Here is a 138,362-nt window from a genome sequence, read left to right as displayed (position 1 = left end):
CCGGGAAGATCCCACATGCCACGGAGCGGCTGGGCCCGTGAGCCATGGCCGCTGAGCCTGAGCATCCAGAGCCTGTGCTCCGCAACGGGAGAAGCCACAGCAGTGAGAGGCCCGCATACAGCAAAAAAAAAAAAAAAAAAAAAAAACTAGAAGCAGTGCCCTTTCCTTCACTTACAGGCATTCACTGGGAGAATTTGTGCTTCTCCTCCAGAGGGAGACCACTTCCACCAGGGTACCCAGTAAGAGTGCCACTGAACTGTCATGGCTGTCACCAGTCACTTCGGGCTCTTTGTGTCCAGAGACCGGCAGGTAGGAAAAGGAGTCACCACCGGAAGGTGGGATACCAATGTAAGGTCAGACCTCCTCAAGCACAAACAAATGGGAACGTGGTTGAATTTTTAAATAACCTTTTAAATAAGCTGTAAATCCGGCTACATGAATTATGAAACCCAAGCCGCTGTTCTGCACACTATACACAACATAGTTTTTTTGGATAAGATTAAAAAACAAAAACAAACCAAAGGATGCCCAAGGTTGCATCTCCTGTGAGACCTTCGACTCCCACCTCAGCTGGTCCCCAGGGCCCATCCACCCAACCCCTTTCTCAGGCCATGTCCTGGGGATCATGTTCATGGTCAGACCCCAGATGTGCTTCGACCCTCCCCTACCACGTCCCGCAAGGCCTGCACTGTCCCCTCCCCACCAACCCCGCTCCTTTTCCTTTACTTTGTCCATCAAGTTGGTCTCTGATCCCCCAAACAAGCCTGTTTACCACCATCTGAACAAGATTTGACATTCATTTCCCTCTGATGCACTCGCCTTCAAATCAAATCAACTTTGTAAAAACAAAAATAACACAAGCCAGAGAAACAGGAAAATAACATTTATATCAGTTCCCACAATGTTCACTGTATGCAAACAAAAAGCTGAGGCAGAGGTCCAGGAGTGATGTGTTTCTTCAAAAGGCAGTAACTGGCTAACAATTTATATGTTAGTCTTGTCCATTCACTTTGTGCAGTCCAAACAGATGAATTTTATATGTGCCCAACAATTGTTACAAATTTAGGACAGCTAACACTAGGCATACTGCCAGCTTCTAGAAGAAAACAGGGCTGCATCATTGTACGGGGCCATTAAGTGAGGCCCGGCCCACCCCTGAGACTCCTGGGGGTCCACACGCAGGAGGAGCATGGAATAGTTTAAGAGTTAAAACAGGGCTTCCCTGGTGGCGCAGTGGTTGGGAATCGGCCTGCCAATGCAGGGGACAGGGGTTCGAGCCCTGGTCTGGGAAGATCCCACATGCCGCGGAGCAACTAAGCCCGTGATCCACAACTACCGAGCCTGCGCGTCTGGAGCCTGTGCTCTGCAACGGGAGAGGCCGTGACGGTGAGAGGCCCGCGCACCGCAATGAAGAGTGGCCCCCACTTGCCGCAACTGGAGAAAGCCCTCGCACAGAAACGAAGACCCAACAAAGCCAAAAATAGATAAATAAATTTTTTTTAAAAAGAGTTAAAGCAATTGATTTTATTGTAAGTGCAATGAAATTTTACAAACAAACCAAAACCAATTCCACTTGCTGGAACTTAGTAGGCTCTCAGCAAATGCTTAGTGCACTCAGCTTTCCTTTCACTGAAGCCCTCTGCAAACTCAGGGCTCAGCCGTGTGCCAGAGCTGAGCCTGGTGCCTGTGAGGCATCCATCACCACGGGGAATGGGGGCTTTCACAGGCCTGAATCCCAGGTACCAACAGGGGGTGATGCTTTCAGGGTATTTCCATTGTGCCCGTTGACTTTATGCCTAAAGAGAGGCTTCCATTATGACTGAGCAAAAGGAAACCAGAGTCTTGTAAATTTTCCAGAAAGAAAGGAGGTGAGATTTCACAGGAGAGCCACGGCCAGGCTTCCTTCCCACCTGCTAAGCCCCTACCTCTTCTCTTAAAAACAACCCGGCCCAGCTGGAGACACATTTCCGCTCTCCCACACAAACTGAACAAAGGCTTCGTCGGCTGCAAGAAGGTGGCTGCAGAAAGTGGGTCAGTCTTTTGATGCCGGTGAAAGATGCTAGTCCCTGATGATAGGCATTCACACACACACATGTGCACGCACGCACACACACACACACACCTCACTGGGCCATGCAGACGGAGCCCCAGAATCCCCAGGGACAGACATGGCTCTCCCAGATATCACACGCAGCCTTGGCCTGAGCACCCTCCAAAGACCTGGAGGGACAATTCCCAGTCAGGAGCTCCATGTACAAGCATGCCAGGAGCTCCTTTACTGGCCAGCAAAGGGTGTCTCAGAGGAGAGCTCATCTCTGGAGTGACACAGATGTGGCCTGAAATCTTGGGGACCTGAACAACGAGGGGGAGGGAAGAGAATATTGAGGGGAAGGTAGGGGACAAAAGAGTTAAACAAAAACAAGGCAAAGGACTTTCCTGGTGGTGCAGTGGTTAAGAATCCACCTGCCAAGGCAGGGGAAATGGGTTCAAGCCCTGGTCTGGGAAGATCCCACATGCCGCAGAGCAACTAAGCCCATGTGCCTCAACTACTGAGCCCTCGTGCCACAATTACTGAAGCCTGTGCGCCTAGATCCCGTGCTCCGCAACAAGAGAGGCCACCACAATGAGAAGCCCGCAAATCCGCAACGAAGAGTAGCCCCCCTTCACTGCAACCAGAGAAAGCCCCGGCTCGGCAACTAAGACCCAACGCAGCCAAAAATAAAATTAATGAATTAATTATTTTTAAAAGGCAAAAACATCTGGATAGGATGAGGTGAAGCTTGTCCTTGGAAAAAAGAGTGAGTTCCAAACAGATTTGGAGAGAGCACTCCTAAACCTAGAGCCCAGGGTGGCGAGAACTGACTCCATCAGAATAAAAAAGCCTCCATGATCCCGGGCAGGGACGCCATCAGATGTTTCCCGAAAGCGGCAGTTGATTGAGGAGTTCCAAGTGTTTGAAGAACGCTGGAGTCCCGAGTGTGAGGACAGAGAGGAGGGCAGGAGAGGAAGTCGGGTATGGTAGAAGCCATGGGTGCGCAGTGTCCTTCCGTCAGGGCTGGCGGAAGGTGAGAGCCGGGGACAGATTCTGCACGAGACGACTTCCAGGATGCAAATCCGCCCGCACCCAGCGCTGACCGACGCTGTTGTTTCGGGGCCTGATGTCTTCACACAGATGACACCCAGGGCCACGTCCAGTCTTCATGGACTGAGGAGCACGAGCAGGCAACCCGTGTTCCAACCCGGAGCCTGAGGGGATCGGAGGAGGAAGGGGCTGAAAAGTGACCTGGAGGTGTGCTAGAGCCTCGGGGGTCCAGCTGTGAGCAGGCGGCGGGCAGGGGCAGGGTGAGCCCCCCGCCCGCCCCCAGGGCTCCCCCGCCCTGCCCTGACCTGCTCCAGGAAGAGCCTCTTGCCACATCTCTGCCTTAGCTCCCCCAAATCCCACTCATGAGAGATGCCTGGTCTTTTTTTTTTTTTTTCTGAAGTAGAATTGATTTACAATGTCGTGTTAGTTTCAGGTGTACAGCAAAGTGATATATATATATATATATTTATATTTATATTTATATATATGTGCATAACTGAATATATATATATATTCGTTTTCAGTTTTTTTTCCATTAAAGGTTATTATAAGATATTGAATGTAGTTCACTGTGCTCCACAGTAGGTCCTTATTGGTTGTCTATTTTATATATAGTAGTGTGTATCTGTTAATTCCAAACTCCTAATTTATCCCTTCCCCCTTTCCCCTTTGGTAACCATAAGTTTGTTTTCTCTGTCTATCTCTGTTTTATTAATAAGTTCATTTGTGTCATTTTTTTAGATTCCATATGTAAGTGACATCATAGGATATTTGTCTTTCTCTGTCTGACTTACTTCACTTAGTATGATAATCTCTAGGTCCATCCATGTTGCTGCAAATGGCATTATTTCATTCTTTTTGTGGCTGAGTAATATTCCATTGTATATATGTACCACATCTTCTTTATCCATTTGTCTGTTGATGGACACTTAGGTTACGTCCATGTCTTGGGTATTATAAATTGTGCTAGATGCATGGTCTTTAAGCAAACACGCTTAGAAGGTTTGGTTTTGTTTTGTTTAAAATCTAGCTGAGAGCTTCCCTGGTGGCACAGTGGTTGAGAGTCCGCCTGCTGATGCGGAGGACGCAGGTTCGTGCCCTGGTCCGGGAGGATCCCACATGCCGCGGAGCGGCTGGGCCCGTGAGCCATGGCCGCTGAGCCTGTGCGTCCGGAGCCTGTGCTCCGCAACGGGAGAGGCCACAGCAGTGAGGGGCCCGCGTACTGCCAAAAAAAAAAAAAAGCTTTTGGGTGTGTTCAGGGTGCAGCTGGGCCTGGATTTGCTTGGGTTTGTGGATGTCTATTTAGGGAGGGAGACGGGGAGTACGTCAATGTCAGAGAAACAGGAGGGGCTGCTCTCACCAAGGAGTGTGCGGCACGCAGCAGGCCTGCCAGGACTTATGTGGGAAGGATTGTCCTGATGAACTTGGCATTGCTCCGCTTTGCCTCTGTGTGTGATGAAGTTGCACACACACCTTGCCCAGGAGAGGGAAAGAAGTGACTTGCACATAGGAAATCCTGAATGTGCATTTGGCTTTGGGAACAAGCAGCTTGGTTTGTTGCAGGCCACCAGATCATAACTCTTCCCTCCCTCCCATCCCTCATCCCCAGGAAAGCCCAGGAAGAAGAATGGACAAATGGAGGGAGATTCTACAGGCCCCTTCAGCCCTTCAGAGCCCAACCAGCCTCGCCTCCCCCATCAGACCCTGCAGTTTCAGAGGCTGCTGCAGCTGAGCTGCCTTGGAGTCTGCCTGCTGTTTCACGTCCCACGGGGAAAGCCTTGGCCCTCTACCTGGTCTGAGAGGAAGTTCTACTCTCTCCTGACACTTTAGACGGAAGGCTGGGGCTTCATATGCCACAAACAGTGCTCACTGAAGAACAAATGGCCACAGCCAAGGTACTCAGAGTACAGTGCTCTCTCCCAGAACTGCCCACACCTGGCTCATTTGCCTCTGTGGCTTCCACCTTCAGAAAACCCTCCTTCGACTTCCCTGGTGGCGCAGTGGTTAAGAATCCGCCTGCCAATGCAGGGGACACGGGTTCGAGCCCTGGTCCAGGAAGATCCCACGTGCCACAAGCAACTAAGCCCTTGCACCACAACTACCGAGCCTGCGCTCTAGAGCCCACATGCCACAACTACTGAGCCCGTGCGCCTAGAGCCCGTACTCTGCGACGAGAAGCCACCGCAGTGAGAAGCCTGTGCACGGCAACCAAGAGTACCCCCACTTGCCGCAACTAGAGAAAGCCCAGGCGCAGTAACGAAGACCTAATGCAGCCAAAAATAAATAAATAACTTTTTTAAAAAAAGAAACAAAACCCTCCTTTTCCAAAGGCCTTTCCCACTCTTCAAGCGCTGCCTCCTCCATGGAGCTTTGGGAATGACTCTAGCCCCGGTTAATTTATGATCCATACCGCTCAATTTAGTAGTTGATTAAGTTCCCTTTTCATGAGACGTCCTTTCTCCCTAATGACGTGGTTGGGGGCAAAGACAACATCATTTATTTCTATTGTACATCCTTCCAGTAACAAGGACTCCATTTGCTGAAACAAAACTTGCGACACATGGTCTGAAAAATAAGAAAGGCCACCTGGAAGCTAACTGTCCTGCCAGATCTGGGACAAGCGTCAACCTCAGTGGCCTGGGTGGGCGCGCACCGGGAGCTCCTGCAGGGCCGCCCAGTCTCCGGGGCAGCTACAGCGCCTAGCGATGAATGAATGAGAGTGAGTAAATGAATGAATGTGAATAAGTGAATGAAAGATATCTGCGGGGGGCTCGCCTCTGGCCGGTTGCTCAAGGTGACAGCCTCTGGGGGCCTGGGTTTCAGCGGGGGTTCGGCTGCCCGGAGGGCCGGCGCGGGTGCACAGAAGCCCCAGTCCCGCGTCCAACTCCCCCCGCCCCGCGGTGGTACGCGCCACTCCGCACTCCCTGAGCCGGCGGACCCGAGCTGTCTTGAATGGAAGGCGCCGAGGCCGGAAGTGGAAGGGCCCACTCAGGAGGACAAGGAGGGGGGCACGAGTGCGCCGCGTCTTCATTGAGTAACCGAATCTGTGAACATGGAATTCCATGTGCGTCTTATGTAAAGAGAGCGACGGGCGCCGCAGCCAATGGACGCGCGGCGCTTGCAGGCCCGGCCCCCCCGTATGCAGATGAGGCGGCACCCCGGCCAATGGCGGGCGCCGGGGGCGGGCGCGGCGAGCGGTCACGTTTTCCACTATGTGACAGCGGCTAGTCCCCGGCGGCGGCGGAGGTGGGCGGCCCTGTGGGCTCAGCTCAGTTTTTGGCGGCGGCGGCGGCGGGGTCGGCGGGCGACTAGCAGACGGTCTGGCGGACAGGCGAGGACGCGGCTCCGGTGAGTGTGCGGCGCGGCGGGAAGGGCGAGCCAGCCTGGGCGCCGACCGGCGTCCGGCCGCCCGGCTCGCTGGTTACGTAACCGCCTCCAGGCCAGCCACGGCCCTGGCCTCGGGCTGGCGGTCTGGGGTCTCGGCGGGCGGGCTACGGGAGGCGGCAGAGGATCCTCAAGCCCACGGAGGCACGATCCGAGGGTTTCCTGGGCCCTTTTACTCCTCGTCTTGAAACCAGCCTCCTCGTCTTGAAACCGGCCTTGGGTGGGGACTGTTATTCCCATTTTGCAGATCAAGAAACTGAGGTCCAGAGTGGTTAAGCCCATGTCTGAGGTCACAGAGCTACTGAGTGGCTATGTGTCGGACTGTCCTTCTCTAGACGATTTTCTTTTATGAACCCCTCCTCTTCTCCCTCCCTGACCCCCTCCCTCCCCACCCCCGTGGAAGAAGGCTGAGAAAGGCCAAGGCAACTGAGGGTCAGTGCGACAGTCCCTGGGAACATGGAGGGACCCTTGGGGAGCCGGCTTCCTTCTCTGAGGCCACAGAGTCAAGTCTCTGGCTGGAGCAAGGCTACTGCTGGGCACTAGTCTAGGAGCCCTGCCTGGACAGCCCACGGGCCCCCTGGAGTGGGTGAGTAGAGAGACAAGACAGTTCCTGCGCCAAGCCAGGCCTGAGCACCTGATGTTCATACCCTTTGCCCACCCTGGACCTCTCTGTATTTATTCTCTCTCCCCAGGTTGGGTGGAAGAAGCGGGAGGGTTGTACTTTGTGGTGCAGCAATCACATTATCCTTCTGGGGGGTACTTTGGCTGCCAAGTCCTGGACAGGAACCAGGGGGTGGGTGGTGGCCTGCTTATCCCTCCAAGAAGGCCAGGATAAGGGATGACAACTCGGTTACCAGGGTTTCTGATACACAGAAGAAACCAGTTTGGAAAGCTGATTCATATTCACAGAAAAAAGGAGCCAGAAGGTACCCTGGAAATCACCCAGGGTAACCCCTTAGCTTGACAGATGAGGAAACTGAGGCCCAGATGCCTGCTGGGCACACATCACAGCAGGGCCAGGCCCAGGCTCAGAGTGCCTGCAGTGTCTTTCCATCGTCCTGAAGGTCTTGATCTGGGTCAGGATGAGCTTCAGAAGTTCTATGAAGGCCTGAAATTGGGTGCTGCTGAATCTTGAATGAGCTGGAGTTTAGAGAGAGGGGCCTCAGGCCCCCCAAACGTTAAGAACCCTAGCACCATGGAAGAAGCCCCTCCATGAATACCTCTGCCCTCCCACGTCCAGTGCAGCAAGGCCACTGGCCTTCTCTCTACCTGCCCATCCCGTCCCCAGCCGGGGTTTCTGGTCCTGGGCTGGTTTGGCTGAGGAGGGAACAGGACTCTACCTGAAGGCTTTCACTGGAAATTGAGCTTTTAAATACAAGGCTAATCACTTTTTATAAGGTGTCTGAGTAAAATGAGGAAAAGGACTCCTTTTTCTTAAGTGGAAGCTACGTGATATGCCAACAGAGATGGTACCGTGGGTGTTCGCAGTTATCTTGTCACTGTCATCTTGGTGTGATTCACTCGTACAGAACCAACACAGCCCTGGCTTTCTGTGGAGGCTGGGGCACTGGTGAGGAGGGGGTGGCCTGTCACCAGCCAGCGGGCTGCTGCTGGCTGACTCAGCTCCACCCTGGGATTGGTCTGTACAGCGGGGCTCAGGGTAGGCGATCTTTGAGGTCTGTTTCCATCCCTAGCTTTTTGGATTCCTCTTACTCCACAGGTGATTTCCTTAGGCACCTACACAGGAGACACAAGTTTCTGACTCGGGGGCACATAATGTTACCCTGTGAGGCTTAGAAGGAAACAGGAAAAATTCCTCTCATTTGTACTATTTCTCAACCACACTTAACTATCAGAAAAATGCTGGTGGGCACGCCTCTGTTTTTAAATGATGATGTAACCTGACGGGGCCTCAGCAAATCACAGGCTCTGGCAGGTCACTGAGTCCCTGGCGGGACCTCTCAGCACGCAGTCCAAAGAGAGAGTGACGCTGAAAACTACCATATTCGGCAAAACCAACTAGAAACACATAACCTGGCATCTCTGCAGACACTCTGCACCGCTGCCAGTGACAAGCTGGCCCACCTGCCAACTCACAGAGAACCAGAAAGTCTGGCCAGGGCCTCTGACGGGCCCGCCCCGAAGCTTTTCTGTGAAGCCCTCCTTTCAGCTCTGTGCTCTTTGTAGGCACCTCTGTAACAAGTTTGTTACTGTATTTCCAGGTCTAGAGCAAATCAGAAGCAGTAAGTGAGCATCCCAGCAGTGCAGGTCAGGGCGAGGCCAAGGCCACTGTGTTGTCAGAGATGGGCAGTTCTGAAGGTGGTGGGGCTCCGGGCTGAGTGCTGGACCCTCCCCAGGCCCCGACGGCTTTGAGAATCCTAGCACTCTCCCTGGGGTGACAGAAGAATCAGAACAGCTGGGCTGTTCCCAGGCACCCCGACTCTGAAGCCAGGGAGCTGACGCCTTTGCATTATTGTTGTTTTAAATTTTGTGCTTCTCCGTACGTGAGGTTTTAAAGGCCGAGCTGAGAGTGTTTGAAGGGGTCTTAGTGAGGCGGAGACAAGCCTCTCCCCAGCCATCTTCCCTTCCATATTTGGACAGCTGCAGTCACATTTTCCTCGGTTACCAACCGTTTCCATGGAGAGTGCGGGTGTTTATTCAGCAGGACAAACATTTTCTCCGGATTACGGCAGGCTGGCCTCAGGGAATTGGCTCCTACCAGGAAGTAGCAACCGTGTTATAATATTTGGGGTTGTAAAATACCGAGGGTTTGCAGAAACAAAGTACAGGCTGTGAGATCCCTGTTACATAAAGTTCGGAAACAGGCAGAATGAACCAGGCTGTGAGAATTCAGGCTCACGGGGCCCTGGGGTGGGAGGGGCAGGGGTGGGGGGACCACCCGAGGCCCCTGGGGGCTGGCAGCATTCTGCCTCCGGGGCTGGGGGCTCAGTTTGTGGACATAGAGCAAGGCCTTACCATCTCAAGTATCTTATCTTCCATTTCAAATCATTGATCGTCTTAAGTGATTGAACCTACACCGCTTTCCACAGAGAAATTCACGTTCCCCCTTAGACTCAGGGGTACTGAGTGTAGGGAGCCTTTACCAGTCCTGGCAGCGGCAGTGGAAGGTGGCCCTGGGGCCCAGGCTGTGTTTTTGTTCTCCCCCTTTTTTTTTTTTTTTTTTTTTTACTATTTATTGTGGAAACTATGAGTACATGTGCAAGTAGCGAGGACAAGGTAATGAACCAGCTTCGGTCTTGGCCCTCCTCCTCCTATATCCCTGCTCATTTCCTTCCCATCCCGAACACTGTGAAGCCATCCCAGACGAAGATCTCATCGCGGACGGCACTTTCTAAGTGTTCCTCTGTCCAGTCAGGGCAGCCCTCGCTGCTGAAGGTGTGCTCAGGGGCCCAGAGTCAAGGGTGCGAGCTCAGCTCCTATCCTCCGGTCTGACCATTTTCCGGGGGAGAACCCGTGTGGGGACAACTGAGAAGCAGCCGCGATGGGCCTCTAGCATTAGGCGCTCGAGCTCATGCCCAGCGGCACACCTGGCTTCCCCGCAGCCCCTTTGCAGCAGGGCTGTCCTTTCCTTCGCGGGGCCCCTGGGCTCATGAGGACCCCCCCACTGCCCTGGTGGAAACACAGGTTTCCTGGGGCTTCCTCGGGGCCCTGGCAGTGCTGGCGCGAGCGGACGCTCAGTGCACGTTGGTGGAAGGCCCGAGGCAAAGTCTGCTTTGACGGGCATGTTGGTTTTGCCGACTTCGCAAAATGAGGTCGGTCAGTTAGAGCTGTCAGTGCTGAGTGACGCGTTTTTCTGGAATAATGAAGCTCAGATGGTTTGGTTTGTCGTTTCCCATTTTTGCCATGCTTGCCCTACCCTCTTAGCAAAAAAGATTTACCTTCCACCGAAGGTCATCTTGTGACCCCTGCTCGATGAATCCTACTCAGACAGGCTCCCAGGGGTGGGACTGGTGAAAACCAGGAGGCCCTCGGAGGAGCTGAGCGGCAAGCCTGGGCGAGCGTGGAAGCAAAGCGCGTGATGTGCCCACCAAGTGTTGTCCGCATCTCCTGGGGCAGCCAGAAACAGCGCTCGTGACAATGAAATATCAACTTTTTTTTTTTTAATTTGCTTTTTGTTACGCTGTCTCTTTTCCTCTAGTGATTGGCAGTGATAGTAAAAGCCAGCCTTTGCTGGACACTTACTACATTCCAGATACTGCACTGCTGTCCTTTAACCCTCCGAGCAACCAATAGGAGGCAGGTGCTGTTGTAGCCCCATCTCACAGAGGAGGAAGCAAGGCACCGGGACATGTAGGAACTTGCCCGAGGTAACGGCCAGGAGGTGGAGGAACCCGCCAAAGCCCCTGCTGTCCAGAGTCTGCTCACTTAGTCCTCTGCTGCTGCCCTGTCCCCTTCATAACTTACCCAGCAGAGGACCGGCCCTGCTGCTTGTCTGGGGAGGGCTGTGGGATGGGACAGGTGGTATCCAGGGAGTGGAGGGGACAGAGTGAATGTCCTCTGCACCCGGGGCGGCCCAGAGCCCCCTAAGAGGTGTCCTGGCTTCCACCTTGCCTCTACCCTGTGGCCCTACTAACACGTGAGTGATACCTTGTTGCACAGGACTCTACAGCAGTTCCCACCTCACTCAGAAAAATCCAGGGCCCTGGCTCTGCCCTGCGAGGTGCCACATGACCTGGCTCTGACCTCAGGTCAGCTCCTACCTTCTGCCTTGCCCTTTCTGCTCCAGACTCGTCCATTGTCCTCAGACCCATCTGCCTCAGGACCTTTGCATGTGCTGTCCTCCTGCCTAGAATTCTCTTCTTCCAGCACCCTCCTGGCCCATTCTGTCACTCTCTTCAGTGTGTCTTAGTTTGGGTTCTCTTAAAAGCAGAGTGCGGGGCTTCCCTGGTGGCGCAGCGGTTGGGAGTCCGCCTGCCGATGCAGGGGACACGGGTTCGTGCCCTGGTCCGGGAGGATCCCGCATGCCGCGGAGCAGCTGGGCCCGTGAGCCGTGGCCGCTGAGCCTGCGCGTCCGGAGCCTTTGCTCCGCAACGGGAGAGGCCACAACAGTGAGACGACCGCATACCGCAAAAACAAACAAACAAACAAAAAAAGCAGAGTGCGGGCCGAGGCTTAAAGGCTAGTGCTTCCGGCAATCACAGAAGAAAAAGAAATAAAAGGAATACAAATTGGAAAAGAAGAAGTAAAACTGTCACTGTTTGCAGATGACATGATACTATACATAGAGAATCCTAAAGATGTCACCAGAAAACTACTAGAGCTAATCAATGAATTTGGTAACATTGCATGATACAAAATTAATGCACAGAAATCTCTTGCATTCCTATACACTAATGATGAAAAATCTGAAAGAGAAATTATGGAAACACTCCCATTTACCATTGCAACAAAAAGGATAAAATACCTAGGAATAAACCTACCTAGGGAAACAAAAGACCTGTATGCAGAAAACTATAAGACTTTTGAAAGAAATTAAAAATGATACCAACAGATGGAGAGATATACCATGTTCTTGGATTGGAAGAATCAATATTGTGAAAATGACTCTACTACCCAAAGCAATCTACAGATTCAGTGCAATCCCTATCAAGTTACCAGTGGCATTTTTTACAGAACTAGAACAAAAAAATCTTAAAATTTGTATGGAGACACAAAAGACCCCAAATAGCCAAAGCAGTCTTGAGGGAAAAAAACGGAGCTGGAGGAATTAGACTCCCTGACTTCAGACTATACTACAAAGCTACAGTAATCAAGACAATATGGTATTGGCACAAAAACAGAAATACAGATCAATGGAACAGGATAGAAAGCCCAGAGATAAACCCATGCACCTATGGTCAACTAATCTATGACAAAAGAGGCAAGGATATACAATGGAGAAAAGACAGTCTCTTCAATAAGTGGTGCTGGGAAAACTGGACAGCTATATGTAAAAGAATGAAATTAGAACACTCCCTAACACCAGACACAAAAATAAACTCAAAATGGATTAGAGACCTAAATGTAAGACCAGACACTATAAAACTCTTAGAGGAAAACATAGGAAGAACACCCTTTGACATAAATCACAGATCCATCTCCTAGAGTAATGGAAATAAAAACAAAAATAAACGCATGGGACCTATTGAAACTTAAAAGCTTTTGCAAAGCAAAGGAAACTACAAACAAGACGAAAAGACAACCCTCAGAATGGGAAAAAATATTTGCAAACGAATCAACGGACAAAGGATTAATCTCCAAAATATATAAACAGCTCATGCAGCTCAGTATTAAAAAAACAAACAACCCAATCCAAAAATGGGCAGAAGACCTAAATAGACATTTCTCCAAAGAAGACATACAGATGGCCAAGAAGCGCATGAAAAGCTGCTCAACATCACTAATTATTAGAGAAATGCAAATCAAAACTACAATGAGGTATCACCTCACACCAGTTAGAATGGGCATCATCAGAAAATCTACAAACCACAAATGCTGGAGAGGGCGTTGTGAAAAGGGAACCCTCTTGCACTGTTGGTGAGAATGTAAATTGATACAGCCACTATGGAGAACAGTATGGAGGTTCCTTAAAAAACTAAAAATAGAATTACTATATGACCCAGCACTCCCACTACTGGGCATATACCCAGAGAAAACCATAATTCAAAAAGACACATGCACCCCAATGTTCATTGCAGCACTATTTACAATAGCCAGGTCATGGAAGCAACCTAAATGCCCACTGACAGACGAATGGATAAAAAAGATGTGCTACATATATACAATGGAATATTATTACTCAGCCATAAAAAGGAACAACATTGGGTCATTTGTAGAGAAGTGGATGTATCTAGAGCCTGTCATACAGAGTGAAGTAAGAAAGAGAAAAACAAATATCACATATTAACTCATATGTGTGGAACCTAGAAAAATGGTACAGATGAACTGGTTTGCAGGGCAGAAATTGAGACACAGATGTAGAGAACAAACGTATGGATACCAAGTGGGGAAAGCAGCGGCAGGTGGGGGTGGTGGTGTGATGAATTGGGAGATTGGGATTGACATGTATACTGATGGGTATAAAATGGATGACTAATAAGAACTTGCTGTATAAAAAAATAAAATAAAATTCAAAAATTCAAAAAAAAAATGCTAGTGCATCCCTGGGAGGTGCAATCCCAGGACAGCTGGAGTGAGGGAGAGGGGAGTGCGGAAGAGAAGGCTGTGACACACACACACACACATGCACACATGCATTGACACCCTGCTTCACAGACACTCAGCTGGCCACTCAGCCCCTTGGGGCCTCATCCAAAAAACTATCAAAAAATAAGGAAGGAAGGAAGGAAGGAAGGAAGGACACAAAGAAAAGCTCCAGGACAGTCTATTCGAGGGAGGGGTGGAGAGGGACCATCCTCCCTCCGGGTGCTGTGGTCCGAGCTCACCCAGGGAGCACCGGCTGCCTCACCGGGCCCTTCGGCAGCAGCGGGGGAAGCAGGGCGCACCCCGTGGTGTGGCGCTTCATCCAAGGTCACAGGCGTCTGGCAGAGCCAGAGTCTCCTGACGGCCTCAGGTGTAGAGCCAGGAGGGCCGCGTGGGTGTGTGCCTAGCGGTGGCCGGCGGGGGGAGTGAGGGGCTGCGGGCCGCGGGGCGAGGGAGGCCGAGGGGCTCTGAATCACCGGCACACGGGGGTGCAAGGTCAAACATCACTTACCCACGGGCCTTCCCTGGCCCGCCTTCCTAATTCACGCCGGCCGCTCCCACACGCCTCCTGGACTCCTGCTCTGCCTTTCTCTTAGCACTTACCCTCAATCGGCTGTGCCCATCGTTCCCTCTTGGTGGTCTGTTTTCCCCACTAGAATGTAAGCTCCATGAGGGCAGGAAAGATGGCTGTCCCGTTCTCTGCTGGCACGGTGGCCCTCGGTGCTGTGCGCAGTCAGAGCAAGTCAGTCAGCAGAGACAGCCCTGGAGACGCCGAGCCCTGGAGCGGTGCCGGCCATTTCTACTGTCGCTCCCGCTGTTCTGTGACTTGTCTGTTTATGCCCCAGAGTCTTCCCACATCAGTGTGTCTGGTCTCCGTCTTTTTGATGGAGTACATAGTATTCCACAGTGCAGATGTCCCAGGGTTTATGCCTTCACACCACGTGCCAGGCCCTGGGGTACAGCCGTCAGCAAAAGCACCCACGCGTCAGTGTGCAGTCGGGCAGTGTCGGTGCCACGGGAGAGAAAGCCGAGAAGGGGATGCAGGGCCGGCAGGGCCGGGGCAAAGGCAGTGCTGTTTGTGCAGGACGGTCAGGCCATCTGCCGGACCAGTGCTGCGGGCACCAGGGAGCAGCAAATGCAAGGTCCCCGAGGTCGGAGCACAGTGCCTGGGCCAAGGGGGTGGCTGCACGGGAGATCCCAGGAGGCAGCTGGAGGCCTCGCTGAGCTGTTGACCCCTGTGCAGAGCAGGGCTGAGCTCTGCGCCCAGGGGAGAGAGGCGCTCACTGCCCTGTGTGGACTGCAGTGGGGTCAGGTGAGGCAGGGGGCCCAGTTTGGAAGTTGCCCTGGACAGGATGCGGGTAGACTCCTTGCTGGTGGTTCTTTCCAGGTTTTTCTTCCTCCAGACCCCGTGCTCACACGTCTCTGTGCATGGACGAGCATTCCCATGGAGCAGCTTCCTAGGAGTGGGGAGGGGCTGGGGTGTAAGCATTGCTAGACACGCCCAGAGACCCCCAGGAAGACTTCGTTAGTCCAACACAGTGCACAGGAGCCCCCCTCCTGGCCAGCCCAGGATGCTATCGGTCCTGTTAGATTCTGGAAGCCTCCTGCTTTGCGTTTTCCTCATGTCTAACAAGGTTGGGCATCCTTCCAGGCTTATAGCTCTTACCTGGTGTTTCTCTTCGTGGGAACAGTCTGTTCTTAGTCTTTGGTCTCTCTTCCTAGATGTTGGCACCTTTCATTCTTTCATCGAATTAGCTAGAACTTCCCTGAAATGTTGACGACCGAGCAGTAGACTGGCTTGTTTTGTTCCTGACTTTCACTGCAAAGAACTGGCGTTTGAGGTTCTCTGTGATTCGGGACCAATAAACAGCTTCCGTCTAAAGCCATAGCAAGATACTCTGAGACTTCCTCCCTGTGGCCGTGACCGTCTCTTCTCAGAGTGTAAAGACTTTATCTTCTGAAAATTAAACATTACAGCAGAGATGTCCAAGACTAGCATGACTTAGCATCCTTCGCAGGTAACCTGTTTTTCCTGTCGGGATGTGGGTAGAATTTTCTTTTTTCTTGAAAACATCATTTTCATCAGGACATAGATGGGCCTTGAAACTTTTCACATAATTTTGCCTGGTCCTCAGGAAGTCACGCAGATGCAAATCTGCCTTCAGGATGGTTTCCTTCACATGTATCTTTCACTGTAGTTTCTGTTTCATTGCTATGGTGTCTTTTTCAGAAAGAGATGTTATCTGCAGGTAAAAATGTGCCTTTAATATCAGCCCTTTCCCTGGGCGTGTTTAAAAAGTTTCTCACTCTCATCCTCCCCATCACTGAGTCTGAACTTTAGCTTTCTAATTGTCTGTTGTAATGTGACATTTTCACGTCAGTCTGCAGCTTTAGCTCATCCTTCATTACGTGTTTCATCGGATCCATCGTTTCTTGCTTTTTGTTTATGATACAGAGTTGGTGCTGTCCTAAAGTTGCTTGTTTCCTCGTGCCATGGAGGTTGTGTGCATCTTGTCTTCATTGCACTTCTTTTCAGAAACTGCATGTTGGCTCTTTTCTGTTTATCTGGTTCATGAACATGACAGGGTCTGATCAGACCTGCTGTTTTCCAGAGAGTAATGTGGTTGGATTCTGCACGGGTCCCCATCTTTGGTGGGTGGGGGAGCCTGAATCCAGCACTGTCTCCTGCTGTGTGTGGCCTTGGGCAAGTCACCGGCCTGTTTGCCCATCCCTAGAAGGGAATGCTGGTGTGCCATGGATGGTGATCATGAGGGTTACGTGAGCCAGCACGTGTCACATCCTCAGCACAGGAAAGGTGCAGGGGCACATTCTGCTTTCTGGGGACCCCCTCAGTGAAGGCACTGCTGCCTGGGCCCTCCAGATCTTCCCCCACTGCTCGGTGACCGAGGCTAGCCTTTGGGGACTGTGTCAGTGTGTCCCTTTGCCTACTGGCTTCCTGACCTCCGAGCTCAGGAGGTTTTTGCCCCCACAGGCCGCAGGTTGTCTGGGTGCCTCTGCTTTCAGTAGCCCTCCTCTTCCTGCCCTTCCGGGCCCAGAGAAGATTACAGCTCCCTCCCCCTAACTGGTTGCCCCTGAGCTGCACATCATTTGTAGTTACCTTAACCCTGACCACACCCTTTCGTTCTGGGCCTTCCTCGACCTCTCCACTGGTGTGCATGAGTGCCTGCTTCCTCCCAGGACCTCGCAGTGGGGCACCATCCCAGGTCCTGCTTTTACCCTGTGGCCTCTAAGTCTCCCGTCCTTAGGCTTCTGGTCAACCCCTCCTGCCCCGGCTACTCACTGTCTTTACTCATCCCAGCCTGTGACTGGTCAGTCTCTCATTTCAGCCCCACTCCATCCACCTACCCGCAAAGCACCAAAGCTAAACTTGCTGTCCAAACGCAAGCGCAGTTATAGGAGTCTACTGCTTCCAGCGTTCCAGCAGCTCCTCGTCAATCCCAGATGACTCCACGCTGGCCTCGTACTGGTCCCTCCACTCCCCACCCCACTCGCACACACCTTAGCGCTCGGCTGGACCACCCTGTGCCCGGACCCCTGCTGGTGTAAGGGCCCCGGCCGCTCTGCCCTCCTCACCCAGTGACGCCTGCTCCCCGAAGCCACATTTCTCCCTGGCCCGCAGCCTGGTTTCAGGCTCTGCCCCGGCCCGCAGCCTGGTTCAAGGGCCTCCTGTAACTTGTGATGGCCGAGATTTCTGAACCCCGCTGCCCCCGCACGTCGCCTGGGGAGGCCGTCAGCAACTTGGTGTCTGGGGCTGCGGCCACCTGATTCATGCGCCTTCGCATGCGCACGCGCGTGGTAGGTGGGAGCCCTGTGGATACGAGCGCAGAAGACCCTCCATTGACCGCACCTCCTGCCGGCGCCTCCAGCGAAACGTGGAGAAAGATTCCCACAGGACGCTTCACCTGATTGCCGCACGACCCCCTGCCCCCTGAACCTGATGACCGTCTCTCGTTTGCCAGCGTCACCCAGGAGCCAGCATGAACGGATGCGCTGACTACGCCCCCAGCCCCAGTGACCCTTCCAAGGAGCCTGTGGAGCCCTGGCCCAGCCAAGCCCCCCTCCAGGAGGACGTGGACATGAGCGATGGCACAAGCGGGTATAAAACCAATGAGAACGGCTCGAGGGGGCGGGACTCACAGGGCAGCAACTGTGCAGACAGCGGCCGGGAGCCGTGGATGCTGGTGGGGCCGCCCGGCACCTGCCAGGGGTGGGTGTGTCTGAGGCCCCCAAGGCGAGGCCGGGCATTTGTTTTCTCAGTGTCTCATTCCGTGCTATTGCGATTGCTTTTGCAGTCTTTAAATCTTGATGACCAAGTTTTATAAGACTTCTGAAAATCTTCTTGACTCAGAATAACTAAAATTTGCTAGGGTCTGTCCTTCCTTATGATGGTGATTTGGGGTGTCAGACCGCCAGTAGCTAGACACGTAGCATGGTGACCAGATCTTGGGAGGCGGAAGAGTCAGGGAACCCCTCGAGCAGCTACTGAACTGACGCCCCGTGGTTTATAGAAAAAGAACTTCTCCTCTAGTCTTGGGTTTATATCCCCCAGTACTTAGTTTCTCTGGTGTCCAGAGGTTTCTTGTTCTTTTTCTCTTAAGCTCATATTTTTTCCTAATTGACTTACTGTGGTGTAATCCAGCCCATCATCGCTGGGTGGATGGGGGGAGCAGTGGATGGATACACTCTTCTGAGTTTAGCCTTTATTTTTTGTTCTTTTAGTCCAGGTACATTTAGCCTGATGATGGTGAAGTCTGAACACCACCCGTCCACAAGTGGCTGCAGGTAAGACCAGTTAGAACTCCCTCAATTTAGAGCCTTCAGAGAGATGGAAAGATTGGTCATGAGATAAGGTTTTGGGGGTGATGCGACTTTTTTCAGGCTTCTGCTAGAACCTGTCAGTCTGAGCAGCTGTCCCCCTTGTGAACCCAACCACGCCCTTTCAGACAACCATCCCCACGGGCCACTCACAGCCCCTGATGTTGCCCCAGACCTGTAGCTAGCTGCTCCAGCTCTCACTAGGCAGCCCTTGTCCGCGTCTCAGACATGTATCGGGAACACTCACGTTTTTTACGTGTTTGTAACAAACGTGTCCTTAATTTCATACTGACAGACGCTTTCACAACCCCACTGGAGCGAAGTCCAGGTCTCTGTCCTGGGCGTATGGGGCCTTGGCCATCGTCACTGCAGAGGCCTGACCCCTTCGCTCTCTTGGTACCCTCTGTCTACACAGGCCCATCTCCCTCAGCCAGTGCCCCCTGCCCTTCCTCCTGCCCCTTACACATCCCTGAGTTTGAAGATCCTCCTTATAAACCCCCTTTCCTCTCCAAGGCCTTCACACGGCGTTTATGTCCTCGCCCCAGGACGCCACTGTGCTGCCCTCTGGGGTCTCCGTCACTGTCTCCCTCTCTGTCTGAGATGGGGGTGGGCAGAGCTCAGCAGTGGGGCCTGCTGGCCGGGCTGTGGGTGGACCAGCAGGTGGGAGGGCACCCTCCAGCATTCACCTGGGTCAGAGCACTGGTTCTCCCCGGCAGTTCCTCTCCCCGTGAGAGACACGAGGCGATGTCTGCAGACATTCGTGGTTGTCACGGCTGCTGGGGGCTGCTGCATCCTGCATGCCCACCCAGGAACACGTGGACCGCAGTGTCCTCGCGCCCTGGTGGAGAAACTGGACCAGAGGCACGTTTCTTCCAAAAAGGGCACTTAGGGTACTGACGTCTTTCTTTAACTCCGTAGCAGCAAACAGTCCACCAAAGTGGACGCCCACAAAGAGCTGATCAAAACGCTGAAGGAGCTGAAGGTCCACCTGCCTGCGGACAAGAGGGCCAAGGGGAAGGCCAGCACCTTGTTGGCCCTCAAGTACGCCCTGAGGAGCGTGAAGCAGGTGAAAGGTACGTCCGCCTCACCTGTTTGTTCCAACCTGTAGGAGTCGGTTTCACATCTCCCCAAATTAGAGCTTCAGTTCTGTTGATTTTCTAAAATTCAGTCCTGAAGTAGCAGAAGGAAGTTGGGGAAGTCTGACGAAATCTCAACTGGTTGGAAATCTCAGTTCATCGGAAGTTTTCTGTTGTACTTGACTTTTAGAGGGAAAAAAAGCAGGTAGAAAACCAGCCGATAAAAGAAACCTATTTACAACATGAAGCTTTCATGCCCGGGGCTGGGGTCAGGTCACGTTCACAAGTGTCCAGCACCTTCCAGGCTCTGGCTGGAGAGTCGTGACGTGTGTGTACACTGGCGACATGAATAGCCCCCACCATTTAGCTGAGGGCTTGCCCCTCCTTTAAAAAATAATGTGAGGGGGGCTTCCCTGGTGGTGCAGTGGTTGAGAGTCCGCCTGCCGATGCAGGGGACACGGGTTTGTGCCCCGGTCCGGGAGGATCCCACATGCCGTGGAGCGGCTGGGCCCATGAGCCATGGCCGCTGAGCCTGCACATCCAGAGCCTGTGCTCCGCGACGGGAGAGGCCACAACAGTGAGAGGCCCGCGTACCGCAAAAAAAAAAAAATAATGTGAGGGGGGAAAAAAGGAAACAAACAGCAACAAAAAAAAGGAGAAGATACAAGGAGGGTATTGCCTGATCTTATCCTTAAAGGACAGTATTTTCGAGCTGCTCCAGATTCAAGACCTTGGGCAGTTCATTTCTCGTTTTTCTAAAAATATGTGAATTTCCCTCGTGGCGGTCTTTGTACCAGGAAGGCGGGCAGGCGGGACCAGGCGCCCCCTTTCCGTCACAGGCACACAGTGACAGGACCCACGTGATCCAGGGCCTGCTTCCCTCCGGGTTTTACTGTTAGGTGGAAGAAGTCGTAAGAGCTTTCACAGCCGGTCAGTGGAATCAACTGAGGCCTTTACCTGAGATGTGTATGTAGAACTCTTCACAGATGCAGTGCAGGAATCCACCAGCAAACACTGCAGATTCCAAAGGACTTGTGTCATCAAGCTCAGACGCTTTACATTGCGATAAATTCCAGGTCCCTGCCGTAACTTCCACTAGCGTGCAGTCTTCCTTCAGTTGCTCCTGTGGCTGGCCCTTCCACTGAGCTGGGGCCCCTTCCCTGGGTCTCAGGTAAACGCAGGTGCCTCTGTCTCCGGGGCAGGTAAGGAACGCACCGTCGTGGAGGAAGCGCCGGCGTCTCCAGTGCACTGTTCTGCCGACAGCCCATCCCCGGAGGGCAGGCCCAGGACACCCACGCCAGGGGTCACCTCGGCACGGTTTAGCTGTTGGAAGTCGGGCATCCTGGGTTCCTCTCGCCTGAGGGCTCCCCTCTGGGTGGAGATAGCTTTGTCACCCTGTACGGGGTGTCCCAGGATGAGCGGTCCTCGTCTTCGGTTCTGTTCTGAACAGTTCATTCTGAAAACAGGGCTGTTTCTCATGCCCGGTGTCTCTAAGAGTCGATTCTGTCCGGATGGGAGCGTCTGACCCCCGCGGGGGCAGATGCAGGGGCTGCCACGGCTGTCCTGCGCGGAAACATTGATGCTGTGTCGCGGTCACAGGCCTTTGGGGAAAGTGCGGCTTAGGTGGAACCGTGTGGTCATGTTACTGAAAATAATGTGGCTTTATCGTTTTAAAAATGTCTGTAATCAAAGGCCTTCTGATTTATCAGGGAAAAGAATCCCGGATTTCTGTTTGTCTAGCCTTCGCATTGCTGTGTGTTCTGTGCCCGCTTTCTCATGAGAAAGGTAGATCCCCAGCCGTGAGTTAGGGCCGCCCTCAGCCCTCCCCTTGGTCTCACCTACAGCCAATGAGGAGTACTACCAGCTGCTGATGTCCAGTGAGGGCCGCCCCTGCGGCGCCCACGTGCCCTCCTACACGGTGCAAGAGATCGAGAGCGTCACCTCCGAGTTTATCGTGAAGAATGTGGTAAGTGTCCTGAGGAGCGAAGTCTGCACCCGGGAGGCTCAGCTCAGGGGGCCGAGGTCTTCACCCCGGGCTGCTGGCTGAGCCTCGGTTTCATAGCAGCAGGGTTGGGAGGTTCAGGAGACGAGCTCCTTCCTGAAACGAGAAGAAGGCAAGTCAGGGATTCTGACGTGGCGGCCGTGTTGCCGACTTGTGCTGCCCTCTGAGGCTGTCCTCTTGCGCTGACTCCACCCCACACCCCGAGTGTGTGTGCGTGGCCCCCCTGGCCGGGGGCGGGGCCCGCACGGGGTGGGGGGCGGGGCCCACTGGGCGGCTGTCGGCTCGCTCGCGGGGCGGGCGCTGCGTGAGGCTCCACAAGCTCACGCACGTTTAAGCAACCCATAAAGGTGAGGCCTCCCTGGAGGTCTGGAGAAGGGGAGGGAGTTACCCCCGGGTCTCAATGAACGAGAGGAAACCCGAGGGCAGGTGGGCACCCGGAGGTGCGGGGTCGCAGCAGTGATGGCCTGCAGAATGGGACTCCCCGGCCCTTCCCGGCTCTTTCCTCCTGTGCCCTCCCTGCAGCTTAACCCCCAGGGAGCCCTGCCCCGAGCTCAGAGGGCCAGCCAGCGTGGGGAGAGCCCACGGTGGGCCAGGGGGCCTGAGGCCTCCAGCCCCCCAAGCAGCCCTGAGCCCCGGGAGAGAGGGGAAGAGGCCCCCTTCCCCCTCGCGAATCACCCAGGCTGGACGCCAGGGAGCCCCATGCCCAGAAGACCACGCAGGTGACCGCTGCAGGGAATCAGCACAGCTGGGGTTCCTTTTGGCGGCGGAACCCTGATGTGTGTTTTCAGATAGTATCCCACCGGGACCCCAATATGTGTAAGAGGGGAGGCGGAGTTCTCCCCGTCAGGGCCGAGGACAGGGGCCCAGAGGCTTCCCCTGACCCTTCACGCGTCCTGCTGCCTTCCCGTCTGTCGGCCCCGATTCCCTGCCCCTCGGGGGAGGGTGACCTGTCCAGTCTCCTCTGGCCCGGCCTCACCAGAACCGTGTTCTCCATGCCAGGACATGTTTGCTGCGGCCGTGTCCCTGGTGACCGGGAAAATCCTGTACATCTCTGACCACGTGGTCTCCATCTTCCACTGTAAGCGGGGCACCTTCCACGACACCAAGTTCGTGGAGTTCCTGGCGCCCCACGACGTGGGCGTGTTCCACAGCTGCACCACGCCGTGCAAGCTGCCGCCCTGGAGTGTCCGCCGCCGAGCAGGTGAGGGCCCCGCGGCCGGGCTGCCTTGTCCTTCTCCACAGGCAGCATGGGGAGGGGGCCGGGTGGGGCCGCCCCCGACGTGGGGCTGCTGCCCACCTCCCCTCCGCTGGAGGCCTGCGGTAGGCCCCCGTGAAGGGGCCTGAGGCTGCCCTGTCTGTCCCAGGCGCAAGATTAAAGGTGGTTTGCTCAGAATACATTTGGAGAGAGAAAAAAGCCTTTTCATAAATTTCAGAAAGGGGAAACTGCTTCAGAAGAGTTTCAGACACGTCAGGCATTTTAGAAAGGAGGTTGATCAGAGCTGCAGTCTGGACATGAGGCTGCGGGGTCTGGGGAAGGACCGAGGTACATCTGCAAGGCTCCCTGCAGGTGGTGCACCGATGTCAGCATAGCGGGGGGCTCCTCACCTCCGCCAGCGGCCGCGCCATCCTCCCGGGCTCACCCCGGCCTTCCAGGCGCTTCAGGCTCTAGTCTGCGCCCAGGTGGCTGCTTCCTCGGACCACGGGTCCCCCACCCGCCCCCATGTTCCTGGCCACAAGGCTCTCACGGTCAAGTGTCGTGGGTCCTTGTCCTCCTGCAACATGGTTGGGGAGACTTTGCGTCTGGAAGGCATGGAAGCTCTCTCGTGACCAGCACAGGCCTTCACATGAGTGAGTGCAGGAGGGGACCGGTTGACCAGACAAGTCTCAGCAGAAACATGGCACGGGGTCCTGGCAGAAGGTACTGGAGAGGAGAGGGTCCCCACCAGCTCAGGCCTTTCAGTGACCAGGTGGCCGACAGCGTAAGTCCTGCAGCGTCTGTCCACCTGCACCTAGACCGTCATTAGCCCCTCGTTGAGCTCTGATTGCTCAGAGCTGAGATGGACCCAAAGAGGAGAAGCCAACAGAGACGAGCAGGAAATGGACGGGGCCGGGAGTCACCCCAGAAAAGCTGGGCCTCAGTCATGATCTTAACCAAGAGCCAGCCCTCGCCGTGTCACCCAGAGCTGACCCCCATTTCGTCCTTGGCTCCTGGGTCAGCACCTCTGCTCACGTCGAAACACCCCTGAGCCCACTGTCACCACCTCCTGGATCTTGGGTCCCTCCACGCCGTGGTGCTCCCCGTGTCCCCCTGCTCCCAGGCAGCCGGCAGCGGGGCCGTCACTGTCACAGCCACCTTTCAGCAGCTGTTCCTGACAACAGACAACCCGGGGCCAGAAGCGCAGTTTGCTTTAGGGTTGACTCATGAAAGGGGGAGACACTCGCTTCGCGTTTCAGGGGTAGAGCTGTCTGCCTTCTCCCAAGGTCCCAGCCCAAGGGCTGTGCGGCCAGATCACTGAAGTTTTTGCCGCACGTTACTAGGACCTGTCAGTGCTGGGTCACCGCGTGGAGGGAGGGAGGCATCTCTGCGTGTGGACTCACAGAGCGAACAGGCCGGCGCCGTCTCCCCGGGGTGCTTGCCACTGCATTTTTGTCTGAATAGAAAAGGAGGACCAGGTGACTTCTTGAAGGCCTTTCCAGGCCGGAAATTTTATATCATTTTCCCCAACCAGCAATCATCTACTTTTCCTCATTTCTTTTGAGTAGAGGAAGCTTTACATGAAAGACCAGAGTCTAAGATTTCTTTTTCTAAAATGTGTTTATTGTGGAAACACCATTCCGTCATCTCTGATGAGGTCACCCAGTTGAACTCATGTTTTTACTAGACATTTTAAATTTTAAAGTAAGTTAATATTTAGGAAAAGGATTGATGTAAGCTGTGAAATGCCCTGAGTTGCTTCTATTAGAATTAAATATCCCCCAAAATATGTAGGTTGAAATGTCCAGGGCTTTATATGCAAAAATTCTGCACGTCAGTCAGTACGTCTTCCACAGTTAAATTGGTCAGTAGATAGTGTGTTTGTAGCAGCACTTTTAGCACGGCATAATTTGGTGAGTGCACGCTCGTGAAATAGATTTCTTCTTAGTCGGAACTGTGGTACAAGGTCTCTCACCTCAGGGCTTTGCTCAGTGCCAGGTAAATCTGCATCACACCTTGACTCAATTCTCCTGCTTCTGCCTGGCCTGTGGGAAATAAAAGCACTGTCCCTGCTCAGTGGTGTAACTGGGTGAGTGACTGGGGCCTTTTCTTTTAGACTCTTTTACTCAAGAATGCATGGAGGAGAAATCTTTCTTTTGCCGCGTCAGGTAAGCCCAGGTTTTCCTGAATTTCATTGCACAGACGTTTCACCCTGAGGGCCTCTAGTGAAGGCGGAGGAGGTGCAGGGGTGCCCTCCGCATGCCGCCAGCTGAGGCCACAAGCCTGCCCAGGCCCCGTTCTTTGGGGCTGAGGTGCCACAGGACCATCCCTGCCTCACAGCATGAGTGTTCCTGAAAAGTCCGCGAAAAACACGTTTCCATAGGCGGAGTTATTTTGTTTTGTTTTCTTTTGTTTGGGGAGGGGGGCGCCACTCGGCTTGTGGGATCTTAGTTCCCTGACTCTGGGTTGAACCCAGTCCCCGGCAGTGAAAGCACCGAGACCTCACCACTGGACCGCCAGGGAATTCCTGAGCCGTGTTTTAAATGTGCACAAGATATTAAGACAGCCTGGTCAACGACGGAGCGGTTTGCCTGCTCCTTGCAGGGAATGTCGGCCGGGGAGCCTGGACTTGCCGTCTCTGACCCGGGAAACTGGCCGGCAGCCCCCACCTGGGAAGGCATGAACCCCAGGGTCCGTGAGGACCCCGGAAGCATGTGTGGCCTTTGGTTCGAGTGTACGTTTTTTCAGCGAGAGCCCCGTAGCTTTCCCAACAGGTTTTTGGCCCCAAGTCGAGTGACCAGTTGAGCATCCAGCTGCGGTATCAGGAGTGACCCTGGCCAGACACTGGCACCGTCAGAAGCTGGGGCTGGGACCCCAGTGTTGGAGCAGCATCCTCTCCCCAATTAAAATGCAAACTACTCCAGAGAAGGGCCCCTGAAGCTCCCATGGCTCAGGCCGGTGACTCTCCAATTGACCCCTCACTGTCACCAGACGTCTGAGGGTGAGACGGAGGAGCAGGGTTGGGGGTTCCAGACCCTCGGGCGGGACAGAGGCACAGACCACAGGCCGAGGGAGCACGTCCGGCCCAGCCTGGGTCCCCAGGTGAGGGGCCTGGCTCTGCTCTGCAGGCGTCCATGCAATAAATAAAAGGATTGCTGAGACATAACAGCTGCTGCTGGGGGAGAGGTAACCAGCAATAAAGGATGACTCCTTCGGTCGTAATCCCCAACCTCTCATCGTGCCCTCCTCTGCAGTGTCAGCAAAAACCACGAGAGTGAAATCCGCTACCACCCGTTCCGCATGACGCCCTACCTGGCCCAGGTGCGCGACCAGCAGGGCACCGAGAGCCAGCTGTGCTGCGTGCTGCTGGCAGAGAGGGTGCACTCGGGCTACGAAGGTAACAGCTGGCCGAGGCTTCTCCCTCACTTCCTCCCGTGGTTCAGATACATGTGTGTGAGGTGGGCTCCCGGCCCCTGCCTCTCCCCCAGCCTCGGGCAGAGCCTCCATCTCCCTCGAGACTCGGCACCCACCTTTGTCACCTGGCCCTCCCTGTAGTCCCATCCACACCACCTCCCCTTGTCGGCTAAAGGCTCCGGGCCCTGGCATCTCTCACCTGGTCCAACCTGTCGCCGGATCGTGGATGCCTTCCCCTTTCCCTGGCCACGGCCTTCCGTCCACGTAGCCTCGATGGGTCCAGGGCCCACGTCCCTTCCGTCCTCGCACTCCCCGGCCTCTGAAGTGCGGAACCCCAAAGCAGCCACCGCCTAAGAACTGAGTGCTGGGCATTCCTCCCTGCTCACCTTGGTCCGTCCCACCTCCTGCTGGATGTCCCGCCCTCCGGTACGGCCTGGCTTCTGCAGACCAGCTGTGGAGCCTCCAGAGCCCAGCGTTCCCCTGACCCCCAGTCTCTGTCCTGCTGTTTCCTCCCCTAGGGCTCCTCCCCTCCACCTCTGCCTGTAGAAACTCAGTCATCACAGCAGGCTTACCTCACCAGGTGTCCTTTTCGGGACCTGCTGGCTCCTCAGGCCACCCCCTCCCAAAGGACCCAAGGCGCTTTGCCACGCTGCTTGTATCCTTCCAGCAGGCCCTCGTCATAGACTTTCTTGTGGCACGGCCTCGCGCTGACCACAAGACCTGGCCAGGAACCTAGGTCCTCACCATGGCGACTCAGCAAGTCACGTGATTTCAAAGTTCTCTGAAAGCAGGGCCATCTGTAAGTCCTGAACCACAGGGGTCCAGTTCAGTCCAGGTTTAATTGTATTTATAATTGTGTCTCAGTGGTTAATGATGTCTTTTTTTAAAAGGCATTTCTTAAAACTGATAGAAATGTTTTAGGTATATGAGTTCCTTTCAGATGTTTGATGGATTCCCACATATAGAACATTCTCTTCTAAATATTCAGTAAAGGTTTAGAGGGGTTACTCAGATCTCAGCAAGTTATTCCCCCGAATGATCAGAGTCTCCTTCAAGAATGAAAAGTTTTGGAATTATGAATGTTTTGTCCATGAATTTGGTAGTTGAGGAAAATTCTGCATAGGTGACTTCCTTTATGAAAATTACTCTTAGCACCTCTGCCCACCTTAGAAACTGTGAAGTCCCAATACAATGACGTTTGCTGAGAATTTTGAATCCAAATACTTTACACCTTTAAAAAATATAATTTGTTCATTTCACTCTTGTTGGATCTTAAACATCATGAAGACGGCCTTCCAGCATGATTTTGCTGAAAGAAGCCTAAACCTCACCACGTGGTTCTGCTAACATGGCAATTCCTGGCTTTCTAGACTAAAACTGGTCCACAAAGAAGTTGAGAAATCTGGCTGGTGGTCACCAAGCGTAGGGTCTGTTCTTCTCCCTTCAGGACGGGCTCTGTTACTCAGAGTCCACTTTTAATTTTTTCTCTAGCTCCTCATCATTCGGAATCTATCAACACATGGTGGTTTCCAGTAGTTGTAGTATGACTACATAAAGTACATATGTCTTAGAATCAGAAATCTGTGCAAAATTCTTTTCTTTCAGCTCCTAGGATCCCTCCTGAAAAGAGAATTTTTACGACCACACATTCGCCGAATTGTTTGTTCCAGGATGTGGACGAAAGGTAAGTGATGCAGCGTCATCCCCCTGCCAGCGCTCGCCTCTCCCGCGGTCCTGGCCTTGAAGTCAGTATCGTATCCTTTAAGTCAGCCGGTCGCCCTCTCTCCCCAGATATTTTGTGTTTCAGCATTATCTTGGTAGTTACTTCATAACTAAATAAAGCTCAATCAGTTTTCATGTTTTTGACACTGAAGCTGTTTAGCTAAAGCTAAGGCTGCATGTTATGTGTAATAATCAACTAAAACATTTAATTATACATAGACAGTGAGATAATTATGGAATTACACTAAAAGCCTCCTAAGGTATGGATGCTGTGTAGATGGGGCATTCTAGGGAGCTGGTCATCATTCTAATTGAGCCTGTCTTTATTACCTTGTTTAATAAACCCGTTGCAAAAATTGGGCACATGAGTAAAGGCTGGTACAACATGGGACTGTGTGCCTGGGGCAGTGTGAGGACACCCTTGGCAGGATCCCAGCACAGGTGCATCTTCCAGCCTGCGTGCCACAGGCTGCTACAGGGAGGGGGCCACCTCATACCTCTGCCCAGAGCCTGCTCAGACTCCCCTCCTGCATCTCCCACCCAGGGTGCTGTAGCTGGTGCCCATGGCCCCACTGGAGTCGGGAGCACTGACCATCCTGAGAGGGCTCTGGGTTCTCTGGCATCGGGTCAAGGGCCCTGTGCGACTTCCCTGGCTCCCGGGCAGACGCACCAAGACGCAGAGAATGCTGCGGCTGCCGGCAGTGATCGGGGAGAAGCCTCCTGGGAAGACACATGGGAAACACACTGGGTTTCGTGCAGTGACATCCGTGGAGGGTCAGGACCTCCTCACTGCCTGCACCTGGTCTGGGGACACGAGGTACCCCCTCGGATGCAGGCCACGGGGCCTGCTGGACAAGTTCTGCTCTTGGGCAGCCAGGGCCCATAGCCTCCACCAGCCCCTGAGTGCTCAGGTGTGCCCTGCCGGCCACCTGCGGCAGAATCTCCGGAGGGTCGGCATCGAGGTGCAGGTTCCCAGGCCCCACCCAGCCCTGCCCAATGAGATCTGGAGGCGGGGGGCTGGGAGCTGCATTTGTGTAGCAATCCCAGGATAATTTTTATTCCTCCAAAATACTAAGAACTCCTGTCTGCAGCTGCCCCAGGTGTCCACTCATCTGTGTGCAGGAGGGCTGGTGAGCAGGTCGTTACGGGCCAGCAGGCTGCAGAGCCTTCCTCAGCAAAGCCCAGTGGGAAGCCCAGCCCACGAGCCCAGGCTGGCCGGGGTTCCTCCCTCTCCTCCTCCGGCCAGGCCTTGACCAGGGACATTCTGTACATCCTGTCCAAAGGAAGACACGAGGCCCAGAGAGCATGCCTCAGACGACGAGGAGGGAATCTAAGAATGGCACCGGGCCCGTGAGGAAGTTCTACCCCACACAGAACAGGCAGCCTTCACTCTAATGACGCAGGAGGACGTCCTCCACCAGAGCAGAAGGGTTTGGGAAGACAGCTTTTGGGATGAAAGAAGACGGGCCTGAGAAGGGGAAGGCCGAGCTGCAGCTCAGAAGCGGGGACGGCACCTGAGCTGGCAGAGGGTGCTGGACACAGAGCGGACGGGACACGACAGAGGGAAGGGGGACTACAGGAGTTGAGTGCAAGACATCGCCCAGAGAGCAAAACAACAGCTCCCAGGGAAGACCTGACGGGCACAGAGCGAAGGTCCCCAGCCAGTGGTGGCAACTCCTGGGGAGCCGCGGTCAATTGGACCTGACACAGTGGCCACACTTAGAGCAGGAGAAGAACACCTTGAGCTGGAAAAGACGCACACGGGCGGGGTTTTCCTGGTCCCAGCAAACTTGTTAAAAATAAAAGTCTGTGTCAGGCCACATCTAGCCAAACTTACGAACGACACAAAACAAGAAAAAGGTCTTAGGAGAAGAAACAACATTGTCACGATGGATTCTTTCAGGAAATCAGACACAGAGCTGAAGCCCTGAGCCTGTAACGGGCAGGGACCTGTGGGGCCTTATTTGCTCTCGCAGACCCTCTGCGATGCTGCCGTCGTTCGTTTGCTAATTAGTTAAAAGACTGTTTCTTTGTTAGCACGATACCCAAATTTTGGTCTTTGGGGAATTTGGAGTCGGACTCGTTCCTGGAGATGGTCGGCTGCCCCGTTTGGAGGCTATGTTCTGGCTCGTGTCCTGAAGCGCAGCCATGACCCTGTGTGCGCTTGCTTTGCAGGGCAGTCCCCCTCCTGGGCCACCTGCCCCAGGACCTGATCGAGACCCCTGTGCTCGTGCAGCTGCACCCCAGCGACAGGCCCCTGATGCTCGCCATCCACAAAAAGAGTAGGTCCCCTCCTCACGGTCCATCCTGGGGGTATGGACAAAGCTAGTGCGCTCTGGGAGTGTCTTCCCGAGGTCAGCACCCACCGGGAGGGGTCCCATGGGCTGCGGGCAAGGGGTGCCCCGCCCCCTGCCTGAGTCCTGGTGCTGTCGGTTGAGAGTCACCCTCAGCCTGAGTCCTCGGCCTCTCATCTTTTACCATTGGCTTCGCCAGCAGGTGGGAGGAGGAGAGAGGGTCAGCTGCGGTGGGGGATTGGGGAGTGGTCTGCCCAGGCCTCACCAACACAGGTGACACTGAGCGTCCCGCTGGCAGCAGACCTGTGAGGCTCGCAGGGAAGTGTGTCCTAAAACATGTAAGGACACTGCCGCAAACAGTCCCCGGTCGCAATTTAAAGCAAGACGGGGGATTGAAAGTGGTGGCTTTGAAGAGGTATTGGCATCTCCTAAGTTTTCAGATGATTCCAGAACCATCTGATTTTCAGATGCACTTTTGCATCTCCACATGTCTTTTCTTGTACCACGAACACTGGTTGAATCTCTTCATGTCCTGAACTCTGTTTTCGCTCTCCTAGTCGTGCAGTCCGGCGGGCAGCCTTTCGACTACTCACCCATCCGGTTCCGTGCCCGGAACGGGGAGTACGTCACGCTGGACACCAGCTGGTCCAGCTTCATCAACCCGTGGAGCAGGCAGATCTCCTTTGTCATCGGGAGACACAGAGTCAGGGTGTGAGTGCTCCCAGTGCCCGGGGGGCGGGGAGACCAGGACCCCGGTCACCTCCCACCACGTACCTGCGCTGACCTGCCCCCTGCCCCCTGGGGGGCCCGGGCCTTGTTCAGGCAGAGCAGTGAGCGGGGGGAGGCAGGTGGCGGGCCGGGGGTCTGCAGAGAGAAGGGCGGGGCCCCGACTCACAGAGACAAACGAAAACCATGCAGGGGGCCTTTGAATGAGGACGTGTTCTCGGCGCAGCCGCGCGTGGAGGAGAAGGCCCTGCAGCCCGGCACCCAGGAGCTCACGGAGCAGATCCACCGGCTGCTGCTGCAGGTGGGTGTGCTGCCTGCACGTCCTACCTCCTGCCCCCGCAGGCAGCCTGGAGCTGCCCTGAGGCCTGGGCCCCCCCACCCCCCTTCTCAGGCCCTTGTCCTCCTTCCAGCTCTGCCCTGCGCCCTGCTGCCCGTGGTGGTGGTCTCTTCTGTCCCACCTGCATGGGCCTTGCCCGCGTGGGGGCTGCCCCCGCCTCGCACATTCAGGGCGTCTGTGTCTGAACCACAGCTCTGGGCAAGTGGCTGAAGGGCGCATCCCAGCCCAGTCCCCACGTCCCAGGCGCCAGCCCACACGTGGCCCCCATGGGTGGAAGGGGGCGGGGGCATCCCTCCAACGCGGGGGACGTCGTGCTGGCCCCAGAGGGAACTGAGGACACCCCTCCCTGTCCCTGGGGACACAGCACTCAAGACAGATCCTGCAAGCACGTGGGCCCCACGAGGAGTGGCCTCCTGCCTCTCGGTTCCGGGCGCTGTGGGAACTGTTAGGCACCTTGTTTTGTTTCCAAGCCCCGTGGCCGTGGACTCCCTGTTGGTGGAGTCTCCTGGGGATTGGGATCCAGGACGGGCCCCGTGGGTGGAGCCTGGGAGCCCACTGCAGCCTGACCCTGGGTCCAAGCCCGGCCCCACCTGGTCCCCGCCGAGGGCCCCCGGGCAGGTCGCGGCGCCTCTGAGAGAAGGCGGGCGCGCCCCGGCCCGTCCAGAGTCCTTCTGTTGCTGTCTCCCCAGCCTGTCCCACACAGCAGCTCCAGCGGCTACGGGAGCCTGGGCAGCAGTGGGTCCCACGAACACCTCCTGAGCCAGACCTCCTCCAGCGAATGCACCGGCCAGGAGGACCCCTGCCGGAGGAGAACCGTACGTGCCCCTGTGTCCCCCTCTGTCTGTCATCTGTGACTCAAATGTCTGAGCACTTTAGAAACAGCCCTCACCGGGGCTGAGCCTTTCCGACCTCACCTGCTTCTGGCTGCTCTGAACTTGGCTCACCTGGGACTTGCTGTGTAACCTCGAAAGGGTGGAGGCAGCCACAGACTGGCTAGAGGTTCCGGTGAAAATTATTTAATTTTATAAAATTAAAAATTAAATTAAATTAAATTAAATAAAAATTAATAAAATTCAAAATTGAATTTAAAAAATTAAAAATTTTTTATAAAATTAAAAATTTTATAAAATTAAAAATTTAATTTTATAAAATTAAAAATTATTTAATTTTAATTAAGGCCCATCAAGCAAAAGTGAGGATTTAACTGTAGGGTTAGGGTTAGAAAGAAGAAAGTGTAACCTGCCGTTCCCTTCACTTCTTCTTACCCTTCAGAATCGTAGAATCTGCTGTAGCTAGTTCTGCCTCTCAGGTCGCATTCAGAACTTGCTTCTGTTGCTGGGATTAATCCTGCTTTTCTCTTTCCAGGGTGGGGCAAAGGCTGCGGGGTCTCCCAGGGTGAATGATGTGTTTTTCTTCCAGGAGATTTGTAAAACTGGTGACAAGATCAAAACCAAAAGTCCTTATCCGGATGAATCTGGAGAACAAAAGAACAAGTCTGCTGCAGGTAACAAATGATCCAGCATTTCCTTAGTGAGACTTGAGCGTGGTGAGGTGAGGAGACGGAAAGCTGTACCGCCGGCAGTTATTGTTATAACTGTTATTCCTGCCAAGTCATGTTTGAAAAGACCAACCCTCCCCAAGGCAGGGAGTGTCAACTGACCATAAGGCGCCTATGATCTTATTGGCCCTGAAAGTTTCAGGAGTTCAAGTGAAGAACTGACCTTTCCCACTGCTGAGTCCCTGACCCTGGGGACAGGCCGGACCGAGTGCCGCAGAGAGAGCACCCCCCAGGCCCCCCTGCGGACGGCACAGCAGTGCTGCATGAATAGCAGGCTGTCACCGGGTCTCTGCGTCCATGAAGCATATTCTGAGGCCCCAGCCTTATCTTTAGATAGAATTAAAGTGCTTTGTAAGTATAGAGTGTACTCTGGGGAAAACAAGGATTAACTGAAAAAACAATGTTGTAAGGGCTTCCCTGGTGGCGCAGTGGTTGAGAGTCCGCCTGCCGATGCAGGGGACACGGGTTCGTGCCCCGGTCCGGGAAGATCCCACAGGCCGCAGAGCGGCTGGGCCCGTGAGCCATGGCCGCTGAGCCTGTGCGTCCGGAGCCTGTGCTCCGCAACGGGAGAGGCCACAACAGTGAGAGGCCCGCGTACCGCAAAAAAAAAAAAGAAAATTTTTAAAATGAAAAAAAACAATGTTGTCGTTCCTCCAGAAATGCAGAGCAGTTCCCCGGCTCAGATGAAAGCTGTTGCAGCCACGGAAAAGGACAGCTCCAGGGCCAGCCTGCCCGAGGCCGGCCTTCCTGAGGAGCCGGCCTTCAAGAACCCGCTCGCGGGCTCCTACCAGCAGATCAGCTGCCTGGACAGTGTCATCAGGTGCGGCCCTTCTGGCCTCCCTCCCTGCCCAGCTGATCACACTGTGGGGTTCTCTGTTACATGAAGCCCTTTATCACCCGCCCACAGGTACCTGGAGAGCTGCAGTGAGGCCACCACCCTGAAGAGGAAGTGTGAGTTCCCGGCACACCTCCCCACATCGAAGGCCAGCGACAAGCGCAAGGCCCCCGCCGGCCCCGGGCCACATGCCGCAGGTACCTGGTTCGTTTGAGCTGTTAACCACGGGATAACTTAGCCCCTCTCTGGTGGGACCAGGCATCATTTGAGGTCCTGGAGCCCCTTCTTCCAGGTGGATTCTGAGCGGCTTCAGGGACACGGTATTGGGGTATAGGCTATGTTTTAAATGACCAGAGTAGCTCAGAACTTCTTATGAGCTGGAGATAAAGGTGGTCCTGGACTTTGAGGGCAGGATCCTGCGGGGCTGCTGGAGGCCGGGGCCTCTCGGGCTGTCATTCTTGGGCGTCTCAGAGGAGGACTGGCCTCTGAGGGTCAGTGACCCCACGAGTCAGATGAGACCTCAGGCCATTCAAACGTGAGGGCGTTGCCGGTGGCCACCACCAGGATCAGAGGTAGGGTCTCCCATTGTAGATGGAAGCCCAGGCAACCGGACAGCCGTGCCCTGGTGGTCTGGCCCAGCCCGCAGGGAGAGAGCGCCACCTGCCTGCCTGCACTCAGCAGACGGGCTCCTGACTGCCGGGCGGCCCTCCCCGCAGGCCCACGGCAGAGGCCCTGACCCAGGGCGCCGCGGTCACCTGCTGCCTACCGCCTGCCTCCTCCCAGAGGACTCCGGAGGTCAGGGCGGTGGCGTTCCCATTTCAGAATCTCCTCTTCTCCGCCATCCCCCGTGAATAAACACCTGAGGACACAGTGTCACCTGCCAGGACGTGTGCAGACTTGCAGCTGCCCCCCGCCCCTGCCCCCGGTACTAGGGCACCACCTAGGCCTCCACGCGGCTTATCCCAACAGTTCATTTTTATCACATTTTTGTGTCTTGCTTCCATTTTCCCTTATAAAGAGACCGCATCACCCTCCAAGGTGAACAGCCACGCGGACGTCAGCACGCACTTGACCTCGCTGACACTGCCCAGCAAGGCACAGAGCGTGGTGTCCCTCACCAGCCAGTGCAGCTACAGCAGCACCATCGTTCACGTGGGCGACAAGAAGCCACAGCCTGAGCTCGGTACGCTTGCTGCTCCTTGGGTGATGTCAGGAGAAATCGGACTTGAACGATACAGATGAGAAGTTTGACTGCCGTCCTCAGATCCTTTAAGTTTATCCAAGTGTGGAGGAAGCTACACAGCCCAGTAACAGGCGCGCAGGAAATCCATGCAATGCCGGGCGGGGGCGGCAACACCTGTCCTGCCCCCGCTGCACTCTGGCTCCACCTGTGACAGGTGTCTGCTCAGGTGTCGATACAGAGGGGCCTCCCAGGACCGAGCAGGGGTCCCAGGACTCCCCCTTTGTTGGTGCCGAGAGAAGCCTGGGGACGAGCCCTCCCCGCATCCCGCTTCCTTGGATGGGGTTACAAGCCTTACCCTCCCTGTCTGAGGACAGGAGCCAGTACGGGTCGTAATAGCAGGACGACCGAGGGCATCACGCTGAGCTGTTCTTCAGATACCACGAGTAAAACGAATCCTGAATTCGTTCTTTGCTTGGAAGAGGGGCGTGATGAGGGCAAAAGTACACGTCAGAGAGTCAGTGTCCAACCCCTTTCAGGATGGTCCGCGGTCCCACCTGCCCCATCCTGTCTGCACCCGCAGTTCCACTGGCCACACTGTCAAGCCCGTGGTCCTGAGCCAGGATGAGGCCGTGCACCAGCCTTAGCCTCTTTTGCTCTGAAAGAACAAGACAGCTTGGAGTGTCTTCAGCGTCAGAGGCTGAAAAACCCCCGAGGTGCCCCAATTTAGAGGACTGATCCCGGAGCCCCCTGGGTACTGGGGCTTCCTACCCCCTGCTTTTTGCCTTTTGTCATTAACTTTCTCAGAAAGCTAAACAAATACATCATGAATTTCATCCCCATGCTGTGGGCATCGTGAAGGAATCTTATCCCCATGCCGTGGGCATCGTGAAGGAATCTTATGTGCGAATGATTTCTATTCTTCGTAGGTGCAGTATGCGTTTTTTCAGCCGTTTTAAAATAGAAGGGCCCTTGCAGATGAGAGCTGTGCGTCTTCTGTTACAGAGACGGTGGGAGATGCTGCCAGTGGGCCCGAGTCTCTGGACTGCCTGGCGGGCTCCATGCTGCCCTGCGGCCTGGGCCAGGAGCAGGGGCCCTTCCGGAAGCTGGGCCTCACCAAGGAAGTGCTGGCCGCCCACACCCAGAGGGAGGAGCAGGGCTTCCTGCTAAAGTTCAGAGGAATAAGAAAGCTCAGTGTCTTCCAGTCTCGCTGCCACTGTTACTCACAAGACAGATCCAAGGGGCAGTCGAGTGAAAGAGGTAAGTGGTAATACCTGAACTAAAAGTGGATTTATTTTTGAACTTCATTCTTAATGCTACTGAGTCTAGTGCTGCTTTCAGAAGGCGAGATGTCCCCAGTTTGGGATGTGTGGGTTTGTAAGAAGCTGTTGGAACTTGACCAGCGATGCTCTCAAGGATGTCACTTTGTGTTCCCAAGGGAGCAGTGCTGTAAATAGTGGTGACAGTCCCAGCCCAGGCCCCTGTGGAATGCAGGGTGGGCAGTTGCAACGCTGCCGTGTCAGACATTTCTTGCCTGGGTGACTTTGAGGGGCAAGAGACCCTACCCCACCTTCCCACCCAGACAGGACCCTCAGAGGACCAGCTGGGCTAATACACCACCCAGAGAAGGAGCATGGCACTGACGGGGCGTTTGGTGTCAGGCCCCTGAGGGAGGAGGGAGCCCTGGACGATACCGTAGGAGGGAATGGCGCCCTTCTCCCCAGAGCACGTACGCTCCTGGCGGATTGGCCTCAGGGCCAGGCTGCAGACTCCAAGCCCGACAGAGCCCGGGGGTGCGTGAAGCTGCCCTTTAGGCTGAGAGCCATCAGGTGGTCAAGGGGCAAGGGATGAAGTGGAACACATGATCTTCCCTGCCCCTCTTCTGGCCCAGGAGCCTGGCTCCCAACCCCCAGCCACCTTCCCAGGCCCCACGGACAAGGCTGAGCTGATCAGAGATGCCGCCTCTTCCCTGGGCTCCCAGGCCGTGACCCAGGGATCAGAGCTGAGAGCTAGTGAGCCCAGGGGACACACACCACGAGGACCCAATTCCCCCTGGTCTCTGGGCAGACACACCAAAACAGACGTCCCAGAAGAGAGAGGCTGACACACTCCTCAAGGAGTTTATCTTTCCTCCTCCTCCTTTCCCCCTTCCCCCCCAGACCCAGGGTTACTGCCAGCACTTCAGGAACTTCGGTGGGAGTCAGGAAACGGTGCCCACACCACCGTAGCCCTGGCTTGGTGCAGAATTCCAGCCCCCTCTTGCTCCCTTGGCCGCGCATTGTGTGCAGTGCACAGACTGCACAGCTGTCCACAGCAGCCCCGCCCAGACCCTGGTGTGGCATCCCAGGAGCCCAGTGCTGTAGCTCCGGGTCCCAGTAGGGGACAGATTTCCTGTAGGAAGAACACCAGCCAGAGAGGCTGAATGGCAAAACCTCCACCCACTTAGCAGTCTGCTTTGGGCTGGCCCATTTGCCTTTAGCTTGTGGCACGGCCGGCAGGGGATGTCCTCGCACACCCGCTGCAGGAGCCCGGAGTTACCCTCTGTGACAGGAGAGGAAAAGCTGAGGTTCCTGGGACCCATGCCATTGCCTACCCCACCCTCCACCCCCGCTCGGCATGACCCCTGAGCCCACAGTACTCCCAGCGCCGGCCGGTGCCCAGGGGAGGCAGGGGGGACATGCCCAGGGTCCCTTATGTCACTGGGTGGAGCTCCTCCAGCCTCCTGAGAAAGGCCCTCTCAGCAACACTCATCGTCAGAGAGGAAGACCTTGGTTCCAAGGGCGAGCGTTCCTTCGGCCCTTTGACTTCACTGGGCTGGAATCACAAGCTTTCTAAGCAGGAAACATCTCTTTTTAAGGAACAGCAGTGATAAAGCTCGTAAAATTGACAAATAAGGTTAGATGAGATCAGTGGTTCTGCCTTTAAGGTTTCACAAACGGCTCTTGGGGAATAGCGTCACCTTGCAGCTTTCTTACTGTTTTGGACAAATAAAACCTTGATGCCACTTACCACTATTACTTCATGAAAGAAACGGCATTTTGATATGAGAAGAAAGCAAGGAATGTGATCTTGCAACAAAGGGGTGGCCCTTTAAATGGATTGAATCTAGTTTTATGAAAACCTAACGTTTTGCCCTGATTTTTCTCACTTTGCTGAGGATCCGGGAAGACCGGGTGGTGGCCCGTGGTCCCCAGGCTGGTGATGGGGAGGGTGACACTGACTGTTGAACTGGGAGGTGCCTTCAGGTTTCTGAGGTTCTACAAATCTCTGAGAATTGACGTAACAGGAAACATAATTTTTACATTTTAAATCTTGTTGTTTTCCCATTATTTTAGCTGCTCCCGGACTAAGAAATACCTCTGGAATAGATTCATCTTGGAAAAAAACGGGGAAGAACAGAAAACTTAAGTCCAAACGGGTCAAGCCTCGAGACTCCTCGGGGAGCACTGGGTCCGGGGGGCCCCAGCCCCAGCGGCTGCCGCTGGTGGGCCTGAATGCCACAGCCTGGTCACCGTCGGACACATCCCAGTCCAGCTGCCCCGCGATGCCCTTCCCCGCCCCGGTGCCCGCTTACTCCCTGCCCATGTTTCCAGCCCCAGGGATAGTGCCAGCTCCAGGGACCGTGGCAGCGGCACCCGGAGCTCCCCACGCCGGCCTCGCGCTGCCCGTGGACACCCAGCGCGAGTTCGCGGTCCAGCCCCCACCGTCTGCCGGCCCCTTGGCTCCGGTCGTGGCCTTGGTCTTACCCAGCTGCCCCTTCTCCCCGGTGACCCCGAGCCTGCCCCCCACTTTCTTCCCCGGCCAGCCGAACTTGCCATCCGAGGTGATGCCTGCCTCGCAGCCCGAGTTCCCTGGTCGGACCTCATCCCCCAAACAGCCGCACACGTGTCCCCCGGCAGAGCGCGGGCTGCCCGTGTCGCGCGTGGCCGCCCTGCCCTCAGGCACGGGGTCCGCAGGCAGGACCTCGCCGCCGCTCTTCCAGTCCCGTGGGAGCTCGCCCCTGCAGCTCAACCTGCTGCAGCTGGAGGAGGCCCCTGAGGGCGGCTCTGCGGCCGCAGGGCCCATGGGGCCCACCGAGACCGTGCGATCGGGGCCCGACTGCCAGCCTGGCTCATCCTGGGACCGGCAGCCCGAGGCACCGCCGACCGTAAGGATCTCCTGATGCCCTTTGTCTAACAAAGGCAGGTGGCAAATGCGGGCTCCACGGGCGGGTCATGAACATCCTCACCTCAGGTGGTCCCTGCACTGAGGTTACTACCAGACCATTTCAGTTCCGACATAAACACGTGTGCTAGGAAATAACATTTTCCGGGTAAAAGACCCTATCAGAGTAGACCAGTTTTTATTTTTATTTTATTTTTTTGCGGTACACGGGCCTCTCACTGTTGTGGCCTCTCCCGTTGCGGAGCACAGGCTCCGGACGCGCAGGCTCAGCGGCCATGGCTCACGGGCCCAGCCGCTCCACGGCATGTGGGATCTTCCCGGACCGGGGCACGAACCCGCGTCCCCTGCATCGGCAGGCAGACTCCCAACCACTGCGCCACCAGGGAAGCCCCTAGACCAGTTTTTATTGTCTTGGGATCTGAAGGGAAAAAGGGAGATTGATTTTCTGATGGCGGATGCAGGCTCCAAGTAGCCATGGTGATTTCGTGACTCGTCGTCATGGGCCTCCAAGTTTTCAATGAATACTTCGAGGATAAAGCACAGTCAGGTGAAAGGTCAGAACGGAGGCTCCTTGGAGGGCAGCTGGCAGCAGAGGGGCTCACGGTGGAGGAGCAGGGCCAGCGGGGAGCTGGAAACCAGTGCAATGGGTACTCCTCCTCCCAAGTCTTGAGGGACGCTGGCCTGTACTCTTACTCGGTTAATGAAACTGTAGTTTGATTTCCAGTTAATGCTTCTGTGTCCTGAGAGCTTCGGTGTGTGGTCACATCCGCTGAGGCAGTGTGATCCGTGGGCCCTCCAGGGAAGGAGCTGCGTGGGGCTCCCCTGCCCGCACTCCTGGGAGAGGAAGTGGGAACAGGGTGGCTGTCCCAGCACGGCTGCTGCCCTCCTGACTCCCGGGCCTACAGTCTGGGTTCCAAGGATCGGAGGGTTGGGGCGCTCCCAGGCCAAGCCCCCCTCATGCCCAAGCCTGTCCCCACTCTGGGTCACGGGAGCCGGGAAGCCAGAGCCCTGCCTCTGCGAGGATCGGCTTTGGGGTGCTGCAGGAGACACTTGCCCACCTTGGCGGAGGAACGAGCATGAGGCTTCCCCCGCGGGGATCCAAGAGCTGCCGTCTTTAGTGGGACTGTCCCTAAATTAAATTCAATTACATGGCATCCATCCCACCACCAAGAGTCCCGCTGTGGTCCCAGTAACCACGGGGTCTGTGCACGTGGCACGTGGAGGAAGGGCCAGCGGTCCAAGGAGGGCGCACCCGCTGTGTCCCCGAGAGTCTGGTGCAGACAAGACACTTGACTTGGTGTCTCCCCCCTGTTCCCACAGTGCGACAAGCCCAGGGACACCCAGAGCAGCGACGCCCTGTCCACGCCCAGTGGCCTGCTGCGCCTCCTGCTGCGCGAGGACCTCTGCTCAGCCACGGGCTCAGCCCCGTCCGGGAGCGGGGCCTCCGCCACCTCCTGCTCCCTGGGCTCCGGCTCGCTGGCCTGCGACGCATCCGGAAGTGGGGCCGGTATGTAGGTGGTGCTGGGAGTCGGGGCGGGGTGGGAGGTGGCAGGTATGTTTGGAAGATTCTCACGTGATGCACCTGGGTGTCCTTGACTCTCCGCCCCCCAGGGAGCCAGTCACCCCAAAGCCGCAGGCTGACTTGGGCAGGGCCCCGACATCCAGGCATCCAGTGGCACCCCGAGCAGCTCCTTGGACAGGCAGCTGGGTTCCTCCTACCCCGCTCCACCTGTGCGGACGGCAGCCCCGGCCCACCCCAGTTCCCTCTGTTGCCCGTCACTCCCGACCTCAGCGGCACTGCAGGCCCCCCACCCCAGCTGGCCCTGCTTGGACTGTCCCTGGGGCTCCCCGGGTGTGCCAGGAGGGCTGGCAGTGGCTCGCCTTCCTGGGTTAGATCCCCTGGTGAGAAACTAGCGTGTGGACCGACCAGGATCGTTCATGTGTGATCTGGAACTGCCCCGCTGGAAGAGCACACACTCTCCCCAGACTGTAAGACCCCCGCTTCCCTGAAGTGAGCGGGCCCCTCTCCCTGCAGGAGGCCTGCCGGGAAGCGCTCGGGACAGCCGCCTGCCGCTCACAGGGGCGGCTTCTCTGTGGTCTGGCTCAGTCCGGAGGTAGTAAGCCTGGGAGAGAAGAGCACGGCTTCTAAGATACAGCCCCACCTGGACTCCTCGGGGCCTCCCCAGGAGAGAATCACCTCCATGGGACCAGCTGATATCCCGTTTTTAAATTACCCAGACAACTCGAGAATTGGAAAGAGAAGGGAAGGTCCACCAACCCAGGCACCAGTTACCAAAGAAAACCCTTCAGCTCCCTGATGGTGCCGTTCCTTTACACGAGCACAGCGTGCAAGGTCAGCGCAGTAGTCAAGGTTTTGACCTGCCATCCTTTGTGTTTTTAAAGGCAGCAGCAACACAAGTCACACCAGCAAGTATTTTGGAAGCATCGACTCCTCAGAGAATAACCACAGAGCAAAAGTGAAGGTGGACATGGCGGAGAGTGAGCGCCTCAAGGACGTCCTCCAGGACCCTGTCTGGCTGCTCGGGGCCGACACGGACGACAGCGTCATGATGGCATACCAGATGCCTTCGCGGTAACCTTTTGCCGCCGGCTCGGGACGGTGAAGGGCTGGGTTCAGGATTCCCCAGAACCACAAGGCCAGAGGCCTTCCCTCGGGAGCCTTATCTCAGATTGAGCTAAGTGCACAGATAGAAGCAGGGCCCCTCTAGATGGTGCCGCTGGCCACACAGAACCCGCAGAGTGACCTGCTACAGGCCTCCAGGATGACGGGCTCTGGGGACCCGCCACGGTGTCACAAGATGTTTACAAAGCATTCGTGCCAACGTCGTCTCTTTTGCTGTGTTGCCAGCAACCCCATGTGGTCAGTGGCGTGTGTGTGTGTGTGTGTGTGTGTGTCTGTGTCTGTGTCTGTCTGTCTGTCTGTCTGTCTTAGAGATGCAGAAACAAAGAGTCAAGGTGGGTGAGCAGCCCAAGGCCGCTGGCTGCTCTGTAGGGACCTGGGTCTGTGCCTCAGCTCTGACCACTCCAAGGAACCTGGAACCCATCAGGGGCCCTGGCCCTGCGCAGTGCCCCCTCGGTGGAGGGAGATGGCGGGGAGGAAGGACAGATTAACCCTGAGGCTCAGAACAGCCAGGCCTCTGGGCCAGGGGAGCCCAGGGCTCTGTCTCCAGGACTGCTGCGGGGCAGGCCAGTGTCGGCAGGTGGCAGGGGAGGGCTTGTCTACCTATCACCACGCTGGTGAGAACCTCCCGGGCACAGAACCAAGTGTCTGCAGATACCCAGCTCCCATGGCTGTGCTAAAGTGAGATGAAAATCAGAACTCAGTGTATCATCTTCTTAGAAAAACTACAGATTATCTACTAGGGAGATGAAGTTACCTTAAATAGGGTAATTTATTTTAAATGGAAAGGAAATTTAAACAAAATCATCTAAAATTACGTGATCAATACTGGAAGTGTTGGTAGAAAACGAGCATATTCTTTAAAAAACAAAGCCCTTGAGACGTTCTAAAGCTTCCCTATTTCTAACTGTTTCATGAAGAAATTTAGAGACGGTCCTGCAGGAGGACAGGGAGAAGCTGAAGGTGCTGCAGAGGCTCCAGCCCAGGTTCACAGACAGGCAGAGGCAGGAGCTGCAGGACGTCCACCCGTGGATGCGGACGGGCGGCCTGCCCGCGGCCTTCGACGTGGCGGTGAGCTCTGGAGCGGGTTTTCTGACTTTGCATTAAAAGGCACGTGATGAGAATGCTCTGTGCTGTCTTTGCAACTGTTCTGTACATTTAAAACTTCTAAGATTAAAAGTTCATTAAAGGGCTTCCCTGGTGGCGCAGTGGTTGAGAGTTCGCCTGCCAATGCGGGGGACACGGGTTCATGCCCCGGTCCGGGAAGATCCCACATGCCGCGGACCGCTGGGCCCGTGAGCCATGGCCGCTGAGCCTGCGCGTCCGGAGCCTGTGCTCCGCAACGGGAGAGGCCACAACAGTGAGAGGCCTGCGTGCTGCAAAAAAAAAAAAAAAAAAAAGTTCATTAAAAAAAAAAAATACCACCACACTGTTAGGTTTCCTTCAAAGAACTTTCTTCCAATGGCTTTTCAACACTATTTCCAAAAGGGTCTCCTAAATACCTAGTCTCAATCACATGCTGAAATTTGAATTTTTTTTCTTGCAATTCTGTTTCCAATGAAAACACCCACACACACACTTCCTCTGTCATAAACCCTCAACATCCACGTAGACCATTAAGTAACAGGGACACAGCAGGTCCCCACCCTCCCTCCCACTCTCGCCAGGCTGCCCCTCCTGTCTCTGTTCCTTCCCGAGGGTCCCAAAGGTGTCTCTGTACCCCAGCTTCTCTCCCCCGCTCCCGCCAGGGCACCCCCATACCGGCACTGCCCGGGAGGCTGCTCTCGTCAAGGCCTCCAGGTCCAGCAGCTGAATCCACTGACGTCTCCGCCCTCACCCTAACCGACCCACTCGTGGCATTCAGCGACGGCCGGCCCCTCCTCTGAGAGCGCCCCTCCCTTGGCCCCGGCCCCTTGGCCCCTTGCTCTTGTCCCGTCAGTGTGGACACGCCCAGGCTCAGGGTCTGCACCTTCCTCTTCTGTCTACACGGCCTCCGGCACTGTCAGCTGTCTCCTCCTGACCAAAAGTAGGGTCTCCGTGCCGAGACTCCCCAGCGTCCACCTCTGTCGAGCTTCATCTGCTGTCCCGGTTACGCTCAGAGAGAGCCAGCCCACCCACTGTCTTCCCACCCGCTCAAGGGTGACTCCATCACCCCTCTTGCTCGGTCCACAGCCCTCTGGACTCTCTTCCTCTCGTGCCCCGTCCAGTCCACTAGCAGGTCCTACTGGCTTGACCTTCAAGGTGGCTGGAAACCAGCCCCTTCCCATCACCTCCAGCATCACCACCCTGGTCCACGCCACAGTGCTGCTTCACCTGATTGTCACAGCATCCCCCCCGCTGCCCTCTGTTCCCCCTTGTCCCATACAGCGAAATCACGTCACCCCTCAGCTCTGAGCCCTTCCAGCGGCGCCCCTCCTCAATCAGAATAAATTGCAGCAAAGCCGTTAAAATGACACCCCCTCCCCACGGCTCCCATCTCCCCTCACTCCCTTCTCTCCAGTTGTTCCCTGAAATCCTCGAGCCGGCTTCTGCCTCAGGGCCTTTGCACCTGCCCTTCCCTCTGCTTGGAATCCTCTTTCCTCAGACAGACACATGGCTCACTCCGGCTTCCTTCAAGCTTTTTTTTTCACATGCTGCTGTGTTATTTATCTAATACTACCTAGCAAATAACCCCAAAGCTTAGGAGCTTAAAATAATAATCATTTATTATCTCCCACTGTTTCTTTGGGTTGGGAATTTAAGAGCAACTTAGCTAGGTGGTTCTGGCTCAGGGTCTCTCCTGAGGTCGAAGGTGAGATATTGCCCGGGGCTCGTGCCATCTGAAGCCAGGATGGTGGCTGGAAGATCCCCTTCCAAGGAGGCTCCCTCACGTGCCTGCACGTTGGTGCTGCTGTTGGCAGGAGGCCTCAGTTCCTTGCCATGTGGATCTGTCCATCAGGCTGCTTGTGTGTCCTCATGACATGATCCCGGCCTCCCCAGAGAGAACCAAGGGGCTGCAGTGCCTGTTACAACCCACATGTCACCTGCATCACCTCCTCTTTGTTAGTGGCAGGTCACTGAGTCCAGGCCTCCACCTTCTGAGCAAGGGGTGTCAAAGAATCTGTGGGCGTATTTTAAAACCACCACAGTCACTCTCTCAGTGGAACGTCAGTAAAATTACAGACGTCCTCACATGCCTCATTCCACGTCAGCCCCGCACTTCCCATCTTTTAATACGCTGTGGAGCATTTCTCGTTCGGCTACTAGGAGATCACCTCCGCTGGGACACAGATTTTCCTCTTTGTTCACTGCTGACTCCCCGTGCTTAGAACGTGCCTGGAACACGACAGGTGCTTAACAGATAGTTGGGAAATGAACACATGAGACAGTATGTTGTTGGTATCCCATTCTACAGATTAGAAAACTGAGGTTATAGAAGGTCGGTAGCAACTCCAGGTCCCACAGGCAGAAAGAGGAGGAGCTGGCACTAGAGCCTCTGGTTGATGCCGTCCCCCCCTTAGGCACAGCCACCTCTCAGACAAGGGAGGGGCCTGGGGAGCTGGGAGCGGGGACCCCTTGGGAAGAGCTCTGGCTCCTTGGAGAGCAGGCAGGGGTCCCACGCCCAGTGGCACCTGGTCGCCCTCCAGCAGCCTCACGGCTGACACCTGATCACCTGCACCTCTCTCAGCTTGAACTACTTTTTTGTACCAAAGATCTCATTTTTGTTACTGATTTACATTTTTTCTTTTAAGGAATGCGTTTGCTGTGAAAACAAGGGAAAAGACAACATTTGCGTGCGGTATGAGGAAGCTACCCCTACTCTGGGACTCAGTGGAACAACCGACACCACAGAAGAGGAAAACGGACCCTCCCTGAGTTACAGAAACGAAGGGCGGACGTAACCCCCGCAGCGGGACGGCCGGTGGCGTATGTTAGATGGTGCTCTGAGGAGAGGGAGCGTCTTCACCTGTGTTTCTAATGAAATGGACGATATACTTACATGGCTTTTTTTGTTCTAGAAAAAAACCCATCGTTTTCCGAAGGGGTGATTTAAAACCGTGGAGGGTAGGAGAAGTTTGGGAAGAAATAGTTTTTTGTATTTAAAATATAAATATGGAGTTTTCGGGGAGAGGGGAGGAGATTTTCATCATTGTTTAACTTGAGAAAGACTGCTTCCCTCCTTGTGCCGGGGAAGCGGCTGCGTGCGTGCGCTCAGCCAGAGCACCAGTGTCTGCTGGCTCCCCGTGGGCGGTCCCGAGGCATCGCACCCACGGGGCTGTGACCAACGGCTAGGATGCCACAGGTGACTCCGCGCTGAGGGGCCGGCCTTTCAGAGCTTCCCCAGGGTGTGTTTGGATCAGATCAAATTATGTCCTCTCTGGGGGGCTGCTTTTTATCTAAATTATTGAGTCAGACTAGATGTCTTTAAAACATACCAAGTGGAGATCACAGCCTCTGCTAATTTTCTTTCAAAATGTTTTGCGTTAAATGGCGTGAAGCGTAGTCTGGCAGACGAGCAGCTTCAGCTTCAAGTGTGGTGGCAGCAAACATTTCACCTGACGTAGCTTAAGTCTGGGGTGAACGAAGTTGAAATGCTCGCTCTGGACTAAAGAAGCCTAATGGTCTGTGTGACCAACTCCATCATAGGAATATACATCCTCAGAAATACACAGACCCTTCTGTATATTTTGACATCATTCTCCTATCCTTTTCAGACCGAGATAGCCAATATGTAGATAAAAACACGTTGTCGGTCATCCCCTTATTGTGACTTCCCTCTGCAAACCGGGCTTTGATCGCCACACTTGGGACCCACTCGTATTTATTCTTCGATGGGCAGTTCCCAGACATCAGCTCTGGCCCAGCCAAGCCAGCGCTTTCTCCTGACTTAGCTGGTGGCTGCATCTGTGTTTTCCAGGGTGCCGTGAGCTAACTGCTCCCACCACACCTGGGCTGGGACACTGACCCCTAATTCTTTTCATGAACCTGACCTCATTGGTGCAACTTCCGGTCTCTGTGGTGATGTCCACTGGTGTCGCTGACACTTTCAGGTGAATGGGACAACTTGGGGAAAAGTGAGACCAGACAGCCCAACTTTTTGCAAAACCTCGTATTGTATCGTCTATCCCAAAGATTGTCTGGAAAAATGTTACATTGGTCCCTAGGGTGAATGAGAAGCTGCCAGTGATGAAACAACTGACTTACAATTGCATTGCGTCTGTAGAAAGTTAAAAGGGCAGCTTCGCCTGTTCTTTGATGGAGAAGCAGCTACTGGAACAGGTGAAGTCTCCTTGTAATCCAGTTGGTTTTCATAGTAAAACCACTTTATGCCTGAATATCAATCCTATTTTTCATAAACTCGAACACAGAAAGTTTAATTTTTTATTTTTTTTTTAATTTACAAAGCAACATCACCTGCAGATACCCAAGACAAGGAGTAGTGTATGCATTTGTGTGGAGACGAGATGCTACAAACTGCTTCCTGCCCCTGAAGTCAGATCATTAAGGGATGAGATGGGAGTCAAAGTTGCGTTGACTTTCCCTAAACAGAAGACTGCCAACACGTTCTCTCCTGTTAGGAATGTTTACCGTCAGCATTATCTTCGCATTTATGTATATTCATTGATTGTTAACTGCTGCGTAGCTTTGACGTGTGCTGAGAAGTTGACAGCAGGAGCATTTTGTGAAATTGTTTACACGGTGCCACGCATTGGGTCTTATATTTTCGTTAGTATGTGTGCTTACACGGGTGTTATAAAAAACTTCTTCTCGATTTTAAACTGAGCCTTCTTTTTAATATATTCCTAAAGATATATGTAAATAAGCTCTCAGAGTCTGTGTAACAACGTGTTAAGCCTTGCCGGACAAGTGGTTTGTTTATGTGCAAACCAGACTTTCTTCACCCAGTGCAATATGTTTGTTGGACTGCTTGTGTCTTTTTATGATTTTTTGCCTTTTAGAAAATTGGTAAATAAAGCAAGTATATTTTTATTTTTATTTGTGTGTATTTTTAATGTAGCACAGAGGAACAGGAACCTGAATAGAGATCAAAGATTATCAAAATCTTCTTTTTAAAAAAAGAACCCGGGCTTTCCTGGTGGCGCAGTGGTTGAGAGTCCGCCTGCCGATGCAAGGGACACGGGTTCGTGCCCCAGCCCGGGAAGATCCCACAAGTCGCGGAGCGGCTGGGCCCGTGAGCCATGGCCACTGGGCCTGCGCGTCCGGAGCCTGTGCTCCGCAATGGGAGAGGCCACAACAGTGAGAGGCCCACGTACCGCAAAAAAAAAAAAAGAACCCTAGAAATTCTGGGTTAGGAACTCTTCTGTCACAAAGGCCCCCCTCACCTCTTCCCCTGCACAGGGTGCCTCTCGCTGGTCCCTTCCTGTCTCCGTGTGTCTCTCTGACATGCAGCCCCACCCCAGTGAACTGCCAACGATTTAGATCTAATCCTGGAGGCCCGTTCCCCCATGGTGTTTCACTCACAGATGGGGAGTAGGGCCACTCAGCTCAGCCCCTGTTGCCCCTGTCCACTCTGCGCTGACCCCAGCACCTGCTCCATTCTCTTCCTGGCCCCTCCAGGGTAGTCTGTCTCACCTGGGCTGGCTGCCTGTGCGCTGGCCACGGGGCTGAAGGCAGAGTGGTCTAAAGGACCTCGCGTCTCCATCAGAGGTGATACAGGCAGCGCGGCAGTCTCCTCCCCGCCCCGCCCCCAGTCCTTCCTTCCACAGCGATGAAGTCGTGCAGGGCCTGGTCAAAACAGTGGAGGCCTGCTCCCCCCCACCCCACTTTTCACACCAGGACCATATTGTGGTGTTGGAGCAGGGAGATGAATGGATCCTGGCCCTGGTGCCCAGCCTTCCAGAAGCTCCCTGAGCAGGAGGGAGGGCTCAACGCCGCTTCCTGTCCTGGCTGCCTAAATCCAAGTGGTGATTGGGGGCTGGGGAGGCAAAGTCCTTCCAGTGAGCATGGAGGCCTCTGCAGACCCGCTAAGTGGCCAGATATGGCTGTTTCACTGAACGTCTGAGTGCCTTCGGGGGCTCTTAACTGCATTTTTATCTACCATATATCCCCAAGGGTATGCACTCCCCTTATTTCTAAACCAAAAGGAGCTTCGCCAAGCCCCTGGGCTGATTGCCCACAAGGGGCCTGGACATCCATAGGCTGGCCACTGTCTTTGTTCCCTGGGGATTTATGGCTCGCCACCCCTGCCGCTAACTGGTCCCCCTGTGGCTACTGCAGCCCTGCCCAGCCTCTGTTGGCCTCTGTTTCTGGATATGAGGGGATCAAAGAGCCCAAATGCTCAGGAAGTCTGTGCTCAGGCAAACTTTGAAGGGGGGATCAGTCCAAGGGACAAATGGCAGGAAGTGTGTCTGCTAGGCGAGGCCATGCAAAGGAGAAAGAAAGGGTGTGGTGGTCCTGAGATGGAGTAGCCAGGCTTCTGGGAGGAAAAGGCCAAGCCAGCCAGCCAATGGGCACACTAAAGGAAATGGAGGCTGACTTCGAAGATGAGGCCTTGGGCAACTTCCAGTCTAACCAAGAAGGATTTTGCTGACTCCCACTCCCTGCTCTATCCCTATACTTTCTTCCCCAAGGGTACTTGGTCAGACTGAGCCATATCCCAGTACTTAATTTCTCCTTCCTTAACTCTAGACAGCATTCCTCCATGCCCCCACCCCATGTAAGACAAGGGTTATGAGGTCCCTAGCCCATGCTTCCGCCTCCTCCCTTCTCCTGACAACTGTCATCTGTCCTTTTGTTTTTACAAAGCAATTTTATAACCTGTAACCATAATTAAGCCTTCCTTGCCTTTTCTATAGATTGACTCTAAAATGTTGAAACCCTATGAACAGTGTTACATTGTTCTGACTGTGAAAGAATTGGCTACTGGGCCAAGGAAGCGCTAAGATCACACTTCTCTTCTTCAGCAGCTTTTTGTTTTTCCCGGAGTTCCTAGTTGCCTTTCACTTTTTGTTTGCACCATTTGCCTTTATCATTCTTCCCCCACCTCCCATATTCAGTTCCCCATCCAATCAGGAAAAGATTAATAGTCTTTTCCCAGAGGCCTTCCCCAGAGCCCTGATCATCCTGTTCCAAAACAAACTGCCTTTCAGGGAGAGCATTCTAAAATACTTGTTTGATCTTATTCAAACTATATAATCAATAACGGGAGGGGTATGAATCAGAGTACAAGAAATATCACTGAGTTTATTTTAAATAATTTTATTTTATTATTATCTGAGCTCCTCAGGGTAGTAGAAACTTAATTGTAGTTTCTTGGGGTGGGGGTGGGATCTCCTTCCCCGGGGTGATGTCTAAATGGTGAAGAGAAGTAAAGTTATAGGCCAGCTATTGGCTCTCTTGGGGTTCACTACTCAAGCCCCTCCCCCACTCTGTCAGTCCCTCCACTAGGAGTAGAGGGGGGAGGGTAGTCAGGTCTCTGACCAGGCAGGGGAGGATGGGAGGAAGAGAGCTAAGCTTTCTGGCTTGTAGGGGAGACTGAGGACAACACAGGGTGATTGAAAGAAAGGAGTAGGTTCATACCTGGGTGAACAGTGCAGGGCTGGGGAAGTCTCCGGGCCCTGCTCACAGAAAAGCAAAGGGACAGCCAGGTGAGAATCAGCAGAAGGGGTTCCCAGGTACTTATAGAAGTCAGTGAGGTGACTTTGGGAACCATCAAGCCACTCACCACACTTGTCCTACCTACGGAGGTCCCTCTGGTGGGGAGCTGAAGTGAAACAGTCACCTGAAGGGCTGCCGGATCCATCGTCAGATGGCTGGGGGCACAGGTGGGTGTCTGTGGCCTAGTCCTACCACCCCCCCACACCGCACTCCCTGGATTTTTCTTTCCCCTGCTGCCTTCCAGCTAGGCTTGGGACACTCTCTCAATTTCCCTACCTACCCAGTGCTTCTGCTAGGCCAGGCTCTGTGCTGGGGGTAGATAAGGGGTCCCAGGTCAGACTGTACCCCCAGAGATGCTTGTACCCTGGAGGGGCACAGACCAGACCCTGACAATCCCAGTCTCGGGAGGGAAGCAGAGGATTGGGTAAAGGGAAGCTGAGACCTGAACAGTGAGGAAACAGCCATTGAAGGGAGATTCCAGCGTGCTCCAGGTGTAAGGCTGTGTGTGTGCAAAGCCTTCACGGTCTGAGGCAAACTGGTATTCTGGCTGTGCCAGGAGACGCCGTGGACCTAGGCCGGTGGGGCTGCGGCCAGGCTGGGGTCCCCAGAGAGCTGCCCCACCGCCCACGCACACCACCCTCATGGAGGCTGGGCCAACAGATGGGCGGCCAGCCGTGGGGGTGGCGGTCGTCTGGCGGACACAGGCGCACCCACCGCCCGCTCCCGCCCGAGTGACAAAGCGGCAGAGACAAAGGCGCGGCCAACACCTGTCGCTCTTGGCTAGGCTGCCGCTTTTCTCCGCCCGAAGCGGCTGCAGCTGCCAACTGTCACGGGCATCAAGTTACGGGGACCAGACGGCGGCCTCCACCAGCCGGGAGGGGAGGGGGGAGGGCTAGGGGGGAAAGGGAGTCGAGGGGGGACGGGGAGGGGGACGAGGGGGACAGGAGGCGGGGAGGGGGGCCGGGGCGAACGAACAAGGGTGCGGGGAAGGGTGGTTGGGCAGGGAGGGCGGGGACAAGGCAAGGGCGAGCTCGGGTTGGGAATCAGAGAACTTGGGTTGGGGGCGGGCGGGCAGGGAAGGGAGGGCGGCGGTGGGTGCTGAGGGGGGAAAGGGAAGTGAAAGACGGGTCGGGGAGCAAAGGGGACTAGAAGGAGCTGAGGGGAACTCCGGTGGTGAGGGCGATGATGACCAGAAGAGAACAGACGGCCTGTGGGGACAGAGGATGACCCGAGAAGGAGAGCCTAGAGATGGAGCGGTGCGGGCGGGCTTGGGGACCCCGCCCCACTAGGATCCCTGAGCGGGCTGAAGGCGGTGTCGACGTTCGGATGTCAGGACCCACAGGTCCGCAAGAAACGCACTGGGGCTCCCACCCCCGCTGCCCTAGGGTCCCTCACCTCCCTGGGGGCTCTGCAGCCACCCCAGCCAGGACCTGTAGCTCCCTCCAGGCCTGGAGACCGTGGCCTTTGCTGTGGCTCTGGCCGCCAGGACCCCGGCACTCGCGCAGGAGCGTTCCTCTCCTGTTGCACCTTGGGTGAACGAAGTCAAGCGTGAATGAATGAATGGGCAGATGGATGCGCCCCTGCTAGCACGCACCGCAGACCTGGGTGCCTTGCTCGGGGTAGGAAGGGAAACATGCGCACCCAGAGCCACAGCTCTCCGGGTCATCGCCCTCTCCGGTGCCCCACAATGCCGGGGTGGCGCGGAGGCCCGGCTGGATCCCCCAGTCCCCGGGGCCACGCCCCGCCAGCTGCCGGCCGACCCCGGCGGCGGGGCCAGACAAAGCACGCCTCTGCCATTGGCTCTCACGAGCAATCGGCGCCTTGAGATGCAAATAAGGCGCTATAAAAGGGGCGGGCGCCGCTGCAGGCGTGAGGACGCGGCGTAAGACGCCAGGGGTCGAGGGCGGCGGCGGCGGCGGCGGCTGCGGGCAGCTACGCTGCTAGGGGCGCGGGCGCACTGCGCTCCGGGCGGTGGGGGTCATGGCTCCGCTCCTGGCGCCCGGCCGGGACCGTGCGGCCCGGGAGGATGAGGACGGCTGCGAGGCGCGGGGGGACCGCAAGGTGCTGGCTGTAGCCGTGGATGGGCGGGCGGGGGGCCGCGCAGCGCCGGGGCTCAGTTGCTCGCTTCCCGCAGGCCCGGAAGCCCCTAGTGGAGAAGAAGAGGCGCGCGCGGATCAACGAGAGCTTGCAGGAGCTGCGGCTGCTGCTGGCGGGCGCCGAGGTGAGGCCGACGGGCGGGCGCCCAGGGGCTGCGGGCGAGCGGGCTAACGGGCGGGCGAGCGGGCGGGGGTCAACGTCCGGCCTCTCCTCACCGACCCTCCCCACCGGGCGCTCCCGCCGGCGCAGGTGCAGGCCAAGCTGGAGAACGCCGAGGTGCTGGAGCTCACAGTGCGGCGCGTGCAGGGCGCGCTGCGGGGCCGGGCGCGCGGTGAGTGGCGGCGGGGCGCGCGGGCGGGGGCGCGGGGCGCGTTCGCCTGGTCTGCCCCTGCCCGGGACTGAGGACTTCCCCTCCTGGAGCAGGGCGCGCCCCCCGCGTCTCCTGGGTGAGCCTTGTCCCCGCGGGCCGGGCGGGCCGGGCCACAGCAATCAGTTGCCGCTCACCGAACCGGGCGCGGCCCTCTCCCCTCCCACCCCTGAACACAGAACGCGAGCAGCTGCAGGCGGAAGCAAGCGAGCGCTTCGCCGCCGGCTACATCCAGTGCATGCACGAGGTGCACACGTTCGTGTCTACGTGCCAGGCAATCGACGCCACCGTCGCCGCCGAGCTCCTGAACCACCTGCTAGAGTCCATGCCGCTGCGCGAGGGCAGCAGCTTCCGGGATCTGCTGGGGGACGCCCTGTCCGGGCCACCGGGAGCCCATGGGCGGAGCAGCTGGCCAGTAGGAGGCGCCCTGGGGTCCCCACTGCCCAGCCCCCGGGGCTCTGGGGACGACCAGTCCTCGGATCTGGAGGAGGTCCCCGAGGCTGAAGTGAGCCGGGCGCCTGCTGAGGGGCCGGACTTGGTGCCCGCAGCCCTGGGCAGCCTGACCGCCACCCGCATAGCCCAGAGTGTCTGGAGACCTTGGTGACCAACGGCAGCCTGGGGCCTAAGGGGTGGGCTCTGCCTTCCCATGCTCTAGTCCCTCCTCCCTGGGGTCCAGGTATCTGGACAGGGGCAGGGTCCTGGATATCTCCCAGCTCTGCTGCCCTCCTCCAGTGGATGTTTTCAGGGCAGTCCCTGATAACCAGGCCAGCCAGGTCCCTGTTTCTTAAGGGAGTAACGTTTATGGACCATCCCTACCCCCACCCCCTGCCCCCCTAGCCCTCTGGTGGGGGGAGGGAAGGAGCTACAGGCAGGCGGAAGTATCTCTCAGGGCTACCAGTTCTCTCACCTGTCCCAGACTTCTCAGGCACCGTGTGGGTCTGGGGGCAGAGGTGGCAGAGTGGCGCTGAGCCTCTCCTGAGTGCTGGGCACTAGTGTCCTGGCAGCCCTGGCCATTCAGCCAGGACACAGGGGAGGCATTCTGCAGCACTGCCCAGAGCTGCCAAAGAGAAGCATGGCTCCCTGTATGTCTTGCGTTTGGCACACTTGAGTTTGTGTATTAGGTTGCCATCAGTTGTTCAATTCTGTTAAGTAAAGGGCTTTGGAGAGTTAGTCACCCTTCTGAAGTATTGCTGAATGCTGTGGTGTCATTAAGGTGTCAAATGCATAAAGACTAAACCAAGCACATTTTTTCCCATATCTAATGCTGTGAGTGGTTTTAAAACTTCTGACCCTTTGTCAGCAAAGTAAGTAGTGTAACGGCAGTGGAGAGGGGACACCCCGTGGCATGGTCTCACGTTGGATGGTGCTTCTACCTCCCTACTGCCAGGCCATTCCAGATCGGTTTCCCCTTCAGGTCCCTGGGCCCGGCCTGCACTCCCTGGGAACTGTGTGCATCCTGGCGATGGAAACCACTGCATGGAGATTGTCTCCAGAGTAACTAAGCAACAGGGAAACAGCCTGTCCCTGGACCATTCTCTTGTTTGTGAGCTTCCAGGAATAAAACCAATTCCTGATTACTAGCCATGTGGTTTGGAAGTTTCTTTCAGAAGTCTGTTTTAAGGTCCATGAGTTTGATGCAGACGTCGGTCTAATTAGGTGGTCAGTTTTCTTGACTGAAGAGGGAGCTTCCCCATTGCCAGTGACCTCGGGGTCATGGAGACCCACCCAGTTCACGGCCCAGGCAGTTTGGACTTAAGGCCAAATTGAGCCCAGGAGGCCAGAACCCTTGGAAGGAGGGTGATGGGATGGGCAGCTGGGGTGTAGGGAGATAGCCCTCTTGGCCTGGGTCTGCAGACAGCATGCGGTCAGCTGATAGCAGTCACTGCCACAGGTATCCCAGCCCCTGCATCTCCAGCTCCAGGACCCCAAAGCAGCTTGTTCTTGTTCTTACTTTGGGTTGGCAGTGCCCAGGCCAGGTCAAGGTGTGACAATTTACGATTGACACCTGGGTCTCCTCTCCAGTGTGTGCCTTTGCTTGAAAAACATCTCTCCCAAGAACCCTTTTACAAAAGCCCCCTAGCAGATCCTGGCCACCAGGGGTGTTTCACTGTGGCTCCCCGGTGATTCAGCCTTAGACCTCGGCCACCAGGCTATAAGCACGTGCAACCTAATTGTAGCCACTGGGGATGAGTTATTGAGGGGTTGGGGTAGGGAGGCAGGTCCACAAAAGAGAGCTCAAGAGAGATGGAGACTTTTTCCTGGGATTATCTTAATCGCCCCAGTCAGATTGATGTAGGATGTGTCCACAGGGACACGAGAGCAGGTCCACCTGTAAGACCTCCCCCGTGTAGCTCCCAGCAGTACCCAAAGGCCACTGTGATGAGCTCTGATGCCATCGGGGGACCATCAGCCAGGGACTGTTTAGGAGGAACCACTCTTTCCTCTCATAGCCACACTTGTCACATCCTCCCAAGGGGTCCTAGAAGGGGGCCCGGGGGAGCCCAAGACACAGGATTCGAGGTGCAGGAGGCTGACCTGGGGGGAAAGATGTTGCTGGGACCAGGACCCCCCTAAGGTCAGATGCCACTAACCCAGAACTCTGGCCCTGGGCCCCCTCCCACCCATGAGTCAGCTTCTCAGGACCCCCTCAAGAGCGGTGTCCTTTCTTTCTCACAAATGTAAGTGGCTCCCAGAGAGCAGCTTTTGCCTATGGTGCAGCCTGGGACCACCAGTTTCCTGCCTGCATTCCCTCCCATTCTGCCAGACAACTTTCACACTACCTCCTCTCTCTGAAGTACCCAACAAACCCTTGCAAGCCTTGCTCTAGGCATTTGATAGCCTTGCTTCATCATTCCCCGTGAATCACCTCCTTCCCACTTCAATCCCTGGCCCACTGTCTTAGTCCTCTATGAACGCCATACATTGCCACAAACTTGGTGTCTCAAAACAACACACATTTGTTTTCTTGCACTTCTGTAAGCTAGAAGTCTGACGGGATTCACTAGGCTAAAGTCAAGGCAGGGCTTCATTCCTTTCTGGAGGCTTGAGGGTGAATCCATTTCCCTTCCTTTTCCCACTACAGAAGCCATCCACATTCCTTGGCTGGTGGCCCCCTTCCTCCATCTTCAAAGCAAGCAACGTTGCATCTTTCTGACCTTTCTTCCATAGTCACATTTCCTTCTGACCCTCCCCTACTTCTTCCCTCTTCTTTCTACTTGTGATTACTTTGAGGCCACCTGGATAATCCAGGATAATCTCCCTACCTCAAGGTCCTTAACCCTTAATCAGACTTGCAAAGCCTCTTTTGCCATGTAAGGTAGCATAGTCGCAGGGTGTGGAAATGAGGATGTGGACATCTTTGGGCATCCCTGGTCTGCCAACCACACCCACCTGCGCCTCTGCCGAGGCTTTCTGCCTTCCATCGTGATGCAGTGTGGTGCCAGCCTTCCGCACGGGCTTTGGGTTCCATACCCTCGGACCTGCTCAGCGACCCTGCTCTCTCCACTGCATCGTTCATCTCTCCTTCCTTCTGGGTCATTCTCACTGACCTACAAACAAGCTGTAACATCTCCACCTAGAAAAAGAAGAGGGACTTTCCTTGTGGTCCAGTGGTTAAGACTCCGCTCTTCCAATGCAGGGGGTGCGGGTTCCATCCCTGGTCGGGGGACTAAGATCCCACGTGCCACGCGGCAGGGCCAAAAAGTAAAAAAAATAAAATTAAATTAAAAATAAATAGAAAAAGAAGAGCTAAAACCTCCCGGGCCCGACGTACCCTATCAACCTCTGCTTCATTTCTCTGCTTTAAAGCAAAATTCCTTGAAAGCATTGTCTACACTTACTGTTACTGCTTTGGCACCTTTCACTCCTCTTCTTCCTCTCCAGTCAGGCTATTGCTCCCACCCCTGCCCTTGTCAAGAGCTTCAGTGACGTCCATGTTTCCAAATCCAGTGGCTGTATCTCTAAGTTTCAATTTACTCAACCTTCCAGTGAAGCACTCCTTAGGTGTTATCACTCTCTCCCTCCTAAAAGCCTCTCCCCTCTCAACCTCAGGAACACTCGCTTTCCGGGCTGTCCTATCTTACTGGCCGTCCTCGGCCTCCTGCCAACTTCTGAATGTGGGCATGCACGTCCAAGGCTCTGGGCCCAGCTCTTCCCTATCACCCCTGCCCAGGAAGCCCATCTGGTCCATTTGGTTTGTTACATCCACGTGCCCTCGAGCTAAAGTCCATCTCCATTCTGTTGGCCTCCCTATATCCTCCTGTCTACTCAGTGTTTCCACTGAGATGTGAGATGGGCATCACAAACCACAGCCAAAACACAACTGATTCTCACCCGAAAGGCGTTTGGAGGCGCCCAGCACTCGGGCGCTGGAGACGCTCAGAGATCTTCAAAGGCACTGGAGGTGCTCGGAGGCATTCGGGAAGCACCCAGAGACGCCCGGAGGCGCTCGGAGGTGCTCGGAGGCATTCGGGAGGCGCTCGGAGGCTCTCGGGGTGTTTGGAGGTGCCGAGGCCTTGGCCACGCCCTCTCCGCCCACACGCGCAAGGGGTGCCGCGATGACTTCTGGGAAGTGTAGTTCCAGCCCTTTCGTCTTCCTTTCCCCGAGGTCCCTGCAGGCCGAGCCGGAACTACGACTCCCAGGGGCCTCCCCGGCCCGGAGGCCCCTCCTTCCGCCCCTTCGAGCTCTGAGCCCGGGGCCCAAGGGAGCCCAGAGGAGTCCCACGGCGATCGGGGGCCTCGCGCAGTCAGTTAAGCGGCTCTGCGGCCGGCAGAGGCTAGGCTGCGGTCCCTCCAACGTCCCTGGGACCAGGAGAGGAAGCGATGAAGGCGCCGGCGCCCCGCAGCTCGGGCCCTCCTCCTGCGGCTCCAGCCCAGGACAGCTGACCGCCTCCGGTCGCCAGGTGCTGTAGCACGTACACGACTTCTCAGTCAATGTATGTACTGTAGTAGACGTCTCAGTCAATAACCATGCCACGGGCTTTGTCACCCCTTACAGTTGAACTAGCTGCAAAACCCTAAGCTCCTGCCTTCCATCCACTCCGTCCCAGGAAACTTGTTTAGACCTCATCGGGGTCTCCTAGTTACTGTCCTGCCATTTCCTTTACAGTCAGGTTTCTTGAGAATAGTCTCTATTCTTACTTTCTTCATTTCCTCGCCTGCTTGCTCGTCACAAAATTTCACCATCTTCCATTTCCCACCATTCTACTGAAAACTTCTGTCAGTCTCTGGCAAAGACCTAGTTGCCAGGTAGACCCTTCATTTCCATCTTACCTAAGTGTTACAGCATCTGACACTGTCAATAACTTCTTGCTTCTCCATCTAGCTTTCTTGCTTCGTCTTCAACCATTCCTTCTCAAGTTCGAGACAGGACTTTTCTCCTCAGCCCACCCTGTAAATATCACCATGTCCCACGTCTTCCTCGGACCTGTTATCTCTAAACTATGACCTGTATGATCTCCGTGGCTTCACCTACTGCGTCACTGACTCCAAAAAGGACCTCCAGCCCAGTCCTCTCAGGAGCTGTAGTCGTGTTGGTCCAAATGCCCAGGTTGTCACCTCTCAGACATCCCACAGGTCCTTCAAGCTCAGCTCAAACCTGAACTCGGCTTTCCTGCACAGCCTGCCCTTTCTTTCATGTTCTGGAACCCTGAGAGCAGCATGGGCATCATCAGCCACTCAGGGCAGAAACCGGACATTCAGGGAGACACCCACTTTTCCTTCAGTCCCACCCTGTGAGCCGCATCCAGGAAGTGTCAGTTCTACATCTTTAATGGGTGGGATGAAGGAATGAAGGAATGAGTTTGCATCTTATACTTTATCCCTTTTCCTCTGTTCCTGCTGCTACCTTCTCAGTTCCTGTCCTTATCACTCACCTGGAGAATGACAGTGGTCATTAAGTCTCTACATCTAGTATTACCTCCTGAACTTAAGTCCTTCAAAAGCCCAGCACTCCGCAGATTAGCAGGTAGTAGTCCCACAACTCCCGTGGGTCGGCTCGGAACTTCATAGCTCCACCCCTGTGCCCCGCTCCTGTCCCATCCCCCTGCCAGGTGTTTGTCTTGCTGCACTGCTTGCCTTCAAGGTTGGCTCAGATGTCACCTGTGGGAAGCATTTCCTGGTCCCCTTGGTTTTATGTAGCTTCCAAGGTTTCTCTCTTGCGTTTCCGTGATGGTGCATTTCAAACAATGTGCATTTATCCATTCCACAATGTTTCTTGCATGCCTCGTCTTTGTCTGTCAGGCGTTATTCAAGTTGCTGGAGATAAAGTTTCTTCTCAAGCTTATACTGTAGTGAGGGAAAGGGACAAGAAATATGTGCTGTGGCAGACGGTGTTTACGTGCCAAGAAGAAAAATCAATCAGGTCAAGGGGACAGGGAGTGATGGTGTGGAAGCAGGGTGCAGATTGATGATAGAGGTGACTGTAGGTTTTGTCTGAGCGGAAAACAGATGATATGGGGGAACAAGCAAGCCACTGTCCTGGGAAGGGGTGGTCCAGGCAGAGGAAATAAGTGCAAAGGCCTGGAGGCAAGATGACGCAGGGCCTGTTCAAGGGACTGTGCTGCTGGGTCCCTGAGTCTCTTAAAAAATACTCATGTTTTCTGTACTTATTGACATGCACCAGGTACCAAGGGACAGTATGTCAAGCGCTCTATTCATGTGACCTTATCAGTTCCTTACATGTCACAGTAACCCTCTAAGGCAGGCATTACTATTCTTAATTTCACAAACGAGGAAACAGAGGCTCAGATAGGTCAAGTAACCTTTTCTTAAACTAGATTTTTGTTGTAAGAGGAATACACACTCCCAGGAAAAGTCGGCCGTCACCGAAGGCCTGCAGTGGAAGGTCCAAGGTCTTCCCTCTTATTCTGCACCTTCATCCCTCTCACCAGGAGTCTCCAGGTTTAACAATTTCCTGGGTGTCTTTTACAAGGCTTTCCATGAATCCAGAAGCATATAATGGGATAGGATAAATGTCTTTCTCTTCTTATGCAGATGGGCCCATTTGTGCATACCATTCTGCAGTTTTTTTTAACCCAACAATAGAATCGTTTATTCAACAGTGTAAACTGTGCATCTGCTGTGTGCCGGGCACTGTCCTAGGCGCTGGGGACACGGGTGAGGAGGAAGAAGCCCCTCCTTCACGGGACCTCCTGGCCCACCTCACCCGTACACGCAGACCCTCCTCGTGCATCTTAACCCTGCAGGTGTCCTCCCCCTCCAAGGTTTTGCTAAGATCAATACTCAGCGAACAACCTGGGTACTTTGTAACATACCATATAAATTTCTGGAATTAAAATGGCTGGGCAAATGGTAAGTCATTGAAAAGTGTAAATCTTGTCAGATTGCTGCCCTGAAAAACTGTCTCGGTTTACACTCCCACCTACAGCAGATAAGGATGGCGGTTTTCCACACTCTTGTTCACAGCGGGCATTCCTAGTTCCTTGATTTACTACTGTTAAAACTTCTTTTAAGGGAAGGAGATGAAATTGGGGGGTTGCCTCTCGGCATCTTTTGAGATAATCACGTGTTTTCTTGTGTGCGTCCTCTGGCCTATCCACACGAGGTATTTTGTGATTGGGATTCACCGAGAATGAGCAATGCTTGTGTTTTTGTTATGCGCCCCGATGGCCATGGTGGGATCAAGGTCCTGCTGAACTTGGTTTGTATATAATTTTGTGTAGGATGTTTTAGACTAGATTTTATTTGTTAGAGCAGTTTTAGGTTCACAGAAACATGGAGCAGAAGATACAGATGTTTCCATATAGTGCCTGTCCCCACATGTGCATGACCTCCCCCATCATCAACATCCCTTGCCAGATGCTGTGACACGTCACTGTCACCCAAAGTTTACAGTTTACACTAGGGTTCACTCTCAGTGTTTGTGGTACATACTATGGATTTGGACAAACGTATAACATGTAGCCACCATTGTCATTCACGCAGAGTAGTTTCACTGCCTTCAAAACCCTCTGTGCTCCCCCATCATCCCTCCTTCCCAACCCCCGACAATCACTCATCTTTTCCAGTCTCTGTACTTTTGCCTTTTCCGGAATGTTGTGCAGGACTTTTTTTTTTTTTTTTTTGCAGTACGTGGGCCTCCCACTGTTGTGGCCTCTCCCGTTGTGGAGCCCAGGCTCAGGACGTGCAGGCTCAGCGGCCATGGCTCACGGGCCCAGCCGCTCCGCGGCACGTGGGATCTTCCCGGACCAGGGCACGAAGCCGCGTCCCCTGCATTGGCAGGCCGATTCCCAACCACTGCGCCACCAGGGAAGCCCCATGTCTCTTTTTGAATTATGGTTTTCTCAGGGTATATGCCCAGTAGTGGGATTGCTGGGTCATATGGTAGTTCTAGTTTTAGTATTTTAAGGAACCTCCATACTGTTCTCCATAGTGGCTGTATCAATTTACATTCCCACTAATAGTGCAGGAGGGTTCCCTTTTCACCACACCCTTTCCAGCATTTATTGTTTCTAGATTTTTTGATAATGGCCATCCTCACTGGTGTGAGGTGATACCTCACTGTGGTTTTGATTTGCATTTCTCTAATAATTACTGACGTTGAGCATCTTTTCCTGTGCCTCCTGCCCATCTGTACGTCTTCCTCAGTGAAATGTCTATTTAGGTCTTCTGCCCATTTTTTAACTGGATTGTTTGTTTTTTTGATATTGAGCTCCATGGGCTGTTTGTATATTTTGGAGATTAATCCTTTGTCTGTTGTTTCCTTGCAAATATTTTCTCCCTGAATGTTTTTTAAAAACACTTCCATTTTAGAGAGCATCACAATGAGATATCAAATTTTCAAGGTCACACCTTCTGTTTAAATTTTTTTAATATTTGAAACCTTTTTGAGGGTTGCAAATATTTGATTCTGTTGTATTATTGTGGGGAAATATGCATGAAAAATAAAGACACTTCTTTGGAATAAATGAGCCAGTCACAGTGAATTTACTTGCTATTACAACAGTTAAAAAAAGAAAAAGATTTAGAAGAATCTTTGGCCATCATGTGAAATAGATTCTCTAAAATGGATTCTCTAAAAGCTACCCTTGTCCTTTGTTGGGTCTGTGTTGAATTACAGTCATTTTTATTTTATCACAAAGTAGCAGCCACAATGGAGAACTCTTAAAATGTATTTCAAAATGGCATCTTCGGGCTTCCCTGGTGGCGCAGTGGTTGAGAGTCGCCTGCCGATGCAGGGGACGTGGGTTCGTGCCCCAGTCCGGGAGGATCCCACATGCCGCGGAGCAGCTGGGCCCGTGAGCCATAGCTGCTGAGCCTGAGCGTCTGGAGCCTGTGCTCTGCAACGGGAGAGGCCACAGCGGTGAGAAGCCCGCGTACCACCAAAAAAAAAAAAAAAAAAAAAAAGGCATCTTCTTACTTTTGCTCACACTCATGGTCACTAGTTTCTGAAGTTTCTAATATTTCTCTTTATTTTCCAACTAAAAATCTTTAGCTCTGAATTTGATGGTAGCTCTGTTCTAATAATGTCAGTGTTAAGGGACCCTTATTTTTAGTAGCTGGAATACCGTTTTTCTAGTCAAACTTGCAATTGTCCCCTATAATTTTGATCCATTTCTGCACATATTTTTCTTCCTTTCCTGAATATTGCACCACTTGTCTTTGTAGTTACCACATTTGTCTAAAACAATTTAGTATACATTTAAAATATATTTATTAATGAATTATTTAATTATAACAAATATAATATTTAATTTACATTAACTTAATATGAATTATAATAGTTAACAAGTAGGCATACATAAAGTTTTGCATCAAAAATAGAGAAATCAATTGCTGTTTGGAATGTAAAATTGTATACTCACTGTGGAAAAGAGTTTGATGGTTTTTCAAAGTTACACGTAGAGAACTACTTTATGACCTAGCAATTCCACTCCTAGGCAAAAACCCAAAAGAAGTGAAAACAAGGACTCAAACCGATTGTTGTACATCAATGTTCATAGCAGTGTCAGTCACGATAGCGAAAAGGTGGAAACAACTCAAGTGTCCTTCAGCAGGTGAATGTTTAAACAAAATGTGGTATATTTATACAATAGAATATTATTTAGCCAAAAAAAAAAAGGAATGAAGTTCTAATACAGGCTACAACATGGATGAATCTCGAGAACATTTTGCTAGGTGAAATAAGCCAAACACAAAAGAACAAATAGTGTATGATTCCACTTATATGAGGTACCTACAAGGGGCAAATTCATAAAAACAGTAGAATTGGGGTTACCAGAGGTGGGGGGAAGGTAGGGATAAGGAGATGTCATTTAATGAGTACAGAGTTTCTGCTTGGGATAGTGAAAAAGTTCTGGAAATAGATAATAATGATGGTTGCCTGACATTGTTAAAGTATTAAAAGCCACTGAATTGTACACTTAAAAATGGGTAAAATCGGAAATTCCCTGGTAGTCCAGTGGTTAGGACTCCACGCTTCCACTGCAGGGGGCACAGATTCAATCCCTGGTCAGGGAACTAAGATACTGCATGCCATGTGGCATGGCCAAAAAAAAAAAAAAAAAAGAGAGAGAGAGGAAAAATGGCTAAAATGCTAAATTTTCTGTTATGTATATTTTACTACAATAAAAAAAATCAACTAAAGAGAGTATCAACTAAGCTGAACATAAATGTAGCCTATGACCCAATAATTCCATCTCTGGGTATATCCCAATGGAAATGGGTACCAATGTTCACCAAAAGACTCATAGAGGAATGTTCATAGCAGCACTATTTGCAATAGCCCTAGACTGGCTACAACTCAGCTTTTCATCAACATGAGGAGGCACAAGTAAGTGGTGGTACATCCAGATGAAGAAGTATTATACCGCAATGAACAGGACTGACTAAGCAACAATGCAGATGACTAAGCAACAATGCAGATGAATCTCACCAACAAAATGCTGGGCGAGAGAAGTCAGAGGTGGAGGAACACAGACTGTGTGATGCCATTTACATAGAGTCCAAACCCGGGCAAGACAAATCTTGGCATAGTGCTAATCTTGGGGCGTGATGACTGGAAGGGGCTTCTGGGGTGCATGAAATGTTCTGTTTTTTGATCTGGGCCCTGGTTAATGGGCATATTTACTTTGTGAAAATTCATCAAGCTGTACACTTATGATCTGTGCTTTTAAGTATGGTTTTACTTCAATAAAAAAAAAAGCTTACTTAAAAAAACCCACAGAAATCCATTACTACAAATAGCAGAAAATTATGTACCCAGTGGAGATAAAGTAGTAAAGACCTTTTTATGTAAATAGTAAATAATGCTGAACTATTTCTCACAGTCTTAAGTGAATAGAGTATGAAAGTTTCCTGGTAAGTTTATTTTTCTGGTTAAAAAATTTCAGAAAATGTTTGATCAAGTCTCATTTAGGGAAGTCAAATTATATTCATAAATAAAATTTGTATTGCTCACCTAAATGCCCGAGATGGGGGTCTTCCAGTTGGATGACTTAAAGCCAGGAGGGCAATGGACTGAGTCATATTTTCAAAGAGCTCTCTCCTTTTCTGGAAAATCAGGAGAGCAAGGAATCTACCAGAGAGAAGGCAGTCTCATTTGTCTAGGAAAGAAATACCAGGGCTTGGTGTGCCATCATGGTCACAGAAATGGGATGTTGAAGAGTTCTGGAAGTAGGACAGGCAAGACCTACCACCTGAATTGGACGTCGGGGCGAAGGAAGGTAGGAATCAGGGGTGACACCTAGGTTTTGGCAGGAGCCACTGGGTGGATGGTGAGTTGAGAAAGACTGGGGAGAACAGGTTTGGGGGGAGAGGGCAGGAGTTGTATTTGGCATATGTTTAATCTGAGATGCCTGTTAGTCATCCAAGTGGGGATGATGAGGAGACAGGTGGAGATGTATGCATGCAGAGTTCCGAGAAGAGGTCAGGGCAAGAGTCATGCATGAATGTGTCATCAGAATATGGTGTCTTTAAAGCCAAAGAACTAATAAGGATGACTTTGGAAGAGAGTAAACTGAAGACAAAAGAGGGTCTAAGGACTATGCCCTGGGCACACCAACATTTAAATAAATAGAGGCCAAAAAATTGAATCTGAAAAAAGGGGCTCAGAGTGGGCTCGCATTTCCCTCTAATGTGAAGCAGGTGGGATTGCAAGGCCTCTGGGGCTCTTTCTGCCCTGATAATGTCTGGGTCTATAATACTGTGAGACAGCTACAGACTGCAGACAGAGGGTGGAGGCGGGGGAGGGCGCAACCGTCCACCACCTTTCAGGAACATGGAGATTTTTCTAACGGTAAAAATGTCTATGGCTCCTCCATTGAGATTGGCTCACCCTCTTGGCATTTAGGACCCTTGCGAAGTGACCCCAAGTTAACTGTCCCACCCACCAACCCAAGTCCTCTCTATCCCTTACGGAGGCCTAGCAGCACCACACCCATGCCTTCCTGCTCTGCCCTCTGCCCACAGTGAATCTCTCATTTTGGTATCTGAACGTCACACCCAACTTTCAAGGAAGATTTTCCACTCTGGCTAGTTCATATAGGAATTATTCCTGGCCCTGTGTGAGCTGCAAGAATTAGGGTCCCTCTTCCTTCCTGATTGTTCTTTCCTCAGCCTTAGAGAGATTTCTCACCCACATGCTAAGGGGTTCTCACCTGAAGCGCCAGGGGCACCCTCTGCAGCCTATCAAAAGGCAATATCACCTTCCTCACAAGTTGAGAGACCTACCTGTTTGGTCCCACACAGGCAAGCGGTGGTCTCAGTTCTCTGCTCCTTTCTTTTTTCTTTTGCGGTACTTGGGCCTCTCATTATTGTGGCCTCTCCCGATGCGGAGCACAGGCTCCAGATGCGCAGGCTCAGTGTCCATGGCTCACGGGCCTAGCCGCTCAGCGGCATGTGGGATCTTCCTGGACCGGGGCACGAACCCCTGTCCCCTGCATCGGCAGGCGGACTCTCAACCACTGCGCCACCGGGGAAGCCCCTCTGCCCCTTTCTTAAAGGACACGTTTCACAATAAAAATAGCACCGCCAATTAATTTTGCACAGTGTGAGAGATTTTCTGACATTTACTCCAATTTCCCCAAACCAGTGTTGCTATAAAGTTCATTTCCCCATTGCCACGGAAAATAGAACAGTTATTTGTCATTTTCTTCCTTTTTCAGTCCTTTCTCACAGTGCACAAAACATGCCTGAATGACAGGATGTTCAATCATTATTGCTGCATTTTACAGACCCCAAAACTTGGCAGTTTATGACAACCCCTTCATTTGTGCTTGGCCTGGCACTTCTTGCTTCAGACCCTTCCCTTGGTTGCAGTTGAAACTTCCGACATTTTTCCTGGAAATCTTCTCTTTTTTACTATTGCGGTACTGTTGTACATCCCAGTTGTTGATTCATCTATATTTTTATTTTTATATTCTTTCTAACATATTTCTTAGTTTCCTAGTCTAATTTTATTCTTTACTTTGTTATTGTTCTTTTTTTGTTTGTTTGTTTTTGCTACCCCACGCGGCTTGGGGGATCTTGCTTCACGAGCCGGGGGTCAGGCAAAACTCCTGCGGTGGGAGCTCCAAGTCCAAACCACTGGACTAACAGAGAACCTCAGACCCAAGGGAATATCCGTTGGAGTGAGGTCTCATGGAGGTCCTCATCTCAGCACCAAGACCCAGCTCTACCAAACAGCCTACAAACTGCAGTGTTGGAAGCTTCAGGCCGAACAACCAGTAAGACAGGAACGCAGTCCCACTCATAAAAAAAATGTAAAAATGAGACAACAACAAAAAAATATGTCACAGTTGAAGGAGCAAGGTAGAAACCTACAAGAACAAATAAATGAAGAGGAAATAAGCAATCTACCTGAAAAAGTAATGACAGTAAAGATGATCCAGAATCTCGGAAATAGAATGGAGGCATGGATTGAGAAAATACAAGAAATGTATAACAAAGATCTAGAAGAATTCGGGGCTTCCCCAGTGGCACAGTGGTTAAGAATCCACCTGCCAATGCAGGAGACATGGGTTCGAGTCCTGGTCCAGGAAGATCCCATATGCCGTGGAGCAACTAAGCCTGTGCACCACAACCACTGAGCCTGTGCTCTAGAGCCTGCGAGCCACAACTACTGAGCCTGCATGCCACAACTACTGAAGCCTGTGCACCTACAGCCCATGCTCCGTAACAAGAGAAGCCACCGCAATGAGAAGCCTGCACACCACAATGAAGAGTAGCCCCAACTTGCCGCAACTAGAGAAACCTCGCGTGCAGCAACAAAGACCCAAAGCAGCCCTAAATAAATAAATAAATAAATTTATAGAAGAACTAAAGAACAAACAAACAGAGATGAGTAACACAATAACGGAAGTGAAAATACAGAAGGAATCAATAACAGAATAATAACAGAATAACTGAGGCAGAAGAATGAATAAGTGAGCTGGAAGATAAAATGGTGGAAATAACTGCTGAGGAGCAGAACAAAGAAAAAAGAATGAAAAGAAGACAATCTCAGAGACCTCTGGGACAACACTAAATGCACCAACATTCAAATTATACGGGTCCCAGAAGAAGAAGAGAAAAAGGGTCTGAGGAAATATTTGAAGAGATTATAGTCGAAAACTTCCCTAACACGGGAAAGGAAATAGTCACCCAAGTCCAGGAAGCACAAAGAGTCCCATACAGGATAAACCCTAGGAAAAACACACAAAGACACATATAAATCAAACTAACAAAAATTAAATTCAAAGAAAAAATGTAAAAACCAGCAAGGGAAAAACAAAAAATAACATACAAAGGAATCCCCATAAGATTATCAGCTGATTTTTCAGCAGAAACACTGCAGGCCAGAAGGGAGTGGCAGGATATGCTTAAAGTGATGAAAAAGAAAAACCTACAACCAAGATTACTCTACCCAGCAAGGATCTCATTCAGATTCAATGGAAAAATCAAAAGCTTTTCAGACAAGCAAAAGCTAAGCGAATTCAGCATCACCAAACCAGCTTTACAACAAATGCTAAAGAAACCTCTCTAAGTGGGAAACACAAGAGAAGAAAAAGACCCACAAAAACAAACCCAAAACAATTAAGAAAATGGTAATAGGAACATACATATCGACAATAACCTTGAATGTAAATGGATTAAATGCTCCAACCAAAAGACACAGACTGGCTGAATGGATACAAAAACAAGACCCATATATATGCTGTCTACAAGAGACCCACTTCAGACCTAGGGACACATACAGACTGAAAGTGAAAGGATGGAAAAAGATATTCCATGCAAATGGAAATCAAAAGAAAGCTGGAGTAGCAATACTCGTATCAGACAAAATAGACTTTAAAATAAAGACTGTTACAAGAGATAAGGAGGGACACTACATAATGATCAAAGGATCAATCCAAGAAGAAGATATAACAATTATAAATGTTTATGCACCCAACATAGGAGCACCTCAGTACATAAGGCAAATGCTAACAACCATGAAAGGAGAAATTGACAGTAACACAATAATAGTAGGGGACTTTAACACCACACTTACACCATGGACAGCTCATCCAACCAGAAAATAAATAAGGAAACACAAGCTTTAAATGACACAATAGACCAGATAGATTTAATTGATATTTATAGACCATTCCACCAAAAAGTGGCAGGGTACACTTTCTTCTCAAGTGCGCACAGAACATTCTCCAGGGTAGATCACATCTTGGGTCACAAATCAAGCCATGGAAAATTTAAGAAAATTGAAATCATATCAAGCCTGTTTTCTGACCACAACATTGTGAGATTGGGAATCAATTACAGCAAAAAAAATTGTAAAAACCACAAATGCATGGAGGCTAAACAGTGCGCTACTAAATAACCAAGAGGTCACTGAAGAAATCAGAGAAGAAATAAAAAAACGCACAGAAACAAATGACAGCGAAAACACGACGACCCAAAACCTATGGGATGCAGCAAAAGCAGTTCTAAGAGGGAAGTTTATAGCAATTCAATCTCACCTCAAGAAACAAGAAAAATCAAATAAACAATCTAACCCTACACTTAAAACAACTAGAGAAAGAAGAACAAAGAAAACCCAAAGTCAGTAGAAGGAAAGAAATCATAAAGGTCAGAGCAGAAATAAATGGAATAGAAATGAAGAAAACAGTAGCAAAGATCGATAAAACTAAAAACTGGTTCTTTGAGAAGGTAAACAAAATTGATAAACCCTTAGCCAGATGCATCAAGAAAAAAAGGGAGAGGATGAAAATCAATAAAATTAGAAAGGAAAAAGGAGAAATCACAACTGACATGGCAGAAATACAAAGGATTATAAGAGACTACTACAAACAGCTATATGCCAATAAAATGGACAACCATGATGAAATGGACAAATTCTTGGAAAGGTACAATTTTCCACAACTGAACCAGGAAGAATTAGAAAGTATAAACAGACCTATCACAAGCAATGAAATTGAAACTGTAATTAAAAATCTTCCAACAAACAAAAGTACAGGACCAGAGGGCTTCACAGGCGAATTCTATCAAACATTTAGAGAAGAGCTAACACTGATGCTTCTGAAACTCTTCCAAAAAATTGCAGAGGGGGAAACACTACCAAATTCATTCTATGAAGCCACCATCACCCTGATATCAAAACCAGAATAAGATATCACAAAAAAGAGAAAATTATAGACCAATATCACTGATGAACATAGATGCAAAAACCCTGAACAAAATACTAGCAAACAGAATCCAACAGCACATTAAAAGGATCATACACTGTGATCAAGTGGGATTTATCCCAGGGATGCAAGTATTCTTCAATATAAGCAAATCAATCAATGTGATACAGAACATTAACAAATTAAGGAATAGAAACCATATGATCATCTCAATAGATGCAGAAAAAGCTTTTGACAAAATTCAATACCCATTTATGATAAAAACTCTCCAGAAAATGGGCATAGAGGGAACCTACCTCAACATCATAAAAGCCATATATGACAAACCCACAGCAAGCATCATACTCAATGGTGAAAACCTAAAAGCATTTCCACTAAGATCAGGAAAAAGACAAGGATGTCCACTCTCACAACTCTTATTCAACATAGTTTTGGAAGTTCCAGCCACGGCAATCAGAGAAGGAAAAGAAATAAAAGGAATACAAATTGGAAAAGAGGAAGTAAAGCTGTTGCTCTTTGCAGATGAGATGATACTATACATAGAAAATCCTAAAGATGCTACCAGAAAACTACTAGAACTAATCAATAAATTTGGCAACGTTGCAGAATACAAAATTAATGCACAGAAATCTCTGGCATTCCTATACACCAACAATGAAAAATCAGAAATTAAGGAAACACTCCCATTTACCACTGCAACAAAAAGAATTAAATGTCTAGGAATAAACCTGCCTAAGGAGGCGAAAGACTTGCACTCAGAAAACTATAAAACACTAATGAAAGAAATCAAAGATGACATAAACAGATGGAGAAATATACCATGTTCTTGGATTGGAAGAATCAACACAGTTAAAATGACTATACTACCCAAAGCAATCTACAGATTCAATGCAATCCCTATGAAACTACCAGTAACATTCTTCACAGAATTAGAACAAAAAATTTTACAATTCGTATGGAAACACAGAAGACCCTGAATAGCCAAAGCAATCTTGAGAAAGAAAAATGGAGTTGGAGGAATCAGGCTCCCTGGCTTCAAACTATACCACAAAGCTAATCAAGACAGTATGGTACTGGCACAAAAACAGAAATACAGATCAGTGGTACGGGATAGAAAGCCCAGAGATAAACCCATGCACATATGGGCACCTAATTTACAACAAAGGAGGCAAGAACATAAAATGGAGAAAAGACAGCCTCTTCAATAAGTGGTGCTGGGAAAACAGGACAGCTACATGTAAAAGAATGAAATTAGAACACTACCCTACACCATACACAAAAACAAACTCAAAATGGATTAAAGACTTAAATGTAAGATGAGACACTATAAAACTCTTAGAGGAAAACATAGGAAAAAACACCCTTTGACATAAACCACAGCAAGATCTTTTTTGACCCACCTCCTAGAGTAACGGAAATAAAAACAAAAATAAAATGGGACATAATTAAACTTAAAAGCTTTTGCACAGCAAAGGAAACCATAAACAAGATAAAAAGACAACCCTCAGAATGGGAGAAAGTATTTGCAAATGAAACAACAAAGGATTAATCTCCAAAATATACAAACAGCCCATGGAGCTCAATATCAAAAAAACAAACAATCCAGTTAAAAAATGGGTGGAAGGCCTAAACAGACATTTCACCGAGGAAGACGTACAGATGGCTAAGAGGCACAGGAAAAGATGCTCAACATCACTAATTATTAGAGAAATGCAAATCAAAACCACAGTGAGGTATCACCTCACACCAGTGAGAATAGCCATTATCAAAAAATCTAGAAACAATAAATGCTGGAAAGGGTGTGGAGAAAAGGGAACCCTCTTGCACTATTAGTGGGAATGTAAATTGATACAGCCACTATGGAGAACAGTATGGAGGTTCCTTAAAAAACTAAAACTAGAACTACCATATGACCCAGCAATCCCACTACTGGGCATATACCCTGAGAAAACCATAATTCAAAAAGAGACATGTACCACAATATTCATTGCAGCACTATTTCCAATAGCCAGGACATGGAAGCAACCTAAATGTCCACTGACAGATGAATGGATAAAGAAGATGTGGCACATATATACAATGGAATATTACTCAGCCATAAAAAGAAACGAAACTGAGTTATTTGTAGTGAGGTGGATGGACCTAGAGACTGTCATACAGAGTGAAGTAAGTCAGAAAGAGAAAGACAAATACCATATGCTAACACATATATATGGAATCTAAAAAAAAGTGGCACTGATGAAACTAGTGGCAGGGCAGGAATAAAGATGTAGACATAGAGAATGGACTTGAGGACACGGGGTGGGAGGGGGAAGCTGGGACAAAGTGAGAGTGGCATGGACATATATACACTACCAAATGTAAAATAGTTAGCTAGTGGGAAGAAGCAGCATAGCACAGGGAGATCAGCTCGGTGCTTTGCGATGACCTAGAGGGGTGGGATAGGGAGGGTGGGAGGGAGGCTCAACGGGGAGGGGATAAGGGGACATATGTGTGCATATGGCTGATTCACTTTGGTGTACAACAGAAACTAACAGTACTGTGGAGCAATTATACTCCAATAAAGATATATTTTAAAATATATATATATATATATATATATATATATATATATATATAACAGAATCACTTTGCTATAGACATGAAACTAACACAATATAGTTAATCAACTATACTTCCATTTTAAAAAAGAAACCTTATTTTATTTTGCTTGTGGTTTTGTGGGTCAGGATTTCATAAAGGGCTTAGCTGTGCAGTCCTTGCTTGGGGTCTCTCATGAGGTTGTAATCAGCTGTTGGCTGGGGTTCAGAACCCTAGTCTGAGTGTTCCCCTGGAATGGATGTCCAAGATGACTCATTCGACTTGGCTGGCAGTCACTGCTGGCTGTTGGCTGGCAGCTCAGCAGGGTTGTGGAATACAGTGCCTACGTGAGGCTTTTCCATCACGGCAGCCTCAGAGTCATTGGACTTCTTACTTGGTGACTGACTTCCTCGAGAGCAAGCATCTCCAGAGAACTAGGCAGAAGCTGCGTGGGCTTTTATGACCTAGCCTTGGAGATAATATAATGGCACATCTTCCACTCTCTATTCGTCCAAGTAGTCACAGCTCACCCAGGTTGAAGAGGAGGAGACTCAGAACCTACCTGTTGATGGGGGGAGTGGCAAGGGCCCACTTAGAAGAGCACAGGGGACGGGATACATTGTTGCAGCAAACTTTGGAAAATACCGTCTGCCACTCAGGCAGCTGATAATGTCCTAGGACATCCGGTACCTTCCTTATCTCTAGACAGTTTAAGCTCTCAAAATCAGAAATCTATGACCTTTTTCTAAGAGCACAACAGTGAACTTAGTCTGGGCAGTCCTGAGCAAGCACACAGGAGGCAACACTCTTGGCTCCAAACTTCCTGACGTTCCTGAGGTAGGAAGGCTTGTGTCATGAACTTGGAGCATCAAGAATGGACATATTCATCCATTCACTCATTCATCCATTCATTCATTCATTCTTCATCATTCACCTCGCCAGTGTATGTGAGCATCTACTGCGTGCCAGGTGCAGTAACATGCAAAACCAAACACAGTTCCTGACCTCCTACAGCTTACATTTTGTTAGGAGATCCAGTCGTTAATGACATAATCACATAAATAACTGTAAAATGGCAACTATGACAAAAGCCATAAAGGAGAGGTGTAAAGGGGGATTGTACTTAGGTCACTCAAGAATGGTTTTCCTGAGGAATCGATGACTGAAATCTGAGGAACAGATGAAATTTTCCTCGAGTGGAGGACCTAGAAGAACATCCCAAGCCAAAGGACCCACATGAGAAAATGTGCTGGGACCAGAGAGAGAAAAACTAGTGCAGGGATTGAGAAAAGGCCTCAAGGAGAAGCCCGAAAGGAGGCCATGATTCGGTGACACAGACTTGGTGGGCGCAGGGGTCAGGGGGTGGATTCAAAAGGCAGTCAGGGATAAAACTGATAGGATTTGGTGATGGAGGGTGTATTCGTTATCTATTGTTGCATAACAAATTACCACGATTGAGCAGCTTAAAACCACATCCATCTGTTATGGCACAGTTTCCATGGGTCAGGAGTCCAGGCACCATAGAGTCCTCTGCAAGGCTGCAGTCAAGGTGTGGGCCTGGACAGGAGTCTCATCTGAGGCTCGACTAGGAAGGACCAGCTTCCAAGCTCACAAGTTGTTGCAGCACCCGTTTCCTTGTGTGCTCCTGGATTGAAGCCCTCTGCTTCCGTCAGCTGGAATCCACCCTCAGGTCCTCGCTGTGGCCCTCTCCATTCTGCAGCTCACAGCATGGTGTCTTGCTTCTTCAAAGTCAGCAAGAGAGAGTCTCTTAGTGTTGCTGAAACTTGGCCTCTGTACACCGGCACCGGATTAAATCTCGGAGACAGAGTTTTGGGTGAAATAGAAAGAAAGCGCTTTATTGCTTTGCCAGGCAAAGGAGGCCACAGCGGGCTACTTCCCTCAAGACTGTGTGTCCCTCCCTGGAGGGGGTAGTGAGGAGTCTTACAGAGTTCAAGGAACAGGGCGTGGTCAGCTCATGGACATTCTTCTGATTGGTTGGTGGTGAGGTTATTGGGAATCAGCATCATCAACCTTCTGGTTCCAACTGGTTTGGGGTCTACGTGCTTGTGGGCAGCATACAGTTAACTTCTTCCACTTGGTGTGGGTTTCAGTATCTGCAAAACAGCTCAAGGGATGTGGCTCAGAATATTATCTAGAGTCCTTGAGGAAGAACTAAAGGTCCTTGACTTTGTTTAATGACTAAAGTATTATTATTTTGTCTTGTTTGACTGTTTTCCTTTCTTTCTGCATTTTCTCACTTCTCTGATTAAATTTATTCTTTGACTAAAGTTTTTCTACGGACAAAAGGCAGGTGGAGGACATGGGTGGGAGTCTATTCTGAGAAGTCCTCATAGGATCCTGCTGGGTCACACTAGCAGGATGGGTGTCACTAACCTGTGTGAAGGAATTACATCCACGTAATCACATACCTCCTGACACGTTTGCTGTACTCTATTGACCAGAGCAAGTCACACCAGCCACGTTCAAAAGATGGTGACCACACAAGAGCTGAATACTAGGAGACGGAGATTGTGGAAGCCACCTTGGCGGCTATCTTCCCAAGAGGGATTCTGGGGTAGGGACACAGGGAGGTGTCAATCCTGGAAGGAGAAATCGAAGGGGATACGGTGAGGAGTCGAGAAAATGATTTTGATTGGGACATGTTGAGTTTGAGACATCCAAGAGATATCACACGAGTGATATTTGAACATGTGGATCTGGAGCTGGTAGGAAACATAAATTAACGAACCACGTTTAGATGAGTGGTAATTCAAGCCAAGTGGGGATGAGATTTACCGAAGGAGGGAGTGTGGGATGAGGAGGACCCAGGATCAGGTCTTAAAGAATTCCATCAGTTAATCGCCGGGCAGAAGACGTGGGCCTGCAAAGCAGACAGAGAACAGGCGTCAAACCAAGAGAGCGATGTGTTCCACAAACCAAAGGGAAAGAGACACTGACCGTGTCATACCGCTGGGATTCATGTATGGTGATGACTAAAAACATCACCTCCATTTAGCCACAGGGTGAGAAATGACTGGTGAGCTTAGCAGGAACAGTTATGGGGAAGTGATGAGGTGAAGCTAGGTTGGGGTGGGCTGAGAAGTGGATGAGAGGTGAGCAAATGGGACTGTATTGCTACTTTAGAGCATTTCTGCAGGGATGAGGCAGTTCATCTGTTAAAGGGAGAGCAGAGAGCAGTGAGGGTTTCAAATAGTGGTGAGTGAGCAGGCAAGCAGATGAGAGGCATGAAGGCCCGCTGGGCCCAACAATGTCCTCAGCCAGAGATCACCAGAAACACACCTGCAGTCGCCGGAATTGGGTTATTACTCATCCCAGCCAGGGAGACTGTTACCACGGGAATCCTCAGTAAAGGGACGTGCAGAGGACTTACAACATTTGGGTCTGTGTTAGTTGATTTGGGGAAACATTTAAGGAAGCAGGGCTTTGCTCCGGATTGGATTATGCCAGGAAAAGGAGGCAATTCCTTGACTGGATGTCTTAATAAATCGTATCTTAAAGGCAGGAAGACTAGAGAAAGCCTAAACTTGTAATTGGTAAAGAAGCAGCAGTCACTCTTATTGGCCAAGACAGAAAGATGTTTGGTCACTTTTGTGGCTTGGCCAACGCTCGTCTTTTCGTCTGTGTTCAGACGTGAAGAGAGGGGCCTCGTTTTTGGCTTGATCGGTCATCAGAGCCTGATGTCGACGTTTTATGAGCCTGTGTATATTCAACAGAACACCGAGGCCCAGCTGTGTGCCAGGCCAGCTTCCTGACGTCACTGCTCTCTGGAACCTGCCATGGACGCTCCCTTTCCCCTCCCCCCACGTGCCCAGATGGCGGCAGTCGAGACATGCCTCCTCTCCACTCTGCATCTTAAGGGGCCACTCTATGAGGCTTCGGCTTCTCAATCGCAAATTGGCCAGGGATGCAGGCCCACCGTGGTGGTGTGAGGATGAAGGGATGGAACCGATGTGAAAACCCCATAAAGCTTTCCGGGCCACCAGGGCTCACTACAGCTGCCCTCGAGCTCAGACATGTCTGTCTGGAAGGGCCTTCTTGGAATCGGACGCCTGTGCCTAGGTTGAGCAGGAGGGGCCCGGGAACGGCGTCCGAGAGAAACATGACACCGTCCGCGGCACTTCAGCCCTGCCGGCCCAGGTATCCGCTCGCGCAGCCGGCGGAGAGTAGACCTGTGCGCGTGCGCGCCGCCGCCCCGCCCCGCCCCCCCCCCTCCCCAATGCCCGCGCGCAGGCCTTTGGGGCGGCCGGGCCACGCCGCGCGCCGATTGGTGGCGTTCCGGGCCCGCCTTCGGGTGATTGATGGCTCCCCGGCCGCCACCGCCCAGCTGCCGCTGCCGCCGCCGCCTCCGTCTCCGCCTCGGCCGCAGGGTGTGGAGCCCGCCGCCGCTCGCGGGCTGCGCGTCCGCCGCCGCCGCCGCCGCCGCCGCCGCCGCCGCCGCCTCCGCCTCCTCCCAGCCTCCGCGATGGACCTGTTCGGGGACCTGCCGGAGCCCGAGCGCTCGCCGCGCCCGGCTGCGGGTAAGCGGGTGGCCGCCCGGACTGTGAGGAGAAGGAGGGCGGGCGGGCGGCGGCCTGGAGGCCGCGGCGTCTGAGGCGGCGGCGGGGACGCGGGAGGGCGAGTGCGGCCTGCACCGGCGCGGGGAGCTCGCGGTCTCCGCCATGTTCGCTGCGCAGGAGGAGGGGACCGCGGCTCGGGGACCTTTGTGTGCGGCCCACACGTGTGGCTGCCGCAGCCCGCGCACAACCACCGCCGTCCCCTCACGGGAGCCGCGCGCCGGGTCCGCCGGCCTGCGTCCGAGCAGCTCGCCGTGTGGGCCGCGTCGATCCGGGCGCGCTCCCAGTTCTGCGTTTTCTTCGGCTTTGTTTTGCGTCTCTACCCCGGAGATGGAAGTGATCTCCGACTCAGTCCTTGTCGTTGTGAGGCCCAGAGGATTCGTTCTCTCTGCTCCTCTCGTCGGATCTAACGATTCCTGGTAGTTTTTGTTCTTTCCGGGGCCCCGGGAAGTGCCCGCTCCCCTGCCGGCCCCCGACCTCGGCCGCTGTGCCGGGTCCTTCCTGGAGGCTGGGGTTGGAGCTGCACACACGGCGGCAGCGCGGGGACCGCACGGTTGGTCCTGTGTGCCCAGCGGGTGACGGCCACGCCAGGTTGAGGTTGGCGAGACGTGTGAATGTTTTCACGGGCTAGGTACGCAGCCGGGTGCTGTGGTTTAGGGCCTTCTTGACGAGCCCAGCTTGGTGGCAGGAAACATGGAAAACTCTAAAAACGCGTTCAGACTCCAGGCTCACCTCAGCGCCGGGGCTCAGTCGGGAAGCCGGCGGGGGATCCGCGGGCGATTTGGGACCGCCCGGCGCGGGTCTGGAGAGCCCGGTTCGGGAACTCCCGTTGTAGTAGGGGGAGGGGAAGGGGAAGGTGACGGATGCCCTGCCTTTGCTTCCCAGGAGCCTCATTCTGCACGCAAGTGATTAAAATTGAACATGGCTAAGGTGAATGCCTGTGGGAAACGCTGAGTGTCCAGAGGAGCGACGTTTGTAGCCCGTGGACAGAGAGCGGGGAAGGAGGTGGTGCTGGCATCTGGCCTCTTCTCGGAAGCTGGGGAGACTTGGGATTTGCGGAGACTCTAGGCAAGGGAACGGTGTGCTCTTTGGGGAACGTTTCGTTCTCTAGTTGGCCTGGGCGTACCAGCGTGGAGGGCTGCTGTGACATGGGGCCCTAAAAAAAAGGCCCCCAGAGAAGGGGTTGTTGTGCCCTCCATGGGGCCTGGATTCTGGCTTGTCACACATGGACCACCAGGCTGGCCAGTCTTTGTCGGGCCATTATTCCCAGTAACGGTGCCGTGCCTTTTCCCTCCCTACCGGACATTCGTTTTGTGGATTGTTTCTTAGATTTGTTTTCTAGATTGTTCTAGGTATGGGTGAAAACTCTGGCTTGTGTATGCACTCTTCCTTCCTCTGTTGATGGAGTATAACCTCTATCTGAATATGTTTGGGGCAGCGTTTGGATTCGCAGATGTGCCTGTGGGCCTGTCATTTTCTTGAATCGCAAAGGGACCCTTGAAATGATACAAAACTTGACAACTCTTATAGGTTGGTGCTTGGGAGGGCGTATCCAGCCCTGTCTGAGATGACAGGGTGGCAGGGGTGCTGCGTGAAGTTTAAACGCCCCCTTCCCTGAAGCGTGGATTCGTGAACTGCTCCCTGCCTGTGGGGAGGGCACTGACACTGTCACAGGTCCTGCTTGGCTGAGTGTATGTTTTTAAAGAGCCTGAAAAACAAAGAAGGCATGCTTTCTGAATTTCTAGATGACAGAAAGCCGAGAGGGATAAGTACTAAAGTGAGTGACAGAATCGGGAAACAAAGTTATCTTGACAGGCATTTAGTTCAAACCAACAAGATGAGTCTTAAAAAAATCATTTGAACAAGAACAGAACCTGATTTCACAGTTTTGTGGAAATGCTTTGATTTTTGAAAACTTAATTCAAAACGTCATACTTTTTGTTTCCGAAAAATGGATCATATCGGTTGACAAAGTTGAACGTAGAGAGAATGAAAGGAACATAAAGTTGGTTTCATGAAGTGGATGGAGAGATGAGGCTAAATCGCACCATCATGACCCTCACAAAGGATGTGCAGGTGCCACCAATTTCTGAGCTAATTCAGGGAACAATAAAAGACCTAGACACTTTCGCAGTCCCCAAAAAAGAGTTGTTCCAGACATGTTATCAGACTGTGTGGTTTCTGATCCCAACTCTGCTCTTGCTGTCTTCTGTGGCTGTTCCTGCTTCTGGGAAAGATGAGTGTTGCCTCCTCCTGTTAGCCCACAGGTTAGAAAGGGCGCTGTGGGTACAGTATTTAGCACAGGTAGAGCACGAGGTCTGCGCTTAGTAGATGCTAGTGCCTAGTAGATGCTACTCTATGAGTTAACTTTCACAGCCATTCAAAAGGGGAAAAAAATGCACTCTTCAGTGGATTTTGTGAAAACACTAAGTGTCCAAAGGGAAGGAAGTATCACACTCCTCAGATCACATCAAGTGTATTTTATTTAGTTCTTTGATTTTTGTTTTAAACGTTACATCTAATGTTCCTACCGCAAGCCTCTTAATTTTTATGGTCTGAAGAAAAATGTGGAAAGAACGCATTAAATGTTTTCAGATTTTGTGCTAAATTAGGAGTTTTCATCCCAGCCCCTAACATGTTTTGACTGCTGAGTGAAATCAGGTTTTTTATATACAGTATACATAGCTTACCTAAAAAAGGAAGTATGTTTGTTATTATCAGATAGAACTGGAATTTCTCTGGTACATCATACTCATAAAAGTGCTGACTTGATGTCTTTAAAGACTGACAGCTTATATTTGGCAGTCCAAACAAGTTAAAGGAGTCCTGGTTTAAAGTTGTTTGGGCAGTAACCTGGTTTCAGTTTTATAGGGTGGTTCTTTCACTACACCAGTACACTTTAAAGCTGATGGTCAGCTGTCAGGGACTAAATAAATATTTGCTTGGCAGGCCATCTTCAAAATATTTCCTTTTAGAAAATTGGAGATCTGAATATAAAATAAAGGCTAAGGTATTAGAAAAAACTTGGACTGATTGTAAAACTTCAGGGTTAATAGGAAAAAACTCAAGTCATAAAAATCAGAATGGATTTAGCTATGTAAAAATAAAAAGTTTCTGCAGGCAAAATAGCACAAAGGCAAAAGACAGACTGAGAGAAAGTAGTTGTGGTACACATTACTAAAGGTTACTATCCCTAGTAAGGGAAAGGCGCAGATAAATTAATAAGAAAAAGAGATGACCCGTTAGAAAAATGGTCATAGGATGTGTCCTGACAGTTTATAGAGGAAGAAATGCAAATGACCCATCAACCAGATGCTCAGCTTCCTCCGTCACTGGAAAGGAATAGCAAATCACTGATGTGCCATATTTTTCACCCATCAGGTTTAAAAATTGGCAAGGTGGTAATGAGGATGTAGAGAAATGGATATTCTCATAAAGTGTGTGGGGGGTGAAAGTTACCACAACTTTTTTTGGAACAAATTTTGGCATTTGTCAGATTTATTTATTTACCCTTTGACCAGCAGTTAGCAGATAAAATAAGGATATAAGCCTAGGGTTGTTTATTGTGGCATTATTTGTCATGTAAATAAACCAGAATCATGCTGCTTGTCCATCAGTAAGAGAACCAGACCAAGTGAGTGGCAGTGCTTCCCATAGAGAATAGTGTGCGGCTGTTGAAATGAATCATTAGACCCAGTGTGATGGCTTACATGAATAATGATATATGTAGAGTGCTGTGTATAGTATACTTCTACCTTTTAAAAATTAAAATGCACATACACAAGTTCATGAGCATAAAGGAAAGTGGAAAGTATACAATAAACTGTTAACAGTGGTGGGGAGGCGGGGCCTTTTTCTAATACGTCCGTGGTATTTGGAAAACATGTACAGTGGTCCCTCAGTATCTGTGGGGGATTGGTTCCAGGATCCCCTTCGGATACCAAAATCCGAGGATGCTCAAGTCCCTTATATATCAATAAAATGGCCTAGTACAATGGCCCTCAGTATCCACAGGTTCCACATCCTCGGATGAGGAGGTCAACTGTGTCACATTTGTAGTTGAAAATCCAGGTATAAGAAGCAATTTAGGCAAAATATTTAAAAGCTTGTTGTTGCTTTACTGTACGTAGCAACTTATAGCTAATATGAATATAATCAGCCCAAGAGTGTTTTTCTCAGCATAGTATGTAACTTTCAGGAGACTTAGCTTCAGAACGTAGGTAACTTAAAACAACAACAACAACAACAACAACCTAGATAAGATTAACTGTAGTGAAAAACTTGTTTTCTGTCTTGTTTCTTTCTTTGTGAGAATTCTTATATTTAGAACTCAGGGGCCTCTTCCAAAGTTTAGGGTCAAGGTCACACTTGGTCCAATGATTGCAGCCCCAAATACTTCGAATTACTATTTATCCAAAACAGAATGTAAGGTTCTGGCTAACCAGAAGTTCCCTTTATAGCATCTGTGACCTACAGATAGTTGTTAAAGAACCCAGATGCAAGCTGTTCTAACTCTGACCCTTTTGATGATGCAAAAAGGTGTTCCAGAGATCTTACAGAGCCTCGGGATTCTCTTTGTGGGGTTGTTTAAGGGTTAAATGAGATGATCCTTGTGAAGTTCCTAGAACAGTGTGGGGTGGGGGCAGTGGAGCACCTCACCAAGAACATGGGCTGGGAAAGCAGGCTGCCTGGGTTTGGATCTCCACTCCTGACTGGCTCTCTCTTGGACAGTTATTTAACCTAAGTGCCTCAGTTTCCCTATCAGTAAGTTACAATAATAATAGTACCCACCTCATAAGATTATTGTAAGGATTAAATCCGTTAAACTATGTAGAGCACGAGAATAGTTCCTGACAGGCAACAAATGTTAATTCTCATTTATATAAGTTGTGGCCAACAAAAATAGGAGACGATCTCATTGTGTTTAATTGAAATACCACTTACAGTATTCCAGAGTGACAGAGGAGAGGAGAGGCTCATTCAGTTCAGCATGGGAAGATAAGCCCTTCTCTGGGGCTGGTGGTAGGTTTGGGGAACTGACTTAGACCGAGTTGTCGCCAAAGGAGAGAGGACAGGCTAGTGCTAAGCTGGAAAGTCTATTATGAGGAATGCTTGCCAGGACCGAAACTGTATTAATACCTGGGTAAAAGAGGACTTTGCCCCATTGGACATTGGATTTGGAAAGACCTGATTTAGATGGGTAGTTTAATTCAAAACTTAAGATCGGACCCTGCGTAAGGGGAAGGGTTGATTGTCTTCAGGTTGGCCTCCTCCCTGTAATGTCCCCCTCTCCCAAGATGCCTGGTGCCCTGGCCCCGCTGAATCCAGTGTGATTGTTCTGGGTCATCCTATTCGGTTTTGAGTCTGTTGGAATGGGCATGTTGATGCTTAGACCAATACAGTTTGAGTTTCCCTTGGAAGTGGCTTGCTAGAATATTAGCAATTCTTGTAGGAGGATTAATACAGTGAGTAAATGGTTATCCTAAATGCCTTTTAGTGTCCTCCTAATGCTGTGTTTTGGATACTTCCCACAGAGTCTTTATGTCACTTGTGAGAAAAATGAAAGTATTTGTAATTACTTAATATCTTTAGGGTAATCCTAAGGGATAAAAATGTAATTTATGGAGTAGACATTTCCCATTTGCATTAGGGGTATAAAGCAGAAGAGTTACTTTTTGTTAAATTAGGAATTACCAGATACTTAATGTGCTTCTGACCTAAAGACTCCTGAAGAAATTTCCTTTCTTGGAGTTTATAAATTTTAATTAAAATTTTTACTTTTTTACAAAAGTAAAATTGATACCCAGCTCATTTCTAGGCAGAAAGACAATATGGATGAAACTTTTGGAGCATACACATTGAATTGGTTTTTTATTTTTTTTATTTTTTTGAGGGGGTATTAAATTGTTTATTTATTACACATGATAATGGATGATACACAAGCTTCATTCCCATCTATATCTGGTACCATAATCCAATTTAGATATATTGCATAGGACATGCCAACAATCATATATTAATAATCAAAACACTCCATGACTTGGCTTGGGTGACCCTTGTCACGGTGAACTCCAGGTCACAACGCAGTAACTGTGAGTTCAACTACACCAAGGCTTCAGAAGACAGTAGCTTCTCCACCAAAGCAGGTTGTAAATAAATTTTGAATGGAACCTGGCATCACCCTGAAGGAATACTAACTTCACACTGTTGGGGTAGTTTACCAAAATGGCTTCGGAGTAGACTAACTTTACACAGCACATTTAAAAAAAGACACATTTATTCAGCGTCATGATCAGACTATTACATTGAGCAATCAACAGCATGGGTGCAAAAAAAAAAATCCACATTAAAACCCTTTGTTGGAATGCTTTACACTTTCCACAGAACAGAAACTAAAATAACCTGTTATACAATTAGTCACACATACAGTCCTCGAGTTTTTTTGCCCGTACACATGAGTATTGTCTAAAACATGTCTTCTTGGTAGCAGCTAGGCCCTGCCACCACTGTGCTTGGCTGAGTTCACAAATCTGTTGTAACCTGTAGCTTCCCTGTCACTTCTCTGGCTCTCCTCTCCTGCTAAGCTTTGTTTCCTGGCAGTCATCAAAACCTCTGCCACTGCCATAGCTACTGCTGCTGCTGGAACCACCACAGCCACCTTGGTTTCGGGCTTTGGCAAAGCATTGGCCTCCACCACCATAGGGGCCAGCACTTCTGCCTCCAAAGTTTCCTCCTTTCATGGGTCCAAAATTTGAAGATTGATTGTTGTAACTGCCCAAATCATGGTAGCTTCCACCACCTCCAAAATGGCTTCCATCATTACCAAACCCATTATAGTCATCCCCACGGCCACCATAGCCACCACCACCGCGGCTGCCACCAAAGCCACCTCGGCCACTGAAGTCTCCTCCACGACAAAGTTGTCATTCCCACCAAAACCACCTCCACGACCACCACCAAAGTTTCCAGAACCACTTCGACCTCTTTGGCTGGATGAGGCACTAGCCATCTCTTGCTTAGATGGGGCTTTCCTTACTTCACAGCTGTGGCCATCCACAGTGTGGTATTTCTGACTGACAGTCTTGTCTACAGAGTCATGGTCATCAAAGGTTACGAAAGCAAAGCCTCTCTTTTGGCCACTGCCTCGGTCAGTCATGATTTCAGTCACTTCAATTTTCCCAGACTGTTCAAAATAACCTCTTAGGTGATGTTCGTCAGTGTCTTCTTTAATGCCACCAACAAAAATCTTTTTCACAGTTAAGTGAGCACCAGGTCTTTGAGAATCTTCCCTTGAGACGGCCCTCTTTGGTCCCACAACTCTTCCATCCACCTTGTGTGGCCTTGCATTCATGGCCACATCCACCTCCTCCACAGTGGCATATGTGACAAACCCGAAGCCTCTGGAGCGTTTGGTGTTTGGATCTCTCATTACCACACAATCTGTGAGCGTTCCCCACTGCTCACAATGGCTCCTCAGACTCTCATCGGTTGTTTCAAAGCTCAAACCTCCGATGAAGAGCTTCCACAGCTGTTCGGGCTCTTTGGGTGACTGTGACTTAGACATGACGGCAGTGGGGGCGGGGGGGAGATGTCAACGATGCTTACTTGGCGGCGTCCATGAGCAGAAAGGAGTAATCTACCGAACGTATCTCTGAATTGGTTTTTAAATGCATTTCTGTACTTGAACTCAGAGGGAAAAGATCAGTGTGTTGAACTTCATAGGACGTGGATGTCCACACCTTCATCTTTAGCTCTCTGTTTCCCCCACGTTCCTGTGGGCCAGTTCATGTATTTCATAGCTTCAATAGAAATTTGGGGGAAAGCTGGAGAAGGAATAATGGTTAAATTTTATGTGGAAAGGGATAATTGAGTATAAAACATTTCAGATAAGTACTTTTGGTAGGTAAATCTTTAGGTTTTTAGATAGAAAGTTTCCTGGCTTTCTCCTGAGCTTACCTTGGAGTATCTGAAATCCCTCATTTTCTTCCTAGATATTTATTGAATTGGGCACTGGGCTGTTAAGGCAAATTGGCTTCCCTCAGGCCTCTCACCATCTCTGTGCTCCGTGTGTTTAAGATTCTCCCTGGTGGTTAATTCAGAATGGTACTGAAATAGGATTTTTAAGACCTGTAGATCTTTGAAGGGTCCCTTTATCTCTGAAGTTCTGTATTGAGGTACCAAGATAGAATTATTTTTTGCTCTAGAGTCAGTTTTTTCTTCCCAGGATTCACTTTTAAAGAAAGATTTTAAAATATTTGTTCAATAGTGAAATTATAAAAAAAAAATACTTGTTTCCCTCAAAACACCCAATAGCCCTTAAAACGCCTGTTGGGTCATCTTTCATTGCTTGTATTATATGTTGACTGTAACTTTTTGGAAACAAATGTCCGTATTAAATGGCTGTCAAGAAAATATTTTTTAAAAATAAGCTTTGTCCAGCAGCGGGGAGAAGATTTGAATTTAATGGCAAACTTAAAGATGTCCCCCTTTGAATCCCATCTGGCCAATGACCGAATGCTCTCTAAGCAGGTGTTCCGTGTTCTAGGGAAAGAAGCTCAGAAAGGATCTCTGCTCTTTGATGATCTCCCTCCGGCCAGCAGTACTGACTCAGGTACAGTCTTCAGGCTCTCCCAGGTGTGTGTCAACATGTCATCCTGGGATTGTAGTTGTCTCAATCTTTTTCCCTTTCCCCCATTTTCAACACACAGATGTTTTAGGTGTTGGACTGTCTTAAGTTTTGAATCCATGGCATCAGGTAAGGCAGAAAAATCCGCTAGTCGCTAGCCCTGAGAAACTGCATAAAAGTGTTGAGCAGTTTTCTCTGGTTCATTTGAGTGTTTAATATACTAGCTGGAATAAGATTTAACTCTTTAAGGCAGATTTTTTTGTTTCCTTTGAAATGATAGGACTTTAAAATAAAATAGGTTCAAGACGTTATTTAGCACAGTATGAGTTGCCACTGGATTGACACAAGAGTTTTGAGTTTATTTCAATGACCTGTGTAGGTGTCCTGGTGGGATGGATTCTGAAACTTAAGCATCCTCCTGGTTTTGTGGGCTCACTCAGTGTTCTGCTGTGTTTCAGGATCGGGGGGACCTTTGCTTTTTGATGATCTCCCACCAGCCAGCAGTGGTGATTCAGGTAAGTGGTAGGAAAAAATGTCCAACATGCTGATGGAAATAATATGTAGTATTTTACCCTTACGTAAAATTTATTTATTTATAGCTTGTAACAAGCCTTAGGATGACATTAAATCATAATACAACATAAGGTTTATTAAAACTATTAAATAGAGGGCTTCCCTGGCGGCGCAGTGGTTGAGAGTCCGCCTGCCGATGCAGGGGACACGGGTTCGTGCCCCGGTCCGGGAAGATCCCACATGCCGCGGAGCGGCTGGGCCCGTGAGCCATGGCCGCTGAGCCTGCACGTCCGGAGGCTGTGCTCCGCAGCGGGAGAGGCCACAACAGTGAGAGGCCCACGTACCGCAAAAAAAAAACCACATAAAAACTAAATAGATGCCAGGAATTTCTTGGCAGTCCAGTCGTTAGGACTCAGTGCTTTCACTGCTGGGGCCAAGGTTTGATCCCTGGTTGGGGAACTAAGTTCCCGCAAAAAAAACCCTAAATAGATACCATTAGGTGGGAGCAAAAAGACACTTAAATGCTACGTCACTTTTTGGTGATTATTTTTTACTTCTTGGGGTTTAACCTCTTGCAACTGACTTTTAAGAAGTGAGAGTTCAGTAATTTACTTTGATCTTTGTTATTTATGTTTTTATTTATTTATTTACTTTTGGCTGTGTTGAGTCTTCGTTTCTGTGCAAGGGCTTTCTCTAGTTGTGGCAAGCGGGGGCCACTCTTCATCGTGGTGTGCGGGCCTCTCACTATCGCGGCCTCTCTTGTTGCGGATCACAGGCTCCAGACGCGCAGGCTCAGTAGTTGTGGCTCACGGGCCTAGTTGCTCCATGGCATGTGGGATCTTCCCAGACCAGGGCTCGAACCCGTGTCCCCTGCATTAGCAGGCAGATTCTCAACCACTGTGCCACCAGGGAAGCCCCTGTTATTAACGTTTAAAAGAAAATCTCAGTCTGTCATTCTGGTTTTGTCTTGTTATATTCCTGACAGACCCAAATGTATCCAGCAGAAGTGTCTGAATATATGAAGTACCGTTAAAATAGTTTCAGTATTCCTGATAAATAAGTCATCTGTTTTATGCCACTTACATTAAAAAGAATTTTGATTTTAAGAAAATGAAGTCAGAATGACACTGCTTTACTGACTGGTACAGACCATGTGCAGGAATTTGAATTCTTGAAATTCAAGACCTTAGTTAATTATTTTCCAGTCAGTCCTTTTATGTTCTCAAGATTCTTTTTATTGATTTGATTTCATGTTTGTCAAGCCTATTAACATTGGCTCTACCTGTTCCTGTAAATGTTTAACTTTTCCTTTTATGTCCCAATTACACAGAAGGGGAAAATAGAGCCGATTCTTCTAGGTTGTCATATATGACGAATGTATTATTCCACTAACCGAGAACTTCTCACATGGAATTCCCCCCAAGGGAGGGGGAAGGTAGGGCAATGGTGGGGGACAGTGGGGATGCAGGCTGTCCTTTTTCATGTGCAGTTATCCTCTAGTGTAAAAAACCTTCCTTATGTTGTCAAATAGAGCACTTGCTGCTTTTCAAGTATATTTTTTGTATTATTAATTCTTTACCATAAATTCATTGGGATTAGTCTAGAAAGTATGGATTAAATTAGGTATCATTCCTATATTTAGAAAAAGTATCACAATCGTCTTACGTAAGAAGTCTCAGGTTTTCAGGCTATGTATCCATACCAAAAAATTACAGCATTCTTGTACAATTTACCCTAAAACCTTCCCAATAAAGACAGTGCACTTAGTTAAAATGAAAGTGAACGTGTGCAGCTAGGGCTCTTAACAGATTTAATTTAAAAAAGGAAGATTTAGCGTAGTTACATCTTAGTTATCCACACGGCAAAAGGCAATAAACTAGTAGCGACTTAGAAGACATCAACACCATTGTTAACAAGCTTGATTTTTATTCTTTTTTTGGATATAGAATCCAATCTTGTATCCAGTACTTAGGCTTTCTTGAGAAGACATATTTTTCTTCTCAAGCAGGCAAGAGCCATTTACAAAAATTGACTGCATTCTAGGCCATAAAGTAAGTCCCAAGAAAGAATCAGCTTCATACGTAGACCACATTCTCTGATGACAGTGTGATTCACTTAGAAGTCAATAACAGTTCAGAAAATTTCTGTTTTTCAATTTAAAAGAAAGGAAGATTCTTTTACATACACATTGGGAAAACTGGAACACAAACAGTAAGTGACAGGAGGCTAATGAAGAGACCATTGGGAAATCCGTGACATTGTCCCAGTTAATTTGCCTTACTATGTGGGGTGGGATGTGTGTGTTATACTGTTGCAGAAATCTGTCCTTTGCAAGTAATTGACCCTTCTTGCGGGCAGGGACATTTCTTTCCTTTTTTTTCCTCAGTACTCAGAAATGTCTGGCAAAGAATAGTTGAATGAATAATAAATGGTTGCATGCTTTTATACCTAAATGCAGAGAATACTTAGGGCCATTTATTGGATACTTGGTGGACCAGGCACTGTGATGAATGCTTTACATACCTTCTCCCCAGCAGTTTTCAAACAACCCCCGGAGAGGACAGTATTCACCCTTTTACGGGTGAAGAAACTGAGGCTGGAAGGTTAAGTAACTTGCCTTAAGGGCACACCCCTTGGAAGTGGCAGAGATTTGAAACTAGACTTCTGTTGTTCCAAAATGCATACACACTGCAGGTGCTCTTAGCTCTGGCTTTGAATACAAATTCGTCCCTTTGCAAGTGGGAATGGCTTCAGCAGTCCTATTTTGCCTTTCAGGATACATACAGTTCTTAAAGCCTGATGTTTATTTTAAGGCTTTTTTGGCACTTGTTACTCTTTTTATTTTTTTTTCTGTATGCGGGCCTCTCACTGTTGTGGCCTCTCCCGTTGCGGAGCACAGGCTCCGGACGCGCAGGCTCAGCGGCCATGGCTCACGGGCCCAGCTGCTCCGCGGCATGTGGGATCTTCCCGGACCAGGGCACAAACCCGTGTCCCCTGCATCGGCAGGCGGACTCTCAACCACTGCGCCACCAGGGAAGCCCTACACTTGTTACTCTTTTGAACTGGTTCAGGACATTTCACTTTGCAGATTTTGGAAACTTATTTATAAGTAAGGGCTTGTGGATGTAAAACATCATATATGTGCCATAGCCCCAAGATAAGAATGTGTATTTTTACCACTGAGAAGCCTCTCTTGCATGTCCTCTTATGTCAGTCTGAGCAGGGCCTGGATCTTAATTTGTGGTCTCCCACTGTGGGTACCCAGGCACTGCCCCACCCCTCAAAGTCATAGCCGCGACTGCTGTGCCTCTCTCTCTGCCAGGCCTCTCTCAAATGTCTTTTGTCTCTGAGGGCTGGGAGGGAGCCTGGTCTGCTAGGGACTCTTACCGTCTACAGCTGTGTTTCTGTCTGGCTTTGACTTTATATTTCCAGGTTCTCTTGACACTTCGATATCCCAGGTGGTAAAGAATGAAGGGAAAGGAGCAAAGAGAAAAACCTCTGAAGAAGAGAAGAATGGCAGTGAAGAGCTTGTGGAAAAGAAAGTTTGTAAAGGTTTTCAGACAGTTTGAAAACAAATGTATTAGACTTCATATTGTAAGACAACCCAGAGCAAAAAACAAGCTCAGCTTTCCGATGATAATATTGGATTGGCCAAAAAGTTCGTTCGGTTTTAAGTAAAAATAAAAGACATTTTTCATTTTCCCCAAGAACTTCATTGAATAATGTATTCATTAACTGAATGACCTTTTTGGCCAACCCAATGCTTCCTTTTAATGTCTGTATTTAAGAAGTGGATAGGGTTTCTTATTTGCAAACGGATTTCCAAAAGTTTACTTTTGCTTCCCCTCTCTCTTTGCTCTCCATGTACATCTGTTACCTTTGGTCAGATAGGAGACCTGCATTTGTCTTTCAAGGGTTAAAAACCACAGGTAGTTCTTACTTAGCCTTCGGCAGTGAGTGGTTAGCTTATTGGCCCCCCAGTTTCTCTCTGGCCACCTGTCCTTGTCCCCAGCCTGTTGGTTAGCACCTGGAATTCTGTGAATAGCTCAGTAGGCAGGTCCCAAGAGACAGCCTGAGGCTGGAAAAAGCGATTGAAATTTGTAGTCAGCTTTGTAACATGTCCCAGTGAGTGGGGAAGAAATGAAAAGTATCAGCTAAAGAGAAAAACTGTGGATTTTCACTTATTGCACCGGCCACTTTGTCTTGTGCCATAAGTGATCTCAAGGCAGAGGCTGTAGGCTGCACGTGGAGGTGTGAGAGGACCTGCTCCGCCTCTGCTGTGAAGATGTGCGCTCAGCTTGGCTTGTCACTGCCTTGAGCCTGGAGAGCACTGTGCCTGCCACCAGCCGCTCTTCAGAAAGCGCTCATTCTATCACTTCTATGGCTCTAGGTGTCAGAAAAAGCTTCAACCAGCCATTAAAGAGAAATTTCTGCTCCTCCAGTGAACTCCTTTTTCCTTTCCTTCCTCAGTTAAAGTAAAAGCAGCTGATCTTACCATGTGTTCAAATTCTTCCAGCCTCAAGCATGGAAATATATATTTCCAGTGTATCCAGCAGGGCATTAGGGATAAACTCTACTTGCTTGCATTCCTCTAAACTGGGAATTTTTCTGTCCTTATTAAATTATTGACAGACGAGATTTGCACAGCATTCCTTGCCCCAGCTCCAGTCCCACTTGTGTGGGACGACAGCACGTTCCTTGCTCTGGTGCTTTGACTCACTGTCCTCTCACGGGGAGCCGCTCCGCACTAACTCTCAAGGGGAGCCGCTCCGCACTAACTCTCACGGGGAGCCGCTCCGCACTAACTCTCAAGGGGAGCCGCTCCGCACTAACTCTCAAGGGGAGCCGCTCCGCACTAACTCTCACGGGGAGCCGCTCCGCACTAACTCTCAAGGGGAGCCGCTCCGCACTAACCCTCAAGGGGAGCCGCTCCGCACTCACTCTCACGGGGAGCCGCTCCGCACTAACCCTCAAGGGGAGCCGCTCCGCACTAACCCTCAAGGGGAGCCGCTCCGCACTCACTCTCACGGGGAGCCGCTCCGCACTCACTCTCACGGGGAGCCGCTCTGCACTAACTCGCTGTCGCCTGCTGTCTCCTTTCCACCGCTCAGCCTTGCGGAGACCGGCCCTGTCCAGCAGTGATTTGAATCTTGTAACAGTCTTGCAGCCCAGGAGATGCCTTGAGGGGTATAGCTTATTTGTGTGCAGCAGTAGGGCATTGCTGAGTAGAACAGCCATAGTTCCCTCTCATTTGCTCTGGGACTAGGGCTTCTGGAGAGAAGGGCACAGTTTTGTATTGGCTTTTTGTTCTCTTTTTCTTAGGCTCTTCGGTGATCTTTGGTTTGAAAGGCTACGTGGCTGAGCGGAAGGGCGAGCGGGAGGAGATGCAGGACGCCCATGTCATCCTGAATGACATCACCGAGGAGTGTAGGCCCCCCTCCTCCCTCATGTGAGTCTCTGTGCTCCAGCAGCCTGATGGCATAGACGTCTCTGTTCTGATGGGAACTTTGGACTGTATCCAGTTTGTGTTTATTAGAAAGACATATTTCTTGAGCTGCTTGGTTCAACATCAGTAGTTCTCAGCTGGGGTTGGTTTTGCCCCCTAGGAACATTTTGGTTGTCACAGTGGGGGATGTGCTCCTGGCATATGGTGAGTGGAGGCCAGGATGTTACCCTGTAGTGCACGGGTTAGCCCTACAACAATTGTCCTGCTGAACTTGAGAAACCCTGCTAATTGGGCAGTGACTCTCCCTATTTTGGGTCTTGGGGTGTGCTGCTTTCCACCAGTACCTGAAGAGGTTCTGGCAGATAGTATTCTTATTCTTTGACCCAGGGGATAGAGGTAGAAGCTGCTAATTACAGAGGTGAGTGGTGATCCGGGAGAGCTAGTGCATATAGTGAGGGCCCAGAAAGAGAACAAAAAAGCAGAAATGGCATCAAGAAGAAGACAGTGAAAGATTTCCTGCAGTTGTACAAACTAGAATGAAGGAAGAGGCATGGAGGAAAAGCCATTGCTCACCAAGAGCAGGAATAGGCTTTGGAGTTGCTTTTAAACCCAGGAAAGGGGCTTCTGGAGAGCCCCATGGGGGCAGATATTTTCGGGATAGATTTAATGGAGGAACACTAAGCCATAACTAGCAAATACTATGCTGTAAGATTCTGAGTTATCAACCACATGAAGTTTATTTTTTCATGGCTTTTGATGTCCCACATTGAAAAGGAATTCCAAAAATGTTCGAAAAAAGAGCAGCTCTGCAGAATAAATGTCATTTCTCATAGGCATTTTTGTTCTATCCTTCTTGAAACAGTTTTTTAATGACAATTATTCTATTTATGTTTTTTGGCAAAACTTGAAAGGGGAATAGGAATAAGACTAGTAAGGTAGGCTTTAAGAATTCTATATTGGTCAAAGTTTGAGGAAGAATTCTGAAATCACCTGTTCTCATAGATTTTTTAAAATAATTTTTTAAAATATCTTTATTGGAGTATAATTGCTTTACAATATTGTGTAGTTTCTGCTATACAACAAAGTGAATCAGCTATAACTCTTACAGATATTTTTGACCGTCTTGGATCAGTAACTGTTTATCTGTGTGTTAGTGTTTGAAACTAAATCTGCTTTAAATAGAAAAAAGTTCTGAATTTTAGTTTAGTGAAAAATCAGGGTTAATAGATCTTGATTTTTAAAAACAAGTGTGAGTTTTTCATTCTTAATTTTAAAATGTCACTGAAGTTACTTAAGTGTTTGTCTCAGGGTAATGTTAAATGTTCGCTGTCTAAGAGTTAACAGCTTTTATGGAGAGGAATAGTCTTTGCCATGAGAATCTCTCTGACTCTCAGTTCATTGTTCCAGTACCCGGGTTTCATATTTTGCTGTTTTCGATGGACATGGAGGAATTCGAGCCTCAAAATTTGCTGCACAGAATTTGCATCAGAACTTAATCAGGAAATTTCCTAAAGGTGAGACTGAGAGCTAAATCGGTTCATGTTCATCTTGGTGTTGGCTCTTTGTGCTGATCAGTGACATGTCACTGGCTTTAGCAAAGAGTCCTTGGTGACTCTAAAAGAGCAGGGCTGAGAGGAGGCAGCTCCGAGGTGAGCAGGTGCAGTGGCCGTGCAGGTGTGCCTGGTATGGAACTTCTCGTGTCTCTGAGTGATTGGCCCCTCTCGTGGAATGTCTTTGGGTACAAGTGAGTGTCTTGCCTTTGTATTTGGGAGACTACTAAAACCAAATGCAGATGGCACTTAAAGGTGAGGAAGTACAAGTTGTCCTTGGTTGCAATACAGAAACAAAATGACAGTGGCGGGAGGATAATCTTCCCTCCTTAAGAGTTTGTTTTCTTTTGTTCCTTCTGTAACAGGAGATGTAATCAGTGTAGAGAAAACCGTGAAAAGATGCCTCTTGGACACTTTCAAGCATACTGATGAAGAATTCCTGAAGCAAGCTTCAAGCCAGTAAGTGTAATAACCACGTGAAGACACGTGAGCGGAGTGCACGTGTTGTTTCCCTAAACGCATTCCAGGCCTTCTAATACAGTTTAATGCTAATGCTCACGTTTGAAAAGTTCCTAGCACCAAGTAATCTCTCACAACTTAACGAAATCTGGAACAGAAAAAAGCACATATCAAAGAAACCATGCATTTTAAAAGTACATGACACTCTTCCCATTCAACTCTGGAGATTAGTCTCCAGGTGCTAGCATGTTGGTGGTGACTGTATTTCTGATGTGTTTCCCCCCAGGAAGCCTGCCTGGAAAGATGGGTCCACTGCTACCTGTGTTCTGGCTGTAGACAACATTCTTTATATTGCCAACCTCGGAGATAGTCGGGTACGTGACTCTGGAGCCACCCACTTAGATAACAGCATGTCATATGGGGGAAGAGCTGTAGAAGCACTTGCTGAATAAGATTACAGTGATGATGGCTGGGTTGGAATCTTTCTTCTTGTGGGGTTGCTGCAGGGGGTTCTGCTGCAGAGTTTAAGTTCTGGGTCAGGGAACAGCAGCTAAGCTTGAGGCTGTTTGTTCTCTGGGAAGGCTTATACCCTGTCTGTCAGATACAGAGCTGTGAGTTGGAATTTAATTGGCCTGCAAGTACCTTAAATATTCATCTTCATTTCTCTGACCTCAGGCCGTAATGAGTGAATAACTCAAAAGCTGTAGCTAGAAAGTGCTAGATGATGTGACATGTATCCGTTGAGCCCCGTACACATGGCTGAGGGAGAAACCCGATGATTTCCCACTGGTGACATCCTGTGTCCCAGTCCCAGTTGTGGGGAATGACTTGGAGCTGGAGGGCGGTGCTCTGCAGGGTCTCTGCAGTCCCTCCCACCTCCCCTGCCAGGGGCGGGTGTTCACCTCCATTGCCGCTTGCTTTTCAGCCATTCTCCATGTTTGTTCAGCAGTCACTGGACAAAGTGACCTTCCCACTCTTAATAGCATCTTCAGACATGGAAATAGCTGCTCCCCACCCCTGTTGCTTTTAGGGTGATTTATAAATATGGAGCACTAGGAGCTGTGAGCATCACAGATGACAGCCCTGCCCTAGTGGAGTTCATATTCTGGTGATGCTTTAGTGGATCTGTCTGGTGGACTGTCTCTTGTACATAGGTGTTTAGATCAAAGGACTTAAAAAAACAACATGAGTAAAATTGGCCAAAAAAAAGAGAGACTTTGGAGTCAGGCCCAAGTTTGAGTCCTGGCCTTGCTTGCTGACTCTAGGCACGATGCTTATCCCCTGGGCCTCAGGCTTCCTCCTCTGTAGAATAAGAGGTTTGTCCGGAAGTTACCACACAGTAAACATGGTGGTGGGAACCCACGGAGAGGTACTTGGTCAGCCCACCAAACTGCCCTCGTCTTTGCCATTGTAAACTCTTGGAATGGTAACGCCTAAAGGGGCCTTGGTACCTGTTAGGTCCTCCCTTTCACGTCACAGATGAGAAGATAATGGCCTAGTGAGGGTGAGCAGTGAGCTATGGTCATCCAGCAGAGTTTGCACCAGAGTTGAGACCCAAGCCCGGGGCTTCTCTCCCTGAATTTTTTTTGTGACGCCACTTTGCTACTTGTACTTTTGATGCTTGATCCACTGAACTCAAGTTTGTCAGCCGGAGGCTGAATCTGAAACTCCATTGTTAACCTTTCTCTTCAGCTGTCAACTTCAGGTGCTGGGCTCATTAAATTTCACAGCCATTGTACTCTCCATCTTCCCAGGCAATCCTGTGTCGTTACAACGAGGAGAGTCAAAAACATGCAGCCTTAAGCCTCAGCAAGGAGCATAATCCAACCCAGTATGAAGAACGAATGAGAATACAGAAGGCTGGAGGGAATGTCAGGTAACCAGGGAGTGACGGGAACTCCGGGAAGGAGGGTTCACCATGTAAAAGCCCCCTTGAGCCCTCTGAGGGTGGAACGTGCTGTGCCACGCAGTCTTCAGCGTAATGAGACTCTGTATGAGGTCTAACCTGGTGAAGCTGAAGTAGGTGAACGAGTGTTGTAGGGTTTCACCTGTGTCCAGGTGGGAGCAAAAAATGTATGCCAGAAACGTGCTTCCCTACGTTTGCAAAAGAAGGAGACCTGTCTCAAATTCAAGTTCACCGTTTGCAGCATTGTCTCTGGTCCTGGTAACTCTCATAAAAGCTGTCATTTGTCACAACCCGGTAAGCTACAGTTTTCGGCAAATTCTCCAGAGAGAAAATCTAAAGTGGTTAAGACAGTAAATGTAAGACAGTAGTGTGTGCTGATCACCTCTGGTCTTCCTGGGGAACAACTTATCTAGCCCAGAGGGCTGCTCTTACCTGGCTGCGTCCGCGGCAATTCCAGTTCATCTCTCTTTACACCTTTGCAGAGTGTGTGCCGGCTCTAGTTTATCATCTGCCATCTCTCAGGTAGTTGAAGGAGGGCTTAAGTCTTTTCTGCACTTTAGGAGAATTATACTTTAAGGACATTGCATTATGAATTTGATCAGAGGTGTTTTCTGGTTCATCTTACAGTTTGACCCCATGAGGATTTTGTCTCCTGTTGGAGATAAGGGAGAAGTAATATATCAGTGTAAGAGTGCAGTTATTTGTCCTTGGATGTGTAGTTTCTCTTCTGTTGTTTATTTGGGGCAGTTTTTATTATTGCTTCAGGCTGTTTCTAGCCAGGGGTGCAGGGAGGTCTCTGGAGAGCAGTGAGAATTCTTAGGGTTGGTTAAAAAAACTCCTGGGTTAGTAAAAGGTGATTTGGGTCTTGGTTGTGGCTGTCTACGTGAGCATCGACAGAATTGTAGGCTGGGTTCAGACCTTGGCCGGTGCTCTGTGCCTGACTTCTCCCCCACGACTGCTGTGGAAGTTAATGCCTGAGAATGTGACCCCAGTGTTAGTGTCGGCATCACCTTTTCTGCCCTTTATTATAACTTTAAAATTCTGCTTTTGCCTGAACTCCTTGAAAAGATTTTGACTTTGGCAGTCCTATGGCTGAAAGTAAGATTAGCTGCATTGCATTTACTTCCTGTTTCCCAGTCCCTACTTACTAAGAACAGTGTGGGCTTAGGGTGAGCCCCTCAATTTAGAGAAGTGGGGTGGGAGGCTCAGAGACAGCAGGGGCTTTCTGTTCCTGAGCAGCAGGGCCAGGCTGTGGCCCATCTCCTGCCTGAGGCCAGGGTTGGCATGCTTTTTCTTTTCCTCCACCCCCTCCCCCTTTTATTATTAAAATTTTCAAACATGCAGAAAAAATTTTAAAAGAGTAAACATTTCAGTATCTACCACCTAGATTCAGTAGTTAACATTTTGCTTTGTCTGTTTATGGATGTGTTTGGCTGAACTATTTAAAAGTTAGTTGCAGACATAACACCTAAGAAAATAATAATTCCTTAGGTTGTATTAGGTTATCTGATATCCCGTCTGTACTCATATTTCCCCAATTGTCCCCACAGTGTCTCTGAAACCAGGCTCTGGTCAGTGTTCGCATCTACCTTGGACTCACATCTTTCCGTGTAGAATCGTCTCCACTTGTACTAGGCTTGGATCATCACTAGTCAGCACTTGTACAGGGTCACCAGTGCTGTTTTTTCATGGTATCGTTTAAGTTGCTTGTGTGTATTTCTTGTAAACTAGAAGTTAGGTCTAAAGGCTTCTTTAAATTCAGATTAAACATTTTCAGCAAAAATATTTGATGGGGGGCTTCCCTGGTGGCGCAGTGGTTGAAAGTGCGCCTGCCGATGCAGGGGACACGGGTTCGTGCCCTGGTCCGGGAGGATCCCGCGTGCCGCGGAGCGGCTGGGCCCGTGAGCCATGGCTGCTGAGCCTGTGCGTCCGGAGCCTGTGCTCCGCAACGGGAGAGGCCATAGCAGTGAGAGGCCCGCGAACCGCAAAAAAAAAAAAAAATTTGATGGGGGATGCTATGTACTTTTGATAGTCCCTCACTTCAGTAGCCATGTAAGGTCACTGGTGTGATACTGATTCCATGCTGGCTACCATGTGGTGACAACAGATGGCTCCAGAGTGAAAGGACATGTTTCCGTGTAATCAGCCCATGATCCAGGGAGATGCACTTGAGCACCTTGTGAACATTGTGGCCCATCAGCCTTTCAGCTGACGATTTTAGCATCCCTTAGTGATCCTTGCATGAATCATTTATTTCACAGGGATGGCAAAGATGATCATCTACTTCTGTGCTTCCTTCTACGTGTATTGGCAGGCATCCTGTAAAAAAAGGCTTTCCTTCATCAATAGGGGATGAACCATAGTTTCTTTCTCCCTGAAAGCAAGGTAAATGTTGAATTCTTTAATCACCATTTGCAGAGTGAGAGCCACCCACAGTTGTGGAAACTAGCGTTTTCTTTCCCTTCTCTGCTTCTCTCCATCCCCTTTTCCTTGCTCCATGAGTCACTGCAGGTGGCTTTATGTATTCGAGGTGCTGATTCTAGCTGTAGAGGCAGGGTGCTCTTGCTGCTCACATGACCTCATCTGTGGCCAGTGGGAGGGAGCTTCAGCTTGCTTCAGACACTCTGCCTTTGTCTTAAAACTGAGCTCCATGTGCTGGGGATGCTTGTTTCAACTGCAGCGTCATCAATTCTGCGTCTGTTCTAAGAGCCGGGGACACACACACACACACACACTCACTCTCACTCTCTCTCTCTCTCTCTCTCTCTCTCTCTCTCTCTCTCTCTCTCTCTCTCTCTCTCTCGGCTGTGAGCTTAGATGGCTATTTCTCATTCAAATTGGACCCTTATAGGGCTTTCTCTTAACTTCTTTGATTCAGTAGTTGTAGTGTCTTCTTTTATGCTGAAAATCTTGGCTTCTAACAACATTAGTATACTTATTTGCCAAAATAGCTTGGAAATCATAGTATCAACAGTATCACTATTAATGAATTTGAGTTCCTTGTGGTTCTCTTATCCTTAGCGTGCTTCACTGAGGATATACAGAGTACTGTGTGTAAACATGGAATAATTAATTTCACTGCGGTTTTGTTACACTCTGGTTATTATGATCATTAGTTTCATTTTGCTTTCAACTTCAGGGCTTTTCCTGCTGGTGGGAATGTAAAATGGTGCATCTGCTGTGGAAAATAGTTTGGCAGTTCCTCACAAATTAAAAATAGATCTATCATCACAACATTGTAAATCAACTGTACTTCAATAAAAAATAAATTTAAAAATAAAAAATAAATAGATCTACCATATGATCTAGCAATTCCACTCCTGGGTATATACCCCCCAAAATTCAAAGCAGTGGGTTTGAAGAGATAAGCATGCACCCATGTTCATAGCAGCATTTTTCACAAGAACCAAAAGGCGGAAGCAACCCAAGTGTCCATCCATAGATGAAGTGATGAACAAAATACGATTTCTCCATACAGTGGAAATACTATTCAGCCTTAACAAGGAAGGAAATCCTCTCGCATGGATGAACCTTGAGGACATTTTGCTAAGTGGAATAAGCTGGTCACAGAAGAGTGATTGCTGTATGGTTTCACTTATATGAGGTCCCTGAGTGGTCAGAATCGTCACCGGGACAGAAAGTAGGGTGGCAGTTGTCGGGGGAGGGGGAGGGGGAGTCGGTGTTTAATGGCCCCAGAGTTCAGTTTGGGAAGATCGGAAGGTTTTTGGAGATGGATTGTGGTGATGGTTGCACAACAACGTGAATGTACTTAATGCCACTCAACTGTACATTCAAAAGTAGTTAAGATGGGGCTTCCCTGGTGGCGCAGTGGTTCAGAGTCCGCCTGCCGATGCAGGGGACGCGGGTTCGTGCCCCGGTCCGGGAAGATCCCACATGCTGTGGAGCGGCTGGGCCCGTGAGCCATGGCCGCTGGGCCTGCGCGTCCAGAGCCTGTGCTCCGCAATGGGAGAGGCCACAACAGTGAGGGGCCCGCGTACCGCAAAAAAAAAAAAAAAAAAGTGGTTAAGATGGTAAATTTTATGTTACGTGTGTTTTTACCACAATTTAAAAAATGAAAACCCCCCACATGTACGTGGTTAATTATCTAAGTTAAATAAAAGGCACAGTTAGACATGCTTTCATCTCTGTTCCCTTCACCCTTATTTCCTGATTCTTTCCAGTGTTTCTTTTTACAAAAATAGGCAAATCCATGTATGTATTTTTATTTTCCTACTTGCTTACACTGAAGGTAGTATACGGTATGCAGCAGTGCGTTACACTCCTTCAGGTGACTTCCTCGGAGAAGGTGAAAACAGTTTTGTGTTTATTTTACAAGGAAGGCAACTGAACCGCTGAAGGGAAGCTTGCACATATAGCATTTAGTGTCAGATTCGCAGTACTTGTGCTGGTACAGGTCTCTGATGACAAAACGAAACAGTTCTGGAGTCATACCTGCAGTCTTCTCTGTAGCACCCATCGTATTAATACACCGGATCTTGGCATCTGCAATCTTGGGATGGTCAGAAGAAGATGGAGTCCCAGCCTCAGCTCTGTGAGCCTGTCAGGACCACTGGGTCCCTGCAATTGCCCATCTGCCAGAGTTGCTGAAGTCCGAGCAGGGTCTGGCTTGTCCTCACAGCCAGACTGGCTGTCTCAGTGCCTCCCTCTCCGATTGTGAAGGGAGAACCGGAACAGAAAATGACAGCAAACAGCTACGATCAGGGGACTCTGTTGAACGACTTTCCCACCAGTAGAACAGCAGTTCTCTGATTGCTGGGCTCATGGGAAGGAGATGAGGAGCAAACGTTGCTTGAGGGCGGGAAGCCAGGCCCGTGGACGACTGGTACCGAGGGCAGGCACGTGGGTCACGAGTGTGGACCTCAAAACCCACTCCCTCCTCAGCATGGTGGTCTTGGGGGAGAACTTTGAGGGTAGCGGGAGGAGAGTGGATTTTCAGCCGTTTGTTGAGGGAGAACCCGCTGCAGAGCACGCAGCTTCCTATTGTGCGTTTAGGAAGCTGGCTGCGTATCGGGTACGTGTGGAGGAGCTCTGCTGAGGAGGATTGGAGCAGGCCGGGAAGCGCAAGCCCACACATCCACGTGGCTGGTTCCGGACGGGCCTCGTCGGGTGTGGTCCTGTTCCAGTTGTCACTGACCACGAAGGGCAGGTGGTGTGACTTCGTGCTCTTGTGATGCACAGCCTTAGAGTTGGCACTGGCCTCTGGAGCTGACTGGCGTTTGCACATGCACGTCTTAGATAGCCTGTCACACTGAGTGCGGGCAGAGTGACGGCCAGCTTGCAGTGTCTGTCTCTGAAGTGTAAGTGGCTTTTCCTGAGTGTGCGATTCTGTCCGTTGTTGCTTTCTCCTGTCACTCCAGTAGTTGAGTGAGTGTAAGGTTTCCACTCTGTGTAGAACTTTGCTCAGTAAACAAGAATGAAAATGGCAGCTTCTGTGTTGTGGCACACACATTTTTCTTCATCAGACTCAGGAATTGTTCCACGTTTTCTGTACTGAGTTGTGCTGGTAGTCACTGGGGCTTTGGGACCTGCCATTGCACCCAATCTCGTTGAAACAAGCTGGGTTTATGACTTGGGGGTGGGGTTGGGTGCGCACCAGGCACCCAGTCCCTTGGTCCTGAAGAAGCGCTTTGTTGGCTTCTCGCGGTGCTCGTGCTTTGAGCTGCTTCCTCAAAGGCGCTCTTGAGGCTGAGGGACCCCGCACCCCGCCCCACTTCACTCTTCAGCTCGGCCCCTGGGCACTTCGGCCCCTCTTGCTGCGCGTTTTACCGTTTGCACATGAGAAGACTGCTCAGCTCTTCGCAGACACCGGCAGAAGTCTTCGTTGCTGGTGATGCAGCTGTGACCACTGGGAGGGTGAGGGCGACTTTGTGGGCGCAGTGAAGGGCCAGGGGCCAGGCTGAGCTCTGACTCTGAGACAGCCGCCCAGACCCAGGCGAGCGGCTTCTGGCCACGTGTGTCCATCACACAGCGTCTCCAGAGCTTGTTCCATCGTTGGGGAGCCCCGTGGTGACAGGGCGCCTCCACACACAGCTTCGCTGTTTGCTCAGTGCTCCGATGCACCTTGTCAGGCGTGGGTTCTGGGTTTACACACGAGGGTCTAGATGCTTGGGGGGTTGCAGCTGCCCGAGGTCACACAGCAAGTACACTGCCAGACTTGTCCTGGGGGGTGTCAGGCTAGGGACTGCTGCTCCTGCTGACAGAACTCTGTCTTCCAATATGGAGTCTTTTTATAGGTCACCTTCCCCTCTCCCTATCCCTCCTCTAAAAATAGAATGGGTGGAAGTATAATGCCGTGCAGAACACTGCCATTTGTGTATTTAAGTCATATTAAATCGTACTCATACCCAGTGTAAAGGAAACTCGCTTCCAAATCTGGGAATAGTCATTTTCAGGTATTTTCCGAATCTGATCAGAGTGAAATGCAAAATATCCCTCTGTTCCAGCTATTCTTAACTCTGGTGACGTGGTTGAATCACGTGAGCAGCTTTAACATAAAAACAAAGCCAGGTCCCCATCCAGTCAAGTTTGACCCTGGGCTGTGGGCACATCAGTGGATTAGGCCCAGGGCTGCCATATGCCAGCTAGAGGGGGCGCTGTCCCCATCAGTGTGCTGTTGGGCTGAGGAACCAGGGGCAGCAGGAGTGTGAACGACCTAGAACAAAGAAGCCTCAGCACAAAAATGCTCAGACGCTGCTATGTGTTAGAGGCTAAGAGATGTGGATTCCACAGGTTACATCTTTTACTCTATCCCATTTTTCTGCTTTTAAGATTGGATTCTGAGTACTGTGGCCCGTGATCTGTCAGATGGAATCTGAATTTGCTTTTCCCCTCATTTTAGGGACGGGCGTGTCCTGGGTGTGCTGGAGGTGTCCCGCTCCATTGGGGATGGGCAGTACAAGCGCTGTGGGGTCACTTCTGTGCCAGATATCAGACGCTGCCAGCTGACCCCCAACGACAGGTAAAACCTCCCAGAGGCACAGGTGTGCACACACATGGTTTTGTTTCTCTTCTGATTTCTTCCAGTTTGTGTAGTGAAGCTGGGGTGGGCAGCCATGTCTCGGGCACTGTGCTAGGCCCTAGAGGTGCAGGGATAAATAAAATACCGTTTGTGCTCTCGTGGGGTCCAGTCTGCCGGGGGGGAGCACCTGTGAATGGGCGGTTCCAGTCTAGTGTGTCTTAAGAGTGTGGGGTGCTCTGGGAGACTTTGGCTGTGGCGGGGAGAGAGACATCCTTGCTGGAGAAAAGAGAAGGGCTTTTTGGCAGAGCGGACACAACGGACAGGATGAAAATGTGGCCAGGCAGATGCCATAATAGGGAGTCAGGAAAGTGATGGCAGGGTACCTGGGGACAGATTGTAAAGGCCCTGGATTCTTTGCTGAGGAGCTTGAATTTTAGCTCATAATTGGTGGAGAATCGTGGGAGGTTTTGAAGCAGAGTCGTTAGGTTGAGAAAGAGACCCCTTGTTTAATTGTCCAGCCCCTAATTCTGAGCTGCTTGAAGGTGAGGCACCGTGCCTGGTGCCGGAAGCCCTCAGCAAGTCAGTGTTGGAGGCTGGAGTAGGATGGAGCCCAGCGGCCAGTTAGGAACTGAGGCACTGGCCCTTGCTGCGGGTGGGGATGGGAGAGGTGAACTAAGGCAGCAGCGGAAGGAGACCGGGGAGGCCAGTGCTGCGAGGGAGGAGCCTTACCCCGGCCCCCCGCCTGCTGAGCGAGCGTCTTGGGACACGGCTCCCCCAGCTCCTCTGGTTTGCCAGATGATGCCTCAGGGGAGTCTCGTCTGTCCCCATTAGACCAGGCCCCGTTGTAGGTGCTGCTCGAGCTCCCTCTGCTTTGGATCGTGGTTGTGTGTTTGTGCGGCCTGTTGCTTAGGGTCTTTCACCTCAGTGGGAGGGGCCGGCACCTGCTTGGACCTGTGCCTTGCTAGGTCCCAAGCACGAACCATGTGCCTGGTAGATACTTGTTGAATGAATGCCCAGTCAAAAGAGGAAAACCAGGACCTGGGTATTAAAATGAGGAGAGAAGGGTGTTAGATCTGTGGGGAAACTGTCCTAGGAGAACCAGAACTGTCTCGTCTCATCCATCATTGTTCAGAAAGACACTCCTTGGGAAGCCTAGAGGGAGCTTTGAAAGGAAGGTAGTCCTGTTCTCAGATGGTGAAAGTGGAAGGTGGTTCTCCCTCCACGTGGGGAGTGAGTGCTTGAGAACATTCCTTAAGTCCACAGACTGTCACACAGACTGTCAGTTTTATTGGGTGGGCCAAAAAGTGCCTTCAGTTTTTTAAGTAAAAATAAAAGACACATTTTTCATTTTCACCAAGAACTTTATTGAACAGCGTATTTACCCTTTTGTTCCACTACCTTCTGCCATTTTTCAGGCAACTTCACAATCCCATCTTCCCCAAACTTTTTATCTTTTTGAGCAAAGAACTGTTCCAGGGGCCTTTTACAGTCCTCCAGGGAATTGACATTGTTTTCCATTGAGAGAATTTTGTAAAGACTGAAATAAATGGAAATCCGAAGGTGCAATGTCTGGTGAATATGGTGGATGAATCAAACTTCCCAGCCAAGCTGTAACAGTTTTTGCCTGGTCATCAAAGAAACATGAGATCTTGCCTTATCCTGATGGAAGATTATGCGTTTTCTGTTGACTAATTCTGGATGCTTTTCGTCGAGTGCCGCTTTCAGTTGGTCTAATTGGGAGCAGTACTTGTTGGAATTAATCGTTTGGTTTTCCAGAAGGATCTCATAATAGACGACTCCCTTCCAATCCCACCATATACACAACATCACCTTCTTTGGATGAAGACCGGCCTTTGGTGTGGTTGGTGGTGGTTCATTTCGCTTGCCCCACGATCTCTTCCGTTCCACATTGTCACTTTTCATCGCCCATCATGATTTTTAAAAACGGAACATTTTCATTACATTTCAGTAGAGAATCGCATGCGGAAATGTGGTCAAGAAGGTTTTTTTCGCTTAACTTAACATGGAACCGAAACATCAAAGCGATGAACATAACCAAGCTGGTGCAAATGATTTTCAGCGCTTGATTTGGTTATTTCGAGTGTGTCGGCTATCTCCAGCGTGGTATAACGTTGATTGTTCTCAATTAATATCTCGATTTGATCACTGTCTACTTCAACTGGTCTACCTGACCATGGAGCAGCATCCAGTGAGAAATCTCCAGCACGAAACTTCACAGACCACTTTTGACACGTTTGATCAGTCACAGCACCTTCTGCATACACTGCACAAATCTTTTTTTGCATTTCACTTGAGTTTTTACCTTTATTGAAATAACCATAATATGCTGAAAATGTTGCTTTTTTTTCTCCCATCTTCAGTATTAAAACGGCTACACAAAAATTCACCAATTTTGATGTGTTTTTTTTTTTGTTTTTTTTTTTTTTTTTGTGGTACGCGGGTCTCTCACTGTTGTGGCCTCTCCAGTTGCGGAGCACAGGCTCCAGACGCGCAGGCTCAGCGGCCATGGCTCACGGGCCCAGCCGCTCCACGGCATGTGGGATCTTCCCGGACCGGGGCACGAACCCGTGTCCCCTGCATCGGCAGGCGGACTCTCAACCACTGCGCCACCAGGGAAGCCCAATAAGTCTTTTTTAAAATGTACGCTGACATGACAGCTGTCACAATACAATCTAACAAAATTGTCTCGAATGAAGTTAAAGACAACTGAGCGCTACTAGAGCCGCCTTACGGGAAACACCGAACGAACCTTTTGGCCCACACAGTATGTTTGGGAAACGGCTCGAGGCATGTGGTGACAGAAATTGAGCATGTATTTATCATAACACCTGCCGGATTTTATTTGGTGATTTTCCTAGAGCTTGTCTACGATGTGGGTTTGGGTTAATCCGTAATGTTTGGTGAACAGAGAGTAGTCCCGACTTTGATGTATAACATTTCACCTACAAATAGTTTTAAGTAGTTTTAACCTTTGTCTCGTAGAAGTTAAATTGGTTCTAAAAAATGTTTAGCCTTTGAGTAGTTGGACCAATATTTTTACCTCCACTGCCAGGCCATTTAATAAAGTTTGCTGCTAAAACCCATTTATATTTTTTCCTGTGTTGTAGGTTTATTTTGCTGGCCTGTGATGGCCTCTTCAAGGTCTTTACCCCAGAAGAAGCCGTGAACTTCATCTTGTCCTGCCTTGAGGTAAGAAGTCTCACAAGGGAGAGGGTGCCAGTCGTTCCAGCTGCACCTGGGCTTTAGAGAAGTCCCGAAGCCCCCTTCCTCCCCCACGTTCCCTGTAGTTGGGAGTGGGAACTCCAGCCCGGGCACTCACCGGTCAGTTTGTCCTGCCCGCCCTGATGGGGACTGGGGAGTAGTTCTTCCTTGTGGCTCTGGTGTCTCAGGAGAGTGATGGGGTGCAGGATCCCCACTCACCAGTGCCCCTTTCCTGTCCGGTAGGATGAGAAGATCCAGAGCCGCGAAGGGAAGCCCGCCGTGGATGCCCGCTACGAAGCCGCCTGCAACAGGCTGGCCAACAAGGCGGTGCAGCGGGGCTCGGCGGACAATGTCACCGTGATGGTGGTGCGGATAGGGCGCTGAGGTGCTGCGGGCCGGAGCGCGGCATGGTGTGGACTTCCGACGTTCATTTTGTGTGTTGTGCACATTATGTGTTTCGTGTACTCCTGTTGGATTCCCATGGTTGTAAATAAAGGTTTTTTTTTTTTTTTTCTAGACTTTTGAGTTATCTTACTACATTTTGAGTAACTCTTGACCTTTCAGAGGTTGTGTTTGCTTTCGAATATGCTTTGGGTCTCTCCTTGTTAAAACCATTATAGGCATCTTGGGTTGGCCAGTGATAACGGCCCATCGTAAGCTGCTCATTGTGCAGTGCTTTGTAGTTTATACGCACCTGTCCTATGCCGTTTCACCCTCATGATAACTGGTTGGGGAAGTGGCATTTTACAATGAGGAAATCGAGGTAATGACTGGATTGGACAGGCCACGACCAGAGCCCAGGGCTGCTGGAGCGCTCTGGCTGCTTCCAGCTTTCTATACAAAAACAAGGTTACAAAACGTTATGCGGCATGATCCCAGGCTCAGCCAGTGGAACAAGATGAGGCCGTCACTCTGTAGAGCAGTGTGCCCCCAACGGGCCCTCCAGAAACACCACAGAATTCTGCTTATTTCCAATTCTGTGATGACAGATGCAGTCTGGCTGAGGGACTCTATGAAGGGCTGGGTTTACTGCGTCTCACGTCTGGGTCCCCTGGGTGTAAAATGCGTACTTTTCCAGGTTTGAGCAGTCAAGCTGCTGTTCCCTGTGGCCAAGTCCAGCCTCCCGTCTTAGGAATGTGCTTTCAGTTGGTTCTGTGCTGGGCTGAGGTTGATCGTCACGATAACACTTCTGTCAAAGATGTTAAAAATGCATGATGAGCCTACTCAGAAAAACAAACTAAAATTCTTTTCAAGCCCTTATTTATATGTAAAGCAGGCCATTGGTACTGCTATAGTTACTTAGTAAAGCAGCTTTTAGGTCTTTCTGTGTAAATGCTGCCTCAGGATGATGTAAGATTCTGAAAATTTGCTTTTGAAGCTGTTTTGTCATGTTTGCTGGCCCTGCCCAGCCTGCGCACATGGCCTTATCACCTCGTCCCAAGTACCTCGGGAACGTTTCCAGCACACCCTTTCCCAGAGTGTTAAGAGCCAGGTTTCATTTCTGCTGAGGACTGGGACAGTGCGGTGTGGCATCATGGAAGGAAAGAACCTCGGCATCTCAGAATTGGGAAGTAGAACAATTTATTCAATAAACATTTTCTTACAGCAACAAGGCACCAGTCTGTGACCATGTATCCCTAATCCCCAGACCGCTAGTGTCCTAGAGCTGGGAGAGGCTTGGCGCTGGGCTTCCCTGGACGGGCTTTCCCTGCCACCTTCTCCATGGGTCTGAGGGCCCCCATGGGCTGGCAACATCCTTCCACCTCCCCTCCCAGAGCTCACTCCTCTGTCCTTGGTGAGCCTGGCCTAAATGACTAAGACTCTATATTTTAAGGTCTGCCCTTTGTTTCTGTTATTTTGTATAATCACATAAAATAATTCTCAAAAGTCAGTTTTATATATATATATATATATATATATATGTATGTATGTATATGTATATATAAAATATATATTCCACCTGACAATATTATACAATAAATACTTCAATAAATTGCTGTGTGACACACTCATATTGAGAAAATGAAAGAGCTCTGTGGGTTTTTCAAGGGTAAAAGATAGCTTCTCTAAAATATCTGTGCCCACTGGATACAAAGTGAAATCCAGAAAAGGGCGTGGCCACACCATCCCTTATCAAAGAGCATGGGCAGGCAGGACACCGGCCAGCTGGCACTTCCTGGTAGGGCGGGTACGAGTCCTACTGAGAACTGTGCCAGGACTGCCAAAGGGCACAGAGTGGTCGGTTTGTGTGCATTGCGCCTGGGGTCCCCTGGCTGGGAGGGAAATGTCTGAGCCTGACTGTGGCGCTGGAAGCTTAGGGCTCCGGGGGATCAGCTAGGCCTGGCCACAGTCACCTGCTCATCCCAAGGCCAGCCAGAAGGTTACGGTGAGGGGTGACTGCAGCCGTTGCCCGCTTCTCTCCCGGGCCTGAGAAGGGGGCAATGGCTTGCCAGACCAGCTTGGCCCCCAGGACATCTTATGGTACCCCCTCCCTGTAGCCTGTTTTGTGTGTAGGGACAGGGGTTGGGTAACTTCCTCGGCAGGCAGCGGGGGCGCTGCATCTTGAAAGAAATCGCAGCAACTCCCAGACCCCCGTCCCCACTGCTACCCGCACCCCATCACTGCTGCACAGAAGGACTTGGGGCCCGGTCTTCCCAGGACAGCCATCGGAGCTTGGGGCCACATTCCCACCCCCGTGGGGAAGATGCTTTCAAGAGCCCCAGAGCTGGACGGACCCAGCGGGGCTGGGCTGCGGTTGGGCACTGAGAGCCTGTCGGCTTGTGGGAAGCGTCCGCTTCATCCGCGCAGATGGGCAGGCAGGGCCTGGCCGTCCCTGACCTGCAAGGGTGTTCTAGCTCTTTCATCTGGTGGGTGGATCCGAGCAGTGAGCCAGGGCTGCAAGGGGGTGGGCAAGGGGCCCTCACCCGTGAGAGGGTCTGCGACAGAGGGGGAGGGTTCAGCTCCTTTGTGGAAAGGCTGGGTGAGCATGCAAGTGACCTTGCACATGTCACAAGTGAAAACAGCTCCAGATTGTCACTGTCCCCCGTCAGTCCCCATCCAGTGTCTCTCTGGTGCCTAAGGCTGCTATGCCCCGGGGCCACAAGGAGAGGCTTGGGCCCCGTGGTCCCTGCAGGCCAAGCAGGGCCCTGAGGTCCATGGCAGGCTAAAGGCAGGGCTGGGAGAGGGGCAGGCGGGGACCAGGCAGGCTGGGCGGCCTTTACCCTCCTTCCTGGCGCTCCCAGCAGGCAGCCCATGAGAACACTAAGAAAGATGGAAAAGGTGGGGCTGGGCCACAGCAATGAGGCTGAGGCTGCCGGGGCCGTGGGGCCAGGAGGGGCCCAGGTCTGCAGCTGGGGAGGGACAAAGCATGTGCTCCTGGGCACGCTGAAACGTCTCCCCTTTAACTTAAGCTGGCACCCTGAAATCATTGCCACCTGGGACTGCCAGTTTGCGTGTCACCTCCCCGGGCTGCCTGTAGTGGCACCTCTGGGTTGGACTGCGGTGGCCAGTGTGGGCAGTTCGGCGGGCTCCCTCCTGCACGTGGCCCCCGCCACTCCGCCACGGCCCCGAGATTGTTCGCACTCCTGCTCCGTTTGCCCAGCGAGAGGGAGGGCCTGGGGCGGCCGCTCATACACCGAGGAGGACAGCACTGAAGTGGGAGCCACCACGCACCGTGAGGGAGGAGCTGCTGGCATTATCCAGGAAGACAGAGGTGTACTGCCCCGCCTGCGGGGGGGTCAGCGTCAGCCGGGATGTCCCCGGTCTGCAGGCGCGCGGACCGCACGCCCCGCCCGCGGACAAGAACGAGGGCCGGAAGGCCTTGCCCTCACACCCGGCACCCCCGACACCTGGTCTAGTGCCTCCTCCCCAGCTCCATCAGCCCCGGCACCCATGGGTTCCCTGTAGTGCACGTGCAGGGATGCAAGCCTCCGCTCGGGGCCAGAGTGGGGCTCGAGCATCAGACAGTTCCCTCTGCTGCACTCGAAGCCTGAAAGTGTGCTGAACTCACGTGTGAGGGTGCCCCTTCCCCCCACAGGCCTGGCCACTGACCCATTTGGTAGAGCCACTGTGGGACTGGTACTCTGGCCTGGCTACTCCGAATGTGGTCCAGGCATCAGCAGGGTCACATCCCCAGATGTGACCTGGGAACTCCCAGAGATGCAGAATCTGGGCATTTGCATCTTAAGACCCCAGGCACGCTGTGTGCCATCTGAGTTCACGCAGCAGCGCCAGGGACCAGACCTCTAAACGCCTTCCAGCAACCACAGCCGCCTGCAGCCACAGCCTGGCCTCCAATCCTGGCTTTGCTGTGCGAGCCTGGGCAAATTACTTAACGTTTCTGTGCCCTAGTTCCCTTATTTGTAAACGGGAATAGTATCTTCTACCTCAAAGCGCTGTGAGTAATGGGTAATTTATGTTAAGTGCTCAGAATGGGCCTGGCCTAGTTAGTGCTATTTACATGTGAGCTTTATTCCACACATCTGTACCTAAATTTTTCTTTTTAAGGAAATCTCATCTTTTCATCAGTTTCTCAAGCCTTTGCCCAAATCCCCACAGTTCTAGAAAGAGACTTGTCAGTCGGGGTTTTGTGTAGGAAATAATTGCATCTGCTTCCCGAAGTCCCAATGGGCCAGGGGGTCATGCTGTCATCCTGGGCAAAGAGCTGACCTCTGTCACTGCCCCCCGCCCCCTTGCCCAGAGTCCCTTCCAAAGGGCTCCTTATGGCCAGAAGCACCAGTCCTCAGTGTGGGAGGGCCAGGTCTGGGGAAAGGAGCCCCGGTCTCGGCCTGGCTCTGCCTGGACTAGCGGGAGCGCTCTGTGCCGCCCTGACCCTTGCCCGGGCCTGGAGGCTGAGGGCACTGCACCCAGAGCTCTGAGCACCCACCAGCACCGCTCCCTGCCCAGTCACCCCCACGGCTGTGTCCAGGTGGTGGCCCCCCCATAGCTGAGCCTGCCCCACACACCTGCAGATACAGAACGCCGTTGACCGAGATGGTGAAGAACTCGCTGCTGCTCTCCAGCCCCATGACAGCCTCCAGGGAGCTGCGGCCAAAACAGAAAGAGGGTGGGCCTGAGACCCCCGCCCCAGAACCACCAACTTCACCCACAATGTGTTCACAATCACCGCAGTGCCCGACACCCAGCAAGGTGCCATGAGAATGGCTGTCTTAGCCAGGGCTTCTGGTGGAGGTGGCATCTGAACTGGGTCCCCAAGAGGAGTAAGGACAGGCTCCACAGGGCTGAAGGTGTGCCGTGAGGGCCGGGCAGCAAATCCTGGCTCTGATGGGAAGCGAGACAATGGCCGGTGCAGCTGGAGGTGCGGGGCTGGCAGCAGTGAGGTTGGGTTCAGGCCAATCGGCGCAGGGCTTTCCAAACCAGAGTGAGAAGGTTTGAACTTCACCCATGCATGCCTTCTGCAACCGCTGTGGAGCACCTGCTCTCTGCCTGGGCTGTTCTGGGTGCTGGGGACACCGAAGGAGCAGCCCTGCCCTCCCGGACCAGCAAGCGACGGGAAGCTGGACAAGTTCACGGAGAAGGGCTGGGAGAGCGCCTGGGGAGGGTCCGCATAGACTGGTCAGGACAGGCCTGGGGACGCGACGCTGGCGCCTCGGGTCGCCGGATGGGAGTCAGTCCCCTGTGGGGGGCGGGCAGAGCAGGGGCTGGGGCGGGCCGGGCCCCCACGTCCCAGGTCGGGGTTCTGGGAGCGCGTGCCGGGGCGGGAGGAACGCCTGACGGTAACCGGGGGAAGCCCCGAGGGAGGAGGCGGGCGCCCGGGCTACGCGCCCTGCCCGCGCCCACTCACGCGTGGTGCTGGCACCGGGACTGGATGCAGATGAGCAGGCGCAGGCGGTCCCGGGGGCGCGGCGGCGCCCGTCTCGTTTGCTCCGCCAGCGCTGCGGGGGAGGCGCGGGGGTGGTCACCGGGCGGCGCGAACCGAGCGCGGCGGGGCGCCCCCCCCCAGGCCCCGCCCCAGCCCCGGGCCTCACCCACGTGCAGCGTGGCGGCGAGCGCGTAGAAGCCGGCGACGGGCGCCGTGTACTGGCCGCTGGTCAGGTTCAGGCCCGGGCCGCGGCGGAAGGCGCCTTCGGCGTCGGGCTGCGGGCGCACGGACGGTCACCCCGGGCCCGCCGCGCCCGCCCCGCCCCGGCCACCCCGGCCCGGACTCACCACGTAGTAGACGCCGAGCTCGTGCAGCGCGCGCCGCTCCACCGACGCGTCCCGGCGCAGGCGGCAGTGGAAGGCGGCCTCGACGCGCGGCGCCCGCGGACCCGGGGCCAGGGGCGCAGCCAGCAGCGCCAGCACGCCCGCGCCCCCCGCCGCCGCCTCCTCCTCCTCCTCCTCCTCCTCGTCCTCCTCGTTCTCCGCGGGGACGGCCGGCACCGCGGCGGGGCCGCGCGGGCGGGGCTCAGGCTCCGCGCACTCGCGTGTGCGCACTGCGCCTGGCACAGAGCGAGCGGTGGCCGCGCCGGGACCGCCTCGCTCGCCCTTCCGTGTCCCGCCCGGACCCCTTCCCTAAAACCGGGCGCTGCTAAGAGCGCGGAGAACTATTACCGGTTACCCCGGAACCGCGCGCCGGGCGCACGCAGTGGGGCCTGGCGGGTCTTCGGAAATTGCCTCCTGATCCTGCGGCTGCACCTGTTTCCTTTCACGCTTTGGCTACCGGGAAGCTCAGGGCTGATTCACCCAGGACCCTCGTTCTCCTGCTTCACCTGCCTATCCTACCGCTTCTTCCCCCTTCCCGCTGCTGTTTCTTCTCTGTTTACATTTTTGTTGTATCAGGGAATGCAGTAGTTTAAGCCAGACTGGTCATTTTTGAAAAGAAGCTGGGTATAAATAAATAATTTTGCAGCTATATTGCACATAATATGGAGGTTCTTCAGCTGCTAAAGCTGGTCTATTTAAATGAACAGTACATTAAATTGAAGGGGGAAAAAGGCTCAGTAGCTCTTCACAATGACATTAACTCTAGTCAACAGCGTGAGCCGCGACTCAGCAGCTGGTCACAGTGCAGGGACACCGCCCTAGGTGCCAGAGCCCCGCTCAGCGCTGCTGTCCCCCCCTGCGGCCTCCAGCTCAGCTGCCCCACCCTCCTCCTCCTCCCTGTGCTGCCCCCAGACACCATCCTCCTTGCCCCGTGAGGGCAGCCTCCTGGTGCCCTCCCATGGGGCTCTGAGGCCAGCGGCAGAGATCTGTCAGGAGAAGAGGCGGGGGCACAGGTGATCAGGGGGTAGAAAGGGGGCCTGTGTTACTGGGGTGAGCCTCCGATCTCCCTGGTGTCACTGCGGGGATCAGAGGAGCAAGCCTAAGGGGCCCTGAGTCCTCCCTGGGGGGCACGGGGTTAGATCTCTCAGCCTTTGCTAGGCTCACTGGACTCCCAGGTGGGGCATGGATGCTGGTCCCCACGCACCTACTGAACCCCGAGTGGCCAAGCCCACCTGCCTCCGTGAAGCCACCTCCTCACCACCCTCCTCCCACCTCCCCAGCAAGCTCCTGACCCACGGCCTTGACCCAGGCCAGCAGCAGAGCAGAAGCCTCCCTGGGATACCGGTCAACAGACAAAGGTCTAGCCCACCCCTGCTCCTCCAGGATGCCCTCCCCGGCCCCGCTCACACCGGGGGTGGGGTGGGTGCCCCTCCCTACCTTTCAGCAGCAGCTGGAACTCTTTCAGCAGTACCTCAGGTGGGGTGATGGGGCCCGGGGGGCCCTGGGGGCCGGGGGGCCCTGGAGGCCCTGGCAGGCCGAGCTGAAAGAGAAGCTGGACGGTGAAGACATCTGAACAGGCAGGCTGGGGACCGCGGGCACCCCCTCTGCAAGCTCTTGCCAGCGAGCCTGGCAAGGGTGGGGGGGCTCCTGCTTTGACCCCTGAGGTGGAGGTCAGCCTCCGGGGCCTCCGATTCCCCTGAGGCGGCAGTGAAAGCTGCAGGCACAGAGCCTCAGGGTGGTGGGGCCCCTGGGGGCAGGGCTGGGGGGGAGGAAAGTGCACGAGTGGGGAAGCAGAGGGCTGCAGCCCAGCCCTGGGGCCGGATTTCCTGATGGAGGGAAAGGGGAGGGAGGGGCACGCCAGGCTGCTTTCGACTCTCCAGGTCTGTCACGGCACCAGTTGGCAAGTCCTCCCTGTGCCTGGCCCAGCACCGGGGCCTGGGGTCCTCAAGGAGCCCTCACTGGGCTGGGCTGGTACCCACCCAGGAGCAAGGAAGTCCCCTGTAAGGAGGAGCCTGGGGGAGCCCCCAGCTCAGCGTCGGGGGTGACGGGTCAGGCCATGGTGACAGCCCAGCAGCCCGGCACTCGGTCACTGGGTCAGATCTGGGGCGGGGTGAGGCCCGAACTCAGCATGGGCAGCACAGCCGTGACCAGAGCGCCTCACCCCAGAGGACACAGCCCTCTTTGGGGCTCAAGGCAAGAGTCAGCCATCAGGACCAGGTGCCAGGTCCCTGGCCAGGCTGAATGAGAGTGGGGGCCAGCAGCTGCCAGGGCCCCCATGTCCCCCAGTCACTAGGAACCAGACTGTGTCATCCCAGCCCACCTGTAGGCCCCTCCAGCTTGGTCCCTGACTGCCCTACCAGGCCAGCCCAGGCCTCCTGTGCCAGGATGCAGAGGGGAGAGAAAGCGGGGAGCCAGTGAGGCTGCCTGGCATTCTAGGGGTGCAGGGTAAATGGATGGAACAGGCCCCAAACTCAGGGTCACTAGGCCCCAGCTTGACACTTCTGTGCCCTCTGGCCCGAGGGTGAGGGTCTGTGCTTGTTGGAAATGCTCAGAGTGTCCAGTGGGAGCCAGTGAGGGGTGTGGGGTGGTGGTGGTGGACAGGGGGTTTGGGGAAAGGCCCGTGGGTGGGGGCTCACACACACACACCCCCAGGACACACACACACACACCCAGGACACACACACACCCAGGACACACACACACACACACACACAGACACTCCAGGGCTCACCTTCACCTTCTTTGCTTGGCCTCTGCCCCCCTTCTTGCTGTTGACGCCCTTGTCACTCTGCCTAACGAAGAGCATCCAGGCATCTCGGGGATCGATGCCGTGCACTTGCTCCACGGTGGGCTCCTGGAACACAGTGGCCATCAGCTGGTCTGCCTCCCCTGGACGTTTTGCAGGAGGTCACTGTGCAGGACTGGCCTCCGGCACCCTCGGGCCCCTGCCACAGCGCCCTCCGAGACAGCACAGCCCCGGCCCCCAGCCCCGCGGAGGACGACCCCTGGGGGACAGGCCCCTCCACAGCCTGGACTTTGCAGGAGAAGAGGCCCCTGGGCATGGGTGGAGGAAGACGGGGTGCAGAGCTTCAGAGCAGGTGGGAATCGGGCTCTGCTGGGCCACCAGGCCTGTCCCAGCCTCCGTCCCGGGAGCTGCAGTGAATGCACCTTCCTGGGAGTCAGAGGATCAGACCACCGGCATGCACGGGTGCTCAGGCAGGGCCCCCCACTGCCAGCAGGCCCCCCGACCAAGCCCGATGGTCCGAAGTTCCAGGGAAGCCAATTTCAGCCCTCAGGGATGTTGAGGCCTACAGTCCAGGGCTGTTAGGGGGACCGGGGTGGGGCTGTGTCCAGCACTGAGATATCATGACTCCAGGCGCCTGCACAGCATGTGACACCACTCATCTGCCTCAGGACTTCTGAGACGCGTGACCTAAGCAAGGACAGTGACGGTTCCAGAAATGTCCATTCCCCTTCATAGTGCATTCTGACTAGTCCTGACATGGAGGAGAGTTCCAGGAGGTACCTTGCAGGGGGAGGCCCTTGGCCCTCTGGGCAGTGGGCCTCGCACAGTCTGAGCTCCAGGCAGGGCTGCCAGCTGGGACGGAAATTGGCTCAAGAGGGCTTGGATGAGGTCATGGGCGCCGACTCCGGTGACTGATGGAAGGACCCTGGGATCTTGGAGCCACCAGGCCCTTTCATCAGAGGCAGACCCAGTGGTCTGGCAGCCCCTCTGCAAGGATCCGGGGCCTCCCAGCAGGAGCCAGTGTGCTGTGATGGGGAGGGGGCCTGGGTGGGACGGAGGGGCCTCGGAAAGGCCTCAGAGCACCTGGGGCTTCCCCACATCTCCCTGGGTGCTGGGCCCCGCGAGGCGCCCCCCGACTGGTTCCTCTCCACGGACACCAGGACCTGTGGCCTCACTTCACGGCCTCACGCTGCCCTCAGTGGAAACACGTGGCAGGAGGATTCTACATGGGCTGGATGGTGTGCCACACTGGCCCTCCCAGCTGGACCAGCAGCCTGTGGACCCCAGTTTGGTTTGGGGAACTGAAGCAGGTGGGACCACGTTGGTCTGGGGGTCTGGGAGATGGGCCTGCGGCAGTAAGGGTGGGTATCTGGCAACTGCCCTGGCCGACTGAAGTCTCCAGCCTCCAGGGGCTCTCAGAAAGGAGCCTCCGTGGACCCAAGGAGGGTCCAAGGCCAGAACCCCACCTGGAAGCACGTGAAGCCCCCTCTGCTTCCCGGCCACCACAGCCCGACATCTGGCAACCCTGCCCCCCAGGGGTTGTGGCTGGCTGGCTGGGTAGGGTTTGCCTTCAGTCCATGGGAAGTGGCCAGAGGTGATGAGAACGAGGGCTTCGGGGAGGCCCCTCCCAGGGGGCAGGCAGGGCTGGCTGCCACCTCCACTTGTCTTTAATGGGGGTGTTCTTTAGCGGGGGCATCACGGTTCCCAGAGTGATGCTGAGAGCAGACGTGCAGGCTTGAGGCCCCAGCAAGGCTCTGCCCTTTGCACTGCCCACAGGCATCTTCAGAAAAAAGAAACTCAAAGCTCCTTCCCCGACGGCCCTCACCTCCCTGTCTGAAAGGCCCCACCCACACTGAGGGCCCCTCTGAAGGCCCCAATTCCCCAGCCTCCTCCAACCTGAGCACCCTCTTTTGTAGCAGGGGAAGGAAGAAGCAGGCAGAGCTAAGCATCACCGGCCTCGGCCACACGTCACTCGGGGCCCGGCACCCCACCCCTTTCTCCCCTTCACCCTCCCCAGCCGGCAGGAAGGCAGTTTTTGTTTTCCAGAGAGACTTGCACCAAACAGACTGGGGGCAGGGGTGGGGTGCGGTGGTGGTCAGTAACTTGCTCACACTTTTACAAATACGTTCTTCCCAATTTCAGGAGAATGAAGTTATTTACACTTTACTCACTTCCCAACGCAGAAGTCCCCAAAGAAAAGGCATTTCCCCCGGGTCTGGTAGAACTTTGCTTCAATGCCAAAGAACTACCCAAAAAGCCAAGGTCAAGGCTGGCCTTAAGGCGCCCGTCTGTGCAGTGGGGAGGCGTCCAGACCTCCTGGGCCTCCCCCGCAAGCTAAGCGTTTTTCTGCCCACTTCACAAAGGAGGACACCCAAGCCAGCCCAGGTCCCCGCTCGCGGCGCCGCGCTCCCCACCGCCCCGGAAGCAAGCGCCCTCCGCCTCCAGGGCGCCCTGGAGCTCAGGAGGTGAGGGCTCCGAGTGGGGAAGCTGAGGCCCGGAGGTCTCTGGGGCGCTGGGGCCCGGGCGAGTAGTCGGGCGGCGTCTTACCTGCGGGCGGGCGGCCGACCCCGCGGGCAGCTCGTTCCCGGGCGGCGGCTCTTCGCGGGCGCGGCTCCCCGAGGGCGCGCCGGGCTCCAGGGAGCCGAGGCCCGCGGCGGCGGCCAGCAGGCCCGCGTACGCGAGCATCAGGGCTCCGGCAGGGCAGCAGGCGGGGGCCATGCGGGCAGCGGGTCCCCCTCTCCTCCGAGCGCGGAGTCTGGGACTCGCCCTCCGGCTCCGCGCCTTATAACGCGCTTGAATCCCCCGCGTCGCCCGGAGAGCGCGCATCACCGCCGGCGCCCCCTCCCGGCTCCCGCGCGCGCTGCAGCCGCGGGGGCGGAGGGGCGGTGCGGGGAGGGAAGGGGGCGCTGCGGTGCGGGGTACACGTTAGGAAAGGGGGCGCGGGGTCGAGGAAGGCAGTACAGGGGAGGCCGGGGGCTCGGGGAGCGCTGGCTGGCGGTGGCCTGAGCGCCCCCTCCTGTCGAGCGCCTTTCCGCCCCAACTCGGGGCTCCCGGTCCCTCCTGCGCTCTGTCCCGCGCTTCTGCTTGGCGGGGATCCCGGACGCCCCTTCTCCCGACCCGGGGCATTCCTTCTCCCTTCCCTATCCCGCGCGTCTTCTGCGGGGACCTCGAGACGCCTTCTCCCCATTCTCCCAGCCGCGCCCTGCGTGTTAGATTGAGCACATCGGAGCGCGAAGACCGTCAGGGTCCCTCCTTGGAGCCCCTTTCCCAGGCGGCGGCCCCTCCCTTCCGAGGCGGCCTTCTCCCCAAGGCTGGGGCGCCCTGAGGTCAGGGACGGGCTCTTCCTCCCCAGCAGGGCGCACCTGCAGGGGCGTCCGGGGGCGGCGGTGGGGCACGGAGCAAATCTACAGCCGGGGACAGGCGCCCTGCACTGAAGCGGGCGCCCTGAGGCCTGGACTGGGAGGATTGAGCCCAATCTCGACCTGGGGGCCGGGGGGGCGGGGCGGGGGCGCCGATCCGACCCGAGACCAGATTACCCGCAGCCCACGAGGATCAGCGCAGGGCACGCCGCGGGCACAGGTGGACCAGGCCCTTCAGGCCTGGGGTCCAGGCTCCTCCCAGAAAAGAGCAGCCCCTTCACTCTTCCCTGGGCTGTTTGTTCTATCACCTGCGTGTCGCCTCTCCACCCCTACCGTCCACTCCGCCCACACCCCGCCCTGACTGCCGAGGCTGGCACTCCAGTCTCTCCTGTGTCCCTCCCGAGGTGCCGGAACCTGGTGGGTAAACAGTGCATTTTATTCAGGGGGTTCAAGGGAAGGGCACAGCTCAGGATTGCACCTTACAAGGGCCTGCCACCCTCACAAGGGATGGTTTCCACCTCTTCTGAGAAGAGGGGGCACCTCCCCCTGTCCTGTTTCAGAGGGTGGCTCCACCAATTTCAGCAAGTGCAGCCAGGGCCTGGGGGAGGGGCTGGGGGTCATCCTCAGTCAGGGCCTCACCGCATCGCCTGCCGTCTTTGCCACCCCTGCACTGTTTCCCGGGGACAGGAAACACTTAATACTTTAGAAAAAGCCTGGTATTAGATGTTAAGTTTTCCCTGTGGTTCTGCCTCTTTTCTTGTAGGATGGGGGGATGGTGGTAGTTTTGGGGGGTTTTAAAGAGAAAAATACCCTTCCCACCCTGAGAATGTGTCCCCGCCAGGGTGTGTCCTACAGACTTACTCTATGAGACTTACTGAAAGGCAAATTAGAACTGCAAAGGAGTTCTGTCTTTATCTTTATACAATTTGGGGGGAAAATTATCAGTGGAATGAAAAAACTGAAATTCCTATAGAAATTGAAGCTCTCCAAGAAGATATTTGAGAAATACTGGCTTTTATAATACATACTCAATAAACTATATGAACTTATTCTATCGGCAACCATTTGTTACAAATAAGGCCATTTGCTCCAAAATTTGTAGATGGTGTTGCCAGAAGGTTCTCAAAGAATTCAGGATTTCTTGGGTGGCTTCTCACTTCTGGTCCCACAAGGAACATCTGTTAGGAAGCCGGGCGTTGGAACTTTGTAATGACATGTGTGTGTGTGCTGGGCGTGTGCTTCAGCGTTAGGTATTAAAATTTTGTTCACTTTCATTTTGCGGGGCAGACTTCATCTGGGACCCTGGGATGCCGAGTGTGGGGTGTTTTCATCGTTGAAACCCACAGTCCGCTGGCAGAGAGGGGCTTCTGTCCTCAGGAGATACAGCTCTGTGAACGGTACCTTCATGTTTCGGAAAAAGCTTGTCCACATCCAGCACCTCATTCACTTCTCACTGGTCAGCCCAGAGAGATGAGGGTTCGCTAGAGACTCACAGCCTGGGCTCGGGGCTGGGGCCGGGCTGGGCCCTCTTGCCCCCTGGGCATGGTCACATCTTCACAGCCACATGTTTTGCCCATCAGGGTCCTGCCTATTCTTGCTGATGAACTCGAAGGTTATTGAAAATACAGCTCTGTCTTTTCCCTGAGATGGGAACCCCTTAAGTGTGGGGTTTCCTATGGAGGTCTGGCTGTGAGGGAAGCCCAGGGAAATGCATGCGGCTGCCACTCTTGAACCAGGGGGGTCATCACGAGCTTTCCCTTCCTGGGGGGATGGAAGTCCAGGGGGGAAGCCCGATGTGGTGGGAAAGGGGCTCCACCTGGGCTCTGCCCCTCACCTGAGGGTGGCCAGCCTGTCCTCGAGCTCCTTGGAGTTTCAGCTTCCTTGGCTGAGAGCTGGGATTAATGCACATGTCCTCGGGGCCTGCTCTAGGAGGAGCTGAGTCCATGGCGGGTCCTGTGTGGAGCCACAAGCGAGGCCTGTTTGCCTTCCAGGCTGCCTGAGCAGTGAGGGTCATCACATCACATCATGGGGGCGCGGGGGGTAGGTGCCCTCCGACCTACCTGAAGACAGAGGCCCTGGGCCGTGGAGGCCATGGCAGAGCATGGTCAGAGCCCAGGTCACACCCAGCTGCGGGTCTGCTCAGCAAACCTGGTCCTCACACGGCCCTCTGAGGCTTTGGAGGAGGCACACCTCAGGGCCTTTAGGCACTCATCCCTCGGAGCCTCAGTTTACTGCTCTGTACAATGGGCACAACAACAGCTGTCAGCCCCGAGCCTTCGTCTGGGACCCATTCATTAGGGAGGTGTAAGGTAGCCGGTGATGATCCCCCCCAGCATGGAGGCCGGCTGCTTGGGGACTCTGCTTCTGGGTTGCTGGCCTGAATCCAGTCCACAGCAAGTGAGGCAGGCTGCTCTCAGGACCAGATACCTTTAGTCCCAACCTACACCCTGGGAAGGTGAGGCTCAGGCTCTGTCTACTTTGGCAACATGGGGGACGTGTGGGGAGGGAGGGACCAGATTTGGGTCACGTGATCCTTAAGATAGTCTTGTGATATCATTTCCAACTCACAGTAGGGAGCCCCAGTCCTCACAAGGCCAGCATTGAGGACAGGAGCTGTTGCCATGTGAAAAACAGTTATTTTCCAAAACAGTGAACAATCCTCATGATGTCATAGGCCTGCCAGAGGGCCCAAATCAAATCCGTTCTGGTGCTGTGCAGCCTCCAGTAACCCTCTCCGGAGGTGATGACACAGCCTGGCTGTGGGGCAGGAGAGCGCAGAGGGCTGGGGCCCTCAGGTGGGGCTCCCTGCAGGTTTCTGGGGTCACATTCCAAAAACGGCCTCTACTCAGAGGAGGGGGGAGCTTAGCAAAGCATCACGCAGCTCAAGGACCACCACAAACAAGGCTCCGATGGCCCCGGGGGCCCCTTCCACTGCAGCAGCATCCCGTGGGCTCAGAAGTGAGGGTGACATCTGAGGGTGAGTTCACGGATCCCAGGGAGGAGGGACGGGATGGAGTGGCCGCAGGAGGGGGCGGGCGGGGCTCGAGGTGGCCTCCCCCACGCGCCTTCACGCCTGGCTGAAATCTAATCCTCATTCTTGGGCCCTCATGTCACGGCCTCAGCCCTGGCTTCCCAGCGGCCTGATGCAGTCAAGCTGTTCCCACTCTTCTCTCTTCCTCCAAAGGAAGGACCTTTGCAGATGAAGTCATGGGAATCAAAGCTCCCTCTGCCCCCCAAAACAATGGGAACCTTGTTGTGTGGCCTCCCAGTATACAGGCGGGCAACCTTTGCTGCCTGTCGGAGCCTTCCCAGCATGACATCATCTAATTCTCAAATCACGTGGTTGTTCCCATTGCACAGACGAGGAAACTGAGGCTAGGTCTTGGGATTGGCCTGAGGTCACGGAGCCACCAAATTAAAACTCGTCCAGATCCGGCCCCCGCAACTTGTGGTCAGTAGCTCTGAAGCCCACAGATTCAAGTCAATTCAGTGAATGTTGACTCAGTTCCTGCTACGTGCCAAGCACAGGGACAAGTGCTGGGAACCTGCATGTACTTCCTGGACGGGACCGTGGGCGACCTCAGGTCTAATGCTCAGGGGAAGCATTCCTTCTCACCTCTCACCAGGAGGGTCTCTTGGGTTATTTTCTGCTAATTGTTTCCATGTTTTCAAGAGATTCATTTTAAAATTAGGCCTTAGCCCACCTCTCAGCTTAATGCAAGATGGTAGGCTCTCGATGGCTGTGTTCGCCATTGTGGGAAGAAGCACATTCTTAAATGTGATTGTGACCAAGATAACTCCTAGGACAGTCTGTTAGCTTTGAGGACATCACGTCGCCTCCTAGGGTGTTCATGCCAAACAGGCAATTACTTTCTCCATGAAGAGTCTCATCACAGTCCATTCCGTTCTTCAATTAATCCACTTCATGCCTGGCTGTTCTCCTATGTACCTGGTCCTGCACACATAGCAACAGCAGCTACGCTTCAGCCTGAGTGTCCAGCGCTGTGCTGGGCACTGGGAATCAAAGATGAATGACACAGCCCTGGAGGAGTGGACATCCTTACGCTGTATGTGGCTGAGACCACCCCGTTCTTCAGTCACTACCAGAATCCAGGTCAATATGCATACTTTCCACTGGGCCAACTGGTCAACCAACCAACTGGTGCAGTGGTCTAAATTGACTACAGTGAACTGTCATTTGACCAGTCCATTTAATTACAAATGTCAACTGGCTGATTCCAGCAATCCCTGTCCCTGCCTGGTACAGGGAAGATGCTCAGTAATGAAATGGTCTTGTCTAGGACGTACTGGAAAATCCAAGTCCATTGGAAATGGCTAGAAGCACCCCCAGACCCTGAGGGGGTTCCCAGACCCCCTCATCTGGGAACCAAAGGGAGCTTCACCCGGCTTGGCTGTGCTGGGTCTGGCTGCTGAGAGCACTGTGGTCACTGCAGGCAGGGTCTGCTGGAGGTGTCTCAGTTTACCCTACATGGTCTGAGGGAAAGACAACACGCACCCACCCGGCACACACGAGTATTCCGGAGCGGGGCAGGTGGTCACCTGCCGTGGGTCTGAGAGTGCTGGGCATTTGCACATGTTCCAAGGTTACCTGTTCCCTTTTCTAGATTCCGCACTAGCCCCAAACCTTCTGATGAGCCTTGTTTTCTGGGGGCTTTGTAAAGGGGTGTGGAGGCCTGGGTTCTCCATGACCATCCTTGCTTGAATTAGTACACGAGTGTCCATTTTACATGAGAATCTCTTATTTGATTTGTGTGCTGGAGATCTTGTTTGCCCATCCTGGTGCCCTGTCCAGCCCTCTCCACCTGCTCTCTGCCCCTGCAGGCTGGCCACTACAGACTGTGTCAGTGGCCTGTCTTTCTCTGATTCTGGTTGGGTTTGGCCAGTGGGAGGCACTGGGGCAGGGGCAGTGGCAGTGGCAGTGGCAGTGGCTGCATTCCTCTAGCCAAGGCCCCAGCTCCTTGGCAGCCCTTTCCCTCTAGCTCCCTTTCTGGGGTCTGCATCGCCTCTGCTCAGCCCTGGAGGCCAAGGGATGGTGGCAGCTCCCCACCGTCGGTAGCCCTGGGAGCTGCGCGAGCCCTTGCTGGGTCCCCCCTCAGCCTGCCTGCACCTCGGAAATAGCTCCTCATTAAACTATTCTCCATCACTCAACTGGAGGGGCCCGATTCCAGCTCTGCTGATCAGACGAAGGGCGGTTTGGCGCCCCAAAGCTGAGGACAAGGCCCTGGAGCGGGCCATGCTCCCCCATCCCAAGTACTGCCTCCCAGTGCCATGAGGGCAAGTGGGGCAGAAAGCAGGCCTTCTCCTCGGACACCACCTTTTCAACTACCCGTTTGTCATCAAAATAAGTCCACTTTGACACGCTGAGTCTTTGTTTTGAAACAGCACTTTCAATCACTGTCTGGATTGAAAATTCAGAAGATTTTCTTACGGAAAGATTCAAGGATCCAGAAACCTTCATCCGCATTTTCACCCAGGCCACCAGCCCACCACGTGTCCTCAGGTGCAGAGAGCAGACGCTCAGCAGGCCCCGCTCCGTCTGGGCCCTGGGGCCAACTCAATTCTCCCATAAGACATGGCTGTGAGGGCTCAGGCCTGGGAGCAAAGTGGATCTGGATCCATAGAAGCTGGAGGGACCAGGGATTCCTTCCTCAGAACCAGGGATGTCAGAGGCCCCTCTGGTCCCTGATGCCTTCACAGAGGAGCCTGCGGGCTGCTCCTGGCGAGGAAACCCGGGTCCAGAGGGGGATGGGAAGTACCCGAGGCCTCAGCTGGTCGGTGCCAGGCTGGACCCAGAACTCCCCATCTGTAGCCCTGTGTCCCCTGATGGAGCCTGTGTCAAAGGGGTTGGCCCACTGAGCACCCAGTGAGAGTCCTTCATCATCCCCTTGGCTACAAACTTGGCCTTGTTCAGGATGAGTGAGAAGGAGCAGGGAGGCGGGGCCAGCCCCGCGAGGGGACCCAGTCCAAGTCGGGGGGCTCTGGGCAGGCGCGAGCCACGCGAGTCACTCCAAGTGCTGCTCTTCCTCGCTCAGGAGGCCGCCTGGGCGCAAGCCACCAAAGTGCCCAAGGGCCATCCCCCGAAGTCCCGGCAGGACCCCCTGTGGGCCCCCGTCTGGGGACCTTCATTCTGATGAAGAGCCTTTGTTTTGAAGCAAACCACCCCAAGAAACAGGGGGGATCCTGGCTCTTGCTGCTCGCCTCCCTGGGAAGCCCTGCTGCCCCCTCTGCCCCCAGCCCCCAAGCAGGTGGAAGGACCCTCTCTCCTTCCCCCCACGCCCCACCCCCTTCCCTCAGAGCCTCTGTGAGTGCTGCCCTCCTGGGGCTGACACAGAAAAAGCTGGCTCTCCTTTGTGCCCAGAAACAGTCTGGAAACAAGGTGCCAACGTAAGGCTGGGGGCAGGGAGAGCAGACAGCCCACCCGAGGCAGCCCCATGTGCCTGAGGCCCAGAGAGGGTCGGCTGCCAGCCGTGGTCACACAGCTGTGGGACAGGCAGAAGCAGGCCCCCCAGGGCTGGACGCTGACCCCCCCCCTCAGGCCCTTTGCTCTGTGCTGCCCACCCTCTGCAACAGCCTCAGCTTCCTGGGCCTCCATGTCACCCTCACCTGTGCAGGTCCTCCAAAAGCCACCAGTGGGACACACAGCCAGGAGCGGCCAGTATTCAGAGAGCACCGGAGTTCTCTCAAGGCTCCCCCGGCCCTGAGCTCCTTCCTCTGAGGTCCCAGACACCCCACGGGCAGGAGAGCTGCTTCTCCCATCCATGCAGGCTTCCAGAGGCCCAGCCCTTCCCGCGGGTCAGCTCAGAGTTTGGCGTGGTGGCTGCGGAGACCAAGGCTGTGTCTCTGACGTCCCCTGGTGGCCCGAACCCAGCCCAAGCCCTGGAGGGGACGGCGACACTTTGGTTCACAAACCACAGTGAAAGGGGGCCGTCCCCCGGGGCGGGGGCTCAGCCAGGCCTGCTCCAGGTGCGCCGAGGGGCGGCTTAGGGCTCCTGGGTGGCCCCGAAGGGCTGGGTCCACTTGGAGACGTCCAGGAAGACGGCGGAGGCCCCGTGGTAGAGCCAGAGGCGGGGCAGGGCGCCGTGGCGGGTCCAGGCGTCGCGCCGGGGGTCGTAGGCCTCCATCTCCACGTGGTAGTCGCCGTCCATGCCCTGCCAGCGGCCGCCCGTCATGTACAGCTCATCCCCCAGCGGCACCAGCGCCCCGTTCTCGTGCAGGCTGTGCAGGGACTGCACCTGTGGACGGTCCTCGGTCAGCGTCCAGTGGGCGACTGGAGGGTGGTGGCGACAGTGCCCTCGGGGTGGGACGGGGGGACATGCAGAGAGGACGGCCCGCACCCCATCCACTGCACCAGCACACCTGCTGCCTGGGACCTCACCCCGGCTGCCCCTCCAGGACCCCTCAGACTCTCCCTTCAGTGGAGAGACCCCACTGCTCCCGTCTCCCAAGATGATGTTTCCAGCCCCCTCTTTCTCTCTTAGGCCTGAATTTGCTCACATCTGAAGCTGGGGAGTCAAAGGGGGTGGGAGATGTGGAGGCCTGACCCCAGGGCTCCCTCCCAGGGTGAGGGCTGGGCTGCGCTTCTGATTCTTGGCTGTTCTCTCTCGGAGGGAACCGACGTGGCCGCAGTCCTGACTGGTGCCCCATGGGACCCATCGCCCTGCCCCTGCACCCCTTGCCTCGGCCCGTAGCCTCAGGGGTGCCCTGGATGGGGGCCCCGGGGCGAGGGCTAAAGATGTGGGCCCTTCTGGAAGAGCCTGGGAGGGCAGGAAGAGAGAGGTCTCCAGGTGAAGAAAGTAACGGGCGGCAAACCCCCAGGCTTGGGAAGGACCAAGTGGAGCCCCACACAGCTGGGACCCAACCCAGAACCATGCTGTGGGCTGGGATGGGCCCAGCTGACGGGACCCAGGAAGAAAGCGTCAGCCTGGCAGGTCCTCCCTGCACCTGTTTTGCCGCTGTAATGGGGGCCTCCGGTCAGCTGAGCGCTGACGCCAGGGGACAGCTGCGGTCAGCAGGATCACAGAGGCCTTGCTGTTGCCCTGCTGGCCCAGCTAGTGCTGAGGCCACCACGGGCTCCGGGCACTGTCCCTCCTCCTTCTTGGGAAGAAACAGGGAGAAAGGCCAGGGCTCCGTTGCCTCCAGGGGTCCACCCACCGCCCCCTCCCCCGGGCCTGATGGAGGAGGGAGAGAGTAGCGGCAATGGGGGTGGGCGGAATGGGGTGCCTAGGAATGGCTGCTCCCTGCTTCCATAGCTCAGGAATCCCCTCCCTGGCTTGACCACCCCCAGGGCCGGGAGACTCACTCCCCCTCGGGCCCGGCCGACACCAAGAAGGAAGCCCTGTCTCTGAGTCCACAGGTCCCTGAGTACCCCCGGCTGAGCCCGGTTTTGCCCCCTGAGGAGGAGGACAGGCGCTGTGTGCTGGGGACGGAGCATCCTCCGTGACCAGCAGCCCGAGGTCCTCGGCGCGCCCATCCTCAGGGGGGCTCTGGGCTCTTGTGTCTCCATTCACTGTCCCCACCTCCCTCGGTGGCAACACCCCCAGACCCCACCGTCCCCAGGCCTGCTCTCTGCAGGGTCGGGGGTCCAGGTGGGGGTCGCCCTGGGAGGTGAGGCTGGCTCACCTTCTGCCACAGGTTGGCCCCGGGGTCGTACACGTAGACCTTCTTGGTATTGTCCCCCACCAGGTAGAGCGCCCCGTGCAACGCGGTGCAGCGTGGTGAGGACAAGTACTTGGGGAGGAAGGGCGAGGCAATCACGCTCCACGCGTCTGCGGGGACACGCCCCAGGCCAGGTCACCAGGCGGCCGCGCGGCCAGGGCTCCCGAGGGGGCCCAAAGCCTGGCACAGAGTCTAGAGCCCAAGCTGGCGCCCACTGTGCCTTGGGGGTCCGGGCCACTGCTCCTCCCAGGAGGCCAGTTCCAGGCAGATGCAGCAGCCAGACAGCTTTCAGTCCCAGGGCTGGGCTACCCTGTCCCCCCGCCCTGGGCACTCTGCCCCCAGCCCCCTATACCTCTAGGCTGGGATGGAGCTGTGGCTCTGAGCTGGTGACCCCCTTGGTCCCCTGCCCCCTTGGTCCCCTGCCTTCCTCGACTGTCCCATCCGCCGCTGATGGGGCCGTGGCAGCCCGCGCCCTGCCCCCCTCGGCCTCACCTACCCCTGGGGCCCCCACCCTCCCGCTCACTGAGGTGGGATCCCACCTGTGCCCTGCCCCCGGGTCCCACCTACCCCTCAGCCACTCTGGGAGGGACTGGTGGCCCGGCCCCGGCCCCCCCCCACCCCGTGCCCCATGCCCCCTCTCCCCGACCTGTGACCGGATTGTAGCACTGCAGAGCCAGGGCGTTGTACTTGCAGGCGCTGGAGCCCACCAGGTAGAGCCTGCCCTGGCAGCCGGCCGCCGAGAAGTTGCTGACGTACTTGAGGGCTGGGCTGATGGGCGTCCAGGTGTCTGTGTAGGGGTCATAGCTCTCCACCTCTACAACACCCAGAGTGGTGCCTGCAGGCGAAAGGGGTGGAGGTGTCTGGGCTGCAGGGGGCTAGGATGAGGGAAGGTTCCTGGAAACGTAGGGTCTGGGGCTCTGTAGAGGCCGCAGGGACCACTCCGGGTGCCCCAGGAGGGGAAGGGCAAGAGAAGAGGGGCACGGCCTTGAGAGGCAGGTGACATCCTCATTGTACAGGGAGCGGAGCTGGGGCTCGGAGAGGTGAGGGTGTTTGCCCAAGGCCTCACCTCCAAGAAGTGGCATGAGGGTGGGCACCTGGACCCAGGACTGCCCGACTCCAGAGTGGGCAATGGGGCCTCACGGTGAAGCCCAGCCTCTCTGAACCTTTCAGAGCCCAGGGCGCTTGGAGAGGTGCCCGTGGGGCCCCCAGGAAGCCACCCCCCCGACCCCTCACATGGTGGGGTCCTTCCGTGGGAGAGAGGAAGTCAGTATGGAGGGGGCTTTAGGCAGCACCTCTGCTCTGGATGTGACGATGACATAGACCAGCCGTGGGTGGGAGGGCTTCCTGCTCTCCCTGGAGCCCACCTTGGGCTCTGAGAGCCTGGGGACCCTGAGCTGCCCTGGGCCCTACGCGTGCCCTCTACCCTTGGGTCAGAGATACGGCAGCCACGGAGGGCAAGGGGGCTGGCCAGGACAGGTGGGGCACCTAGGATGGCCTCAGGGCCAGCTTGTCACCTCCAGAGGCCTTGGGAAACTCCCACACGCATCTCATGTCTCAATACTCATCTAACCGTTAGCGTCTCCTTGCAGCAGCTCTGGGGTGTAAGGGGGATAAGGTGGGCCCTGGGCTCAGGCTGAGGGCGTGGTGTGGGCAAAGGTGACAGCAAAAGGAGGCACGGTGGGTCCCCTCACCCCAGGGACGTCACCGAGGAGGTGACCCCAAGCTGAGGGCTGAGCCCAAGTGTCTGGGATGGGAGTGGTCGTCCGTGCTGGCAGCTTGAGGCCCCAGCTCCTCATGGGTCCCTTTCGGGGACTGACTCCTTGTCCTGTTCTTGCGTCCCTGGAGAGCATTGAATCACCCTGGGGCCGGCTACCAAGACTCGCGTCTGAGCCTCACTCCGAATGCCCAGGGAGTAGGTGGCCCAGGTGTGGGGGCGAGAGGCTGCCAGGCGGCAGAGGGCGAGGAGGGGCCGGAAGGAGGCAGGAGGCGAGGGGAGGGAGCCTCACCGCCAATGGCGTAGATCTCCCCGTTGAGCGCCGCGCTGGCGTGGTTCGTGCGGGCCTTCAGCATGGGCGCCACAGGCCTCCAGGCTGCCTCCCTCAGCGGGAAGCACCAGGCCTGCGTCGTGGACCAGGTGTCCGTCTTGGTGCCCCGAGAGCCCCCTGCCGGGAGAGGCTCTGTCCACTCGGGCGCCCGCCAGCCTGGGCTCTCCAGGGCCCCGCCCCCTTCCCCCCACGCCAGGCCTCCGTCCTGCTGGACACTGGGCGGGGGGTGACCGTGAGGGCACAGTCTCGCCGTGTGACTTGGACACCCCAGAAACAAGCGGGACAAGATCAGTGGTTTCAAACCTCCACCAGTGGAAGCTTTTTTCTCAATCAAACCTTACAAGGACCCCCCAACTTCTAAGATATAAAACAGAAGACTGACCCCGGCACCCTCCATCACAGTTCCTTCTGGGGAGGCCCCGGCTGTAGGACAGAACACAGAACGGTTCCCTGCACCCTCGTGTGGATTTTAAATGTCCTTGTTTTCACATGATGGAAAGGTCTGGAAGAGCCTTGACTAAACGGGCAGGGATCCCACTGAGGGGAGGGGGAGGGTTGGTTCTCACGGGCATTACGTTCAGGGGTCAGATCTGCTCTGTGGATTAAGCTGCTGGGAGCCTGGCTCAAGGCGGGGAGCGCCCGCCTGCCCACCTGTCACGTAGACATCGTTGTTCAGCGCCGCCAGAGAGAAGCCCCACTTGTGGTAGTCAGGGAAGTCTGGGAGCGCCATCCACCTCTCTGGCAAGAAGAGAGAGGGGTCAGGGAGGCTGGGCCCATTGCGGGGGCCTCTCCTCCCCGCTCTAAGGGGTAAAGAAATGTCCCTGCACCGGTGGGGAGGGCCGAGGGGCGGGACTCAGCTGGGGGCAGAGGTGGGGGAGGACACCGGGTGGGGTGAGGCTCGAGGTGGCCCCAGGTGCTGCGTGTGCATCAGGCTCGGCTCCTGGAGACCCCTGGTGCCCCACGCCGCCTTCAGAGCCCGGCACCCAGACTGGACACCTGACTGCACCCAGGGTGTGCCGAGAAGTAGTCCAGGCTCCAGAGGCCAGGTCTCACCCTGACCCTGCAGCTGATCCCACTGACCCCCGATGGCCCTCTTGGGCCTGAGTCAGGTCCCACCTCAGTCGGATGGGGGAATGGGTTAAGGGGCCTGATCACTAGCCACAGGTGGGTTATGACACAAGCCTCATTCATTCACTCATTTCTCATCCGTTCATTCATCCTGAGCACCTTCCCTGCCCAGGGGCAGCGTGTGGGGGATCAGACACGGCCATGTAGCAGGCAGAGTGGGTCCCAATCCCAGCTCTTCTGTACCAGCGGTGTGACCTTGGATAAACCCCAGCCTCGGTTTCCTCCTCTGTAGAATGGGGCTAATTCCCATCTCTCGGGGGTGTGGGGACTACAGGAGACTCGTCTGTCAGACGGCAGCTGCTGTTAAAAATACAGTCCCTAATGTGAGGGATGGGATAATGCACCCACGCTGGACCTGCCTTCACGAAGCTACATGAGGGAAACTGAAGCAAGAGATGAGAAAGTGCTTTGAAAAAACCAAAATGAGGCAATAAGTGTGGGAATGGTTAAGTCCTATAATGGACACATTTGGGTGCTTGTGGGAGGCTGTGGGAGAGACCTGGGCCTCGGGGATGTCTCTGGGAGGACTTTGTTTACTGTTTACAACAGTTTTCAGGACATGTGAAACCCCAGGCTTCGCCGGGTGCCTGCCCGCTGGACAGGGACTGCGTGTCCCACTGACTCATGTCTGTGTCACCCCAGGGTGGGGACTGCCCAGCGGTCACCAGACCTTTGCCTGCCAGTGCCCCCCTGCCCCCTCCCCTCGGGGTCCGAGGGACAGCTGCTCCTGGGCTCAGCTCCTGACGTCAGCCCCCAAATCCCTTCTCGTCAGCCCCTGACTTGGGACAGCCGGTCTTGGACTTCCTGGAGCCCGCCAGCCGCTGACGCCATGGGGGTGGTGGCCACCTGCCGAGCGGCCCCAGGGCAGCAGCCAGCTCCTCAGTGCTTTCCACAGAGCTTCCTGGGGCCAGTGTGGCCCCTCCGCCGTCCTGCTGCCCTCTGAACCCTGCTTTCTTGCAGGTGGGGGCACGTAACGGGGCTCCCGGGCGGGAGAGGCCCCATCCTGACGGCAGGCCTGGCCCCTCTTCCCATTGGCCCCTTGTTACAAAGCCCATCTCACAGATGAGGAAACCGAGGCTCAAGGAGGTGGAGAGATCCGCTCAAAGGCCGGAATCAGGGCCCCGCTGGGCCGACCCAGAGCCTGAGCTCTCGCTCCCCAGGCTGCCTGCACCCCCAGCCCTCTGTCCACCCCCTGGGACCTGGTTCCACTGGGCGCACAGGGCAGGGGTGCCAAGAGGAAGCAGCGGTCAGGCCGCCCTCCCACTCCGGCCAGCGGCCACCTTCCCACACTGTGCCGTCTGGGCGGTAGGACCCTTTACCCAGGGCCCCAGGGCCCAAAGTTAGGGCTGAGGCTGGAGGGAGAGGGGGCCGCAGCGCCCCCCACGGTCAGCCCCCTCCCCTGCAGGGGCCCCGGTTTCCTCTGCAGCCCCCAATCCCGCCCCCGCGAGGCCAGTGGGTGCCCCGCTCTCTGTGCAGCCCGTGTCGGGGTGTGGGGACAACAGGGCCCGTGCCCTGGACGCCGGGACGGGCACTCACTGGCCTTGGGGTGGTAGAAGGCGAAGTTCCCGGGGCGGGGAGCCAGCTGCTCGGCGCCCTCCTCCTCCTCTTCCTCCAGCGCCCGCCCGCCAACCACCACCAGAACCTCCTCCAGTTCCTGCGGGAGGTCCAGCAGCGCCTGTGGGGCCGGGAGGGCTGGGGTCAGAGGCGCCGGGTGCCGGCAGGCCGCTAAGGTGGCTTCTGCGGCGGGGGGTGGCCGGGGCATTTGGGGGCAGCCGTGGGTCCTCCATGTGGCCCTGTGCCAGGGCGGGGCGAGCTGCAGGGCGTGCGTGCCCGGGTGTGCTTGTGCGTGGGTGTGCACTCACACGCACATGTCCACACGCCGTGCTGGCGACGGGTAAGAAGCACTCAGGACCGGGAGAGGCGGGGGGAAGCAGGTCCTGGTGTGCCTGCGCGTGAGACCTGCTCCCTTCGAGCGGCCAAGGCCCGTACGTTTCCCCAGCTCCCCACTAGGAGCCCAGCTACCCGAGCCAGCCTGTGGCAGGTCGCGCTGGGATGGCCCAGTAGGAAATGTTGGGATGCTCCTACCTGGCTGGGTAAGTAGCCACCGCCCAGAGCTCCCAGGATCCCGGGGTTCCACTGCCTCTCAGACCTGCCCTCCCACCACCCTCAGTCACAGGGTGACCTAGTGGGCGGGGCTCCTAGCTGGCTCCAGCACGAGGCCACCCTCTGCCTGGCGGGGCAGCGGTTAGTATTTGCCACCACACACCCCGCCCCTGGCCTGAGCCACGTCTTTATCCCCTGACGTGGCTCCTAAGAAGTCCTTCTGAGCAAGGCTGCCCGGCAGCGGACAGACTTCGGCTCCCCTGGCCCCTTGCTTCATTAGGACTTGTCCACCCACCGGGCCCACCTCCAGCACAGATAGGAAATTGCACCCGATAAACGCTCGAGCAGCTTCCTAAGGGGCGGGTGGTGGCCGGCTGCCACGCCTGTCCGTGCTCCTTGCCTGGGCACAAGCTGTGCCATCTTCCTGTACTATGTCCCCCCTTGCCGAGCTCCTATCCTTCCTCTAAAGCCCAGCTCAGATGCCGCCTCCTCCGGAGAGCTCTCCGTGACTGCCTGACCCTCTGAGGATGCCCACAGTCCAGCGCTGGCCTTTCTCATGCTGCCTTAGGTGTGTTTCCAGGTCTGTCCCCACCAAGCTGTGGGCTCCTTCAAGACAGGGGTTGGGAGTGACCACTTCTGGGGTCCCTCTCCCCTCACGTCCAGCATATGGCACACACAGGGGCGCAACCTGTACTTGGGGATGAACTGCAACCCCCTCACAGGTAACCGGCCCAAGGGAGGCAGAGTTGCAAGGTTGGGGACACCCCCGTCACACTGTCTGTCCCCATGCCGGTGGGGTCTCTGGAGCTCCTCTCCCCACTCCCCACCCGTCACTCACCCCCTCATGGCCCTGGGACAGGGCCTCCCGACAGGCCTCCGACTCCCGGATCAGCGGCTCCGTGGCCAGCAGCTGCTGCACGCGGGGCCGGGGCACGGCGTCCAGGTGCACCAGGCCGAGCAGCTCGGGCAGGTGGGGGGCCCGGGCCTGGGGGTCGTGGCGGACCCAGCGCAGCAGGGCCTCCAGCCGGCTCTGCTCTGGCTGCACCTGCAGCAGGTCGCCGGCCAGACAAGTGGCCAGCCGCTCTTGGGACAGCTGCAGAAACTCATCCTCCTGTGCCACAGCCTCAAAGTTCTCCCGCAGGAAGGCCCAGGCCTTGGCAGCCACACCCAGCAACCCCTGCTGCTCCCCAAACTCACAGATGCCGAGGCAGTTGGTGGCATCGAGCTGCTGCTGCAGGTAGCGGCCGCAGACCTTCTGCACGGCGGGGAAGTGGAGGCGCGCGGCCGTGCGGGTCAGCGCCTCCACGTTGCCCTGGGTGATGGTCAGCCGGCCCGTGTACACGAAGTCCACCAGCTGCGCCACCACAGCAGGCTCCATGTCCCTCAGCTCCACACGCGCCGAGAAGCTCTCGGCGAAGTCGCCCGCGAACATGGCGTGGAAGTAGGGGCTGCTCAGTGCCAGGAGCCCCCGGTGGCAGGGCAGCTCCCGGCCACCCACCAGCAGCGTGACGTCTGCCAGCTTGGGCTGGGAGCGCAGCCGCCGGAGGCCGTCCAGCATGTCCTGGGCATGCGAGGGCAGGTGGAAGTCCAGGTCGTCCACGTTCCACACCATGACTGCGCAGCCACCTACTCACGGGCGTCCCCACGGGCTCCTAGGGAGAGGAGCCAGCACAGTCAGCCACGGGGATGGTCTCGTTGGCCCGAGTCACCCATCCACCCGCCCGTCGGTCTGAGCATCGACTGTGTGTGAAGCGCTTCGCCCAGCCTGTCACCTAAGCCATCCCCACAGCCCTGGACAGCAGGCAGTGTCTTTCCCAGGTTACAGGGAGGAGGCTGAGGCTCAGAGAGGGCAGGAGACCTAGCCGTGGTCAAGCGACCAGGGCAGGACAGGCCAGCAAGAGAACCAAGCCTCAGCCCCCCTTCCATACCTCTGCGCTATGCAGAACAGACCTCCTGGAGCGTGGGGATCCCTGTGGCCCCCCAAACCCCCAAGTGGCCTCCTCTGCTCCCAGATCCCACCTTGCTGGGGAGAGCATCGGCGTTTGAATAGTTTCTGCCCCATAGGTCCTCACTGGCCATGACCTTGCTGGTGAGCCACGCCCCTCTCTGATCCCAGCTTCCTCATCTGCCGATTAAGAGGCTGGCGGTGAAAGGGGGCCGAGGGGTCACGTCCCCGCGGCAGCTTGTGCTGTCACGGTGCCCCCCACGTGCCAGGCCTATCCTGAGCTTTGCACAAATACTCATCACTCAGCCCTCGCGGCAACCCCGAGAGCTGGGTGCTGTTTGAGTCCCTTTTACAAGTGGGGAGACAGAGGCAAAAAAGGCTCAGGTCGCTTGTCCAAGACCACACAGCTCAGACGTGGGGGAACCAGGCTCGGGGGCCTGGGCCCTGAACCCCCAGGTTACACGTCGCTGGGTGTAGGTTGGTAAAGATAAGCAGGCAGAGGAAACTTTCCGGAGGGCGGTCACTGTTCACATTGCCTGATTCAGCAAATCCTTTTCTGGGCTTATTTAATGATGTGCATATTTCTTTATGATCTTCGGATATTTTTGCCCTAAGAAAACCGCCCCAGAGAAAGAAAAGTTCTGCACAGGTGATCTCACCCCGAGTTACCACACAGCAAAAAAGCTGTCTGTCCACCAGGGGGCAGCTTCGGACCCATCAAAGCAGAGGCCAGTGCAAAATTCTGGGTCAACCAAGAGCCTTCAGCGTGACAAAGCCCCATAAGCAGAACCGTGCACCACGGATGCCCCGGGGCGGGTGTGCTGTTGGCGGGAGTTGAGCAGGGAAGCACCCAAGGAACCCACCTAGGGGCCCAAGGACCTGCCTGGGCTCTGCCCAGACAGGACTGGTAGGGAGCCCTGGTCAGTGTCCATCCTGCCTGACCCAGCGGTCTCTCTGGCCAGGATGAAGGCGGCCCTTCCCTCCCAAGGGAGTGCAGGAGATCAGTCAGGCGGCCATCCCCCCCCCCCCAGGCTTCACATTCCCCTCATTGCTGTGTCCCTGTTCTCCAGGTATTGCAGCCCCGGGGACCAGCGGGCCAGGGTGCCCAGCACCTTCCCTTGGGGCCTCAGGTTGTCTGCTGACACCTGCTGCCCCGCAGTTCCAGCAGGGGGGCGGGCACTTCCAGAGGGTCTCAGAGCCTCCACCCAGTGCCTGCCAGCCCAGGAGAGAGGAGGGCAGAGTGGGCAGGACACCAAAGGGCCTTAACCCAGCTCCGGCCAGGGGCTGGACGCTGTGGCCCTGGCTGCAGTCAGAGGTGTGGTCCAGCCTCCCCCGGCCCACCCTCACCCTCTTCCCCAGCCAGGACCTGGAAGGAAGCAGGCCCGCTGAGCCCCTACCCCACGCTGAGGGGCCTGGCCTAGCCAGTGTGCAGGGTCTCTCCAAAGCACCCAGCGCTGTGATCTCCAAGCCCACTGAGCTGTCCGACTAGAACCCACCCTCCCCTTCTGGTCCCAGCCCTGGTCCTCACCTGCCCATCCCATCTGCCCCCCCAGACCCTACCTCTCAGTCGGCACCTGGACCTTGTCTCAGAACTCAGGCTGGAGAGCAGGACTGCCCAGCGGCCAAGGGGTATGGAGGGCCGGCTGGGATATGACTGGGCTGGGCTGGGCTGGGCGGGGCGGCCACGTGGGGACAGAAGGGTATTTTTAGCCTCTGTCAGTGTGGGGAGGGAGGGAGGGTGGCCAGTGGGGGAAGGAGAGAGGTGACAACTCTTCCCTGGCTGTCCTCCCTGAAAGCCCACACTGGCCTGGAGCCTCCTGCGACCCCCTGAGCCAGGACAGGTGGCAGGAGGCACCGCAGGGCAGGGGCGAGTCTGGGCTTACCCCCTCCCAGTGGAGTTTGGCTGACGGCGGGGGTGGCACGGTTCCCCCCACTTCTGTCTATTCTTCTGCAAGAGGGGGACGGTGAAGCCTGAGCTGGGGACTCAGGGGCCACACGGAGCCCCCTGTTCAGGGCTTGGGTGTCCTGAGCACCCAGCAGGTACCAGCTTCCCTGTGGTTATTGACAGGTGCCCACATGGCCTCTTATTCTCCGTCAAGTGGGAAAAAGTTATCATCATGAAGAAATTGGGTTGCTCAGCAAAGACTTTCAAAACCTGGGGTCCCTGGGGGCAAGGAGTCTCGGTGGTAAAGGAGGGGCCCAGAGAGGTGCCTGCCAGGCTGCTAACAGGGTCGTGGGGTCCCAAGGATCTGTCCCCTCGTATCGTGGCCTTGGCCTCCCTGCCCTGCTGTCTTCATTAGTCGTGAGCATCAAAGATGGCTAAGCAATGGGATCGTCTACAAATACAGCAGCGGCAGCTCACAGCCTCCCTGGAGTGGGCAGTCCCTGCTGTCTGGGTCTCGGAGGGGCTCTGGAGCCACAGGCCCTGACTGAGTCTGGGCTTGAGCCAGGGAGCTGCGGGCGTGTCTCTCATACCAGTGGTCAGAGGAAAGCCCAGGGCCTGCAGGTACACGGGAGAGAAGCCTGCAGCCTGGTGAGGTCAGGTGGGGCCTCTACCTATCAGCCCCTCCTTCCTGTACCCGCGTGGGCCTTACCAATGCAACCATTTTCTAGGCGTGCTGCAATGTGGAAGAGTCAGGTAGGGCCGAGGCTGACAGAGGCCTCCTGACACCCACTAGGGATTGGCTCGATGCTCTCATGGTGCAGAGAGGCCCGGGGGTCCCAGGGTGACAGTCTCACTCCTGGCAAGATTTGGTAATTTCCCAAGGGCATCTGGGTGTCATGACACCTCGCGTCCGAGACAGATGGCTCTGCTTCCTGCTGGGGTGCTGGTTGTGAGCTGGGCACCACAGTCTCTGCTCTCATGACGTGAGGACCTAGTCGTCACACACATACTGCAGTGATTGCCTAGTTGATTATACGGTCACAAAATTCTTCCATACTTTGCTCACTCAGTTTTCCTGAATCCATGCTTCCCTCCCCAGCCCAGCCCAGCCCAGTCCAGTCATATCCCAGTTCAGGCCAGTCCAGTCATAGCCCAGCCCAGCCCAAGGCCCTGCCCCCTGCCCCCAGAGAGTCCCAGGACTTTACCCCTAGCCTCGGGCATCAGCCTCAAGCCCGGGGGCCTCATGGCTGTCCCCACCTCTCACTGTGTCCAGGGCCATCCTGGGGAAGGCGCTGGAGGGGGAACAGAGTCATTGGTCTCGCCTCCCAGCCCCACTGTGTTTGCAGGCAGAACGCGAAGGGTTAAGGCATTCCTGGCTCAGGCTGGAGGAAATGAGGACAGGGGATTCTGATGACAGGCCACTGTCACAGGCAGCCGCCTCCCCTCGTGCGCCAAGAAAGGAGGCCCTTCGGGGACCCAACGCCTCGGATGACAGGTCAGTTTGGGAAACCCGAAACCAGGGGCTCAGCATATCCTCATCATCAGATTGCTACCGAGTGGTGCAGTTTTTAAAAATACGCTGCTTGTTTCTTTTTATGATGATAAAAGTAACACATGTTCATTGTGGGAAATTTGGAAAACACAAAAAAGTACAAAGAAGAAAACTGGTAGAAGAAAATCCCCATAAACACACTGGTGTTAGAATGACTGCAATGTGTGTCCTGTTTTATCACAATATTCTATCGTGAGCATTTCTGATGTGATTAGTTTTTGAAAATATGATTTTGGGGACTTCCCTAGAGGTCCAGTGGTTAAGAGTTCACCTTTCAAGGCAGGGAGTGTGGGTTCGATCCCTGGTCGGGGAGCTAAGATCCCACATGCCTCGTGGCCAAAAAAAAAAAAACCCAAAACATAAAAGAGAAGTGATATTGTAACAAATTCAATAAAGACTTTAAAAAGTGGTCCACATCAAAAAAATAAAAAGAAAATACGATTTTTAATTTCATCATAAAGGGAACATATCACACTTTAAGAAGGTGGAAGTGACACCCAGTCACTCCTATTAATGGACTTGTGAGTTGTGTGCCATTTTGGACTATGATGACTAGTACGGTGTCACTTCTGTGATTACTCCCCCAGAACAGATTTGGAGAGTGAGATCACCAAGGTTTACAGCTCGATGTGTGGACAAGAGGGTCATCATCTTGGGTGATGGAGGCACTTTCTCCAGCAGGAGGTAAAACTGTCCCCTACACTTGGCCCAGTGCCTTCACACCGTGAGGTCCTGCTCAATCAGACCCGTCCACCCCCTCGGTCATACATTTTTTTCCCAAAATAGTTACCAACATTCTCTGTACTGTTATTAATAATTCCTTCTTTCCCCCACGGATTTGCTGCAGTGCCTTTATCTCAAGGGCACAGTTTTCTGTGTGAAATATCTCAGCTTTCTCTCTTCTGGTCTGTTGATCTGAGTGACCATATTCTGGGGTCAGAACCCCCTTGTTTGATGGACTATTGCTTTATAATTATGATGTCGTCATATTTGAAATGTAAGCCCCTTCGTTACTCTTCTATTTAAAATCTTCTAGTCTGTTGTATTAGTTAGCTATTGCTGCATAACAAATGACCCCAAAGTCTAGTGTCTTAAAACAATGAACATTTATTATCTCACACAGTTTCATGGTTCTGGGACCCCTTTAGTGGGTGGTTCTGCCTCAGGATCTGTCCTTAGCTGGCTCCAAGGGGCTGGCCGGACTGCAGTTGTCTGAAGGCTGGCCTTGGGTGGGGGCCCACACGGACCTCCCCACAGGGCTGCTCCGAACAGGGCGGCCAGCTTCCCCCAGAGATAAGACAGCAACAAAGATGGGAGTCTCTCATACTCTCCTTGGAGGTGCTGTCTGTGGTTTCTGCCGTATCCTGAGGTACAATGTGGGAGGGACTCCAGCAGACGTGCTTCCAGGAGGTGGGCTTACTGGAGGCCTTCTTGGAGGCTGGCTTCCACAGCTGGCTTTGTTCATGGTTTGCTTCAAAAGAACTTTAGAGTCATTAAAAAGAGTTTGGGGCTTCCCTGGTGGCGCAGTGGTGGA

At 53.2% G+C, this 138,362-nt stretch overlaps 5 protein-coding genes and 1 pseudogene across 20 annotated transcripts; 3 read left to right on the top strand and 3 right to left on the bottom strand.

The window, feature by feature from the left end:
• The first annotated feature begins 6,275 nt into the window (after window positions 1-6,275).
• PER2 (period circadian regulator 2) lies at window positions 6,276-47,625 on the top strand. 9 transcript variants are annotated; one of them, XM_081241953.1, is made up of 25 exons: window positions 6,276-6,430; window positions 10,626-10,765; window positions 17,650-17,786; window positions 18,410-18,472; window positions 19,424-19,578; window positions 21,426-21,547; window positions 22,583-22,784; window positions 24,122-24,256; window positions 24,895-24,946; window positions 26,033-26,175; window positions 27,798-27,876; window positions 30,090-30,196; window positions 30,766-30,919; window positions 31,127-31,235; window positions 31,961-32,086; window positions 32,691-32,775; window positions 33,487-33,649; window positions 33,737-33,861; window positions 34,683-34,847; window positions 35,850-36,104; window positions 38,180-38,991; window positions 40,329-40,515; window positions 41,412-41,601; window positions 42,570-42,720; window positions 45,381-47,625. In XM_081241953.1, the coding sequence occupies exons 3-25, from the start codon at window positions 17,668-17,670 to the stop codon at window positions 45,528-45,530; spliced, it is 3,849 nt and encodes a 1,282-aa protein (XP_081098079.1). In that variant the 5' UTR covers window positions 6,276-6,430; window positions 10,626-10,765; window positions 17,650-17,667; the 3' UTR covers window positions 45,531-47,625. The 9 variants fall into 9 exon arrangements, 8 of the variants coding, with proteins under 8 accessions (XP_081098079.1, XP_081098077.1, XP_081098081.1 ...); XM_081241951.1 differs by having other exon boundaries at window positions 10,626-10,794; XM_081241955.1 differs by having other exon boundaries at window positions 10,626-10,794; window positions 42,570-42,759; window positions 45,381-45,440.
• A 4,488-nt stretch (window positions 47,626-52,113) lies between these two features.
• HES6 (hes family bHLH transcription factor 6) lies at window positions 52,114-54,291 on the top strand. 2 transcript variants are annotated; one of them, XM_081242508.1, is made up of 4 exons: window positions 52,114-52,308; window positions 52,382-52,468; window positions 52,594-52,635; window positions 52,891-53,138. In XM_081242508.1, exons 1-4 carry the CDS (start codon window positions 52,228-52,230, stop codon window positions 53,017-53,019), a joined length of 339 nt encoding a protein of 112 aa, XP_081098634.1. In that variant the 5' UTR covers window positions 52,114-52,227; the 3' UTR covers window positions 53,020-53,138. The 2 variants fall into 2 exon arrangements, with proteins under 2 accessions (XP_081098634.1, XP_081098633.1); XM_081242507.1 differs by having other exon boundaries at window positions 52,117-52,308; window positions 52,594-52,675; window positions 52,891-54,291.
• Window positions 54,292-76,321: 22,030 nt separating this feature from the next.
• On the top strand, window positions 76,322-105,703 carry ILKAP (ILK associated serine/threonine phosphatase). Of its 4 annotated transcripts, none has more exons than XR_014016476.1 (12): window positions 76,322-76,448; window positions 85,030-85,095; window positions 85,569-85,625; window positions 89,056-89,175; window positions 90,946-91,072; window positions 92,477-92,583; window positions 92,985-93,078; window positions 93,365-93,452; window positions 94,833-94,954; window positions 101,844-101,985; window positions 105,092-105,173; window positions 105,429-105,463. XR_014016476.1 is itself a non-coding variant. In XM_081242134.1 (12 exons), exons 1-12 carry the CDS (start codon window positions 76,394-76,396, stop codon window positions 105,567-105,569), a joined length of 1,179 nt encoding a protein of 392 aa, XP_081098260.1. In that variant the 5' UTR covers window positions 76,324-76,393; the 3' UTR covers window positions 105,570-105,703. The 4 variants fall into 4 exon arrangements, 3 of the variants coding, with proteins under 3 accessions (XP_081098261.1, XP_081098260.1, XP_081098262.1); XM_081242134.1 differs by having other exon boundaries at window positions 76,324-76,448; window positions 101,844-101,963; window positions 105,429-105,703; XM_081242135.1 differs by lacking the exon at window positions 101,844-101,985 and having other exon boundaries at window positions 76,323-76,448; window positions 105,429-105,703.
• LOC308621512 (heterogeneous nuclear ribonucleoprotein A1-like) lies at window positions 82,655-84,342 on the bottom strand (annotated as a pseudogene). The gene has a single exon. The product of its transcript is annotated as a heterogeneous nuclear ribonucleoprotein A1-like (transcript).
• A 1,046-nt stretch (window positions 105,704-106,749) lies between the features above and the next one.
• Window positions 106,750-116,913, bottom strand: ERFE (erythroferrone). 3 transcript variants are annotated; one of them, XM_081242557.1, is made up of 8 exons: window positions 116,683-116,913; window positions 114,121-114,243; window positions 112,827-112,929; window positions 111,354-111,625; window positions 111,173-111,281; window positions 110,989-111,079; window positions 110,150-110,228; window positions 106,750-108,911 (listed from the first exon to the last, which is right to left on the bottom strand). In XM_081242557.1, the coding sequence occupies exons 1-8, from the start codon at window positions 116,851-116,853 to the stop codon at window positions 108,813-108,815; spliced, it is 1,047 nt and encodes a 348-aa protein (XP_081098683.1). In that variant the 5' UTR covers window positions 116,854-116,913; the 3' UTR covers window positions 106,750-108,812. The 3 variants fall into 3 exon arrangements, with proteins under 3 accessions (XP_081098683.1, XP_081098684.1, XP_081098685.1); XM_081242558.1 differs by having other exon boundaries at window positions 111,357-111,625; XM_081242559.1 differs by having other exon boundaries at window positions 114,127-114,243.
• Window positions 116,914-123,878: 6,965 nt separating this feature from the next.
• On the bottom strand, window positions 123,879-135,105 carry KLHL30 (kelch like family member 30). Its single transcript, XM_081242254.1, has 8 exons — window positions 134,952-135,105; window positions 132,285-133,098; window positions 130,880-131,018; window positions 128,867-128,953; window positions 128,177-128,332; window positions 126,817-127,005; window positions 126,135-126,280; window positions 123,879-124,747 (listed from the first exon to the last, which is right to left on the bottom strand). Exons 2-8 carry the CDS (start codon window positions 133,056-133,058, stop codon window positions 124,496-124,498), a joined length of 1,743 nt encoding a protein of 580 aa, XP_081098380.1. The 5' UTR covers window positions 133,059-133,098; window positions 134,952-135,105; the 3' UTR covers window positions 123,879-124,495.
• Between the last annotated feature and the right edge of the window lie 3,257 nt (window positions 135,106-138,362).

Source organism: Mesoplodon bidens, assembly GCF_964165515.1.
Source record: "Mesoplodon bidens genome assembly, chromosome: 8".
Taxonomy (NCBI): Eukaryota; Metazoa; Chordata; class Mammalia; order Artiodactyla; family Ziphiidae; genus Mesoplodon; species Mesoplodon bidens.
Note: the sequence above shows the minus strand (reverse complement) of the source record. Positions and strands in the feature narration are given on the sequence as shown.

Coding starts and splice junctions, on each gene's coding strand:
- KLHL30 (XM_081242254.1), bottom strand. CDS start 133,058: ATGGTGTGGAACGTGGACGACCTGGACTTCCACCTGCCCTCGCATGCC. Junction 127,006..128,176: donor GGAGATCTACGCCATTGGCG/GTGAGGCTCCCT, acceptor TTTCGCCTGCAG/GCACCACTCTGGGTGTTGTA. Junction 126,281..126,816: donor GTGCTACAATCCGGTCACAG/GTCGGGGAGAGG, acceptor GTGTCCCCGCAG/ACGCGTGGAGCGTGATTGCC.
- ERFE (XM_081242557.1), bottom strand. CDS start 116,853: ATGGCCCCCGCCTGCTGCCCTGCCGGAGCCCTGATGCTCGCGTACGCG. Junction 114,244..116,682: donor GGTCGGCCGCCCGCCCGCAG/GTAAGACGCCGC, acceptor ACTGTGTTCCAG/GAGCCCACCGTGGAGCAAGT. Junction 108,912..110,149: donor ACGGCGTTCTGTATCTGCAG/GTGTGTGGGGCA, acceptor ACCCCCCCGCAG/GCGGGGCAGTACACCTCTGT.
- PER2 (XM_081241952.1), top strand. CDS start 17,668: ATGAACGGATGCGCTGACTACGCCCCCAGCCCCAGTGACCCTTCCAAG. Junction 24,257..24,894: donor GAATAGAAAAGGAGGACCAG/GTGACTTCTTGA, acceptor CTTTTCTTTTAG/ACTCTTTTACTCAAGAATGC. Junction 42,721..45,380: donor CCGCGGCCTTCGACGTGGCG/GTGAGCTCTGGA, acceptor TTTTCTTTTAAG/GAATGCGTTTGCTGTGAAAA.
- ILKAP (XM_081242134.1), top strand. CDS start 76,394: ATGGACCTGTTCGGGGACCTGCCGGAGCCCGAGCGCTCGCCGCGCCCG. Junction 93,079..93,364: donor CTGAAGCAAGCTTCAAGCCA/GTAAGTGTAATA, acceptor GTTTCCCCCCAG/GAAGCCTGCCTGGAAAGATG. Junction 93,453..94,832: donor CCAACCTCGGAGATAGTCGG/GTACGTGACTCT, acceptor CCATCTTCCCAG/GCAATCCTGTGTCGTTACAA.
- HES6 (XM_081242507.1), top strand. CDS start 52,228: ATGGCTCCGCTCCTGGCGCCCGGCCGGGACCGTGCGGCCCGGGAGGAT. Junction 52,309..52,381: donor AGGCGCGGGGGGACCGCAAG/GTGCTGGCTGTA, acceptor CGCTTCCCGCAG/GCCCGGAAGCCCCTAGTGGA. Junction 52,469..52,593: donor TGCTGCTGGCGGGCGCCGAG/GTGAGGCCGACG, acceptor CCGCCGGCGCAG/GTGCAGGCCAAGCTGGAGAA.